At 41.3% G+C, this 144179-nt stretch overlaps 2 protein-coding genes across 5 annotated transcripts; one reads left to right on the top strand and one right to left on the bottom strand.

Moving 5' to 3' along the window:
• Positions 1–28459: 28459 nt before the first annotated feature.
• LOC116995769 (nuclear pore complex protein Nup50-like) lies at positions 28460–44307 on the top strand. Of its 3 annotated transcripts, none has more exons than XM_033058726.2 (8): positions 28460–28665; positions 31179–31280; positions 32335–32418; positions 34989–35184; positions 36591–37250; positions 38452–38530; positions 39583–39701; positions 40405–44307. In XM_033058726.2, exons 2-8 carry the CDS (start codon positions 31212–31214, stop codon positions 40605–40607), a joined length of 1410 nt encoding a protein of 469 aa, XP_032914617.1. In that variant the 5' UTR covers positions 28460–28665; positions 31179–31211; the 3' UTR covers positions 40608–44307. The 3 variants fall into 3 exon arrangements, with proteins under 3 accessions (XP_032914617.1, XP_032914616.1, XP_032914615.1); XM_033058725.2 differs by having other exon boundaries at positions 28460–28711; positions 31202–31280; XM_033058724.2 differs by having other exon boundaries at positions 28461–28665; positions 31202–31280.
• A 7811-nt stretch (positions 44308–52118) lies between these two features.
• On the bottom strand, positions 52119–105349 carry LOC116995737 (uncharacterized protein KIAA0930 homolog). 2 transcript variants are annotated; one of them, XM_033058652.1, is made up of 10 exons: positions 105044–105349; positions 81411–81559; positions 67545–67652; positions 66258–66335; positions 62289–62390; positions 61717–61857; positions 59470–59664; positions 57204–57366; positions 55064–55219; positions 52119–53398 (listed from the first exon to the last, which is right to left on the bottom strand). In XM_033058652.1, the coding sequence occupies exons 1-10, from the start codon at positions 105165–105167 to the stop codon at positions 53358–53360; spliced, it is 1257 nt and encodes a 418-aa protein (XP_032914543.1). In that variant the 5' UTR covers positions 105168–105349; the 3' UTR covers positions 52119–53357. The 2 variants fall into 2 exon arrangements, with proteins under 2 accessions (XP_032914543.1, XP_032914544.1); XM_033058653.1 differs by having other exon boundaries at positions 67545–67649.
• Between the last annotated feature and the right edge of the window lie 38830 nt (positions 105350–144179).

Here is a 144179-nt window from a genome sequence, read left to right as displayed (position 1 = left end):
TAAAACTTAGAATTTCCTTTTCTATGCTTCATCTGCCAGGAGTGATTGTACTAGCAGTGCTTATTATTATCAAGTTGTGAACAAACATTGGAAGTATTTCAGGAATATATACTGAAATCAGGATTCATTTTGTTCCTTTGAAATGCCATTTTCTTCCACTCTTCCATGGAAGTTTCAATAGTCCACTAGGAGAGGAAAAGTAATGCAAGACAGGCTGGGCTTCTTCACACATCAAAGAAGGCAATCAAGGATGCCAACTTTGCAGTGACCCTTGATTTGACATGAATTTGGAAAAAGGACTCAGACAACTTTGGGCAACAAACAGGCGGAAGTACCACAACATACTTTTGAACAAAATTCTAATGTACTGAAGGTAAATGATCTTCCAGAAGTATTTTTCAAAACTCCAGTTAATCTGGGGTTAGAGGCAGAGAAAATAGCTTTGTTCAAACTGCAGCACATTTCCCAGCATGGCTTCAGTATATTATTTGCTGAAGGAAACAGAGATCCAGAAATCAAACTCCAAATCTCAAATTGGACTGAAATTAAAGACAAGCAAATAAAAAGGAACTGAGGAAAGCTTACAGAAACAGGTGTAAACTGTTTGGAAATAGATGTAATGTAATGATTTAATACTCCTGGTACTCTACACCAATTTTCCAGGAGGCTTTAGAGAACAAGCAGAAATAAAGGCTTACTCATATACAGTGTTTAAACAAATGCAATGCCTGACCCAATTTGCTATTCCCAAAAAGACTATCTAAATAGCTGAAAAAGGCAAATTCAACTGTGTTTATAGCCCTTTGTTTTCTCTTCTGGCAGCTGTACACCAAGTACAGTAATTTCACGACTACAAGCCGCACCATTTTGACCATTTTGGTGGAAACCCGGAAGTGCGGCTAGTACTCCAGGGCGGCTAATATATTAACAAAAATGTGATATCTGCCCTTACCTGGTATCGTGCCGGTCCTGTCCCGAGTCAAAACGGTTTGAAATCCATGGTTTCCCAGTGTTCCAACGATGAACCAATCAGAGAACAGTTTATTGCCTGCCTGTGGATGGCGGCTTTACTGAGGGGCGGGGGGTGTTATCGGGGTGAGTTCCCGCGGCGAGTTACCTCGGCAGTTTGATAAAAGTGTGTGATACTTCTCTATTTCTCTTTTTTAAGTGTTTTCAGTCTTGTGAGGCTGCGCGGCTGGCCGTGCTCACGGGGATCAGGGGAGGGGCCGGGCCGGGCCAGGTCGCGCTGTGCTCGTGTGGATCAGGGGAGGGGCCAGGCCGGGCCGGGCCGGGCCGGGCTGTGCTCACACGGATCATGGGAGGGGCCGGGCCGGGCCGGGCCGGGCTAGGCCGGGCTGTGCTCGCGCGGATCAGGGGAGGGGCCGGGCCGGGCTGGGCCAGGCCGGGCTGTGCTCACGCGGATCATGGGAGGGGCCGGGCCGGGCCGGGCCGGGCCGGGCTAGGCCGGGCTGTGCTCGCGCGGATCAGGGGAGGGGCCGGGCCGGGCTGGGCCAGGTTGGGCTGTGCTCGCGCGGATCAGGGGAGGGGCCGGGCCGGGCTGGGCCGGGCTGTGCTTGTGCAGATCAGGGGAGAGGCCAGGCCGGGCCGGGCCGGGCTGTGCTTGTGCAGATCAGGGGAGAGGCCAGGCCGGGCCGGGCCGGGCTGTGCTCACGTGGATCAGGGGAGGGGCCGGGCTGGGCCGGACCAGGCCAGATGAGCGGGGTGGCTGTGCCGGCTGCCCACTCACGCGGCTGAGCGGCAGTTTAAAGGCAACGCGGATCCGTTGGGAATACTCGCAAAATGACCACACTGTTGTTCGTGTCTTTTTCAGCTTGTAAATAAAACTTGCATGGTACGCTGCCGCAGCTATGGTCTGTGTCTTTTTTCACTTGGAAATAATGTTTCCAAGGTCAGCACCTGCCAGCAAGCCCCGGCGATCCGCGATTCTGTTACTAAATGATGACTTTGTGAAAGTTCGCCACGGACAAAAGTGCAGCTAATAATCGGGTGCAGCTTTTTTATTGACAAAGACAATGTTGCCGACACATCGGAAACGTGGCTTATACTCTGTGTGGTTTGTAATGGTGAAATTACTGTAATTATTGGAACATTCCTTATTGTCAACATTTGAAAGGAATAAATGACCAGGTAGGAGTGTTTACCTGAGCACCATTTATTGATCAGTTGGCTTCCAAATCATCTTTGGCAGAAGGGCCACTTTCAGTATGCAGCTGAACTTAAGTTATTTTGGTAAATAACTGTGGATGATACAATTCCTGCAAAGCCATCTTCCCCTGGCCCCTGGAACTTGCTATAATAGATAAGGTTTCCTAGATACCAAGGCTAAGTCAAATTCCTTAAGAATTTGGTCACTCTCCTAACACTTTGGAAGATAATTGGTTAGAAATTAGTCTGTGAAATTAGTCAGTTCATCTTTATAACTTCTCACTTAGATTGGAGCTGTTCTTTGTATAAACTTTTTATTGGCTGTAGTTTGAATCCCCCCTGAACTTATAAATATGACTGCCCTTTGTTCTGAGAGAATCCTGCCTGACTCCCTTCGCATGAAATAAAGACTCTTGTAGAACTCATCAAGTAAGGCCTCCAGTCTTTCTCTGCTGGCTAAATGTGAGCTTTCTGAGAAATAGCTAATTGATATTAGCATTCTCTGGTCCTGGTAAATACCACCAGGGACCAAAAAGAAAGTCACAAATAACTACATACAAGCCTGTAGGTTTCAGAGCACTTCAAATTTCTTTTGGATAGAATTTGGAAGCTCGCATTGTTATGGTCAGAATTGTATCAAAGGTTTCATAGAATTTAGAGCTTTAACACTCCAACTGAGAGTGGCTATGAACCACACAAAGCCTACAGTCCCAGTCTTGTGAAAATTATATGTGTGTCATAAATGCACAGGTTGAGATACTGTATAAACTTTATGAAAAAATCTGGCTGAAGACAATAATGAGAATTTCACCCACAAGAGAATTTCTGGCTGAAGAGAGGAACATGAAGGTCATCTGGAAGGTACATCACAGCTGTTCAGCAGACTCCAGCTTGCAATCCACTCTTGGTGTTTCCCCTTATTCTAGAACTGCAAATGCTAAAAGAAATGGGTTTGGAACTTTCCTTTCCATCATTCCACTGCATGGATGAAAAAGGTCTCTTTCATGCATTGCTGTCTGCCTTCTTGAAGGACAAGGTTTGTGTTTCAGAAATGAGCCCACCTACTTCATGTTTTGGTACAGGAGTTGCCATGGGAGGTGCTTGTTGCAGCAAATCCTTCCACCCAAGTGCCAACAGCACAAAATTGATTTACAGTAAATTCACGAATACAAGCCGCACTGACTATAAGCCGCATCTCTGGGTGTTGGCAAATATTTTGGTTTTTGTCCATAGATAAGCCGCACACGAATATAAGCCGCTCTGTCGTTCGCAGCGAGGACCCGCGTGCAATTATTAACAGAACGGCGGGAGGGCGGGGTTTACTGGCTGAGCTAAGGCTGTGCAGGCTCGGCCCGCTAGGGGCCGCTGACAGGGCCAGATTGCCCAGCCCGGTGCTGCAGCTCGGGGCTGACCGCCGCTGCCCCTGGGCTCGGTCACCCCGGGTCGGCGCTGCCCCGCGGTGGCAGGCAGGGACGGAGCTTCCCCTGCTCCTACGGCAGCGGCGGCGGGCGGGGACGGAGCTTTCCCGCGCCCGTGGCGCCGGCGGCGGGCAGGGACGGAGTTTCCCCGCTCCTGCCGCGGCGGCGGCGGGCGGGGACAAAGCACCCCGTCGCCTCCCCGAGCCGCGGCAATGGCTGCGCGGGGCTCCCGTCGGCTCCCCGGGCCACAGCAATGGCGGCGCGCGCTTCCCCCCCCCTCCCTGGGCCGCAGCAATGGCGGCACCGGCTTCCCCCCCCCTCCCCGGGCCGCAGCAATGGCGGCGCCGGCTTCCCCCCCCCTCCCCGGGCCGCGGTAGGGGCGGCCCGGGTCCCCCCTCTCCTCCCCGGGCCGCGGTAGGGGCGGCCCGGGTCCCCCCTCTCCTCCCCGGGCCGCGGTAGGGGGGGCCCGGGTCCCCCCTCTCCTCCCCGGGCCGCGGTAGGGGCGGCCCGGGTCCCCCCTCTCCTCCCCGGGCCGCGGTAGGGGCGGCCCGGGTCCCCCCGCTCCTCCCCGGGCCGCGGTAGGGGCGGCCCGGGTCCCCCCTCTCCTCCCCGGGCCGCGGTAGGGGCGGCCCGGGTCCCCCCCCCCCTCCCCCGGCCGCGGTAGGGCCGGCCCGGGTCCCCCCTCTCCTCCCCGAGCTGCAGCAATGGCGGCGCCGGGCCCCCCCCCCCGTCTCTCCCCTGGGCTGTGGCAGAGGAGGAAAGAGAGCTCTCCTGCCTCTCTCCCCGCCCCCCGTTCTGCCTACACGGAGCCAGGCTCCACCCGCGGTGCAACAAAGTAGCGATTTGTAACAATCGCAAAATGCCGACTTTGCAGCTGCTCGGCTCAGCACTCTGGCAGGCACTTCTGAGGTTGTATTAGCCGCTCCTGATTATTAGCCGCATTTCCGGTTTAGGAGCAAAATCTTAGTCAAATTGGTGCGGCTTGTATTCGTGAAATTACTGTACTCTAAATATCTTACCAACTTTTTTAAGGAAATAAACTGAACCTCTTTCAAAGTAACTTGACTATCACAGTATTACAGAAAAGTGGTAAGCAATAGAAAAAAAAATGAATTAGAGTAATGGGATATTTGAATCATTCTTTATATCTGTTTACAGAGCAGTTGTGCGAAAAGCTGCAGAAAATGGCTGTTCTTCAACCAGTAAATTTACTTTTCTTTGGTGAATCAATGAAATTAAAAGTTTACTTGGGAAATTCCTTTTGTATTCTTTCACGAGGGCAGTTACAGCACGGTTGTACTGAGGCTATGAAGAGAGAGACTGGGCTTTCTAAAATGGTTTTCAGACAAAGGAAAATAACTTTGCTCTAAGAGGCAACATAATGTAATCCATAAATCTATTCACTTTATGGGCAAAGGACTCATCTGTGAGCTATGCTGCAGATACTTTCCATCAAAGGAGTACCCAGAAAATTGGTAATCATACACTGAAAATCTTGTCTTTAAACTTTTCAGGATAGGAAAAACATAAAGAAAAGAGCATTTCATGCATTCTATGTCATGATTATATCATCACTTAATCTCTGCATAGGTACCTAGATGGCCATCTTATCCTTTATTTCCTGGCAGAAAAAAATTACCACCACAATTTCAGATTATGAAATGGCCAGGACCCAGTTCAATACCTTGTGTACTGAAACATGCTCCTTAAACTAGCCAAAAGCCAGCAGAAATGACCAGTCTATTTACATAGCAAGTGATGAAGACATGAGCCTGTCCACTTACAGTTTTGGCCTCTAAGAAAAGTTGTGATCAATACTTTTTGTTCTCTGCTTCAGATGCAAGACCTGTGTCCACTTTCCTTGATACACTAGGTGTGATACTCCATAAGGAAAAAAATTCTTCCTGTCATGTAGCTCAGTGGTGGTGCATTTTAACTCATAAAACCCTAACAGCTATGGAAATTCTTATTACAATTTGACTAGTGAAATTTGCATTAGTAGGAAACATACTCCTTACACAAAACTTCCTGTTGCTTTCAAACCTGTATGTGGATTGTTGAAACAACACTACCAATGAGACTGAAAATTTTACAATTGCCACAAAAATGTAACATTTTCCAGCAATTTATTGTGGGATATTTCCTTAAGGGGAAAAAAAAGTCATAAACAACATTCTGAAAGAACCCTCTCGCCTTGAGATAGGATGTTTACCAAAACACAATGGAACCTCTGAGTAGTCGTTTCCCACTGGCACTTGGCTCCATGTAAGAGAGAAGGGACCAGGTCAGTCAGTAACTTTACACTTTGCATAGGCTGCAAAGGACAAAGTTAATTTTAACTATCACTTATCGTGATACTGTATTTTATAGGTGTCCTAGTTTAGGAATGGCACTTCCCAGTTTAGCACTCCCCCTCCCTGAGACTATCCTGAGCTAGACACCGCTTGCTTGCTCCCCTATCCTTCCCCTCCCTCTTCCCACTCTGGGGATGGCATTGAGAACTGCAGGCAAATAAAGGTCCAAAATATGTTTTGAGGTAAGAACAATTTACTGGAAGCAGAAATGAGATAAGAAAATGAACTGCAACAGCAACAATATTAATCACAAAAGCTATAAGGCAAAAAACTGATTAACTTGGAAAAACCATGGCAAAATACCAACTGGCTCTTCCCCCCCCCACAGCAGTGTGGACAGGTCACTGAAAGATCTTTGCACTTCCTTTGGATAACCCTGCTTTCAAGGTGTGACTAAATTCCCAGAAACAGTAGATTTGATGCCTAAGAGATTAGTGTTCACTCCTGTTCTAACTCTTCTGTACTCCTCCCAACATTGTCTGCATCAGTTTGAGAGGTTATTGCCATTCAGTAGTTCTGAGACTGCAGTCTTGCCCAGGTCTGGAGAAGGACCTAGCAGAAAATAGGGGAGAAAGCAGTAACTACTGAAATAAAATCAAACCCTAACAGTCAAGTAATGCAGGTAATAATCTCTAGCCTATCACAGACTACAAGCAATGTTAACACAGCTAATTTTGCCAATCTGGGAACAAACTGACCCAAAAGAATGGCAATAGTTACAACCTGAGGTTGAAATAAAATAATCTCCCTAAAGAAATTCCACAGAGAATAAGGCACATTGATTTTACTGCAGGATCTGGAGAAGCAAAATTTCTGTTACTGTGCAACACAGGGCAGATGTCTTGGGTAAGAAAGACAGGCATGTAGGTCTTTTACTGCATTAAAACATCTTTCTCTTGTGTTCTGCTCTCTTCTGGCTCCAAAGATTAAATAAATTGGTTTAAGGAAGCTACTGGGCACTCCAGCACAAACTCTGGCAGGTTTCTGATCCAAAGGCTGCTGAATTCAGAGAGGATGAGAATCAGCAGGCTCTACACTTTAACATGCAATGCCCTCTTCACCCCAAGGATATGTGGAGACAGCAATGTCAAACAAAATGAAACATCTTGCATTAAAAAATATTCAGTGTATATTTCAGTTATGGTTAATATGGTCTCAGCACTAACGATCCCTTCAGTTAGTATTAAACTCTCCCTTTATCTTCACAAATACAACAAAAATCCAAAGCATTTGCAATCCCAGGTGCACTGCACACAGTATTTTTAGCAAGATTATTTAAGTTGCCATGCACTTTGCACAGGGATGACTGATCCAAGCGCATCAGCTGCCAGAGGCTGGGTGGAGAAAAGGTAGCTTTCCATGGACAGGCACAACTGGCACATCAGTCAGGACCAGCTACTGACACACAGATCACCACTCTCTTGAGGAAAAAGTATAATCAAGAGTCCTTCAAAATAAGAGTATTATAAGACTGATGTAGTCATGTTAATAATGGAGAACACAGCCAAGAAGAGGCTTTTTATTAAAGCCTATTATTTGGCTTAGTGAAAATAATAGCTTAACTGCTGCCTAGTCTTTTTCCTACCTGTAAAGCATATTATTTCAAGTATTTCTAGATGTGAAATGAGGGCTTTATTATCTTGGATTATGAAAAATAAAGTAAAAGATGAGAGCAAATCATAATGTTTCCTGACAATTTTTTATACTTAAATCACAAGGACTTAGAAAATACGTTCTACAATAGCTACGAATTCTATTTTCTTGGAATAGCAGTTTCAAATAATTCAGACATCAAATGTAGCACCCTTAAATGTTGGTTTCCTTAGAGTCCTCATTTTAACATTTATTTCAAAGTTATTTTTTAAAAATGCCATTCTTCTTTTCTAAAGAATTCTGAAGTTTATAATTTGTCTCATTTTTGACACTTATTAGTTATGGTCACTGTGTTGCAATCTCCAGCCAATTTGGCTGCCAGAGCATCTCTCCTCTCTTGGGGAAAGGCAACGGAATCACATTCTAGCTACAGAACTGCAGAAGTGGCCTCACCTGTGTGTATGATGGATGGAGAAACAAGTGATAGATTTTGCAGCAGACCTTATCTTAATTATCCCTAATTCAAATGAAGTCCATTCACAGTGTAGCTCATAATTATTGAGACAAGAAGACAAATGCAATGGCTCCAAACTGAGCAAAGCAAAGACAGCACCAGACTTTCTTCCTAGCTGGTTTTACATGAACAGTGGAAAAATCCATTTTTTAAGTTCTGTTTTTAAGAAAGATCATAGAGCACATTTGATGAATATACATTATATAAACTCCCTCAAATTTTGCGTTTAAAAATCTCTGATGGTAAGGAGAAAGTTACTCTTTGGAGTTGGATGATTGCCAGGAACAAGGCATAAGTTGCTATTCTTTTCCCTAACGACAGAATGTCAAACTTTCTGTTGTGTCTATAAGGGAGATGTGCAATGGCACCTCCTTGCTAAAAGAGACAAACAAGCAGAGAAGTCAGGAAAGCAGTATTCCACAACTTTTACTAGACAAAACAACAATCAAAATACATCTCTTCCTAAATTTAACATCAATGTTTTCCCCTTTCTTAAATATTTTAGCTGTATTCTTTGGGAGACTAAAAAGGAGGACTTTTGTTGGGGGTTAGGGTTTTTCCTTTCCTTTCTCTCTCTCATGGAATTTTGTCCCATTTGTTGCTAAGAAACAATAACTACTGGTACATAAGAGAACAAAAGATGTGGCTAGGAGGAGGGGAAGGGTGCAGCTGGCTACTTTCTTACCTGGAGGCTTTTCTCTTGGGAAGGGCAGAGTGACTGTGAGGGGCTGGGCTAAAATTAGCTAAAATTTTTACCAATCAAATTAGAGTAGGATAGTAAGAAGAAACCCTGAATCTTAAAGCATCTTCCCCCACCCCTTTCTTCTTTTTGGGCTCAAATTCATTCCCGATTTCTCCCCGTTCTTTCCCTGAGCAGCACAGTGGGATAAGGAACGAAGGCTCTGGTTAGTTCATCACTCACCTCTGCCACTCCTTCCCTGTCACTCTCTTCAACTTGCATGGGCTTCCTCCCATAGGAGACCGTTCTCCATAAACTTTCCAAGGCCCAGTGCGAGTCTTTCCCATGTGCTGCAGTTCTTTATAAACTCTTGCAGTGTGGATCTCTTCCACAGGGTCAGTCCTTCAGGAACAACAGGCTGTTCCAGTGTGGGTCCCCACAGGGTCACAAGTCCTGCCAGCAATCCTGCTCCAACCTAAGCTAGTCTCTCCACAGATCCACAAGTCCTTCCAGGAACCTGCTTCATTGTAGGTTCTCCATAAGGTCACAGCTTCTCTCAGGCATCCCCCTGCTCTGGCATGGGTCTCCTCCACAGGCTGCAGGTGGATCTCTGCATCCCCCATGGATCTCCATGGGCTGCAGGGCACACCTGCCTCACCAAGATCTGCGCCACAGGCTGCAGAGGAGTCCCAGATCTGGTGCTTGGAGCAGCTCCTGTCCCTCTTTCTTCACCAAACTTGGTGCCTTCAGAGCTGTTCCTCTCACATATTCTCACTCCTTTTTTCTCTGGCTAATTACTGTTGTGCAGCAGTTTCCCCCTCCTTCTTAAATATCTTATTCCTGAGGTGCTGCTGCTGTCACTGGCATGCTCAGCCTTGGCAGGTGTCTGAAATGTTACAATTTATGGCATAAACATCTTCACTAAGGACTTTTGCCTATTCTAGCAAAACTGTATGAAAGCTGCAGAGAAGACTACCATGCTCTGATTAAGGCTCTGGACTGCTTTTTGATGGAGGTAAGATAAAGTAACTCAAGTCTGGGCTGAGGGAAGAAGAATCCATTCAGAGTGGGATCAAGCTTAGCAGCTTTGGGGTGGAGACCACAGCCTCGGGGCTGTCGGCTGCCAGGTTTGCACAGACCCTCACACCAAAGGGTGGGGAGGAGGAGAGGTTTTGGGTGGGTAGTGAAAAAGCCTCTGGTCAGAGGCAGTTAACACCCATCCTCAGCTGTGCAGAGCAGCTCAGCTGTGAGACCCCTTCACCCTGGGCAAAGCTGCATCCATGTGAAGGACAGCAGAGGGGCTGACACTGCCCATCAAAGATCTCCCAAAGGGGTCCCCAGACCCTGCAGCAGAGCACTGCAGCACGATGCAACAGATGCACAGTGTTGCAAGGGACAGTGTCAAAATTGCCCTCCCCAGGGGAGGCACGAGGGTGTTCCCACCTGCCCCAAAAGTATATTAATCCATGGAATTCTATACTTTTTGGCAGTGGAGGGCCATCACCGCTAAGACCAGATGGAAGGGAGCAATGAGACACTGTTGGGACTCTTGGAAGGGTGATTTATTTCTACCTAAGCCTCCTTCCTTCCTTCCTTCCTTCCTTCCTTCCTTCCTTCCTTCCTTCCTTCCTTCCTTCCTTCCTTCCTTCCTTCCTTCCTTCCTTCCTTCCTTCCTTCCTTCCTTCCTTCCTTCCTTCCTTCCTTCCTTCCTTCCTTCCTTCCTTCCTTCCTTCCTTCCTTCCTTCCTTCCTTCCTTCCTTCCTTCCTTCCTTCCTTCCTTCCTTCCTTCCTTCCTTCCTTCCTTCCTTCCTTCCTTCCTTCCTTCCTTCCTTCCTTCCTTCCTTCCTTCCTTCCTTCCTTCCTTCCTTCCTTCCTTCCTTCCTTCCTTCCTTCCTTCCTTCCTTCCTTCCTTCCTTCCTTCCTTCCTTCCTTCCTTCCTTCCTTCCTTCCTTCCTTCCTCCCTCCCTCCCTCCCTCCCTCCCTTCCTCCCTCCCTTCCTTCCTCCCTCCCTTCCTCTTTTTCTCTCTCTCTTTGTTTCTTCTTTCCTTCTTTCTTTCTCTATGAAATAAAATATATCAAATTTTTGGCACCAACATCTAATCTCATTTGGTTTCAATCGCATTTTTTGGCTATATTTCAGATTTTTCTGGGTTCAGTCTGTCTTATTCACAGATGCTTAGTTTCCTTCAGTCTTCTGTGTTAATTCAGATCGTAACAGCAAGTCTGTCCTGGAGATGCCTGGCTTGGCTTTGTCAGACATGGGGAAAGCTTCTAGAAGCTGCTCACAGAAGCCATCCCTGTAGCTCACCTACTATCAAAACCTGGCCATGCAAACCCAATACAAATACAAAATGTTCAAGGTACCAGGGATCCTTCCAGGCAGATGGCTCCAAGGTAGATGTCTGCTCAGGGTAGTGGTAACTTGCTGGCTGTGTGGAAAGGAGAGAAGGGAAGAGGAAAGGAAGGGCAGTCTGCCTTCAGCTGGTCCTCCCATTTCTGGCATAGGAGAGGGAGGCAGTAGATGCCATGTGCTAATCCATGATCTCCCTCCTTAGTCTCAGTCCAGACTGGGGCTTCTAGCACAAGCAAAATGGAAGTGGGGCAGAGAGAGCAGAACCAAATGTCCATGCACATTCAAATCCCTCATCACGATGTGAAGAAATAAAAGCATTACTAAAAATACAGTAAAATAAACAGCTCCTTAACACCAATGTAGCATTAAGAAGCATACATTCTTTATTCAGCTGGATAAACAGGGGGATAGCTCCTCCTAAAGCCCTGCATCCTATTTTTCATACCTATTCCCAGAATAAACATATCATAATAATTTCCTGGAAATCATTAACATATTTCCCCTCCCCTTTATGCATGCAGTCTTCTGCCCTGGGGATCTCTCTGGTGGTTGTGGACCCCAATATGTGAGTTGTCATGATCCACTTATTAAAGTTCTTAGCAACACCTCTGCCTGAATTAAGGTGCAAATGAGACCATAGGCCAACGTCTATAGTATGGGTTTTATCTGATAGTAAATATGAGAGAGAGAGAATTCAGGAATGACTCTGGGGGGCATTTTTGGGGGGGTCTTTGATGGATTATTACGCTCCCTCAGCTGCCTCTCACATGAATGTCCTGAGGATGTGGACTGTGGGGTTGGGGCTTCCAGAACTGGGCCAGTTTGTGTAAGGGAGGATGGTCACTGCCTCTGACCAGAGGCAGACTCGAAACCTCCTCCCCTGGGTCATTTCAGGGGGAGTAAACCTGGCTTCTGTGGGCTGTGTTCTCCCCCACCCAAAATTCAGCCAAGGAAGAACCTCTGTTGTGTTTGGCTTTCTTGTGGATGCATTCCTCTTCCTCAGCCTTGCTTGTTTTTCCCTAGGCTGAGATGATTGAATAATAGTGTTATCTAGGAAGCATAATTTACAGTCCGAAGTTCCATCGAGTGTCTTCAGGGAGGATTCTTTGGTTGTAGTTTCTTAATAAAGCTTTTGTTATAATAGGCAAAACTCTTTTATATGAATGTTTGAGGCATGAACTGTTTCAGTCCCTGACACCAGTTGACCTGGTTGAGTTGGCAGGACACTGGCTGGTGAACTTCCAGTTCTCCTTCTTACAAAATTGGCATTATGTGATTTCCACAGGCCAGTAGTTTTGGAGAATGAGCATTGTGTTAATTCACCTGGTGTAGACAATTTATCATCTGGTAATATCCCCTGCTTTGAGGTTTGTGAAACTTGTGCTTTTCAAGCCTTTGTAATCCTCACCACCTTTTTTTCTTTACTAACATAATATAAAATTTTAAGGTAAGTATCATATTTACAGTTACTACTATGCTTACAATTATACTTTGCAAAAGTGAGGCTAACCAACCAGTCACAGAAAAACCAAATTCTTTAAAAATTTAATTTAGCTAGCTACTTTCTAATCCTGTCCTATTTGATCATTCAGTTTAGCAGTCACATTTGGAATGTGCACACAAGTGTTGTGGTTTAAATTCAAGTAACCACATGCTCCATAGTCATGTAACAGTAATAGGCCTAAAGCTAATTTATTTTTTAAAGTCTCACATGTGTTCCAAATTTTTGTCAAATTGACTAAAGTTCCCACGGAACTGGATTTTCTGCAGAGGTTAGTGTTGGTAAACAAACTCCTTATAGAAGCTACATTCTGTAATCTTTCAAAATCTTGCACTAACTTCAAGACTACATTTCTTTCCTAGAAATTAAGAACACAGCTCATATTACTATAAATATGCTACTAATTATAATTTTCATATAGATACAATAAACAATATTCCTCTAGAAAGTTATATCCTTAACTTAAAACAATAGGATTTATATATATATCTCTGAAAATTCCATTATTCTAGTCAGTCTTGTTTCTGCTGCTTTTGTGTTGCTGATTTTACCCACTTGTGATGAACTCAGAGCTCAATTCCTCCCACCCTGAATGCAATGTAGGTTACTGGGAACTTGGTATGTTCCCTTTCCCTTCTCCTGGATTGGTCCAAAATTCCAGATTTTGATGGACATTGTATCTTTTGGTTATAAAAGATGTACATGCAAGTCTAAGTCCCAATGATTTGTTGATAACAACGTATCTTTTAAAACTTAAAAGAGTTAATTTTAGTACTACTATATGAATTTCAGCAAAAATTTGAGGCTTCCTTTGCCTTGGTGGTGCAACATTGGAAACTTTCTGGCCATCCAGAAAAGTATCAAAATGTATCAGCTCTCCATTCTGCCTGGGCAGTTCGGTACAATCAATAATTATCTGGTGAATTCTTGTGTTCTACTAGTCCTGGAGGTGGCCCTCTTCCTCCCTTTGAATTATTTTGCAAAACAAATTATTTATTTTTTAGTAACTGATCTATTAATTTCTGTTATTTTTATGTTTACTATATTCCTTTGTAAGCTAGTTACCATATTCTCTATTTCTTAATGTGTTTTCTGATGTTTTAGTTTTGTTCTTACACATTAAACTGGAGGTACAATTACCTGCCCACGTGAGTTTACCAGTCACCTGCTGGGATTTTCTGTAGTTTCAGATGATGGGGCTAACTGCCTGTCCTGATTTGGGTTTTGTTCTAGGGCATTCATCTATTTATTAGGAATTAATGCAAGGATACTTTTTTCAGCAGCCTCTGTAGCTGTTTCATCAGCTAACTGATTCTTTATATTAAATGGGGAATCTCCAAACTGATGGGCTTCACAAGGGCATCACAGCCATTTTTTTCAGCTTTCACACACTTTGTAGCAGATGACTAATTTATTCTTTCTACTTCATTCTCTATGCTGACAACAACCCCCTTTCCTTCCATATGGTTTCATTGGTGTGTACCTTTGTACCTTTTTTCCTTCAGTGATGTCTAGCACTCGATGCAGCATCATTCATGCTGGTTTTCATGCTGATCTATTAAAAGGTAAAACCTGGGCTTATGTTACCAGAGTCAAGGTTCCCAGCTGCCCACATTGTGCTGCTCCCACTGGTGTGCAGGTCTAGTTTCTGGTCCTGGATGGGATTGTTGTTGAGATCCACTCTGCCAGAACACACTTGTTCCATGGTTACCAGGCAGTCATGGCACAAAGGTCTCTGGGCTTCTTCTGAGCCCTCAAAAAACATGGATGGGGTTGAAATAAGTTGTTACCTTAAGTTCAACATTTTCCCGCTCCAGTTGAGCAACCTGGTATTTCAGCACCCTGCTGGCAATATCCAATATGGTTTTTGTTCCAAATAATTTATTACCATATGTTGTACATATCAGCTTTTGTTTTTCTCTGCAGCTACCACTGTTCTCAGGTATTTGGGTCATTCTGCCCTTGCTTTGTCCAGTTATTTGGATAGGCTGCTCCCATGTCCCCAAACACTGCCCAGTACTCCTAGTGCCAGGTGCATCCTTTCACACACAAATAACTCAAATGATTTGGTTTAAATGTGAGATACCAAATGCAGGGGTTTCCACTAAGTTTCTTTTAGGGCTTCAAAGGCCCTCTGACTCTCAGGAGTCCATACCAAATATTTTCAGTGCAGGACCACACAAGAGTTTTCATCAGGACCCCATAATTGGCAATCCATAACTAACACCATCCAGCCATACCCACGGCAGCTTGTGGTCCTTGGCTCCAAAGTCTGGAAATGGCTTCTTCTCAGCTGCTTCCCAAGCTTTTTTTTTTTTTTTAATGCAAGATCTCAAAACTAGAATAAATTTCTGCTTCTTTGCCCATTTATACAATTTTCTTTGATCTCCTGTATTTAGATTGTTCTAAGAAATGGAACAGACTTACAGTAAGATTGAGGCAATTATTTCCAGTCTTGAGTGCTAGCAGAATACTTTCCAATTCGTTTTGTTTGTTTGTTTGTTTGTTTTCACAGTTCATGTTAGCTGCACCTTTCACCCAGTGCTTGAATTCCCTTTCCCAAGGTCCCCTTCCTTTACAAATTGCCAAACATACTTCAGCTACTGACTATCACAACACAAACTGTCAACTATGCTTTAGCCACTAAATATCACAAAGAAATTGCCAGAAAAATTTCAGTCACTAATTAATACAAGTTACTAAAGTATACTTTAACTTGATTTTTATAATTAATTATTATTAGTTATAATAATCAACCAATTGTTTCTGAGTCCTGAGTTCTAATTACGGTTTCAAATATTTTAGCAACTCTGTCTGGATTTTCCCTATAAACTCCACCATTCATCCCCCCTATTCTTTGCCACAGAGCAACCATCAGTCCTAAAGCCTCCTCTTCTCACCTGCACTTTAAGCATCTCTGTCCTATGTTGCACACAAAACAACACCTCATTCAACCCTTGGCCTTTCTTTCCTTTTCAAGTGCATGAGGAACTTCATCCCACTTATCTTCCCTTACACAAAACAGTGTTAATAGCAACAGGGTGTTATACTATAAGGGTCCATCTTTAGGCCACTTCTCTTGATCTTCCAGAGTGTAAAGTGGTCCCCATTAATTACAAAATTGTTTATGTTTTTCATGCATGAGGGGGTCACCCCAATTTGTTTCCAGTGTGTCAAGGTACATCCCACAGGCGACACCTGTGATACCTCTTTGGAGGTTTTATTTCCCATTATAAGAAATTACTTTTTAGGGGTCCTTAGAAGGGACTCTAACCCTTCTCCTTTCAAGGGACTCTAACCCTTCCCTTTTCCCACCTTAGGTACCTTTAAACCAAGCCCTGAGTAGCTTTTGCTGCACATTACAGGTAGGTTAACAGTTAACACCTTTAGAGAAAAGTAAAGAATAAAGAATACCTTTGTCTTACCAGGGGTCTTACTCTGATTTCCTTGGACCAAGGATTCTCCCTGAGAATCCCTCAATGCTGGCTGGAGGTCCTGTGATCCCTTGGATCCATTGAAATTCAGGAGTCTGTCCCATCTTGGTCACCAAAACTGTACAAAAAGGTGTCACTAAATCCTGGAGATAGTTGAGAAAAATGGACTGGTAGAGAAGAAGCTGTATCTGCAAACTGCTTTCCAGAGTATGACCATCTACATTATATCAAAATTTTATGGATAGAAACTTTCTAACAGAATTTTAAGTATTAGAAAGCAGGCCTTCTTTATTGCAGCATGGTGGTCACCTGGAAGATTGTTCCTCCAATCGAGTGCCCTGAGTGTTGGGTGAACAAAGTTTTTATCCCTCCTTTTCTTGAGACTAAATTCCTTATGGGAACCAGTCTCTTGATATCCGTATTTCATTTTATAGTGTAAGGCATTACAACAGCTCTAACAGTGAATCATGATTCAAGCTAAAACACGAACACTAATTATTATGGTGATGATTGTAAATGAATGTTTAACCAAGTCCATGTGGGTAACCATGAAGTAAGTTTGCTCCAGATTTCTTCAAATCCCCAGAAGGTGTCATCTTGAGCTGCATGTTGTAAAATTTGGGTATGTTTTCAGATTTCCTGGGCATCTATAGACACTCTACCACTTTGATCAATGTATGCACAGCCACTGGTGTTATTGACAGTGCACACTCCTCCTTGTGATGCTAAAAGAAGCTCTAGTGCTATTCAGTTTTGAAAAACAACTTGTGACAACGTCTTGACTTCTTCCTGCAACACAGTAATGGCATCTATTGTACAATTTTCTATATATTCTATGGTAGTAGAAATGTTCACTGTCTTCTCTAATTCAATTACTCTGCCAGGATAAAAATCCATCTTATGAAAAGATGAAATTTAGTTGGTCACTCAGCATGCAAAGTTCATTTTGTATGACCAAAATAGTTTCTCATCCAAAGTCCTCAGGTCTATCAATTAATGTTATGTTTGGGACTAAGGCTCCTAAAGTACAAATGCCTTTTCAGCCTAGAAGAACCCTCTATAAGCTTTATTTCTACATATCCAACACCACCCTGTTCCATTTGGGACTGGCCAATGATGATTTACTTGTCCAATATTAAACATTTGAGCACATTGTGTGTGATTTCTGACAAAAGTTCCAATTTCATTAGTTCAATCTACTTCTCCTGTTGCTTTAGGGGATTTACATCTTTGCACACATGTATGATCATAAGAGAAGTTGGCGGGTACTTGCACACTAACTGGTATGTCTACTTCTTGGCAAAAGAAAGTGTTCACCCAGTAACTAGCATTAATTTCTAACAAATATGGAATTGCACAAATGGTTAATGGCTTCATTGTGTTTTCAGGTAAATGGGTGCACAGCCAACAATCATACTTTGGGGATCACATATTGTAATAAAAGTAGATGAAAGTTTTGATCCCAAGTCAAGGCTGAACTAACTATTGTCAGGATAGCAAAACAAGCATCTCATGTTTTTTCTCAGACAACTGTTCAATTATCCAAGGGGCTTTGGCCCTTTTAATTCTGGAATAATGCATCCATAATTCTACTCTACCCAGCTTCAAAGCTGTCAATGGCACTTAGGAAGGTCCCTTCCACTTTGGCTGGAGCAGAGTGGTTCCCCAGTCTTTCACGTAGACCCAGTCTCCTAGTTGGAAATCCTGTGCTGGTATGTTCAATCCCATCAGTCTGGAAATCACCACTGCTAGCTGCAAATCCTGTAAGGTTTTACTAAGAAAAATGAGGTAGTTATTTAAATCAATCCCTCTTTTTACATGTGTGTTTCCTGGAATATGTAGTACTTTGTAGGGTTGACCATATAGCAGCTCATAGAGGCTTATTCTACTGGTGCCCTAGAGATGAATTCTAATTTGGAGTAACAGGTAAGACTTGGAGCATGTCAAGGAAGTGTCCTTGTCATTTTACCCAATTGCAATTTGATTGTATAATTCATTTACTCTACTTTGCCACTAGCTTGGGGTCTATAAAAGTGAACATCTCAAGCTATTCCCAAGGCCTTCCTAACTTGTTGCATCACTTCTGCAATAAAGTGGGAACATCTGTCTGATGACATCCCCAAAGGCACCTTGAATCTAGGTATTATTTGATCCAGTAGTTCTTGGGTTACAATACAGAATGTGATAAAAGGTATCTATTCTATCACCATCTGTTGAGGGTGGGGGCAGTGATCCTTATCTCCATGGCAGATATTCTGCTAATGGTCCATCCATTGAAACCAGGCAGGGCATTGTTCTTTATCTTTTCACAACCCATCCTTCCTCCAGCCAGTCATTTTCTGCTCATGGCCATTGAGTCCCACTGTGGAACTGATAAAATTACTGCATCCCATTGGAAGATGCTCCAGCCAGGGGGAAGAGCCCAACATTTCTTACCAAGATAAAAACAGAGGTTTTGGGATGCTAAGGGAGCCCCTTTCTCCACTGGACTCCAGAGGAAAACCGGATTTCTACTACTTGCACTGTTACTGCTGAGCCTTGTGGATCACATCTTGCTTTTAAGGTTTCAATTAATTGATAGTCCCTAGCAATATACTTCATTTTTTCTTCTGGTAGAGTTATCTCTAGCAGGGGTATTAAAGATAAAACATTGTTTTCTAAGATACCTTTTTTTGCAGCCTCTTTGCTAAATGAGTCTCCAATTAGCCTCATTGGCTAAATGATACCCTAATTCTGGTTTGGTCTTACCCACTTGGTGTGCTCAGCAATGGATGATGGCAACTTCTGCTGGTTTCTGGATACTTTCAAGTAACTTCGTTTTCCAATTTTTGATCCATTCTGATGTGTCTTGAGATATCAAAAGGCCTCTTTCTTTCCAGATGAACCCACATGCATGTACCACTCCAAAAGTGTATTTTGAATCAGTCAAAGTGTTAACTCATTTTCCTTTACTCAGTTCCAAAGCTGAAGTGGGTGCAATTAGTTCTGCTTTCTGGGCTTAAACACTGGAGTGGAAAGCCCCTGATTCGATTATGTCATGGTATGTAGTCACTGAGTATTCAGAGAGCTATTTTCCATTTCAGACAAAGCTGCCCATAGCAGTAAAAAATTCCCAATCAGGCCTTTCCAAGGCTCTGTCTCCTAAGTTAGGTCTGCTGGAATACACTTCTTCTATAAGTCTGTAAACAAACATGATCTGGGTTTCCTTCTACTTGTCAGGCAGATAAAAACATAGCAGGGTTATTGACAGAACTTGTTTTGAGTGTCACATGGTCTTTCTCCAGGGAGACTGCTTGGTATTTTAGCATCCAGCTGGGAGATAGTCAGTGGCCCCCTCTTTGCTTAAACCAACTGGAGCATATGTAGCACAGAAACAGCAATGGTTTGTCCCAAAGTCAGTTTTCAAGATTCCTGGATCAAGAGAACACTAGCTGCTACTGCCCTCAGTCAACTTGGCCAGCCTTGGCTGCAATTATCTAGTAGCTGTGGAAAGTAGACCACAACTCTCTTCTGGTCCCTGAGTGCTGTGACAGCACTCCCAGTGCTATGTACATGGGCTCTGGGAGCCCCAAAACAAGGCCCTCTCTTGGGTTTGCATGGCTTGGCTTTGGTAGTGGGGGGACTACAGGGGTGACTGCTGTGAGAAGCTGCTGGAATCTTCCTCAGTGTCTGGCAGAGCCAATCCCTGGCAGCTCCAAAGACTGACGTGCCACTGGTCAAGGCTGGGACAACTAGAAATGGTAGGTATTTTTGGGTGTTTTTTTCCTTCCTCTGGCCTGGAGGTTTTTCACCAGCAAGTCCTTCTGGCAGTTTTTTTGTTTTGTTTTGGTTTGTTTTGGTTTGTTTGTGTGTTTGTTTGTTTGTTTGTTTGTTTGTTTTCTCCAGCCTGGAGAGCCTGAGAGCAGCTACAGCTGGTTTGAATCCTGGAAAGACCAAGTGAGGAAGAGACATTAACATTAAACTCCACCAACTTTGCTGGCTGCGAGCAGAAATGCCAGAAATCCAACAGGTTCCCAGATGCTTCATGAACTGTTCTCCCCTCACAGATATAAAGAAGGGTTGTTGCCATCTTTACCTCTTGGCCACACAGCAATGTGGGGGTGAGGTGTAAGGTTAATTTTTTTTTTCTGTGCTTTGTGGGTAACTTGCTTTTGTCAATCAACAGTTTTACTTTTTTTTCACTTTCATCCCCTGGTATCCATTTTTCTCATTGGCAGAAGAAAAGGGAGCTATTGAAGCCCTCCCTCTCAAAAGTAAAACACAATTTTAGAGCGTTTTTCCCCTAGAATTTGTCTCCAAACTGAGACACGTAAAACACTGTATTTATACAATCAATGGACCAAAGAAGTATGAAGATGGCCACTGTAAGCCCCTCCAGGAACTGGTTGCAGCCCTCACATTGTAATGGGAGAAAGAAATTTCTACAGACTTTCATAGCCCTGATAGGATCATATTTCCCACTCTCTCTTATCCATAGCCCAAGCTACTTCAAAAAATCTACTTCAGACCTTCCTGTTGTTACCTTTTTCCCAATCTGGAAGTGAAATTCGAGATAATTTTAGTGAGCAGGTAATATAAAAGAGGATCTTTATTTGAACGCCTTCAGGACCAGCTATGGAAAGATGTCCATCAAAGCCCACCCCCCATCAGGGGTGAAAACTTTTTTATAGGTTTTAGGAAATAAACATAATTGATAAAAAGCACCAATTAGAAGGACAAGTAGTGATGCAATTACCCCCAAGGCCAAGCCCCCAGAATGACCTTTGCTGCTGCCAGCAATGGGATCACACAGGCAACTTTGCCCCTTACCCTAAGGGAGGTAGAACTTCATTTTACCTATACTGCTGAGAAACACTGAACTTGCTGCTTACATGTGTAAGCAATGTTTTTTCCTCAAATGCCTGTTATTGAGAAGAAAGACATTTCAAATAGGAGCTGTAAGAGTGATAGTCTTGAAGAAATTTCAGTGATGGGAGAAGTATCATGTTTACATACATGTATGAATACATATATGAAAATTGCATATATATAGTATATATATGGATATTATATTTACATATATAAAAGATAATGCTGAAAATCAAAACCAGACAGCAGATCAGTATACTTAATAACCAGTAAATTATCATTTGAAGAAACAGAAGAACACAGAATGGAGAGAAGATTCACTAATCCCACACAACCAGAAAGTCTGTACTCAAAAGCACAGATGTACTCCTTCAAGGAGGAGGTTGTACAAAATCCCTGTTTGTCTACAAAATCAATAACCACATAACTAACTGCAGAAAATACCATTAAGTGCTAACAGTAAGGAAAAGTGGGGTTGTGTTGCTCCTGGACTATACTACTGGTGACAAAAGTAGGTATTGTATAAGGCTGGTGCAGCTATAGCCAGTATCTGCAAAAGGGAAATGCTTAGATGCATCCAAAACTAAAATACTTTCAGGACTGCACCAGTACTGAGTTATCACTGTTATCATTAATGCTTTCTACTTCCAATACATTTACATATTTCTTGTAGACAAGGCCTGGGAAAAGAAAGAATTCAAACAAGATACACTGCAGTTTGGCTGGCTGAGTCAGTCTGATTAGACTTTCATATACTCTAGAAGATTTGCAAATGGATTGTGTGCCTTTATTTTGAAAACATCCTTGTCTACAAGACAACCAGCCAATCCAAAGCTGCTGCCCTTCAAGGACACATGTCCTGAGCATAGGAAGGTGTAAAAAATATTGACAATACAGTTCAAAATCTTTCAGCTTCTCTAAAGCAGGAAACATGAGACAGCCTGGAGGTTTTTAAGAACCTCAGGTAAAAAGATATTAAACAAATAAATAAATAAATATTAAACATCTATTTTTGGCTTTGAAAATGGATTCAGTTATGAAAACTTAAACCAGAATCAAACATTCACAGTTGCAATTTTTTCCATATCTCTCTCACAATGCTATGTGTATTCTTACAATGTAATTCAAAGTCTTTCTGTAGTGTTCACATGTCACATAATTTTACATCTCCATATCAGCAGCCACTGACTTTTACATAGAAGTAGAGATATTATAAAACAAAGGCCTTATAAAATATGGTTTAGGCCCTGCTACTTTAGCTAACCTATTAGCAGCTTGTAACTTCCCACATGAAAAAAATATAATAAAAGCAGTTAGCACAACAAACTATTGTAGAGAAATACACCTGCAAAAACAAGAAATCTGTACCATGAGAATCAGTGAACAAAATATGTAAACTCACCAGAACTAGAGAGGTTTGATGGATGTGTAAAATACTACTCACCAACCAATGAACAGTGTCAGTGTGTTGTCAGCCAATTAGCTCTAAAACAGTACCTTCTGATAATCGTATAAAATATGAGCTAGGAAATAAAGATTCAGCTTTTTCTGCATGAAGAAACTGAGCACTGTCTGCTTATTATTGCAACAACTGACAAGTTCTGGGACCTTTTTATCAGTCCTCAAGTGCCACAAGGAAGGTAGCTAAGACCTTCAACAACCAAGCTCCCTGCTGCCCTCTCACATGTTGGGAGCCTGCTATCAGTGAGTGCCATGAGCTGCTCTCCAGTTCCTTTTCCTGTCAAGGCCCTGGTCACAGCTGTGTCACCTCACTGCTGTGGCCACAAAGGTTTGCCTTGTGCTGAGCTTTCCTGTGGAAGCATTTATTCCTTGCTTCATTATAATCTTTCCAAATCCTGCCAGGAAATGCTGCCTTGCTCCCACTTTTCTTAAAAGGTTGGAGGTTGCCAGGGATAGCCCAACTGGACATGGGGACAAGACAGGTAGTCCTGCTTGCTATCATGTCATACTGAAATCTATCTCCTGACTTTGCCTGGCCTCTTCCACTAAAGTATTTTTGTATACTGTGTGGATTATTCCACACGATGTACTCTGTTAGATTCTTCCTTCTGTAGCACAAAAAAAAAAAAAAACAACAAAAAACAAAAAACTGGAATAAAAGGATTTTAGTAAGGCTGAGGGAATTCAAAGTCTCCATTCCTAAATTAATCAATTACTGAATTTTCTTAATCCACTTCTCTCCACAAATCAGAATCAAAGACATCTTCTGAAATAATGTACACAAACATTGCATATATCGTGAACAGCATTCAGTTCCATAATGTGATATATGTTATAAAGTAATTCGTGTTTTATGAAAGATGAATTATGTTTGTATAAATAAAGAAATTAATAAAGTAACTTTAGGAACACTGAGCCGCAGTGAGGAGGAAAGATTGCTTCACAGAATTCCAGCACTGCAGCCACTGACAAAGCCGCAATTAGCAAGTTAACAGAACCAGCCCCAGCAGAGGTGACTCGTGATGGGACAGTCCAGGAGACTCCCTGGCCATGAGTACTCGATAAGCACCGTCAATCAAGATAACCAGGGTCCTCAGGAAAAACTACATTTCAATATCCAGTTCCCGTAAACTAAAACCTGAACACATCAAAATTCGTCGCTGCCCAGAATCTGTTTTGTCCAGTTCACTGCGGAGAAAGGAGACTACATGAATATGGGAACCCACAACAGGAAAAGAGGACTTTTGCCCCAGGCCAGAAGAACTGTATAAAAACGGAGTGCCCAGGACGGCATCTGTGAGCACAGGGGGATCCGATGCTATCGAGTTCGGATCAGTGTGTGTTCACCCAGCGCTGGTCCCGGGCTCGGTGCTGTCCTTTCTGATTGTGGCTATCGAGGTCACAAAAATAGAAATTGCTTCTTGAATCTTTTTAATCCAGCTTGATTAGTTTATTATCTATAACACATAATTAATTTACACATACCCTCTCTTACTTGTCCAGCTGAAAACTGTGAATTCATAATTCATATTCTTATATTACTAACCAAGGTGGTCTAAACAAAAATAGTTTCCATTGAGAGCTCTATCCTGGACTTTGTGATGCCATCCCCCTGAACCGGCAGAATTGTTTCTGCAGACAGGTGGTGGTGGAACCTGATCAGGAAACTCACCTGTGGATACCATCCTAGCAAAGAAATAAGTTAGAAAAAACTTAGTTCTCCAATGTCATCTGCAAAAAACATCTGCCAATCTAGAGGAAACAAAGCTTGAAGTGGGAATAGGCAGTAGAATCATCTTTTCTCTTTTGCCAGCAGTACCAGCTGAAGCATCGATAAAACTCAGCTTTTTTTATTCAACAAGGTTTGCAATGTTAGCTGGACATAGACAAGTGGTTGAATGTCTTCTTGAAGAAGTCTACAGAAGACAACTCTATCAGAGGAAAATCGGATTAATTATTTTATCTTATTAATTTATTATCAATATTTTGCACTTTCTTGTGTCGGTTGTTGTAGGATTTTTTAAATAGAAGTTTTCAATCTGCTTCCCAATGATCTATGTGATGCAACACGGGGATAAACCATGACTTGGTTGAAGAGACTGAAGGGAAAACTGGTGTTACAGAAGGTACAACTGACAACAGTAACTTTTGCTAGAAACTTTCTTTCTGAACTCCTTGCCTCCTCAGCCTGAGAGAAGCATGGAAAGAAAATTACCCTAGCTGTGGGGAGATAAACAGTGAAACCCAACTTCATTGAAAGAACCTCACAAAGAAACACCTACACTTGTTTTAAGTTTAAAATGTTGTTCCAAGTTTCCCACCAATTTAGAAACACTTTCTTAATGCTCCTTTCAAATTTTCCCCATCCCATCTCCTTAAAATCACACCTGTCAGCTACATTTGAAGACAAAACATAACACTTAAAGAGAAGTGTTAAGGATATTTTGCAGACTTTTTGGAGACTCATTTCAACTCAGAGTGATACCAGGAAGATCTATCAGTTTTGTCAGTGAATTCTTTCAAAGGAGAATTGTGTGAGACTGCAAGATCCTCAAGTGTAAATGAGGAGCACTTAAAGCAATGAATATTGCAGGGGTGTGGAACAGTCTCTCCTCAACATAAAGTGAGATTTACCCTTAATTGTGTGTAAAGTTGCTCTCCAGGAAGTGCAACAATTTAAACACAAAATGATTGATTTATTTTATGACTAAAGAGACACCTTTTTTCTTGCCCACTTAGGGAAAAAACAAACAAACGAGTATTTTTCAAAAAATGAGACTTCCAGTTCCACAGGTGAAAGTTTTTTCCATTATTTATCGTGTAGAAGGAAGTACTACAGAGATCATATGGGTATCCCAAACACACACAGGGATTTAACAAACACTTAGCACATATCTTCAGTATCATGACACCTGTAGAGTGCTGCAAAAGTTTAATATCTTCCTAAGATTAAAGTACATTAACACTCCTGTTCCTTTATTAATCTGTTGCTCTGCTCTTCTATCTATTTATTGATATCATAATACATGATCTATAAAACAGGACTGTATCTTGATAATGATGCCTAGAGGAGCAAGCTTCCCAAGCAAAGTTGTAAAACATTTTCTGTACTTCTGAAAATTATTAGAAAGTATTTCCAATACAATAAAATTATTTACTTAAAAAAAAAAATTAATTTCCCCCATTTGGTAAATGAGACTTCTTCCTCTCAGTTTCCTTCCTAAAAAATGACAAAGCCATAAAGGTATTATCCATTGAAACCAAATCCGGGGAAGTTGTATGTAGTGTGATGCATTTACATATATTGAAATTCCTGCCTTTATGCAGGTACATCATAAAACAAGTACAATAATACCATTTTCAAATGCATAGAGATAACTTCCAATCAGATGAAAGACAGATAAAAATCTACACTGAAGAATAAAGCACTTTCTAAATCCATTCCCTTTTACCTGGGTGAATAACAAAATTATCTATCACCTCAATTTAAAAGCTAAGTACTTAAAAACAAGAAAATGAGCATTTAAATACCCTATATATCTTAGGCTGCCTACATTGTAGATGCACCATTATTTCTAGGTGTAAAAAAGGTCTACTTCATCATAACAGAACAGCCTTCGCTACAAAAATCAGAATAAAAATTATTCTATATGTAAACAGCATAAAAAGCCCTGCAAAAAATAGGTATGAAAGCATGCATTACTGGCTGAAAAAATAAAGAGAAATGTAAATAATTTCTCTATAAAACAGAATTGAAAACTGCTCCTTTTGGATGGCAGATACAGTACTATTGACAAAAAAAACCCCCCAGGACATATAAATATTTTATAACATATTACTCAACAGAGAGTTTTTCTGAGCTGAAAGGACACGTCCATACCAATGTGTCTATACCATAGCAGACACCAGCCATAAAAACCTGTGCTGTCCTCCCAGTGTCCTCCAGACCACTCCAAGTTTCTGCCTCATGGAAAGTGGCTGCCACAGGACGGGTGCTGTGTCCCAAGGATACCACACACTGCTGTAAAAAATGCTTTGCAGTTTCCCTTACACTTGGCAGAATTTTTAGATTGATTTCCAACAAAAACCCATGCCATTGAGCACACAAGGATGCTTGCTCACTCAAGGAGAGACTCCAGTCTTTCTTACTGCATAATATTCAAATCCTGCTCCAAAAATATTTTCTCCTTGCCCTTTATATTTTCCACTGTCCTAATGTTTCTCACCAAACATGTGCCTCTCTAGAGTAGCTAATCTATTCTTACCTAGCATAGTAAAACTGGTGTTGATGGCAGCTGAAGACCTCAGATCACAAGAATCCACAGATTCTAAGTGTTAAGTTGAGCAGAAATGAGCTAAACTGAGAGAGGGCAACCTCAGCACTGAGCACCATTTGTGCACCAGGTTTCCACTGGGTAGTGTTTAGGACACATTTGCTTTTGTTATTTAAGAAAAAAGCTCCATTTAATTTCAACTCATTTTCCACTGAGGACCAAAAGGTAACGAGGTATTTTGAGGGGCTAATTAAGAGATTGGTGGTGACATTTTAGCAAATCCTATTCCCCGCTGGGTAATATTAATTCTCTCTTTCATAATTTTTGGGCAAGACCCAAAAAGCCAGGGAAACAAAGCCTTTCAAATATAGTTATTTTGAGGCACTTGGGGTTTTAACAGTTGATAGGTAAATACTGCAAACCAGAGACAATGAAAAAAGGAAAACCTCTAACAAAACTCTAACGCTGAGTTTTTCACCTGGTACCTGCCAACAGAAATAGGTGCCAAACTATTTCACAGACTTTTTCCAACTGAGCTAGCAGAAACCAAACTGAACTGATATATCCCTGACTTGGATTTTTAACTTGTAACAGCATTACCACACAGGGCTGAATATTTCAAATCATCAAGTTCTTTCGCTTAGTGTGTATCAGGAATCCTTATACAACATAACAGCCACATTTTCAGTTAAAATATTTGGTTGGAATTCCTCAGAAACCTTCCAAGCACCTGCATAAATATAAAAATATCAATGGGGAAATGTCTGGAATCCTATTAAGTGATCCTAGAAAGCTGCTTATTGAAAGAACATTTTATAAATGGACTTTCTCTTCAGCACTGTGAGTGCGTTACTTACAATAAATAAGAGTTGACAGATGAAGTAAATAAAAAAGCTACACTTCTGGAATAAGAAAATGTGCACACAACGGAGAAAATGTTTACATAAATAAAAAAAAATTAAAATTAAGACATCTTTATTTTCCTGCTTCTTACACTTCAGCATATCTGTCTGTATTCGGCTTTCTTTGGTTGTTTTCACTGGAAATGCCTCACCCTTGATAAAGGCAGCCAGCCTGTCCCAGCCTCACGCCTTCAGCGGCCGTGGTGATGCAATCCTGTGGGCAGTGACCTTTTCAGCTCAAATCCAGCGTGTTTTGGCAGGGCTGCGCTGGATTCTTCTTCCAGCTGCTCTTTGCTGTTCCCTGCTCCCCGCTGGGACAAAAACACCATCTTTATTTGCAGCATTCAGGCTGAAGAGAGCTGGGTATCAACCCCGTCTCCGATGCTCATCGCAGCAAGCCACCACTGTGCTTTCCTATAGGTCTGGCACACACACTAGCACTCTGCTTACAATTAATATCCCGATTACTGTTAATTGAAACAACCAATTACAAATTAACGAGAAAAGTGAAGCGGCGGCAGGGACGAGGAGGAGCAGGGGGAGCTTAGGACAGCCCGTGGCTATCCAGGGCACGGCCGCCCCTCAGCCGCCCCTCAGCGCCTGCAAATGACGAATTATAGAATTTAGAACCAGCGAACGTTAATTTGATAAAAACGTATGAATAGGTGAGAAAGTTTATTTATCAGCCTCTGTGTGAAGGCCGAAATGTTGTCGGGAACCCACGAGAGGTTCCTCGATAGAAGAGGACGTGAAGAGCCTTCCCTTTCCCGACCATTCCGGGACAATTTACGCAGAGCGCGGCGGGCGCCGGAAGTCACGTGACTCGGGGCGCCCTTCCCTCGCAGCGGCCCTCGGGGCGCCCCCTGCGGCCGCCGGCGGAACTGCCGCGCCCGGCCCCGCCCCGCGGCCCCGCCCCGCTGCCCCCGCCGCGCGCACGCGCGGTGCCGGCGGGAGCGGGACGGCGGCGGACGCGGCGCTCCCGGTGTGGGCCCCAGCGAGCCCCGTCTCCCGGCGGACACGGAGGGAGCGGCAGCGGGGGCACGGCGGGGAATGCTGAGCGCGCCCCGGGGCCGTGCAGCCTGCGAAGAGACCCTGCCTCTCCCCACCTCCGCCCGCAGCGTCGGCCCCGCAGCGCAGCGCGGCGGGACGGAATCGCCCGGCCGAGCCAGTGAGTGAGCGAGTGCCGCGGGCCCCGCACGCCGAGAGCGCGAGGGGTGAGCGGGCACGAGCCGGGGTGGGCATGGAGGGAGCGGAGTGTTGGCGGGGGTCGTGCCAGTGCGGGTTTGAAGGGTCAGGAACGCACGGCTGGGTCTGTGAGGTGGGCGGGGAAGGCGCGGTGCCCCCGGGACGGGGGGAGTGGAAGCGGAACGGCAGCTCCGCGGGAACGGGGCGCGGGGTGGCCCCGGCGGCATCCGGCTTCCGCTTCCTCCCGCCGGGACCTGCGGCGGCACCGCAGAGACAGCGCCGGGCCCGGCACCCTCCGGTGCACCCTCGGTATGCAGGGGATGCTGCCCTCTGCGAACCTCCAGCTAAGCCTCGCTTGCGAGCGGCTGCGTTAAATAGGGCAGTGAAGCTCCTGGGCGGATCTCTGTAGGTCAGCAAAGCATCTGCGTTGTGTTATTTTTAAGCAAGAAGAGCTTGTTAATCGAACAAGAGTCAGGCTGGATATCAGGGAAAGGTTCTTCCCCCAGAGGGTGTCGGGCACTGCCCAGGCTCCCCAGGGAATGGTCACAGCCCCAAGGCTGCCAGAGCTCCAGGAGTGTTTGGAGAACTCTCTCAGGGATGCACAGGGTGGGATTGTTGGGGTGTCTGTGCAGGGACAGGAGTTGGACTCAATGATCCTTGTGTGTCCCTCCCAACTCAGCATATTCTGTGTGTCTTTAATGCGTTTCTCAAAACACTTTCTATCTCAGCCTGTTCAGAACACGTGCTCCTGAAACTTCACGAAGCTTGTGAGCACCAGCCAGATGTAGGTTTGTGGTCGTTCTTGTTTCAGGGGATAGAATACACTTTAGGTTCTCTGTGAGACTCAGGTTAATGTATGTTAGATCCTCTACAGCGTTTTTAAAAGAAACTGAGAAACTGTGTAAACACAGGTGGGTGCAGAGAACCTGGAGCCCAGGTCGACAAGGTTTTCCCTCTTTTGATGGGGGACAGGCTTTGTCGTTAATGTGCTCTTAATAACTCAAATATTTAATGAAATGATCAAACCAATACATTTAAATACTATTACAGTATATTATGTACATATTGTGAATATATGCAGAATATATATCTACAGAATACTTTTATTATAGATTAAAAGTTAAAATTAAAATGTATTACATAATATAATACATTCTGTATGAAAATAAAGTAATGAAGCAATTATTTAAATAAAGGTGACTTTAAAATAGCTGCTTTTTTAGCTTTTCAATGGGTTAGATTGAAATAGTCTCCCAGGGATCAAGCAAGGATGCCTACTTTCAGGACAGTGTGGATTAAAGCATTTAAATATGTATGCACAGGCTAGTCTTTGTCCCTTTACTTCCAGAAGCTCTAGTAACTTGCCCTTACTTGTGATGTGTGTCAGACAAAATTCAGGACTTGGATGTGCGATCTCCAAGACTGCTGTACTGCTGGATTTACTGTTCTAAAACATTTCAACATGTAAACAAGATAGCCTGTAACAATTTATTGTTACAATTTCTGGCTCTGAAATAAAGCTGTTTGTGGATTTCTTTTCTTTTTTCTGGTCAGGTCCTAATCACAAAGTTTTAATTTTTGTGCTTGCTTAAGATGTAAATTGCAACAGAACTAAATATTTCCTTTGGAAAGTTTTCATATTTAGTGTCAGAAGATATAACCATAGTTAGTAAAAAACTCATTTTTCACATAGAATTCCAATTGTGTAATTTCTTACCAGGTTTTTTAGATTGAATCCAACTATCGTGTTTTCTTTCTTTGGTTTTGTATACAGTTCATAAGTTGTACTTTAGCAAAATGGGACTCAGAACAGTTAGAGACATTCCTTTTGCAAAGCTGATTTTGCTTTACATCACAGAGATAACCAGGAAAAATGTTGATTTCTCTGCTTACTATAATTGCTCTAAAATCCATGGCATGACTTATGTGTCCTTTGTAGGAAAGCCAATCTCATTTATTTGTAATTTTTTCCAAATTAGTAATGACCTACCAATCCAGTTTTTTAAAGGAGAGCATTGTCTTCAGTCTTAACTAAGCCCTCTGGTCAGTTAATTCAGCAGGTCCTCATTAGTATTTATTTTAGATGTTATAAAGCAACTTACTTTTTTCTTGCTGCTTACATGGGTATCCTGAGGCAGCAGTGTGGAGTGGAATATGGAGTGTTTTAACTGCAGCTTCAGGGTTTTTGTCTCCCTTCAGAATGAGAATATATGAGTTATGGTTCTGAAGGGAATTTTTCTAGCTGCTAAAGAAAATTTATCCCATAACTGAACTGTACATTTCTGTTGTTGTTTTAATTTAAGATTGAATATGGCTGATCACCACAACCTTAATCTCATGTGCTGCTGATTGTTTTTGCCACAATACTTGTTTTTCAATGGTCATTCCAATCTTGACCTGCTTCTACATGAACTGCAGTTCCTGTTTTTTTGTTCTAAGAATAGAAATTGAAGATCGCTACTACTTAGAATTTAATTTCTGTGCAATTCTTTCTAGGATTTTTTGTTTCTTCCACGCAGGTGTGGAAAAATGGCAAAGAGAATTGCAGAGAAGGAACTGACTGACCGAAACTGGGACCAGGAGGATGAAGCTGAAGAGGTAAAATACATATTAGGTTCCCCCCTACACACCCCTGCAGATAGTAGAGTAGCTGTTTATATTTGCTGTGTATCTTGTGCATAAAACCTACAGTAGAACTGGATAAAAGTGTAGCAATTAAAGATTATTTTATAGAAGTGGATTTTTAAAAATTATTTTTATCAAGCTTCCAGTTATGCAGACTGTATAGCAAAGCAGCTTTTAAGAGTTAAAATTTCGTCAGTGGTTCTGGGAAAGAAACTTCATGTTTCTAGAGGGAACCCCAGGCTTGTTAAAATGCTTTTGGACTCTTCAGATGTGTGATAGGTATTTATTGAATTTACAGGAAAAGCAGATTTCTGGAGATAAATGCTCTGTATACCTCCAGTATATTTTTCTGAGACTCAGTAATTATTTATTTCAGAACTATATGAATTTTATCTGAGTGCCTCCACACAGCCAGAGGAATTAGACAAATAGTTCAAGTGGTGTGTTTCACCTGATTGTGAAAAGAGATTTTCACCTTTAATGTCTCACACTTCCTTATGGCTCATGTTTAAACAAACTGGTTTAATTTTTGTCTGATTAAAAGTGTTAAATGCTTAGGCCTGTAAATGTAAGAAATAAAAAAACCTGACTCTTCCTGGAATGTGAATATAAGAAAACTTAATTTCCTCATTTATTGCAGGGTGGTACTGAGCCATTAGCTGTCTTTGCTGGTGTTTGAACTGCAGCAGGCTGCTGGAGGTTGCCTTAGAGCCCACATCTCCATATATCTGCTCCAAACCGGATTACTGACAGATTCCCTTCAGCAGAGAGAGCTTAGAGCTGTGCTTTAAAAAAGCAAAGCAAAACTTACATTATTTGTTGTAATAAAATGGAGATGGGACAAAGAAATGTAGTGCAGAACCAGAAGGAGTTCAGTGCTCTTTTTTTGGAGTGGGATGGTTTTCAGCTTCTTCCCTTGTTTGTTTGGTAGCAGTGTTAGAGCTGTGTTCAAAACCTGAACTCGGCCATCCCTTCATGTTGCGTATTTTGAGTATTCCACTAATGATTCCATAACTTCCTCTTCAAGGTGGGAACATTCTCTGTGGCAAGTGAAGAGGTCCTGAAGAACAGAGCTATCAAAAAAGCCAAGCGCCGAAATGTTGGGTCAGAGGTAATGTAGTCACTGAACATGAGTGCTGGAGTTTTACTCAGTTACAAAATACAACATCATGCTCAGGTTTTACTTCCTTGGGTTTATAATGGTGCTGAATAAAATCATCATTTCAGCTCACCTGCTCATATGTACATGTGAACTTTGGCTTTACTGTTCCATGTTAAGAATAAGGCTAAGGCAAAAAAATACTAGTTTGACTGGGTGAGGAGCATATTTTTGAAGTAAAAACAGAGTTTCATACACAATGTAGTTTGCAAATGGGTAAAACAGCATTTTTACTGCTTTACTTCCATTTCCTGCAGAGATGGAAGTATGGAAATGCAGAGTTATTACTTATCCATACTGGAGGGCTGGGGGATGTCTCAGAAGCTGTATTAGTAAACACCCAAATACTAAGCTGCTCTGAGAACGAAAAACATGTCTTGTTAAGAATGCTGCTACTTTTCTTTTCTCCCTCCCTGTCCAGAGCTTTAGTGCCATCTACTCTTTGCAGTAACAAATTGCAAATTGAAAGGAGGTTGGCCTTTTTTACAGGTTTAGTTGCTGTGAAAGCATTAACCCACTCCAGCCAAATTGTTGTCCTTTCAGAAATCCTTGACAAATGCTTTGTTGTATATATATTTTTTCCTAGACATCCTTTGAACAGGGCATGCATCATGTTAGAAATAGGCCTGGAGTTTTACCTGTTACACAGACTGCTTTAGGATTGGATGGGACTAGGCACAGCTAGACAGCCTTCTCCTATGCTTTTGATTTTCCTTCTGCAGTCCAAGCACTGTGAATGAGGTAGCTGTCTTAGCCCACTAATGGCTTGAGTAGTTTTAGCCACAAATGTGGTAGAGGATAGAGTAAAATAAAGGATTGTGCTGGGTACAGGTGATGCAAAACATAAACTACATCTTGAGCAGGAGAGATTCAGGGGCAAAGGGAATAAGAAAAACAGAACAGAATGAGGAATGGGACCAGATGGGTTGTAGAAGTAGTAAGGAGACTGGGAGCAGGCTGTTAGAGCTGGTAGAAGGGCTGGTATACTTTAACCCCAGCTGATAACTAAGGACCATGCAGCCCCTCCCTCTTCCACCTAGTGGGATGAGGAGGAGAATAAGAAAAAAAGATAAAACCCCTGGGGTTGAGATAAGAACAGTTTAAAATCGAAATATAATGATGATGAGGGAACCAACAAAAAGAGAATGAAATAAACCCCAACAAAAAGCAGTGATACAGAGGATTGTTGCTCACTACCCACTGACCTCATGCCATCCCCAAGCAGCAATTAGCTGCTCCCAGCCACACCCCCCTCCCAGTTCATGTGCTGGCCATGACATTCTGTGTTGAGGGCGTTGTCCTGACCGTGCTCCCTTTGAGCTCCTTGTGTCCTCACTGGCAGTGCATGAGACACTGAGAAGTCCTTGATTGCAGTGAGCACTGCTCAGCACCAACTAAAACATCCTTGTGTTATCAACATTCCTCTCACCCTGAATCCAAACCACACCACTGTACCAGCTACTAGGGAGAAAATTAACCCTATCCCAGCCAAAACCAGGACAACAGGCTGGACAAAGTCTGAAACGCAGAAGAGATGATAGGTCAGCTGAAGTTGCATAAGAAACCTGTGGAATATTTACAAAAAGGTAAAGAAACTTGCTAATGTTCCTACATGGAACAAGCAGAATGCTGCAGTGAAAAACAGCAGTTTAACTGGTCCAGAGAGAAACACGATAAAAACATCTACCTAGAAATGAGAAGCAGAGAACTGCACTGGAAAAGATAGCACAAAAGGAAGCAAAGAGACCCATAACCACAAGGTCAGATGCTGGAATGCAGCCTAAAATTGACAAGCTTTTACATTTCTTCAATGGCAAAAGTAGATGAAACTTGGAAGCAGTTCTCCTCTGATGGTTTTCCAGAGACACTGAAAGTTCATTTCCAGTGGTAAAAGTTCATTACCTCCAAAAACCTAAAAGTTGCAGTGCTTATTTGCATGTTAATCATACTTAATCTTTTAGAAACATGTAAGAAACTATAGCATAAAATAATACGGTTGCAGAACTGATCAGAACTGGGTAATGAAAGGGTTGCAGAGATAGATATTTTGTGGTCAAGAAGTCTGTCTTTGCATCATCCATCAGTCACAGAATATTTGATTAATCACAAGAGGTTTCATAGGTGAGTCCAGAGTGATGAGTGGATTAAAGTATTGGGCTCTTGGTTGTCATTGTAAATGCTAAAAGTTGTTGAAAATAAACCCGAAATGACATAATCCTATGTAATTATTAAAAAACCCAAGATGCTGTGAATGTCTAAATAGGTGGTAAAACACATCCACAGCTCTTCCATGTATCCACATCCTAGGCCAGTTTATTTTCATACCAAACATCTGAGTCTTACAGTAGCAGTGTGTGTCATAAGGAAGCTGTTAATTTTGTTTGCATAGCTGGTGCAGTAATGCATGGAATGACGTGCTGAACTAGGGAAAAATAAACTGAGGGTATCGGGAATATTAAGTAGGGATAAAATTTGCATGGAGATGTATGTAACTGGTTCTCTCTCTTTTTTTCTGTCCCCAGTCTGAAAGTGGAGGAGCTTTTAAAGGGTTTAAAGGCTTTATATTGCCTTCTGGAAAAGGAGGAGGTGGCTTCAGTGGATTTGGAAATGGTGCGGGAATAAAGCCTTTGGAAGGGCTGTCCAACGGAAGCAGTAGTGTCTCTAGTACTCCTCCTTTCAGCAGCTTGAAGAGCACCTCTGAAACACAATCAGCATTTGGTAAGTTTTAAATAAACATACATATTTATCAACACCTTCAGTCATAAAATTTATAGGGTTATTTTAGTAGTGAAAAAATTTAGACCATTGTATAGTTGTGTGTTAAGGCTTTGGGACTTTATACCTCTTTGTAAGATTTCTCATTATTTTAGAGTGCTGGAGGGACAAGTTTCCACATGCATGCAGTTTAAAGAGGTGGCAACTAACTTCAAGTTACTAATACTAGAGGTAAAAGTTTCCCAGGCATCGATGGAAATGGAAGGCACTGGCTGTAAAAGGTATAAAGTGTCTGGTCCCAGTTCTTTGAATTTAAACAAAAAATAGGTGTGGCATAGCTAAAGTCTTCATCTTTTTTTCCTTGTACATCTGATGTTGCAGACAGTCTTACTAGAACTTTAACTGTTACAGTTATACCTACATTTAAAGACATCTGAAGTACTTTGGCATGTTGAGCTCTTGTGCTTTGGAATTCTCTGAGGAATGTTAGTTCTGTCCCTTTGTGCTGGTGATGCAGAAATGTTAATCCTGCCACCACAGAACTTTGGAGTCACCATGCCATAGAATAGAAATGTGGAGTTTGAACTTCACAGTAACTTAGGTTCTGGTGAGCTTGAATAAATTAAGGGAAACTGAAATATTAAATGAGAATTTTTCTAATTTGCTTTTTAGGGTTTTTCCCAGAAGTGCCCAAAAGCTTGTAAATTATGGGCTAGTGCACTCAGGGTGGCTTAAAGCACAAATGACAGGAAATAAGTTGAGTATTTTGATTAAGTGTTACAGCTTGCTGAAGTTGTTAGCTTTTTAGCAATATATAAACCACACATTTTTAAAAATATTCTGTACAAGATGTCTTTGGATTTTTTTCATGCACCAGTGTGCTCCATCTACTTTTGTCTATCTCTAACTTACTTGTCTAAATTAAAACTTGGGTCTGCTCACCACAATGGCTGTATCTGGGGCACAGTGTGGTGACCCAAAAGAAGGAGCTCAGCTGAGTAAGGATGAGTGATTTGATTTAGAAATACTGAGCATGTTAGTTGGGCTTTTAAGAGAGCTGTGCTTTTGGGGTAAAAAAGGTTCAAAGCCATTTTTCTCACTGGATCAGCAAAGCATCTGTGTTGTTTTGTTGTGTTATTTTTTTTAAACTAGAGCTTATTAGCCAAACAAGTGAAGTTGGATATCAAGGAAAGATTCTTCCCCCAGAGGGTGTCGGGCACTGAACAGGCTCCCCAGGGAATGGTCACAGCCCCAAGGCTGCCAGAGCTCCAGGAGTGTTTGGAGAACTCTCAGGGATGCGCAGGGTGGGATTGTTGTGGTGTCTGTGCAGGGCCAGGAGCTGGACTCTGTGATCCTGGTGGGTATTTCGTGGCTCAGGATATCCTATACTGTGATTTTTCTTGTAACAGGATCCCCAGTGTCAAATGGTCCTAGTGCTGCTGTGTTTGTTGAGAAAAACGCCGTGAGCCCGAGAGCCAACGGTGGCAGCCAGCCCTGCTCATCTGGCAGCGCCCTGAGCACAGCCCATGGCTCTGGCACCTACCACAAACAGCTGGCTGCCCTCAACTGCTCCGTGCGTGACTGGATCGTGAAGCATGTTAACACCAACCCCCTGTGCGACCTGACCCCCATCTTCAGGGACTACGAGCAGTACTTGGCGAGCATTGAGCAGCAGCATGGAGGCAGCAGTGACAGTGGCTCAGAGAATGAAAGCAGCAAGACCCCTGGCCCACGGGCTGTTCCTATGTTTGGGAGTTCAAAGCTCCAGCAAGGCTCCACATTTTTGTTTAACAACAAAACTGAGGATACCTCAGACAAAAAACCTGAAGCTGCATCAGAAAAAAGAGACCCGTTGTTAGGAGCTACGTCAACTGTCTCGTTGAATTTTGGCAAGAGCGTTGACAGTCCTGTTTTGGGTTCCCTTGGTTCAGGAACACTTAGTAGTTTCTCATTTTCTTCTGGGAATTCAGGTTTGTTTGGAAAAGATACAAACCAGGCTAAGCCTGTCACTGCAGCATCTACCAGTTTACTGGAAGCGCAGACAGACAGCGGCAATAGTGATGACAAAGGTAAATTCTGTGTATTTCTATTTATAGTTATTTTAATGGTTAGCTGTGAGTGTATGTGACTTAAGAATACTAAAAGAATGCAATATTAAGTTCATTGAGATGATGGCATGGTGTAATGTCAGGGGAGGTTTAGGTTGGATATTAGAGAACGGTTCTTCCTCCAGAGGGTGTCAGGCACTGCCCAGGCTCTCCAGGGAATGGTCACAGCCCCAAGGCTGCCAGAGCTCCAGGAGTGTTTAGACAGCACTCTCAGGCACAGGGAGGGATTGTTGGGGTGTTCTGGGCAGGGCCAGGAGTTGGACTCAATGATCCTTTCCAACTCAGGAAATTGTATATTCTGTGATCATCATCATGCTTGAATTTGTGGAGAATTATACCCCTAATCGGGAGAGCCCAACCTTATGTAAGCAACAGCAAGAGTATGTGCTTATCAAGGCGTACATACTGGTCAGATTTATACTCGATATAATATAATCCTTTATCTGAGGACAGGACTTGAATTGGTGAAATTTAAAGTAGCTGATATGAAGCACCTTTGAGCCTGCTGGTCTTCTCAATTCCATTACTTTTCCTAGCAGGTTTATCGAGACATCCCTGCAGTATAAAGCATGAGATACAGAAAAATTTAGTTCATTTTACTTAGTAGATTGTAAGGAGGCCAACAAAGTTGCATAGTACCTGACTGACAACTTTACTCTGCTCTTTGCCTGTGGTGGATACAATAGGCTGATAGAAATCCCAGTAGCTGAGAGGCTGGAAAGGCATAATCTGCCACTCTCTCACCTGTCATGCTGCATCCCCCAAATTAAACTTGGCTCTTGGAAGTATTTGTTGTGCCTTACTTGAGCCCATTTGTGGAGCATACTCTTTGAAATGTGAAAACTGTTTCTGTTCAAACAGAAGCTTTTAACTTATTAAGCTTTATATTGTTGGCATTTGATTGTTTGGTATGGATTGGGTATTTTCATCCCACTTAAACTGAAGACAAGGATGAAGTTGCTTTAAGAGCTGAATGAAAAGCAAGTAACATTTCTGTTTTCTGTAGCTGAAGCTACTGCAGAGTACACATGGACTGAAAGGTGTTCTGGCTGTCACTGACTGGCCACGTGTCCATGTCAACCATGGAGGGCATAAGGGCCTTCCAATACAGTGCTAAAATCTGTGCTCACAATATTAACATGTTAAAACTTTCATTTTAAAGGAGGGGAAGAGGAGGAAGAAGAGCCACCAAAAGTCATTGTTAATGAAATAAAAGAAGATGATGCTTTCTACTCAAAGAAGTAAGTGACTTTAACTTGGAAAATAAAATTAATACCTGCATATTGATATTCTTCACCACTGCAGTGCCTAATTAATGACATGTTCCCGACTTCCTAATTAACAAAGCTTGTTAGGAATTCACATAGAATATGAACTTGTAAAAAAATTTAATTACAGGCAGGAGTGTGTAAGATCTTACTAAAATACTTCTGTATCTTGGACACAACTCTAATAGTTTGTGTTGTACATGTGATCACTTTTTTTACAAGTGAAGATGTTTCTGCCTTCATCAGGTTTTGTAAAGTTAAATTGCAGGACCTTGGGCCTTTACCACAGAAATTTTATACAGTACTGCTGGAAAATCCACCGGGTGGATTTTAAGAGCTTAAAATAAGACTCTTCAGTTGGAAAATGCTGATTATTTATTATTATTATTATTATTATTATTATTATAATATAAAGGAGTGAACAAGTTGTGCTTTTAAGCTCAAAATGAAACTGGCTCTACTAGAAGCAGTTTTTCAAAGTATTTTCAGAAGTCCAAGTAATTGTGTGTCTGCTTGACACTCAGCACAGAATTTTTTCTGCTACAAAAAGCCATTAGCTGTATCTGAAAGAAAGAGTATGCTACTTTATTAAAATGGCTTTAGGTTTATTGGAGCTTCACTTAAAAAATGTTTATAAATTGTACGTTAAAGTCCTATTATAACTTCGGAATGATATGTAAGTTCTTACAGCTTTCTAATTAGTGTTTTTTAAAAGTAGCTTACATTTTTTGCTCCTCACAGACTCTCAGTACAGGTTGCTGTGCCTTTTACTTTTCCCTGAAAGTAATACATTTATCATTTCAAAACTGAAAGAAATAATTCACTTTCTCTTTCATCTCCAAGTGCTGTCCATTAGCACATGAAACAAGGTCAAGAATAATAAAGATTTAGGTTACTCACAGCATGTTAAATCCTGATTACTGTTACTGTGAGTCAGCTAGATACATGTATCTGAGAGGTATCTTAGTATTTCGTCTCTACAAGGCTGCACGAACAAAGATTTGGGATTTATTTTTTCTCCACAGGTGCAAACTGTTCTACAAAAAGGATAATGAATTTAAAGAAAAAGGTGTAGGAACATTACATTTAAAACCAGCAGGAAATGAAAAAACTCAACTCTTGGTACGAGCCGATACCAATTTAGGTAAGTACATTTATCCCAGTAACAAGCCTTGATGTCACAATTCCTTGCTAAGCATTAGGATTTTTTTGGTCTTTTTTACACAGCATTAACAGATACAATTAGTGAAATCCTTTCTACTTTTTTTTTCCTAAATCATTTAGAATACTGACAAACACTTGGATGCCTCTAGTGAGCATTACAAAAGAGAGCATATGAAGCAGTGCAAGAAGTTAAAGGTTATGGTGTATGTTTGGCAATACAGAGTACCTGTTTTACCCTGGTTTGTCCAGATTAACATGTCTGTCTGTATCAGAACATTTTGCTTTGCCTGTGAACTGCATCTAATAGTCAGAATGAGTAACTTGGCATACACTAAGCACTGTGACTGGATTCTTTATTTGCTGCTTCTCCCTTGTCCCCTTCCCTTTCTCCTGTGTGTCCCTGCTATCATTTGACATTCAGGTTCCTCCGTTTTAAAAAAGGAGGATGCAGTATCTGCAGAGATTTTCTCATTTTTAGTGAGGAAAGAAATCTGAGAACAATGGCCATGAACAGATGCTTAGGGAAAAAGAAGACAGACATACATTATGTTTGTGAGTTGCCTTCCTTCCAAACACCGCCCTAAATCTCTAGTTAGTACTATACTAACACTGTATTTCAGTAAAAGCTAAAATATGGCTAATAAATATGGCTAATCATAATTTTTTCCCCTCCTCAAATGCAGGAAATATACTGTTGAATGTTCTAATTCCACCTAAGATGCCATGTACAAGAACCGGAAAAAACAATGTTCTTATAGTTTGTGTTCCTAATCCACCGATCGATGAGAAGAACCCAGCTGTTCCTGTCACTATGCTAATAAGAGTGAAAACCAGTGAGGATGCAGATGAGTTGCACAAAATCTTACTGGAAAAAAAGGAGGCTTAAATAAGTTGCAGTCTGTAATTTGAGGAATTATTGCCAAACTGCTGCTGCTCTTTTTTTCTTCCCTAACTTCACTTGAACATTTAATTCTTTACTCCGATATTAAGAACTGTTATAGGAATTTTGGAAAAATAATGTGAGGAAAAGCTAAACTAGCTAATAAAAGCTTTAATAGAACACAAGTGTTGGATTGTGCTCCCTCATTTTCAGTATCTAAATGCAGGACCTCTTCTGGATAAAGCACATGGATGTAAATCCAAGCATGTTTTTAGCACCAGTCAACCAGATGGACAGAAATCTGAGTACAAAAACATGGTACCAGAGCTTCCTCACAGACTGCAATACAATGCAACCGCCTCCTGTTTTGGGAAGGGAGTATGTTGAAGTTTACCTGTTGCAACTGTTTCTAGACTGCCTATTTTTAATTGGTCTGTTGTATTCTGGTGAGACTTGACTTTTTAGACTGAGTGACCGTACTGCACCCCACCAGTGACGATCTCCATTGTGCTGGGTCTGTACCCTTGCAGACCCACGTGCTTTCAGGACTCAGAGACTGCAGATATTTAAAAGAGAATTTGCTTGCTTAGCCTTGTTGACAGTGGTGGTTCCTTCAGAGGAACTGTCAGTTCTGTTCTTACTGTAGCAACGAGCAAATGATGTGCAATATAGTACAAGCAGACAACTGGAAGACAGTTTTATCTTGGACACGCTGGCATCCCTGGCGTCTGACAGGTCGGAGGCAAAGGGTTGCGCTTCCACATGCTCCTTCCGAAGTGTGTGGCCCTAGTCCTGAAACGCAGCCGAGGCAGAGCTGGATATGCTGCATTGGTCCTGCTGCTGGTACTTTGCTGAAGAGAGTTCTTCCCACCAACCAACTTCAGGACTTTGAAAGACCTTTCTGTTGCCTCTGGCCCTTGGCAGGAGATACATGCATAAGGGTGCGTGTCAGTATGTATTTTCCCGTGTGATAAAAATGCTATGCTGTACTGCATTAAGTAAAGCAGCAGAGTGCAGCTGTGGCAGAAGCTTTCTGTTGCATGTGGGGAGCATGGGGTAATTTCTAAACATAGTTTTCAGCTGTAATAACATTAACCTGGTGGCAATAATTTGGGGATCAGAGCATTCATTCTGGTCTTGGTTTTGCTTTCAACTTTGTCAGACTGTTTGGTGGTTTAATCCTTTTCTTTTTTTTCAAATGTTTGCTGCAAACTCCTTCCCTAGTAACTTTTTCTACTTTGCTTCCAACTCTGGGACTTTTCCAAGAGCTTGATGTTAGTATGAAACTTGAACTGCTCTCAGATGTGTTGCACTGACCAGCTCTGGCAAGATGGAACAAACATGCTATTTTGCCTCTGGCTAATGTGACACAGAGGAAAAGAAAAACCCCTTTCCTTAATGAAAGTCTGTGTGACACAATTCATATAGGGGACCTGGAAATCCAGCACAGTGGCATCCTGTGGGCAGGGAACAAGGAATAACACCATTTGATGAGGTGCAGCACATCTCACCTGTACCCCTGCTCTAGCGGGGAGCAAATGGCTGCCTGTAGGCCTAATTCACTGCACAATTCAGGTTATGGCCTTTTCTTCCCTCTTCGTTAAAAGGAGGAAATTCTTGATTTTATCTATAGCCCTGTTGACCAAAGTTCCAAAACAAAGGCCTTTGCTCACATTTCAACTGTGCTTAGTGTACAGGAACTGCATTTTTAACACTGGAGTGTGAAGGGAGCTTAGATGCCATTTGAGATAGTTGAAAAATAAACTGGTGCCTTTTGGGGTTTCTTTATGCATCGGGCTAAGTACTTAAAACAGTAAAAGTCAGTGACATTGTTTTCCTCAAAATAAGATGCTTTTTAAAAAAACAGTCTTGCTGCTACCTAAATTGGAGGCCCAAAGCTTACAGATGTGTCTAAATGTGTATGAATGAAAAGCAGAATGCTGCCTAACAGTTTAGTCCAGGCTGTGGTCCAAGGGCTCAGTTAGTTTTGTATTTGTCTTTTTGACTGTAATGTCTTAACCCTGTCTCTGTACAGAAAGTTTTATAGACCGAGCTCTGGTTGTACATCCCATAAAGAACAGCTCTGTCTATAAAAGCTTGGCTTTGTCTTCACTTACTTCCAAAAGCTCATGGATTTGGAACTGTTTGTTCATCCTTAGAAACGCGGACCAACAAACTGAACTTAACACTTTTTTCCTTATGCTTTGCTTCTGAGGAGGGGCAGTTGTGGGGTTTTGCACACATGGATGTGGCCCAATTCTGACAGCACCTCTCTGGCCTGTTTCCAAACACAGGGCACAGAGTGAATGGAAAAATAAGTAGAAGAATAATAAATTGTGTTGGAAAGAATTAAACCTTACCTTAGCCCTCGTAGCAAGTAAAACCTGAATTCTTCTGTGCATGTATTTAATCAGTAAAGCCACGGGAAGGTAAAAAATTGGGATGTCACCGTCATTAGAATGTCAAATATATGCATAAACATGCACTTTTGAACATTTTACATGGGGAAAATTGCTTCTAAAAGGACAGGGAAGAATTTCCCTGCACAGCAGATTTTAATCAACATCAATTCATGGTGACCATACCATTATGTGGACTATGAAGCAGGGAAAGTTAGTCACACACTGACAAACTTGGTGCTCAGGTAAAAAGCACAGCCCTTTTCCAGCACTGTTAGCAAATTTTGATGATGCTTCAGTTTCTACTTAAGAAATATTAAAATGCAGAAATGCTATAAAAGGCCAGAGATTGTTAAATAGAAATAAAGGCCTTAAATGAAAAAGCAAATTTCATGTAGAGTACAGACATCAGTGTACTGCTGCCTTCATAACAAACTGGCACATGTTATCCAAGGAAAGAATTTTGATCAGAATTCCAACTTAAGGAGGAATTCCTGTGTCTTGATTGGTAATGTATTTAACAGCTGGATATCAGACACCTGATGTGAAAGATGCAAGTTTCTGCCCCAATCTGTATTAATGCCTTCATTGTTCCAGCTGTATGTAGATGTTGGAGTGTCTTATCCATTCCTCCTCCTCTAATTTTGAAGTTTCAGCTGGAAAATAAACAGCTCTGCTTCTTTTAATTCTCAGAATAATTTCTAAGGGAGATTATTTCAGTTGGCTCGAGATTTATTTTAAAATATTAAATTGCAGTATGCAAGGTTTAGATTTTGGGGTTGTTTTTGGTTTTTTTTTTTTTTTTTTTTTTTTGTAATGTATTCAAAATTATCTACTTGGGAGGGCAACACTGTGTTCCTCTAAGGCCTTTTCGTTGATGGATGTGAAAGTTTTTACTAAATTTACAGTTCAAATGAACATACTGTATTGGTACATAAACCAATCAGGAGGTTTGCTTTGCTATTAAAACTGAGGTTCAGCTCCCTTTGCAGCACTGTAACATTTAAACTGTTGTTAAAGACTTCCTTTCTGATGCCTTAACTTATTTGCATTTGATGAAATTTTGTAGCTGGTGCCTGTGTGCAGAGATTACCTGACATTAAACAATTTAAAGTGGCATGAGCTAGTCTAAATCCAATGAAGATGCTGAATGTGATGATTTGTTAGTAGATTTTAAAATGCTCTGAATTTTTCAGTGGATACTTTAGTTTTACATAACATGTATGTTAATGTTTTCATTAGTTCTGATACACTGAGGACATGTACAAAAATCCATGGAAAATGTGAATAAATGAATGGAAGATTCATTTGCCTTGTGTGAATCACTTTCATTTTGAGTGTATAGCATCACATTAATAAAATGAATTGTACAACCAGCTGCTTGCAGGTGAACTCCTGCCTGGAAAATTCTGCTACAAAAAAAAGGACTGTCCTGCCCTGGTAGAGAGACTGACTTCTAAACCCTCCACATGAATATTAAAGGATTTAGAAGCCATATAATCTAGGTTTACCTGATGACCCTTGTGCTGAACTTTAATTTAGATCTTGCCTACAGGCACTAACCTAAAGTCAGTCAGTGATTCTTTTCTTCATTGGTTTGTGACAGTTTGCAAATACAAGAAAAACAAAACAACAAAACCCCACGGAATAAAATTGCCACAGACTTGTCACACCAAGTATAATTCAACTTCATGCACTTGGGAGGAGTGTTGACATTACTCCAGGTTTTGGACACTTCTTTCTTCCTTCTACTTAAAACGACTGTCATCACTATTTAGAGTCTCCCAAGTTTTGGCAGCCATAAAGATAAAGTAAAGTAACAGCTCTCAAGGGCAGAATTATTTTCCTTTTTGGCTGAGGTAATCTAGAACATCTGATGCCTAATGCTTTGCTAATCACCAAAGATTTTATCACTTGCATAAGTGATAAGTTGCAAAAGCAACCATGCAGAAGACATCAAGTCTAAGACTAAGAAAATGTAACACACCAAGAATGGAGTATTAATCAAAATCAGGCTCTTACCTGATCCAGAAGGCAAATGCTCTTGCTGGTCACAGCAACCACACCATGCAGCAGTTGGAACCATTCATGTGAAGAGCACAGCAAGAGCTTAAGGTGTACTCAGTTTGGGCTGGGATAACTGTTAATGATTCAGGAGATGATGGCTGCAAGGCAAGCCTCTGCACAAGCTACAGTGTATTACTGTCAGCATAGGAAGCTGAGTGAGTTGCATGAAACAGCAGTTACACCAAGGAACCAAAGGTTGTGCAAAGTGCATGAAGAAGCAGCAGCAGAATTTTCACTGTTTGAAGCAGACAATATACTTACCCAGTTTCTGCTAGGTTTGTGTATTGCTCATTTTTTCAGGAAGCACACTTGTTTGAAAATTCTTATTTGCATATGTGCATCCTGCATATGGATATTTATTTTGATTCCAATCAAAATGGACTATAGTGAGAATAAATACCCATAATAATCAGTGTAGTGGGTATTACTGTTAGGGACATCATAACCTTTATTGAGAGATAAGAAAGAAATGAATAATCTCTGAAAGTCTGCAGAGATTTCAAAGGTGAACAGAATTTTCTTGTTCAAGTAGTACCACTGAGGAAAAAGCGTGACTTCAGTTTACTACCGTATAACATGGATGGCATAATACACTACAAACTTTTTTGTCTGAACTATGGTTGAGCCCTACCTGAACTGCTGGACACCTTCTTCTCACCTGCAAATAGCAGTTCTGTTGATGGCAATTCCAGTGAAAGCTTGCAGATGGTTCATTGTAAAAAGAAATTTCTAACACTGAAAAGAAAATGGTGGGTTACATACCTAACTTACTTACTCTGGCGTTTACGAAATCTGCATTTCCTTACCTTTACAGTGAAGTCAGAAATGACACCTGTGCTGATCTGTGCTGGGCAGGGCAACCACAGACACCCATAGCAAGAAGCATGGCATTCCCACCTCCTGCTGAGAAGCAAGCTTGCATAATAACCACTCTTCTTGCTCCTTGATTATCCATCTATCAGTCTGTTTCTCAAAGGAAAACCTAGTCTGACACTTGCAGTAATGAAATAGTAGGTTCTGGCAACTCTCTTGTTCTTCAGGAGCAAAGGAAAGCATCTAGACTCAGTGCAGGCTTAAGGCATTCACTATTTCCAATATAGGGTTTAGGTGAACACAATGATTGCATCAGAATTAAAGGCTGAGTGTGGGACTTCAAAAAGTCTGTAGACATGCAAACTGCTTTTGCTGAATCTCCATAGCAATATTGCTCCAGCAGGAAAAGCAGAACTGCAGTCATAACCACACTTGAACGTCTGGGGAAGATGGGAGGTAGAAGAGCACGGGGTGAGTCAGCACACATTGAGAAATACTCATTCATGAATCACCAGAATCACCTGAATGCTGGCATAAACAGGTAACAGGGAAAATGTTAGTGCAGCTGTAACTAACGTTTTGAGACAAAGTTTTTTTGCAGTGTAGGTGCTCTCCACTGAGCTGTGCAGGAAGACACATTTCAGAAAATTACCAGCCAGCTCCATTCATTTCAACAAGGGTTTAAAACTGTTTATTCCCATTTTCCTTTGAACAGTTCCTTTGAAGTGAGTTCAGGAACATGCAGTTCAACTATCTGCACACCTATTGTTCAAACATTTAAGTCATTAGCTCAAGTTCATCCATGCAGCAGCTCCAGCAGAATACTCACACTGCCCAGGAGCAGCAGCAGCCACACCTGCTTTGCTGAACAGGCACATTCTCGCTTTCTCCCACCCCTTGTGCTTGTATGCTCCAAACAGCAGGTTTTGCCTAAAGATCCTTCCTTCTGTGCAGGTGCCATGAAGTACACATTGTGTGAAGGTCCAAGGACAGCTGTGTGGCCTGTCAGCTTTACCTTCTGCAGTGGAAGGGCATGTGCCTCACAAAACTAAATCCTGTTTGTGCACACAAACCTTCTGTCTTGTCTGAACAAAAGAGTGGATCATCTACCTTGGTTTTCATGCTATCAACTCAATCAACATTAACCCTGCTAGAAAAAGCCAACTAGCTTGTCTTGGGGAAGAGTTTCCTGGCATAACCAAGCATAAATTACTTATTCCAACAATGAAATCACTAGATCTCATACTTACCTCTATGCGAAACCAAGCTGGGGACAGTTTGAATTAACTCGTGTTTTCCTTGATGTATTTTAATATTTTCTTAACTGAGGAGCATCAGCTCCTCCCAGATTCTCATCAACTATGTTAATGGAAAATCAGACCCATTGTCTTCCTTCCTTTTACTCCTTTGCTTCTGCAAAGTTCCATTACAAGTTTCATGAAAAACACACTTCTGAGAACAGTACACAAGTAACTGTTTTCTTTTAATCTCCAAAGTGTGATTTTACTATGAATAATCAGACTTTTATGATAAACTTGCATGCCAAGTAATATCAGGGTAATTATTGGGAGGATCTCTCCAGGTGTGGCCAGGCAGGACACAACACTTCAGGACAAAAGAACAGGAGTGAACTTGGCTACCCAAAGCCCTTTTCCTGTCCAAACTCTTGAATGACTAACCAAGCAGAGTGGGTTTTACTACCACCATTCATGAGGTTCTACTGCTCTTTACCTTTTATACTGATTTGAATAATGCTTCTCCATTATGGCTGCTTCTGAAACCTTTCAACTTAAAGCATTCAAGGAAAAAAAAAAATCACAGTCTGTTTCAAAGCCATGTTTTAGTATTTCCCAGCCAGCTAAGATTCCCGCTCAGTTGCATGAGCAGTCACAAAACAACACTGCCAACAATCTGCTCAAATATCCATGTAAAGAACTGAGACATCCTGTTCTTAAGCTCTGTGTTTTAATTCTCCCTAATATTCCACATGTCTCCAAGCTATCACACATGGCTTAGGATAAATGTTGTTACCTACCACATGGATTCATAAAACATCTTGGTCTGGGATTATTTGAAATGAAATCACCAGCACATCAGCTCGTGGACATAGTTGGTAACATTTGTTCAAGGACTGTTTAACTAATCTAGACAGAAAAATCCCCTGAAGGTTTCTTCTACTGAGAAATGTTAGTCACAAAAATCAAGTGGAGAGGGAGGATTCAGTGCCTTGCATGTCTTTAATTCAAGGCAGATCCCTTGCCAGTACACACAATTTAAGGCAGTGTAAGATCTAAAGACAATCTTGTTTTTGTGACAATGCACAAACCCTCATGAAGTTCTTCCTGAATTAATCAGGAAGAAACCATTACAGCCATCAGTCCTCACTATTATACACTGCACAAACATAAATATTCATGACTACATAATCAAGTTTACAGCAAACCACAGATGAGTTTAGAAGGGCTGTTCTAAAGTCAAGAACAAAAACCTTTTGTAAACAAATTCAGGACTACACTGACTTTTACCTTCTTCCCCCTTATCCAACGTCAGGTTGTGAGGGACTGATCGCTCAGATGTTCTGTAACAGAATCAGAAGCTGGGCTTTGCTCCAAGTGCAATCAGAATGAAGAGCAATGAGGCCAGTCTGCCACATGAGCATCCTGAGTGCCATGGAGCACTATTCCACCACTGGTGCCTGCCACCAGGAAGGAATACATCCAAACTCCACCACCACCAGGCACAGTAGAGAGAAAACACCACTAACAGAGTTCATGGTCATTAAAGAGGTCTGTTTATTTGCTGCAGGGTCCAACACTTTCTTCACTGCTGCCATAAGCACAGTCAACTTTATTTTTGGTGCACAACATTCTCCTTGCTCTTTGTTCAAATGGCTCAGTACAGTGCCAGCACAATTTTCACCCCATCACCTTTTAAGCAACACCAATGATCGATGAGACAAATGAAACCCAAACCATGCAACATGTGTTAGGCTGATAAAATTAGGCTGAGAATATTTATATATTTACACAGAGAACGTTCAACATTGAACCTGCTTGTGGACTTGTATTATCTTGACCAAGTATCCAAACAGCTACATTCTGGTGTAAAATAGTCTTTTCTTTAAGGTTTCATGTAAAAGCTACTTACATCACAATGCTTTTAACTGGATTCTACTATACCTATTTTTGACACAGAATTTCTACACACCAGCACCACACACTTGCAGTCATACCTTGCAGAATGTGTAAGGCTTTTGCAGACATCTGATTGCTGTGACCACAGGAAATCCACTTTCCAGAGCTTTCAGCCATGACCTTTGGAAACCATGAGAGCTTTTCAAATACAAAGGGTGAATTAATATGAGAGACACTATTCATCCAAGAACTATAAACTTGTCATTTCTTGACACGGCTACATACAACACAGATAGAATTTAGGACTAATAAATAATTTTCCTAAATAAAAATTTGTTCTTAAACCCCACTGGATAACAACAGGGCTTAGGCACTTCTGAAGATTTTATCTTACATCTGTCTTTAATATGGAAGCTTCAGACTACAAAATACAGGACAAGTAACCATCTCGAAGACGAAAAATTAATTACTGGCAAGAAGCAGGTCAATAGTCTTAGAGTGTAGTCTATTTCCCTGGTTTCCACATCCATACAGAACTTCAGTGACCAGATGGGATTCTGTACATGAGGGTCTGCTGGAAGAAATCTGTCTGCAGAACCAAGGACTTCACTGTCTAAATAATACTTTGGGAAAAATATATTACTGTGAAAAGCCACCTGTGCAAACAATTCTCTTTTCTGGAAAGCATGGCATGCCCAGAAATAGAAAACTGTAAAAATATTAACAGCAATCCAGAGCCCAACATGCCCAAGCCTTGTAAACAATGAAGACCAGGAGAATGAAAAGGGAAGGAACAGGGACCAACATAAATAGGATTAACCAAGACAGCTGAAAGACTCAAAGAGTTTCTAAAAGCATCTTCTTTTAAAAGGAGATTTGGAATCTGCCTTGTCCTGGCAATAAGAGAACATAATTTCACATACATAGTGGTTTCTAAGGCAGAGCAATAATCAGCTAGCACAAAATAATTGATTTAAGAGCTTTCTTAAAACAAACAAACATACAAAAAACCTAAAACTTTTCATAATGGTTAAATCAATAGCAGTGAAAAACTTATCATGGGTGAAAAGATTCACGTCCTTGTATTTGACATCTACCAATACACAATATCTATGAAGAGTTTGTGGTAAGCCTTGATCTCCAGGGGGACTGAATGAGCAGAACGATGGAAGGAATTAACTGAGCAATGATGTATGGCAGAATTCTAAAAAGAAAGAAAGCTGTTGCAAAGTTTCCCGAATTTGTTAACTGAGCTGCATCTTCAAACATCAGCATAACTAATGAAACCCACTGTGCTCCAACCATTAAGACGATGACAGCCAAACAGCTTCATGGCACTGCAGGACATGCCAGCTCCATCTGCAGCAATTCCATGGCCAACAGGAGCTGAATCCAGTTTACTGCTTAGGAGCTACAGAATTAAAAACCCTCCAAATTAATATGGTGAGGGGTTCTTACTAACATTCACTTTTCTTTTTTGATGTAGTGCAATAGCATGGTAAAGATCCAGCTGTGCCATCCTGACCCAAACAAAACTTTTTGATTAAGAGTAGAACAAAATGTGGAATTTGGTAACAAAAAGTAGGAACCACTGGCTATACATAACGAGCCCAAGACAGTTAGTTGTTTAAAGAAGGAATAACTGAGAATCTGGCACATCTTTGCTTCCAAAAAAGCACTATTGACATTCAGTAGACTTTTTGACCTCTATTTTCCATGGATGTCCATGAGGGCATACTTGTAGTCCTTTTCTACTAGAAAAGGTGAGTCTTCAATGTACCTATAGCATATCCCACTAGCAAGATACAAGAAATAAATTTACTTTTTTTCAGGACATTACAGCCCTTCAAACACTAGACATCAAAATCCAACCACATACATGTAACAAAGCAGATGATACCTCCTGAAACACAGATGTAGGATCTAAACTGTACCTTCCATAGCACAGCTTTTAAACTAATGCACTCGCTTAGAATCATTCCTCATTTGCTTTGAAATCTTACACAGCAAGATTTTCTCAGTCTTTCAAATCACACAAAGTTAAGCCACCTAAACATAATACACAATACCAAGGGAGCATTGCAAATTCCTGTCCACTGAGAAGTGTTCAGGCTCCTACCACTGAGGGTCCTATCTGGATACACTTTGTTTTTTTCATTCTTCTTCCGGCTGCCTGACTGAAAGGTATCAATTGTCATGATTAGTACAAATGTGAACCCTCTCTCCCTTCCCTCTGCAAAGAACATTTGGAGGAAATCCAAGCACTGATTTGCCCAGTCCAGCAGTATGAAAGCACAGAGTAAGGAGCACATTGAGAGGCCTGTTTTCTAGTGGAGGAGTGGTTTAATTCTCAGCAAAGAGAGAATATTTGTACTGACTGATGCCAGGCACACTACCTGTGGGATCTCAGGTACCCACCCAGGCTGCCTGGCAAGTTCCTTGAGAGGGCACTTCAGCTGCTGAGTGAGGACTCCACCTCTCCCCAGGCTCAGGGAGACAAGCCTGGGGCAACCAGGTTAGATGATGGAAACACCTTCACATCCACACAGACCACAGGCAACATTCCAAGGCTACAGCATGAAAAGTGGCTGTGCTGGTAATGACAAAGGGAACATTTTTCTAATGCCTTGTTATATATTCGAAGCCAAGTGAAAACTGGTCAGCTGTCCCTGTCATACACTCATGCTGCCAGTGTTCTGCTAAGATGACAGCTTCCAGGCCTGGCCTCAAATACAGACAGACCTCCTTACCATGCTGAAGTCATCAGGCTGGCCTGAAGGGCAAATTTGGTCTGCCTTTATGCTGAAGTGGAGCTATTTCCATGGAATCTAGCCTGAGGGAAAAAAAGCAGAAAGTCCTATTTGAGAGGTTAAGTCATTAGATGCTACTGTGAAAGTAACAACAAAGCACTTGGGAAAGACCAGGTATGAGAGAGACAAAGCTTCAGGCTCAGAGCACGTGTCACAGCATCAGGTTTAGGTGCTCAGAGTCTGAAAAGTGACAAAAATGGCATCTTGGCTCTCCCTTTGTGCATGCACTGAAGTCTTACTTGCCCCAAGGGACATGCCACCCTTCCCACTAAATAGACCCAAGTATATACTGGCTGCCATCAAAACAGTCAGCCAGAGCACAGTAACCCCAGCATTCAATCATTTTGTTTTCAAATGTCAAAGACAGCAGTTTTGCTGTTTAGAGAGAGCTGAACTTCATGTGTAAACATAAGGCTGTTTTCCTGAGAGCTCCTGACACACCATTTTCAGACCTCCCACTATGCAATTTTTAGTCACTTTTCAGAACAGAATTACATTTTCATCTTTTGTATTTCAAGAAAGCTCTCTGTGCTTCAGCATGTAACCACAGATGGTTTGGCTGCAAGCTGCCTGACCATAAAGCAGCTCCCATGCCCTCCTTGGCTGCAAAGGGTACCACAAGGACAACTACAAACTCTCAAGTCCAGTGCATGCAGGAGGATGGGTTACCAATAACCCATCCTAAAACCAGTTAAGGTTTTAGGCCTTTGGAGACTGATTACAATCTCCTGTTTTTTCACTTTTGACTCAAACTGGGTATTGACTCAGCTGAGAGAAAGATAAGCAGCATTAGTACTGGAGATGAACCTCAGCTTTGCTATAGCAGCACATTTTAGCCTTCTTTTCACTGGCTCATTATCTTAGCCAGGTCTTGAGGATGAAAATGTTGCTGTTCTTTGGTAGGTACAGAAATCTGTTAGCAGAGTTCACCTGTCCTAACACTGACACATAAAAAATGGGAACATTTTCAGCCTCTTTTAAGCTCTGACCTGACCTGCTGCACATACCTAAACAGTAATGTCTATTTTTCCTTTTCTTCCCTTAGCAGGAAGCTGCTCCCTCTCTCACACACACACACACACACGCACACACTCACACACGGCTGATCAGACAAGGAGAGGGTATGGCCAGAGTCTATGGAGTGATGTCCAATAGCACATCATTATGAAATTCTTAGAATGTTTCTCCCAAAGAATATAAAGTTTAGCACATTCTGTACATATTGTTGGCTTCTTAGTTAGAAAGTAAACAGTAGCAAACTGTCCATAAAGTGTTGACTCAGTTTAAACGCAGCCCCTTCTCTTTTTATCTTGCTGAAAGTCCTCTTCCGGCTAAAACACTCCAGTGATGTGGGCATTCGGCGTGTGACAGCAGAGGAAGGAAGAAAGAGGCACTTTTGATTGGCTGGTATTCCTGGACTTCCCTTTTTCCTGCGGAGGTCTATGTTCCTGACACTAGATGGTAGTGTTAGCACGGAAAACCGCTGTGGATAGGCACTTGGCAACAAGGCTCCAAGGCAGTGCCCGCTCTCTGCTATGTCATCAGGATAGGTTTCTGCCGCACTTCCAGGATATCTGGGCATGGGAGAAAAACAAAAAGACACAGCCAACTTAAGGGGCTCCTGAAAGCAGCCACAGCACCAGAAAGCATGAAGAACTGGAGACATAAGCATGGATTGTGGCACAGCCCACCAGGAATCTAAAACACAATGAGTACATGGCTTCCCCAGTTAAAATGTGAGTTAATCAGGATGCACCTGGGAGGAATTGAAGGATGACAAACTTCAAATATACCCCATCATATGGGGAGGCCAGCTGATCTACTATTATTTATACTGGGATGAAGCAACATATGTTAGACAGGGAGGGGCAATATTTTCCAGGGAAACAAGTGTAAGCGCCATTAACAAGACACGCCAAGGGGTTTCCCATTCTTGAAGGGACAAATGCAACATCCCCAAGTCCCTTAAGGAGACTTCTGTGGGTAGAAATAATTCAACTCTTTCATTCATTCTAGAGCCCAAACCCTACATTTCTGCACTCAAATAACTGCCATGAAAGAACATTCACCTTCTTGGCTCCTCAATTCCATATTGTCCAAGTGGGACAGAATATGAACCTTAAAAATTGTGCTGTAATCATGGGCACCTTTCTAAATATAGGCAGCAAACCAACATGGCAGGGCACTAGGCAGACATATCTGGAAACTGCTCTGTGATGCCCTTTTCAAGGCTACACAAAGAACAAGAAACATGGGAAAAGGAGCACACAATAAAAAGGCCGATCAAACACAACTGCACAAAGAGGATAACATGAGCAAAAATTGATCCCCAGCTCCAGAGGGCTCAAGCCATACCTGTAAAGAATTAAACACAGTGGAGGGAGTGGGGGAGTCCAGTGAAGGGCCACAGAGATGACTAAGGACTGGATTATCTGACACATGTGGAGAAGGTGGCAGAAGTGTGATTATCCAACAACGGACAGAAGGGTCAGGGTGAAGTCTTATCAATAAACTCAAGGTATTTTAAAAAGTACTTTGATCACTATCACTGGGATTTTAATATCTTAGTACAGGTTTTCTGAACTACCCAGGAGAAATGAGCACCTTTCCCCCTCTGTCCCACATGTAATGCTCCTGCTACCTGGAAAGCTGACACTGGCACAAATACACTGATTATAAGGCCTTGGAAACAGGGCCTACACAACATGTCAAGCTAAAACAAATGTGGGTAGGGAAAAACTGCAGATGAAAATTCTGCCTTACAGCGCAGAAATTTCATGCCCTATTTCTGCGTATCTCAATATATACTCCAATTCCTGCAACCATATGTTCAACAAATTAAGTCTCAGAAAGGATGCTCAAGCTCAAAGCCAGTAATTGAGCATGGAGGCATTTGTACCACCCTCTTGAGCAGATATTGAACATCAGCAGAAACAATACATCTTCTGTGAGTTCCAAAATGCCTGTGGTAAGAGAGAGTAAGCTTGGTGACTCCAGTTAACTTGCTGTAAGACTACCAACACGATCATAAGGGATAATTATGACTTCTGCTGAAACATTGTTCAAAATCCATCCTTAATTACAAATGAGTGATTTTTTTTTTACTGGAATCTGTAATTTCTTCTAAATTGAAATAAATTCCTATTTACAACAGCATTACACAGAAATACTTGTTCCTCCATCTTAACAGCAGAATCCCGCAGCATGGTAGGCTGTGCACAATGCAGGTCAAAACTCACCTGTTAAAATTCGATGCAATGGCAAAGTGATGTATGTTAAGTGTGCATAGAGTAGAAAGTTCTCATCTGTTCTGTTCAGCTTCAGCCACGAGCCCACCAGGGAGCGTCCTGTTCCAGACAGGGATCGCGACCGGAGATTTGTCACGTTGTGCAGATCTGTAAAGGCAGGGAGAGACAGCAAGCCTCAAGGGATTGCACTTTAATGGAATACTTCTGAAACTCAAAAAAAGAGGAAAGAGTTCTATTCATTGTTCAGAGACAAATCACATGTAGGACACTATCATAACTGATTTTTTAAAACCAGATGGATCTTGCCTAGCACAGAATTCACCATTTATACTGAAACTAATAAATAGTAGAGGCAGCAGCTGAAGACAACACACAGAAAAGAGAGGACTTGTGTTACCACACTGCACCAGCAGAACACCAACTCAGCCTTCCCTCATACATTAAATCACAGAATAGCCCTACAACTAAGTACTTACTCATGCAGAAATTCACCAGAGTAACAAAATAGAAATTGTTTATTTTGAAGAAAGTTGCCATCTAGCAGACATGGAGAGATCCAACATTAATACCTCCATTTCCTGCACACCTCCACACACACCCTGAGCCACACCTAGGACCCTTCAGCTGAGCCACTGTTCACAGAATTAGTTTAGATGTCCCCAAGTAACTTTTGAAACAAAAAGAGACTGAGTCCCCTGTAGGCCAGAGGAGTTTTTTGTAGGTCTCTCCCACAGCCACACACTGCATTTTTGGAGTGTTTTAAAAATCTTTGCTCTATTGCCCTGTAAAATTCAGCCCTGTCCCACATTGCTAAAATCAGATGTTGAAGTCAACATATTGATTCTGAACCAGAGTGATCCAAGCTCTGGAACTGAAAGCAGATCCTGATCCAAAGAGGAAAATATGTGGTGGCAGCTACTCTAGAAAGATGTGTAACAATGTGGGAGGAAAAAAAAAAAACTGAAAATCTTTTCCTCTTCCCTACACATGTGCATAGCCTAGGTGTCTATTATCTCTTCCCATGCATGACCATTATGCCAGAAACACTGTGGTGATCAGGGCAGAAGGAGCTGACTCTGGAAGCTGCAGTAAGCCCAACTCTCCTGGTGTATCAGCAAAGCCACTGAAGTGGGCCTTGATGGGCTGTTCCTATTCACTACAGGTCTGTCTGCACTGGGGCAACTCTGCAGCAGCACTGGCTGTACCAGGGACAATGCTGATCTTTACACAATCCACATCTTTTCCTCCACCCACAAAGCCAAGATGCACCCAAATCCCTCCTCCTATCTCTGCATCTTCTGCATCTGCGTCTGGCTTTTTCATGCCAAAATAAGAGAGTATCACCACTGCAGCTCCTGAGGAGCACTGGTAGGACACTCAGGTTTCTGAAATTTGTAAAAAATAATAGTAACTACTATTCCTTGTAGAAAACTCATCTTTGAATAAATCAAGCTCCCTAGCATAAGCTGTTAAAATATTCCTCTTTACTTTTCAGATGAGAAACAATACGGTCAGAACACTTAGAAACCATTTCTTGGTATTTTATATGAATGCTATAAAATATCTGAAAAACCTAGAATTTATTTACTTCCATAAATATACCAGAAGGAAAAGGATATGAGAATAAAAAGAATGCCCATCATTAACATTAAATACTCTACGATCAGATCCTGCAAGACAACCCCGAGCATGCACTACACAACCCATGAGGGCTGCCAGACAAACACCTTGAACTCTGTTCTATTCTGGGCAACCTCCAGGGAGCCTCTCTAGGCAACAGTATCGAATCAGAATTCAAAGAACTTGCTGCTGAGTTGCCCTACCCGCTACATTTGGAGAAGTGCTCCCAGAGACTCTGGTATCTGGGAAAGGGGGAGGATCTCAGCTGCTCCAGTTTCTCTCAAATGGGTCCATAGAAAAGAAATAAGTTTTAAAATACTCAGGATTTGTGGGCTCCAGTCTTCCAAGAGATGCTGAAGTCTGTGAAAAATCTCATTCTCAGAGAGGCACTGGCTGTATGTGGAGCCCCCTTTTTTCCACCCTGCAAACCTTCTTGAAAACCCTGCACTGGGATCCCTTTCTGCTGTGCCCTCTCCAGACAAGTCTGTTTAGCTGTCAATACTTCTCTCACCTCCACCATCATCATCTCTGAAGAACTCTTCACTGTCATTTGCTGAATGGGACTTTTTCATCTCAGCAATTCGATTTCGGGGCACTTTTCTCTTGAGGGATGGGGAGAAGAAGGATGGGCGGTTGTTACGTTCTGGGGTTGGTGGTGTGCTGAAAGAAGTAACCTAAAAGGGAAACAAAAGAAATGCTGGAGAAACTCTTGGTTTTCCCCCCATGTGCCACAAGGCAATCACATGTGCAAAAAATCAGAATGATGACTGGTATCTAGCTCTGTTTTATCAAAGTGGCTAGAGAATTTAAACTGAACAATCACCTCAAGATGAAAATATTTTGATATATCACAACCCTCAACTGTTACATGAATAATGAAAAACTTCTCTCCTCAGATGATCACTTTTAACAAGGATTTACAGTCATAATGGCACAAAATTAGTAATTTAGGCACCAAGAACATCAATCTTTTGCATGTTGAAATGAAGGAGACTTAATATGCTAAGAATGTACTGCATTGAACACACTCAAAATGTGCATCTTCATTTCTTTGATGCATACAAGGCAGCAGCTTCCCTACTGGGAAGGCTGTTCCATGGGATCCCCGCAGAAAGTCAATGTCCCTGGGGAGGAGAGTCACAAATTCCTGAGCCCAGCACAATGAGGCAGAAGTGAAGTCAATGTTCTCTTTTTTGTGTGTCACGTTTCATTACCAGAAGGAGAAAATGAAGCTGTGGTGCCTCAGAAGATTTGGTTAGTCCAAGTGATGACAAATACAGGGACGGAACTGCCTGTGGTAAAACTCAAGTTAGGGATAAAACTATGGAGACACCCTTCCTTCAGAGTACACTACAATTACAGCCAAGTACACCTGTTGTAGAGAGAACTTAAACATAGTGCTGATGTACTGGCTTTGATTGCAGCATTTTAATAGTTTCATTTCAAAGGGAAGAAAATAGGGATAACTACTTTGCTAACGGATGTGAGCAACTTTAATCTTGTCCTTGCTTCTTCACACAGTCAATTTAACAACCCCATAACTCTCCCTGAGTTGGCACATGACACTGCTCATATCTGTCCAAAGAAATGCAGAGGGAGGTGATATGAAGTGATGATGGCAGCCAAGCCAGGCTGAATGCAGAAACACTCCATGTTGCCCCTCTATCACTAATGTTAAAAAAACAAAAGAAAGCCATTGTAACACCCAACTAATCCTCTTCCCAGCACATTTCATTTCTAATTTGTGCTTGTCTGTTTTTAATTTGGGAGTCATTTCATATCACACTGTGGGGGGAACCAGAAACAGACATATTAGCATTAAAGTAGTGGCAACACATTATCCAATCTAATTTGACATTTTCCAGCTGACACTGGAAGCCTTGGAGACAAAAGATCATGTTGTCCCTCCATGCCTGATTTCTTCAGGCTGTGTTTCTGTGGTAGAGAGCAAGAACATCCAGTTAATGAGTGCTGGTAGCTCATGTTGCCTTTTACCAAGTCAGAAACAAAAACCACACTGCCTGCATGGAGTCCTCTAGAAGCCCTTCTGCAGATCTTTAAATGGTACAGGCTAGCTGCCCTACACAGAAAACCATGCTGGACTCCATCAGGTACTGACCCAGCCCAAGTCTGTGCAGGCACTTTGAAGACATGTTGTCTAATCCACATTAACCAAGTAAAATATCTTCATGGAAAATAAGGCTCAGGATTGAATAAAGGCCAAATAAACATCTGTGGTCTGATTCTATTGGCATTTTACTACACTTGTATTAAAATTAACCATATATATGAATACCATGCTGCATCTGGATCTGTGATATTTGGTTCAGCATTATATAGGCTTTGCGTTAGCAGTATTCCTCAGTGGTAAAACCTAAAAGCACCACTTACCATGAGGTTTAGCAAGCCACCTATACAATACAGAAATTCCACGTTTCTAGGTAAATCCCATTTCGCACAGAAGTGGAATCTGCTTTTTTTTCTTTTACAGAAAACAGGCAGAATCATTGGTTTCCCTGGCATCAAGATTGCTGTTGTTTCAACAAAACACTCCTCCAGAGGTATGAATCATCCAGTCATCTCTGTATTCAGCATTTGCTCAGGGGAAGCTGCGTTAAAGAATCCATCTCACATACTGAGTACTACCAAATTATACACAGGCAAACCTAAGTGCAGAACTTAGATGGGGGTTAACCCCAGCTTCAGCCTGCCTCCTGGCTCTGGAACAAAGCATGTTCATGCTTCACCTTAAGAGGGTATTTCTGTGTGCTACTTACTCTCTCATGCACTGGGGAGTCTGGATTTGAATCTTCTTCTGTCCCATATGGTGAAGTGTCACCAGTGGAAACTCTGCTCACTGCCATCTCTGCGTGTCCTTTTCCCTGTGGGCCTTTCATTCGGACAAACTCCATGTTGTTGTATTTATAAAAGCCAAAAGACATTCTTTGAGCCATCTTAGCTGCAACACTCACCTACAATGCATCAAGACGAGAGAAAAACATGTAATAATAGTTCTACAACTTGAAAATAACATCCTCTGAAAGCATTAAAGTCAGAACCATAGCGGATAATGATTCCTAAGAAACATTGTAAGCCACAATCTGAAGTGATCTCCAAAAGGAAAGTAATTTTACACAGACAAAAACAGGTTCTAAGAAGAACTAACTCCTTCAGCCATCCAAAAGGCAGAGTTAGCAGTGGCACACTGAGAGAAAACCAAAGGTTTTTATCCAGGCCCACACACTGTGGCACGTGAAAGCATGGGCAGGCATGCACATAACTCAATGCAGCCTGTGCAGAGGCACTCATTTGAGCCCAAAAAGCAGCAGACATACACACACAAGATGCCTCAAACCAGCAAAGCACACCCCACAACTGGGTCACTACTTTGTGCCAAGTCATTTCTGACATTTTTATGTCCACATTGTCAAGGCAAAATACAAGGAACCAGCCCCAAGCATAACTAACCTGCACTGCATGGCTCACCAAGACACCCTGACAGCTTTAAATCCCCTCAACAGACACAGGAGCTCAATTTCCAGTCAGCACAACTGAACTGAAAATTGAACTGAGAACTGAAAAAAGGAACAGGCCAATATGAAAACAGCCAAGGTTTTGCTAAGTGAAAATGATGCCTTCAGTTTACATCCATAAGCTTAAGTGATTTATTGCAACGTTCATCAGTTTATGAAAAGGCCAAGATGCTCATCAGATTGTATTGTACTGAGAATTACAGAATCCTAGAATAATTTAGGTTAGAAACAACCTTTAAGATCATTAAGTCCAATCACTAACCAAAGACTGCCAAGCCCACCACTAAATCATGTCCTTAAGTGTCACATCTACACATCTCTTAAATATCTCAGGATCTGAGGACTCCACCACTTCCCTGGGTAGCCTGTTCCAGGGCTTGACAACTCTTCCAGTAAAGGAAATTTTCCTAGTATTCAATCTAAACCTTTCCTGAAACAACTGAAATCAAGTAATCTTCAAAAACATAGAGATTACTGCTATTCTGTAAAAATAATGGTAAAACTTTGAGTTTTGCCTCCGGCCATAATGAAATATTTGAAGAGTTAACAATTTTACTTCATCTAACAAAATAATGTCAAGTAGCTGTGTGGTCAATGACGACATTCCTAGGCTCTGAGGTGACTTTACCACATCAAATCTTATTTTTCCACTGCAGGGCTTTCTTTTTATGTTTTCTTCAGTGAATTCTGCATTCCACTAATTTTAATAACCCAGCTGCTGATGGTGTAAGGCCACAAGATGATGGTGGAAGAGAAACAACTTTTGTTTAATGTTCTCTCAGAAACCTGCTGGAAGAATGTAATAGCTCACAATTGAAACAGGGAGAAGGGAAATTATTCAGGACCTCTCTGACAAGGGTAGAAACTAAGAGAAATTTAGAGATACAGTAGATATTGTGAGAATTTCTTCTGTTTGTTTCTAAAAATCTCTCAGGATCGTCTTCATAACAAACCATTTGAGAAGTTTATTAAGTCTTGATTTCAGCACTAAGTAGTGAATTTGACAGTGCTGGTATTTCATGTTTCTGTAGAAAGCAAAGAAAGCTACTCTCAGTGGCAGCGAGACTACAGGGGTCTTTTGAAAACAGCCATGAGTGCAAAATACAATGAAGAAAAATACACTTTATCACAAGGTAGTTAGCAAAGTTTAAAATCTCCCATGAAATCATACCTTCTCTGAATAAAATGACTTTTCAAGAAAAATGAAGGGGCTCCAAGAACTGCTGTTCAGATCCATTCCTGAATCATGCTCTTGACTACGTATCCCTACTTTCCCTCCTTCCGGCAAACAGCAGAGGCATATACCCTCGTCTGAATACCCTCAGTTATATGGGTCAGAAACAATAGCTTTCAGCTAACTTTCAAAGGCAAAACAGACAGACTCTGATGTAGCTGATCAAACAGGACAAAAAGCTGACAGCCTCAGCCGCAAAGAAAATCTAGTCAGAGCACCATTTCTGCAAAGGACATTGTGTTTCAGAAGCTCCTTACCCTGTTGTCATAGACCTTCTTGAGTGCTTCATAGCGGATGGACCCCTGGAAAATCACCCCTTGGAAGGTGTTGCTTTTATCACTGGCCACTAGCTCCACACACACCATTTCTCCTTCTCCCACAGTCATGTCACTGAAAACCTGCCAAAGATGCAAGATGAAACACTTTGATGCAAAGTTGTTCAAATCAAAATACATTCAGATTCCCATGGCTGTCCTTACACCTCAAGGAAGTTTCAATATAAACTGAAAGGGGGCAGAATACTCCACCACAGTGGTTCAAAAAACCAGACTCCAGGCAGTGCACACTGCAAATCACTTGTTGAGATGAGCAGCTGTAACACCAGCCTGTCATGCTTTAGCCTATCATCAACACTGATGCCAAAATCCAGCTTTAAGATCAGATTTCAAACATTAAAGAGAGAGGAAGTTTAAATAAAAATAAAACAAGATCTAGCAGGAGATAACCCTCAACTGGCCAAGAACACCTGCTCAAAAGGTACAGGAAAACAGCTAATCAGAACATAAGACTAGAATAAGACAAAACTTTGCTGCTGCAACAAGGAACTCACCTCCTCAAAACTGTCAATCATGAAGAATATATTGGGGTAGCTGATCTTTGACTCCTCTCCTTTACTGTCCATCGGGTGTTTGCTTGGAGACGCAAACACTTGCTGAGAAAGATGCAGAAAAAGAGACTTCTCAGTTAAATGTGCTTGGGAACAGACACAACTAACACAAGGCAAGTAATTACAAAACACCTCAGGCTGGTGCTGCTCACTTACACTACAGATAGTGGACATCCTGCAAGCACAGCTGGTCTGGTTTCTGACTAAAGCCAGATTTGCCATAACAGCACTTGAGACATCCTTGGTTTTCACAAGTAATTAACCAAAAACTCATCGCTTAGTAAATGTCCATGTGTGTACCTGACCTCTCACCATATTACAGCACACCATCATACTTCATCACCACTTTCAGGCGTCGTCAAGTTCCTTCAAGGCACTCCAAAGTAAAATGCCACAGTGTAAGTCACCATGAAGCATCTGACCCAACACCTTCACTTTAACATGCTGTTGTTTACTTAGTACCACACTAAGATCAACCTCCCTCAGTAAGGGTAGCGTGGCTGTTCTGGGACAATTCATAATGTTATTTTATTCCATATCTATGGCACCCAAAAACTGTCGCTGTATCTTTACACCCCTACAGCTGCAGACCTTGTGTGTGTGGGGTGCTGTTGTGGGCAGTTTTGAAATCAGGGTGGAGGCGGTTTTCAGGCTCTTGGCTGCATAGTAGTCACTTCACAGGCTACTCGGTCTTTGTTCAGACAAAGACCTTCCTTCCCGTTTTTCGTTCTCTCTTCATTTTGTTTGTTTTTATCCCTGTCTAGGGAGACTGCAGTTAGTGATATTGGGCTGTCTGGGGGCAAATTCCACAGGTGCCCACTTACAGCAGTCCTCACTCCAGTCCAAGCCCATCCAGGAGACAAAACTATGGAGAGTCTCTTTCACAGCAGCTCTGGGTTGGCAACTGTAGCTACTTGCAGAAATTTCCCACCATTTTGGGAACAGGTTTTTCTGGCAGTTTGGGTCTCTCTTTGTTCCCATGGGGTTTTCAGTTACAACAGTTTGGTATTTTGTAGTTTCTTACTTTTTTACCCTGACTGTTGGTGACTGCTTAATAACAAAATGTTATTTTGTCACTTAAAGCTACTCGTATTTAATTCCTTATTGGGAGAAAGGGATTGGTTGGAACCAAGGAGGAGGTCACTCATTTCAAAGTGCCCATTAGACTGTCTCAAATTGTTGGAAATTATATCAAGTTAAATTTTAAAAAATAACTTTAATCAGAGGTTTTGTTCGCCTTTGCCCTGGGGGGAAGGTAATTGAAGTTTCTTTTCAGGGGACTGCTTCATCACTCGAGGCCTGATGAATCTGACTTCTCAACAGACTGGGAGTAGCACAGAAGATACCCAAATGATAATGACCGTGAACAAACATTAACTCCAAACATCACCCCTGGTGGGAGACACATGGGCTGGGAAAAGAGAGATGAGAGAATGAAGAATGAGAACCTAATTAACATCTAAAGTGAAGAGATTGATAACCAACAGGAAACCAAATACTAGGAACTATGCAATGTCTGACCAATGAACACTGAACCAATTAATTTCTATGGGTTTAGACTGTATAAGTATGTGCAAAATGTAGTAATATTTATGCAGGATGGAATGATTTTCTCTGCACAACCCAGCTAATGTGTGGGTGGAATTATTTCTGTTGCACCTCCTGGCCAGAACAACATCATGGCCAGAATAAAGTAATGCTTTGATTCTCTAACACTAAGAAGGTTTTTGAAGAGTTTTGCTTTTCCTGCAGTTTTGACAACAAAACCAAGATAATGGCTCACAGGAAGACTTTCTCATCCACATCCTGTGCTTCTTGTTTCTTTTTCCATCATTTCCTCTTGTACATTTCTCCCTCTCGAGCAGTTCCTGAACTCCTTCAGTGACTTTGTTTAAATAGCTAAAGGCTTTAACCTTTATAATTCCAAAAAGCTTAATGAGTAGGTAAGGAGGGAGAAGCAATTCATACGTAGCAGCTTTCTTTGCTTCCACATTTGTTTACAAACAAAGCCTTGAATTAAAGAAACCTGTCAAATCTTAGCCACTGTGAACATGCTGAAAGCTATGGATCTGACCAGGCTGTCAAGCTCATGACATTCTTGCTACAAACCATTCAACACAAAACATTATTAAGGGTAGCCAATTAGATATTCACAAGAGGGTTGCTTTTCCTTAATTTGTACTTCTGCAGCTTTTATGCACATTGAATAGAAGTAAAAAGAAAGGTTGCCTCAAGACCAGGAATGTAATTATAAAGCAATCACACTCTTCAAAATTACTGCTTGCACCACTGCCTGAAACAAGGACCTTTTCCAGGCATCACTCTCACAAAACACCCGCCCAAATTCATCTCCAGTTGGGCACACCTGAGGAAAATACAGTTTGTGGAGATCTTATTGTCAAGCCAGCAGTTTGCAAGATAAAGCCAGCCTTTTTCATACTGGCTTCATGCACCCACGTGTGTGAACAGAGTAGATTTGTCAAAGGTCTTGAGTAGGACAGCAGATTTAGGCCATGAACATCTGGTTGCACATGGGCAGAAGATACATTTTCCAAAGCAAGATCCATCGGAGCAGAAATGCAGATCCAAACCAGCTGGATTCTCCTCATTTAAAACCAACAGCATCAATAGTGGATGTGACAACGAAATGCCCAACTGCAAGCATGCTTTCACAGCATAAGGAGGTGCCTTTGCTCTCTCTATAGATCAGTGTGATGATGCTGAAATGTTATTGATATGTTCTGCTAAGTTTAACGTGGAAAAGGGAAGACAACAATTTATAAGCATTCCCATAGTAGGAGCCTCTAGAAAGGAGGAACAAAAAACTTCCTCTTCATTCTAAATACTGCTCACATGCAGTAAAGGCATCCCTCATCTTTTCCTTCCTAATTTTCGAATCTGAAATAATATTTACAGATTTTTACATTTGCAGAAGTTAACTTGGGGTGAAATTTGGACTAGCCAACAGAGAAAAAAGCGATGAGAAATAACAAGCTTAAATCAACAGTGTAATGTGACATCTCAACAGCACCTAAAGAAAAAATTAAGTACTTAATCAACGTAAATCACAGAGACAATAATCAGTATTGCTAGTTCTGTTTGTAGGCAAAGCAAAACTTCTTTTAAAGTGGTTAAACATGATTAAAATCCAAAGAGAATTGCTTTATTTAAGTAAAGCTGCACAAGCAGCTGCATGGACTAAGGGAATGGGAGAAACAACCATTTAAATGCAACAGGAAACTTTTAAGAGAATAATTTCTGCTAACTAGCAGAAGTCGTTACAAGATCTACATTGCAAATTGAAATTGAGTGGGGAAGCCTCATGTTTCTTGTTCCTATCCCCTTTATGCTTGTTATTCAGTCTCTTCCACTATGCCAAACCCTGGATTAATTGCACAAAAAAGATAAAAGCCTATGGTGTGGAGATTAAATGAATGAGCAGTTTAAGAGACTAAGAATCTTGTAAAATAATAAAAATATAAATTGGTAATCAGTAAATTGTCTGCCATTTAGCAGCTCTACATTAGAAATTTACCCTGAAGGCTCCTCATAATCCTCATTTCATACAATTCCAGGTTTAGTCTCAGACTGGGGAACAGTTGGGCATCATATTCCTTCCTCCCCCTGGCACCTTCCCTCTCTCCCCTGCCTTTATATCCAGCAGGCAAAATAAACACGCTGAAGCATGCAGGGGTCTTCACAATTCTTTGAGAGGGGACATAAAGGACATTTGGGTCTCACATCTAGACAACTGGCAAGAAGCGTCACTATACAAAGACTTGAGATGCTTCATGAGGATGAATCTGTCAGACAACAGCCTGAGAACCCAGCCCCAGTTTTGGAGCAGTTTTTAGGATTAGGTAATACTGGATATCAACCTCTGATGCAAAGCAATAAAAAGGGGAAGCTCACCTGAGATTTCTTTTTGTGAATATGAATATCTCCTCCATCGGAGCGTGTGCACACAGCACAGGTCACCACATAATCAAGCTGGACAGGGCACCAGACAGAGAAATTAACATTTAGAGTTGGGAAAACAAAACATTCATGTACATGAAGCAGAAGACATTATCTTTTTTTTTTGCTTCTGTCTGTCTAAAAAGTAAGATATTTTGGTATTGCCATTTTCTTTACTCTCTTTTCTATACTGAACTACCTCCAATATTTAAGCCTATGTTCACACAATTTTTAAGCCTTTGTTCATTAACTCAGTGACACCAAAACCTCTTGTACAGCTGCTTGTTGAGGTGCACAACTGGTGGGTAAGGAAAGTCCTGCCAATATTGTTATGAGCTTAATTGCAGCTGGGGGAATAAGCAGCACACATACACGCACACCCACCCCTAAGCACACTTTAGGATAGAAATGGAAAAGATTTCCTCCATTTGAACAGGGAAAAAGAGACACTAATGAACACCAGTGACATGTTAGAGAGGTCAGAAAACACTAGCACAGCCTTCCAAACAACCTGAAAAAACTTACAAGAAGCAAGTGCAATAGCTCTGGACAGTAATACCCAGTTGTAATAATATCTCTCAATTCTCACTGTGGCAAATGTATCCTGGTTTTATTGAGCATCAAATAAAGGCTAAAACTGCTCTCTGCAGAGAAGTTCTGCAAGGAGACTTCTGGGAGGAAGGAGAGAGAATGAAAACAATTTGTTTTCCAGGATGCGTGCCTGAGTCAACAGTTTTCCATTCTGAGATCATAATAAGCAAATCTTCTATGGGATCTCAAATGATTACAGTAATATTCAGTTTTCCTAAGCCATAATAACAACACACACAATAACCAAACAACCTGTAAATCAATTAACAAAATAATTAGTTCTGGCTTCATCTTTCTACCACCAAACGTTTTATTAGAGTTCTGTTGTGAAGAGCAGTAACCCCTCAGCATAATTTATGACACTGCATCTACACTCTTCTCTCTTAGCTGCACCAGTGAACTCTAATGGAAATGCTGCTTGCCTAAGCCTCATTCATTCTCAAAAACCATTAAACTGGATGAAACCTTCCTTTTGCAAAGCCTTGTTGCAGAGCATAAAACTCAGCCTAGCTTCACTGCATACCGTTAAAGTTTTTGCAGAAAGTTATTAGGACTCTACTGAAAAATAATAAAAATCTCAGTTTATGTTCATTTATATTCTGAAAGGCGAAACTACGTAAGTAGTGAAAATTAGATAAGCATCACTGTTACCTTCTGCAGGATGAGGTTCAAGTAGACACTCTCTTCCCAGTCAATGTCAGGGTCTCCCAGGCCAGGAAGCTTCTTAGAATCTCTCCGGTAAACTTCAACTTCGACCTGCTAAGGAAAATACCACATCTCTTTGAATTAGAGGTACCTATTTGCAAACATAAAACTGGTATCAGAAGCTGCACATCACGTAGCTTCCTAGTTTTCTGTCAGGATCAGATTTTGCTGACGATGCAAGGCTTCATGTGAAAATTAACTAAGGAAACAAGGATGTGTAGGAAAACAGGGAAGAAAGGCACGAGAATCTCTCTGTGCAGAAGAATCTCAGTTTTTGGCAGGAGCTTCATTTATTTCCTATAACAGGTATGTTTCAGCAAAAATGAAATTAATAAAATCAGGGACGCACACACAGACGTAGTTCTCTTAACACAATCCCTCAGAATCAAGCATGTCACTACATTAATGCTCAACACGGTCCAGCCCATAGCTATTGCTGATTTTCCATCAGCATGGCAGACTCTGGGATGACAAAATCCAATAATAAAATCAAAGAATATGCCAACTTGGAAGAGAGGCACAAAGATCATCCAGTCCAATTCTTGGCCCTGTACAGGACCATACCCAAGAGTCATATCATATTACCCTTGGGGATGGTCCTGCATGCTTCACAGAGGATATTTTGGAAACTCAGAGGATATTTTGGCTTGCATGGCCAGGTTTGGGTAGCAAGGTAGTAAGGGAGCTACAGAAGCAGCTCCTGTGAGCAGTTGCCAGAAGCTTCCCTTATGTGCAGCAGAGCCAATGCCAGGCAGCTCCAGGATGGATGCACTTCTGGCCAAGGCTGAGCCTGTCGGTGAGAGTGGCAGCACCTCAGGAACAACAGGCTTAAGAAGGGGCAGGTAGGTACCTGAGAGAGGCTGTGACCCTGTGGAGAATCCACAATGGAGCAGGTTCCTGGCAATATCTGAGAGAGAAGAGCCCAGAGTGGAACAGGATTGCTGGCAGGACATGTGACCCTGTGGCAGACCCAGACTGGGACTGCCTGTGTCTGAAGGACTGACCCTGTGGAAGGGATCCACACTGAAGGACTCTCCCATGGGAGGGATCCCACTCTAGATCAGGGAAAGAGTGTGATGAGCCCTCACACCAAGGGCAAAAAAGTGGAGGCAATGTGTGAGGAACTTACCATAACCTCCACTCCCCATGACCCTGCGTTGCCAGAGAGGTGAAAAGGTAAAAAAAATAAACAGGAAAGAAGGCCAGGAAGAAGGGAGGGATGGGGAGGAGGTGTTTTTTAGTTTTATTTTTCATTGGTAATAAATTAAACTAAATTCCCTAAGTTATGTCTGTTTTGCCTGTGACAGTAGCTGGTGAGCAATCTCTCCCTGCCCTTATCCTGTTCCATGAGCCTTTCATTGTATTTTCTCTGCCCTGCCCAGCAATGGAGTGGTGTTGGTGGGCACCTGCCAGCATCAACATCCTGCAACTTCTTCTAAAGGTTTCACACTGGAACTACTGACTGGACACAGCTACGCGCAAGATTTTCAGATGTACTAAAAAACAAGCAAATGAAAAATCACAAATAGCCTCAGAACACAGAAACAACTCCACCTATCCTAACAAACTAAAGCAGTCGAGACAAATATAAAATGATGAGGTAGTACACTGAGGTGAATGTAGTTTGACACTTCAAATACAGTTTAGAATAAAAATAAATAAAGCTGGAATACCAAAATATAGTGAAAAACTATCATCAGATACAGTGAAAGCTGAACACATTGTTCTTAACCATTAATTTTTAAACTTAGAAATAATTTTCTAAAAGGTCTATAGACATTATTCTTCTTTTTGTTTATTTTTATTTCTTCCAAGGTTCCCATCCATGATTTTTTTATTGACAATTTAATTACACAGACTAATGACAGTTACTACAAAACGCTAAATATGTGAGCAGATGAGGGAAACAATCTAATTTAGATTCATCTCGAAACAAATGTAATAGTTTCACTTCTGCACCCAAAAGCATAGAAACATGACATGAACAAAATTCCAGAAATATCTTGTGAAACAATAGCCATCCTGTCTCTGAACAAAACAGGGCGAAGGCAGGACCGAGTAACGGCAGGGTAAAACTCCAGCTCTAAGTAACACCAGGGAAAGCAAAACCAAGTGCACAGCAGACACTGTTTCAATCTCTCCTGCCTCTGTTTCCATGGAGCCTTTATTTTAAGCCAAGCAACAGCCATCTCATAACACTGAAGTTTCAACCTCCCTCTGCCTTCAGAAGTCAGTCACTAATTCTTTCTGCTGGTGAACTTCACTCACACATGAAAAGCTTCTCCCCTGCAATTACAATGCCAGTGCTCAACAACTCTTTCATAGAATGCCTTACACATCTATCACAGATCTTGACAGGAAAAGGGCTTTCTTTAACCATTTTCCCCCTGTGCACTAATTCAGAGTAGGATTCCTTGTGGGTCAGGGTAGAGTGGATCTCTGTGAATCACAGCTCTCCAAGGACTGGAGAACGTGCTGGATTTCAGACAGCTGAGTCCTCCCAGGAAAACAAATCTGTCCAAGTCAGGCATCCAGGAGACACTGGTCTCCTTTTTTCCAGGTATGCTGCTGACTCACTTGGCCATGCCTCATCTTTGTGCTTGTTTAGCTGGCTCTAGATCAGATGTGCCCTCCTGCAAGCATGAAAAGTTATTAATAGAAACAACTATGTAAATACTAATTGTTTATTCCCAGTGAAATACAAAAGCCAAGCCATATATTTGCTCATTGAAGTGACACTTTTGGAGCTGAAATCCATGATGCCACCTTTGTATCAAGTTTTCACAGGGTTTCTGAGCAACAGTTGGAAAGAAGGACCTCAGCCAGGCTGAACTCCCACATTACATGGATATTTTACCATGTTACTTCCTCACAAACCCCAGTTAAATGACCTTTGACTAAACAGTACCTGGGAAAACACCTTGTTTGAGAACTCATTCCAGTGATTAGTCATCCTCTTGGCTACAAGTGTGCAACTTCATTCAATTTGGCTGCTTTCCTTTCGCCAGCCTCTGGACCTTGTCATGCCAATATATCTATAACTGTATCTATGAAGATGTTGAATACTCAGTTTTGGGTTGTTTTGTGCTTGGGCTTTTGGGGTTTTTTATGGTCATGTGTTAATCTTTGCTAATCTTTTAAATGAACAGATAAAATACTTCTGGGAGACCTCTGAGCCTCTTATTAGGCACCGTCTCAAAACTTGCTCTCCTTTGCCACCCACTTTGTTACGTAATGCACATCTTAAGTTATCCACTTTCAGACAGCTGGAACAGTTTTATCATAAAACAAAGAAAAATCAATGTAAGACCCCAGTTTAGGTTTAAACTCTTTGTGACAGGGTTTACCAGAAGCATTATTTTGTTGGCAGTAAGAAACCAGCCAAAAAAGCAGGTCCTGATTTTCTTCTAAATAGAAGTCAAATGGAATTATTGGTCTATTTATAAGTAGAATCATTTTTTTTCAGACCACATTTATTAGAAAGGAGGAAAGGGTTGAACATAAAAAGAGAGAGGAAATAGACACAGGGAAGAAAATTTAAGTCTTTTTACACAAACACAAGTTCAACAAGAAAATACTTCTGACTGTTCCCAGCACCAGCTGCAATACAGAGACCAAAATCTAATTTCTAGGATCTTACATTGACAAGTTTGCTTCAAAACATTAGGAAATATCCATAAAAGTAAAAAGTGTTTTTCACATGGATCCATCTGCTATGAAATCAGAATGATGTCCCAGCATGTGCTCAGGTTTGAAAAACCCCATCACACAGCATGTCCAACTCTTGTGGCTTCAACATTAGAATCATCTTTCTCACATTTATCCAGGTACTTCCTTTCACCTCTCTTTTCTGGAACAGAGAGGTGTCATTTCAAAATGGTCTTTCTAAATTTACTGACCAAAGAAACTCAAGTCCTCTTCCATGCTTCAGATCTACCCCCAAGCAGCCCTAGTTTCTTCTGCTCTTTTCTTGTGCATTATGTATCAGCCACTTGTTTTATTTTCTCATACTTTAAAAACCTGTTTTTAAAGTACCTGAGTACTCTAAATGGTGTAGCATGAGTGAACATTAACAGGGCAAACTGGTATTACCACTGCAGAAAATAATCTCCATTTCCGGACAACACTTCCCTTGGGTAGTCAACACTTCATAGCTCCACAGACACTTACTGAAGCACCTCCCACATAGCTGGGATTTCTGTGTGCCACCCTGTTCCCTCACTCTAGTAACTCAATTCACAGCAGCAGGAAACCAGATCCCTTTAGTACCAGTGCCTATGGATTGCCACAGCACAAGCCTGGCACAAGACAGCAGCTGGAGCTGTTTGGCTTCCCTGTTCCATCTAAGCAGTTTCCCATAAAGCACCACCACAGTGTGAAGTTGTCTCAGAGTTTGCAGGCACAGACACACATCCCCATTCATCCCCTCTTTCAGCAGGATCCAAAGCATCAGAAGAGCCTCCCTGGGCAGCTGGATACTCAGTTGCTTCCATACCAGTCTCCAATGTAACTAACACACATTATGCTTCACACAGCACAAGCTATTTAGTTATAAATTTGAACTTATAAAGATCACATTTTTATCAGCATAAACACCCCGGAATTTTTTTTTTCCTCTTAGGGGAAAGAAAAATGTCTTAAAAGAAAAATATCGTTAAAAATATGTAAGGTATAACAAAGAAGTGGTGCTAAATGCTAAACATCAGCCACCAAGCCATAGCAGGATGAAAAAAAAGCATTTACATTAACATTGCAGTTACAGTTAACTTCTAATTACACATTCCTAAGCTGGGCAGAACATTAAACCTCCTTTTCTATCTGTATCCTTTTAGCAAACACATTTCAAGTAACTTGAAACACTTTATACAGCACCAAAGACACTACTGTAGTAAGGTGGTTTATGGATGTGGAGAGAGAATTTGTGACTAAAGCAGCTTTTTATTCAAATCTCCTGATTAGACATAAGTAGTCATCTTCGGCTCCTTCTGCAACAAAACATAATCTGTTTATCCCAAATGTACACAAATACATCAATTCTCACCCCAAAACTCAGCTCTCCAGTACACTTATAATGCAGTATCTCAAAGGATTCTCAAAACATCTGTGTGGTGGCTAACAGCTGGCCTGAAAGCCTCACAGGTACAAGTAACCCTGGTCATAACTTGACCAGCCTGTAACTGTGATGGAAAGGAAACATCTTTGGGAGAGAGGGCACTGAGAGAAGGAGGGACTTGGCTGCAGAGAATGGACATGTAAGCCATATGACCCTGATTTAATGCAGAGCACTCATCCTAGGTTGAACATTTCATGGTGTTTTTACCAGAAGATGCCTAGTTTGATATTAGCAGAAGGTAAATTCAGTTGAGCAAAAGCAACCCAGCTTTCTCTGGGTTTGTGTGCAGTGATTCCTGCACATCTGGCTCTTGAGGAGAAGGCACAGGTAATTCATTACAAAAAGGAAACACTGTAATAAGAGTGCCTGAAACAAGTGGCAATGCAGGTCTGCATGACAAACACTGCAATTTTTTTCAATGTGTCTCTACAGCCATAGCACTTCCTTCAGGTTCAGCAAGGTTGGTTATAAAAACAGTGACTTGCCAAAAGCCACCAAAATATGACGAAACTTTCCTTGCAGCACAAAGCTTTTTTGGCAAAACCCCCCACCTCCAGACACGGAGACACCAGTCACTCCTGGCTTCCCTCTCTATACATATCAACAGCATAACGCAATTCAGGAAAAAAGAATTTAAAAAATCACTATCTCACAAGCTGCCTGTACCTTTTGGCACAGGAAAAGGGGATTTTCTCAGACCAAGAAACTACCACAAACAGAATGGGAGCTGTTGCTCTGATATCCCAGGACTTGTGCTTCCTGTGTTTTACCAAGCTGGGAAGCCCCAGACGTGCAGAGCCACGTTCAGTGCCCAGCAGCGCTGGAGAACAGATACTCAACAGGACACAGGCTGGGCTGGCCAGTTGGCCATGGAAACCCATCTGCTCATGCATCTGTTCACCAGTGACATCCCTGTCTCTGCTAAATGGGAAGGAAATCAAAGGAGCCTGCTATTTTCTGGAGCATGCAGAGAAGCCCTGTGGGAAGGATGCACTCCCAGTCCTGTCACACAGGGAAGCTGATGTTACAAGCTTTCACTGGAATACTTATATCCAAGATAATACTTAAAAGGGGGTAACTGTATATAACAATGAAACAATGTACTAAAATGAAATTAAAAAGAAAGATTCTTTCAGATTTTATATGGAGAAGCTTTCTTAAGATTATGGTTATTGAAATTTTCACTGGTGGTAACAGCAGAGGACAGTGTAAAGAATGCCCTCCAAGACAAAATTCCTATTCCCTTTTCCCGGATACTATCAATTATTCACAAGTTGCACCTGATCCTCATATAAAGGCAGCATAATGCCCAGTAGCTATGGCAACTCAACACCCACCATAGCTATAAAGCTGAAATAAAGCCCACTGCAATAAAGCAACTGCAAACTGTGCAAGAAGCAGAGTTCAGCTACAGACAAACCACCCATTTTGAAAAATTTGCTTTGTGTCAATTACTTGAATTCTGTGCCCACAACCCCTTTGTATAACCAAATGATCACAAACTTTGGGAACTTTTCCTGGTGCTAGTGTCTCTGTTTAGAGAAAAATTTGGGAGAAGAACACTCTGGAATGAGTGTTTCCTCCAACAAAAAAGGAGTTCCAACAATCCCTTTCTGCTAATGAGAGACTAACACTAGTGGACGAAAGTGAAAAGAAACAATTGTTACTTGACAAACAGAGTGCCAACACGACATGGGGGAAAATGGTGAATAAATGCTAGATACTGAACTGTGAGACCTGATGGTTACTCAGCCTGGGGCTCTTCCAGGGAGCTGCACACACACAGTGGATCCCTTACTGTCTCTGCTGAACAACTGCAGTTGCAGTCTCAGCTTTATTCTTGATATTCAGTTCTGCAAAGCTGTTCCCAATATTCACATGGGTTTTGGTGCTGCTGTAACTCCTCTAACTCCTTACAACCTAATCTTTCTCCTGTCATTTATGGATCTGTTTGCAGGCAGTGGCATAACGACCTAAGACTGCCCTGGAGTTAACAATTTAGTTTACCTTAGAATGAGAAGTGCTCCGATTTGTCAAGTCCAGTCCCTGAAATTTAGGGTTAATTACACTGCTCATTATCCTAACTCTTTTAGAGAAGATGAGGTATCACTGCAAACATCTCCCAGCTTTGATTTGTTGGCACCCTCTCCACTCAGCCAAAGGTGCTTTTGGGGGAAGAACAGACACTGGTCTATGAGTAGCTCTGAATTGAGTGGTGAAGTTCAAAAGTCAGACCCCACTTAGCACTTAATAAGAGCAAAAGTAAAAGGCATGCAGAGCAAAGCAGTTAGAAAGAGCAGCTTCCTCCATCTTCAAAGATAGAAAACTCCTGTAACCTTTGCCGTTCATCACTAGTACAAAAAACTGCTTGCCCTCCTCATCTGAGGGCACACACCAACCAACCTTTTTAGATCCTGCAACTGCCTTAAGATTGTATTTTCTCACTGAATTCTCACTTTCTTCTCATTGTTACGTAAGTTTTATATCTCAGTATTAAAGAAATTACCTAAAAGTTAATTATAGCTCCTGCAAAAATACTTCATCACAAGGAATACCTACCGAATGTATTCTGTTTTCTTCTTTTCAAGAAGCACAAGACAATTCCTTCTGATTGGCAAGTCACAACCATAGAAAACAAATGATTTAACAAGCCTACACATTTGCTTTCAGTATCTGCACATTGTATATGAAAAAGTTCCTGAAGTGATAAGAATGAGTAAATTACACAACTGAGAAATCTGAGAAATGCTAACAGGACTCACAGAATTAAAAGTTGACTTCAACCAACCATAATTAAAATTACTTAGATGAAAGAGTCCCCAAAAATCTAGTTCTGCCTTTGTAACTTCAGAAACAGCAGAAGAAGTAAAAAAGATGAAGAGTGCAAGTTGTTCAAATTACTGGAGCAGTCTGAGTGCTTGAAGATGCTCATCAAACAAATGAGGGGAAAGCAAAAAATGTGCAAACCATAAGTCACATAGGTGTGGAAACTTATCCCTGGCCTGGCTGTGGTACCAGGACATTGGTTAACAGTGGCTAAGTAAGACACAGTTGGGAGTTCAAATGTGCTGAGCAGTATCAGCAAGGTAAGAATTATTTGGTTTTGGGATCCTGACAAATTCATCTTTGCTGCTGCTTCACACTTGTACTATGTGAACCCCACACTTTCATTCCCCAAATGCTCCTTGGATCTGCTAAATCAGCTTTGCAAAATGAAATGAAGAAACACATGTGTGACCATTTAAGCATTATCAAACATAGTCCCAGACCAGAGAGCAACCTGCATTTTCAGGTGCTGAAACAAGTTGCTCACTGTTGCCTTATTGTTATTTTTCAGCCTTTCTGAAGCTCCTAGAGAAGCACAAGTTCCTGAAGCATGACACAGTGTCTTCTGCAGTATCCAGTCAGTAGGATTCAGGAAGATATGTTACATCCATAGGCAGCAGACATAGCCATGGAGAAAGAACATTACAGAACGTTAAAAAATCAGTGTGTTTCAAACAATCTCTGTTGAATACAGAAATGCATAAACTGTGTTAGTGACCAGAAGACAGGTGGGTGAAAACCCTGGTGCAGATATTAGATATTTAAGTTATAATTACCAATATTACTATAAATGTGATGATGTTATTCCAGAGCTCCAATTCCATAGCACATTAATTTCAACACTGAACCCAGACCTTCCCATACCTCTAATAAGCAAGCTGACCAGCCTGCAACCCACAGATCAAACCCACTAAGTGCTCTGATGAACCAGTGGCTTCATGAGGCTTTTGGGGAGTTCCAAGCAGACACTTTTAGCTTTTTTATTTTTTTTTCCAGGATGCAAGCCCAGCCTAGCAGTGCTCTTCTGTCCCTCCACTCCCCAGTGACTCAGACATGCATTTCTGATGCTGAATTATTCAGCATAATTCATCAGATAGGAAAACTGCGTCTGAGCTTCTTCCCTTCCCAGCGAAGTTGCTCTCTGTAGCAGAGGATAGAGCATCTTCTTGGCTGCCACGTTTCAGTGCCATTCATATTAAAATCACATCAGACTCTGGCTTTCTTGTCACCTTATTTCACTGCTCAAGAAGAGTTCTAAAGAGACTGGAAGCAATATAAAGCAATACACTAAAAATGCCCCTGCAGCTCACACCCCTTCCTGACTCTGGAATTTTGTGACTGTGATACTGTGAATGTATTTCAGCTGAACACTTGCTTTGTCTCAGACAGTAATTTACTCTGGAAATAGGGCAAAAGATGAGAGCATTGCCACCCCGACTGGTGTTAGCCTGCCACGTGTGTCACAAGCACAGCGCAGGTCACAGACAGCTTGGATCATTCTGTGTGGAAAAGATATTCCTGTCACACTCATCATAGTATTTTCTTCCCTCGGTTCTTTTTTCCAAGCAATCTGCCACAGCACACAGAGGAAATGGAGATGGCCTTGATGACCTTAAAAGTCTCTTCCAACCTGCATGATTTTATAAATGCATCACGAACACAGGCTCTCAGCAGCTCCTTTATGCTCACACATTTAGACAATCAAAGCAGCACGAGAAAGCACAGGGATTTCTGGCATGGGGAACTGCAAAAAAAATGTCTTTACACCGAAGATGTTGACCTCCTTACAAAAAAATCAGAGTATCAATCTGATAACACCAGGGTTCCTTTTTCATGTTTCAAAATGAAAGTATTGTGTGGATGCTGAACTGCAGGATCCACTGCTCCTGCTCACTGTGACACCGCTACAAGTTCAGCAGAATGGAAAAGCTGAGGCACAACAGCCAATGCTGTACCAACTTGGATGTGTTGCAATTATTGTTTGTTCTCACATACTACCCATGAACAAGGAGAAAATTTATTCAGTAAAAAAGATGCAATTTTTGGCCATTTGTTTTCTCTTCAGCATTTGGGCAGCTGCATGTCACGAAGTACAGCATAGAGCTCTTCTGGAGACATCCTGTTTGCTTGCAGTGCAGAAAAAAAAAAAACCCAATGCTGGAACAGAGCCAGCAAAGAAAGATTCTTAAAACTTGCCTTTTCATTAGATGCTGAGTTCAGGTTGTTGAATCTTCCAGGCAGGCAGATGGTGACAGTGAATTACAGATTCAGTTAGGAAAATCCTGTGATTTTTCTGTGCGAGTCATGTGCCTGAAGTAATTTAGTTTGGAAACTGACTGGTCACACCACAAGCAGTATTTGTTGAGTCACAGATCCAGATGCACATGAACATGTAAACCATGGCTCTGTTCAGTTCTGTCTCTGAAGCTGCAGTCACAACATCAGTAGCTTCAGCTTTTTGGAGACTTAACAGTCCTAATGACTATCCTGTGCATTTGGCAGCAACTCTACTCCTCCACATTCACAGGATGCTGAAAAAAATAGGAACTACTCCAATATCCAGGCAAGCTTAGAAAATATGCCCAGGGTATCTTACATTTCTCTTTTTTATTGCTTTGCCTTACAGATATGGCAACTCTTCAGGTGACAAGGCACGATGAAAGGCAGAATACAACCTGCTAGTCTATTACTGAAGTTTTATCTTTGTTTCCCAGCTGTCTGTGTAACATTATATACTTGTATCTGCTGGATTCCCAGGAGAAAGTAAAGCTGCTCTCTACAGAAAGATCAGAGATACTTAATCTTGACCTAACAGCATTTAAAAATCATAATCCTAAGTCTTGGCAAGAAAAACTGCAAGAGTGTTATTGTGACAAGGAAAGACAGAATTAAATGTACTTCTCTGGGATCCAAGAGTCTGTGTAAAGGATATAGCCCAGAATTCAACATGGCAGCTCTGTCCCGGCATTCACATATTAGGAGCTTAATTGCTGTTTCACCCATCTATGCTCAGTTTAGAAATTGGTGAGAAGGAAAAGAGAAGCAAATGGAAAGTCACTTAGACCAGGCAGAGTGCAAAGCAGATAATTTAAAAGGTCATTTAAAATAAAATTTATGGTGGTACAGAAGTTTACCACCAGCACTTACTAGACATATCAAATGGGACAATTTATTACTTCAAGCTGTTGTGACTAAGCTGCATCCAAAGTCCTTCTCATTCAGTCTTAAAACTGAGCAGAACCTCCGATCTTGATCTTACCAGGCTTTTTCTGCTTATCCTCAGTTACACTTCAATTTAAAATCAAATGTTATTGCCAACACTCTTTCATCTCCAGCAAGGACAGAAAAACCCAAACCCACAAGCAGGAACTACTTTTAATCCCACAGGACAGGCACCAAAGCCTGGGAACCACTGGATTCATTCACACTTGTTTCCCACTGACACATACCATCACACCAGGGCATGGAAACGACACAAACAAACACCACCATTGTCAGAGTTCAGACAAACAGCCTCTCCCCACTCAGCCCCTTTTGTCATTGTCATCAGTATGACGATTGCTATCCTCAAAGCTGCACAGAGCTTATTTTCATGGACATAAGCTAATGCTCTGAGCTGACGTGGGACAACGAGTCACCTCTGCCAGCATTCTTCAGCCAAAACCTGCAGCAGCCAGCTAAGCACAGAGCACATACACAGTAGTGTTTGTGGAAGAACAACAATGAAATTGCTTCACTGTACACCAACTACAGTGTCATCCTCAATGTGGTGCATGAAGAAATCATCACCAGACCACTTGTATCAGCCTGGCATAAAGCAGGAGCCAACAGCTACTGTACAGCTCCAGTTCTAGTCCCAAATGTCCCCAGACAACTGTGATCTCTCCCCTTCATTTGCCTTTTCAGTCTACCCCTGAAAATCTAAATGAGAGCACAGCTTGGCAGGTGGCAGGGAGGCTTGCACTTCCATTCAGCTTCTGCAGATACCAGTCTCCAACTCCCTCCCCTTCAAGAGCATGACTTTGGCATTTTAGCATCATTTTTCAAGGAAGAATGTCCAAAACTACAAAGCAAATTAAAAACTCATGTAGTCATAATTCAAAGTGTAGGAGTAGTTGTTTGGTGTCTCACTGCACTGGACAGGGTCAAAAGTCAGATAAAAGAGGGATTGGAACTACAAAGCAGTCAAGTGAAATCAAATAGGAGGACAACTGAACAAGTACCAACTATGAAGTTTCACAAAGCAATTGAAGTACCTCAAAGTCACAGGAAAGGTTCAATTCTCAGAAGCCATGCAAAATACAGCCAGTCACAGGAGAGTTACAAAATGCAGCATGTGCTATAAGGGCCACTCCCCATCCCAGCTGTTACTGCACACCATTCACTAATGCTTATTTTGTAGCAACCACCACTTATGCAACCTTCTCACAAATAGAAATTATTTATGGTGCTTTTAGAAAGCCTAAATAATGCTCTGAAAGCAAATGCAAGGGTTTACGTCACTGTCACCTACCCACAAGTGGTTCAAACACTTTAAGTTAATGAAACAGTTAAAAAGAATTGATCAGGTGTCTGTGAATTCAAGCAACTAGGCTGTCTCTGAGATTCACTTTCCTTGTTGAGAAGGAAAAGAGGTTAAACAACCCATGCTTTTACCAGGCTGAACAAAGCCATATCATTTGATGTGAAACAGGGATGCTTTTATAGTCATTTAAACAACAATCAGGATTGAAGTTCCCCCCACAAGTCTTAAAGCTCCAAATACACTAGCTGGAGACTAAACCACTCATCTGATAAAGAACCACATTTGCCATCTTCTCCTTAGTGGTAGTCACAATGGAAGTTGGAGGGTCAGGGAGAAAAGAGAAGTTAATTCTGTCCATTTTCTGTATCTTCATCAAAAATGTGGGAAAACCTTCTGGAATCTTTTTCTCAAGGGAGCTGACAACTGTGGCTCTTTACACCACCACATTTGAACCCAGAGAACTCCTGTATAGCTGGTTACAAACACTTTCATATCAACCATCCACAAATACACCTGTGATTCAACAACAGTGTCAATTATTTACACGCGTCAGGAAATAAATCCCTGTCTTTTCCTCCTCCATTTATATTCCTGCAGCCACCAACCTTAATTCCCAATAAAACCATCCTACCTCTTGCTTCTGTTTCCCCCACCTAAGACGAAAATTGCCATGGAATGCTAAGAAGTTTCTCAGATCTCTAATGGGAAAATACCCGTGCAGCAGCACTGGGATACCTGACTATGTTTGCAAGGAACAATAGTTCTTTATGAGGGGCATATTGTCTGAAATGTAGACCATGAGAATACAGTAATTTCTCCACTGTTTGTCATTGCTGTACCCCAGCTCCAGGAGGCTGCTTGTATTCTGCTACTGAGTACACCCAACAGATGTTCATTCCTGATACTCTGGTTATCTCAGCCAGAAATACTAATGTGACCATCTTCCTTCTCCTTTTTTTCCTCCCTTCCTACAGACTTATGCAATAAGTTTATAAAGTATCATCACTGGAAAGCAAAACAAAAATCAGCTTTTAAAAAAGACAGGAAAGCTTTCTGATTTTCTCAAGTCTATGATAGTGCACCTCATTTACACTGCTGCTGCTGTTACAGAATCACAGAATCACTAGGGTTGGAAGAGACCTCTGGAGATCATCCAGTCCAACCCCCCACCAAGGCAGGTGTACCTTAACCACGGTATTCCCTTATGGATCAATTTTATATAACATCTTGTGGTGAGAAGAGCTGGAAATTCCTTATCCTTGACTTGCAATTCTTCAGATGTGTCAGGTACCAACACCAAATCCCACGTTACCTGAAGCTTCCCAAGTTAGAACACATCATTACTCACCTTTTTACCCTCTGCACTCTCCCCACCGACGTAGGACAGTTTCCGACGGACGTAGAAGAGCATATCGTCCTGTCGGGGGGCCCACTTCTCCATGAAATACGTTGAAAACATCCAAGTCCAGAACACAATACGGTCATCTTTGAAACACCCTAAGGGGTACAAAAGAAAGGTGAGATAAGAGTTGTGAATGAGGACGTCACTTTTGCTTGTGCTTAACACAACACCAGAACTGCAGCTCTAAGGTCTTGTATGGTGCACAGACCAGCTGTCACTTGGCCTGAGCCCACAGCTTATCTTGGGCCGTTGTCAAGCACATCCCAACAAACAATCTGCCCCACAGGCACAGGTCAGGGCCTAGGAGCAGACCCTGGCTCTGCCTGTGCTATGCAGAAGTGCAGAGCCAACACGCTGGGGGAGAACACATCAAAGCCACACTCGAGCACTTCCAAAGACATGTGGTGACAGTACATGCTCCAGTTAATGACCTGAAGCCACAAGGTGCCAACAGGTTTCTTACAGGTCTTGGGGATTACAGCCAATCCTTCAGGAAATAACAGCTGGTGCCTTCCTTAAACCAATACACAGGAACAAGAATGTACCCATGTAGGGGTGACTGTAATTCATCCTCTCTCTGACAAAGGAACAAAATCCAACTCAAGGAAACTATGAGTTCACAAGCCTTGAATCCCAATTACACAATAAAAGTGGGAGGAGAAGGGCAAAAATGGGAAGAGGAAGATGCCACAAAGTCTCATTCAAGGAGACAGATGACATTAGCATCAGCAATAGCACTGCATTTGGCCTCTCCCCAAGAAAAGGATGCACAGTAGAGGTGACATTTTGTGTAACTCTTCAAAGCACTTAGCTGTAATAAAACAGCAAAGGGTGCTGTACCTTATGTGCTGTTAAAGATAAGAGAACACAGAACTGTGCCTGGTGATAGGGGAGCTGATTACTACTCCATGGAGTGATTGCATCCCCTTCCCAAAGCCCTACTGAGAGATAACTGGCTGTTACAATCAAGTTGTGTTAAACATGTGAGGACAGAAACACTAAAAAACCACAAATAATTATATTGCTGACAAACAACAAAAACCTAAAATCGATAGTGGGGATAATGGATGATTATTATGTACAAGGCAGCAACACAGGTGGAGGTGTTTGTACACACATGCAACTGCCAACCCCTCCTCCAGAGCATCTACCCTTTACAGGACATCCTCAGCACATTTTCCTACTTCACTCCATGTGCAGTATTTGCCAGACAAATCTTTCTTCCAATCTTTAACTACTGAGGTGGGCAGGATATTAGATTTTCAAAATTTTAGGAGACAGATGTGTGACTGAAAGAAAAATATTCAGTGTCTCCAAACCAAATAAAAAAGTAATATTGAAACCACAATAAAAATCCACTGATGGACCATCCACAAAATACATTAACCAATATCAAGCAGGATAGTATTTGAAAATATGTATATTGCTGATTAAAAAAAAAAAAGAAAAAAGAAAGGCTGAGGGAGAACAGAAAAAGGCTGAGGTAGCTAGTTTCTAGTGCAGGTTAATAAATTCCAGACCACACTGCAATTACTTTATTTGCATGACTGCATCAAAGTAGTTTCAATTACTTAAGGTAGCATGGAACAATGTGTAATCCTGAATAAAATACTTGAGTACTTAAGGACTACCCTTTTTTTTTCCCCCAGTGGACAGATGGAATCGAGCACTGGAGAGATCAGATATGGGTTCCTGGGCATTTTCATCATGGAAATGTCTCCTTAGGGCACAGATGAACAGGACTGTGTACAGTAAACAGTTACACCAGAGAGCATACCATGCAAGAGTGGATTCCAGTGTGTTCAGACTCACAAAACCACTCTGAAAAAGGACAGGATTATCACTGGTCTGTATATTCACACAGGAACATCAAGAATAGAAAAAGAACTATTCAGGTTTAAGGACAAACCTTGCTGACACAAGGACAAACTACCCACTGACACATTTGCAGGCTGGAAATTCAAAGCTGATTCCTAAGCATTCAAGCTACAAAGTTCAGGAGCAGCTCCCTCAGCTGGGATAGAGAAGACAAAAATCCTTGCAGCTAAGACAGAGCTCAACTTGGTTAAGAAAGTTCCTGTGGTACCTGTGACAGCTGAGGACACCATGACCCAGTCCCAACTCTATATTTAGCAAAAGAGCAGAAAGTAGCACACATTCATCATGATTAACTAACAGTCTCAAAGACACTTATTAACTCTCACAGGGTTAGAGTACCTGAATTCCCAGCCTTAATTAGCTGGGGAGAGGAAAGAGGGAAGGAGGATTGCCCTGAGTTCCTCTGAAGTTCTAAGACAGACAAAGAAAAAACAAAAAAAGAATGTACATTCTGTAAGAACCATCTCTGAAAGTGCTCTAGTACTCAGAAATGCACTGCTTTGGTTTGCTCTATAAACAAGGAAACAAAATAACTCTAGGCAAGACACTCCTATATTTATAATGCAAAATCAAATTATCTAAATCCAGCATTATAAAAAGGGGTTTATTAATCACTTCTAGATTCTTACAGCACATGCAGAACTCTGAGAAACTGTCCATGAGCTCCTGATACCATCAGGTGTGTTTTAGGCTACAAACCATAGGAATTACTATGCTTAGGGGTGGTTATAGCATATATCTATAGATATATACATAGATATATATAGCATGTACATTTCTGGGTAGTTATACCTGCAGGAGAACAACAGAACTGGGTAGGATACCAGGACTTTGTGTGTGCTTTTACCCTCGCTTGGGGAACACAAGGACAAACTGATTCCACGGATTCAGCCTTAGTCTAAACAGAAAACCTGGGGACAAAAGCGCTGCAGCACTGAACCTACTTCAGCACTGCAGCACAATGCAGGGGAAAAAACCTGGAAACCCTTAGAGTCACGTTGGATCACTGTCAATTCCAACCCCATCTGCAGCTGATGAGATGTAAAACTTCAGAGATGCTTGCAGATTCTGCTGTAATTAAAACCACCCTAAGGATGCTGTGACTGTTGTGACTGCTGTGGCTAAAGGACTCGAAGCCAAAAAGAGCCGAACTGCAGCAAAACAGTTGCTTTTATTCAATCCTAGTAGAAACAGAGAGGATGTGCAACAACACACAAGAAGAAATAGCCTTTAAAATCTACTATTAAATTGCACTAACTTGCAAAGGAGACAACAACATTTTCATTTGTAACCAGAACTTCTTAAAACTTGAGAGGGAGAAAATCTATTACAATTTAACGCCAGAAACTGTCAGATCCGGTATGTCCACTCAGGAATGCCTTCAATTATTAGATTCCCACATTACAATAATTTTGGTCATTTCACTGGAAGCCTTCCAGCTTTGCCAAGAAAAAAAATTTGAAACATCTATAGTTGAGAGCATATAGCAAGTCAGCTTTCTGAAAACACTCTTCCCCAAGCAAATCCAGCTTCAAGAGGAATAAAACAGAATTAAAAGTTCAGACTATAAATCTTAATAAATCCAAAGTCAGTTATATAATTATGAGACCTCTGTATGAATAAATCCTAACTACAACAATTACTGTAATTATTAATTTACATGTATTTTATCCTCATTAGAAGTAAAATTTATGCCAACTGCTATGCAATAAATGTCTTTCTTCTTACCTATTAGACATGTACTCAGAGCTTAGAGGAACAATAACTTCAGCTAGACAAGGTTTCTTCCTACACTTTTATTCCTTTAGTCTGCCAGGAGATCTCTTCACTGTGAAACATTATAAAACCCATTTCATCCAACACTGCCACAGTGATCATCTGTAAAATAACCATCCTTAGATGTTTAGGGGTTAACTGAACACTAATGAAGATCTTTATAACCCCAGCATGGTGACAAAATGAGAGCTCTAAGCAATTCACATTGTACTTAATTTTTGAGTTTGCCCAAGCATTCTGCAAGGACAATATAAGAAGTGCTTCACATATATTAAAGCCACCTTTGATGTTATAGGGTTTAATTATGACCGCATAAAATCAGAATGGGTGGTCCCTCTCTAGAGACAGCTGCCAGCTAACCAGATCATCAGAAATCTAAAGTTCAGGTTTTTTCCCATGACTACCTACACGGACACCACTCAATCCCTTCAGCTTGACCTTATAAAACAGGACTCCAGTGAACTTCCAGAAGTTCAGTGGCAAGCATTAGTTAGAAGGCTGGTGACACAGAAGGAATAACTTTTATTGGCAGAGCTTTGGCTGAAAAAGGAAGGCATCATGGTAACAGCAGCAACAGGGGCAAGACAGACATCACAGACACAACCCTCCTCCTTACCCTAAAGTAGTTAGCTATTCTACCCCACCAAGATGTGTGGCATACACACATCTATCAATCTAAGATGAAGGCTCAGTATTATGCCAGTTAGAAAAACTTGGTATCTCTAGCTTATGTGTTTATTCAGGAAACAGCTGGAGATGAGCCAAGAAATCCATAAAAAGGTGTGGAACCTGGCTACAGGGAGGCAAGGATTTCAAGGAAATCCACACCTGCACACTGGGCTTCCCAGCTGTGCAGCTACAAATTCAGGAAGTTTCATAGTGCCTGTGCCAGCTCACCAAAGTTTTGGTAGGATGCAATCAAATGGTCTGGAGATAAGTAGAATGGAAGAAGACCTCCCCCTTCTCCTAGCTAAATTGAGGAAGCACTCAGCCTCCCTTCCTCCGCATTAGTCTGGGAAAATGAGCTGCTTTCCTCCTTCCTCTCCAGCTTCAGAGTCTGAAGAAGCCCACTGAGGTGAGCAGAAAGGAGAGCAGCAGAAAGCACCACTACAGAGAAGCAATGAAGAACCTAAAGGGTTTCTGACCCTGCTCCACCCAGCAGCAGGAAAAAACCCAAACTGACCAAAAAAGAAGAAATGCTGTCAACAAAAATACGTATTGATTGTCTTTTCTTTAGCTTTAGAAAGTGATTTTCAACATGGACACAATCTCCACCTCTCCCCATTTCCTTCTTCCTGAGATAAGAAGCCCTGCCAGGTCACTCCAGCCTCCCAAAGCTCCACTGGTCAGGAACTGAACAAGCACCTCATTTCAGATCCAGGCCCCCACCTGCCACCACAGAGAGGCCAGTGCTCTGCCTCACCAGACAGGAATCACACAGTGCCATATGATGCCACTCACAGCTTTTCCAGCTCCATCACTGGCTCCTCCCAGCACCTGGCAGAGCCCCCAATGGGGAAAACATCCCAGTGCTCTGGGAAAAAATCCAAAAGAGCCACAGGAATGACCCAAGCTTGCTGGAACAGCCCCTGGCTGCTGCTCTTTGCTGTTCCTTGATATCTTTCCTCCTCCAGCAGCCTGTTCTCCACCCCCAGTGCCCCCTGGCCAGGGCCCAGCATGCTACCCAAAGCTGCCCCTTGCCAACACCCTGAACCCCAGGGGATGCCCCAGAAAGTCCTGCTCAATGTGACAGGGGCTGAATTGCCACCAGTAGGACCAGATCTTCTCAAGACTCATTTTTACAAGCACCTCCCTTCAAATCCAGGCTCGGCTGGGTCCAACCACTTGCTTCTGCTAGCTCCTTCCCAAGAGGCACATGGAAAAGTACATGCACTGCCACCACTCCTCCAGTGCAGTAACTGAAAACATTTATCTGGTCAAACTTTGGGCTGATTAATGTCTTTGGTCAGTTATACTGCAGAGAAGGTCAACAGGGTCTCTTCTTGCTTCCCAGGCCCCTGCAAAGGCTCCCAAGCACACACATCTCCCACCAGAACAATCCAATGCCTTCTGAACCCGTGGGTCACTTCCAACCACGTCTGCCTGGGGAAGTCTCACAGATAACAGATCCCTGTAAGTGCCAGAAAACAGAGGCACAACCAAGGAACTCTGCTCAGCACCTCTGGCACAGGGAAACCTGAGCTCCACTTTACAAAACACAGAATCCATGGGATAAAACAAACTCAAAGAACCCAAATGCCATTGTCTTGTCCTTCCTTGTCAAGCATGAGCCAAGGCAAGAACTTAGCAGGTGTCATCCTGTTGGAATTCAGAATGCAAGAAATTCTCAAAACATTAGCCCTGTAAATCAAAGCCTGGCAAAGAATGCAGGGTTTGAACTGAGGCCTTGGGAAAAGCTTCCAAGCTTAGGTGCTAGAAGTAAGAATATAGATTTAATTCTTAAAACTGAGACATGTTAAGTAAAAAAAAGCTTAGCTATAAAGTTTAAGATAGAGAAAGAATAAAGTAGGTATAAAGTAGGTGACAGAATAGCCTTAAGAATAAATCTGTGTGTTAGAACAGGATTGGCTGAGAAAGGTCACACTGTAATTAGATGAATTTTTTTAGTATTGGATTTGAAACATAAATATCCTTCTTGGTGGCGTTTGATTGGTTAATAAGCCCTAAAAAGATCTTGCAACCATAAGTTTTGTGACTTCTGGTCATGCTCTCAACAACTGTAACAAGAGCTCACGTTTTCTGAAGAAAAATAAACTGCAGTTTCTAAGCAACCAGAACTCCCAAACAGCAAACAGCCCCCCATGTCATCCCTTTCCCTGTGTCAGACACTGGTGATGCCCACCTCCACCTTCATGCCACTGACACTATCCCACAGGTGCAGAAAATAAAGCTGATGAGAAATTTGGTCAAGCAAACTTTCCCCTTTCATGCAGGGTCACACAGCATTTTACCACACACATTTCCCTATGCAACCATCCCCCAGCAAATCCTGTCTGCTACAGACATTACTGGCTCTTGCTAAAAACTTTTAGAAAGGCTCTTGGAAGAGACTGGAGCATCAGAACAACAGCCTGGCCACCCAAATATGACAAGTGACTCTCCCACAGGAGAACTGCCAAGGCACTGCTCCTCACAAGCTTAACAAACTTCTTGCCTCCAACCCCCTTCCCAAAACAGCTACAGGAGGAATGTAGGAACACCAGAATCCCTGCCCCTGGTTGCCTTCCTGTGCTCAAGCACTGCACCTGAGGTTTGTGTAAATCTGCCCAAACAAAAAGTTTGGCTGTAGAACTGAACTGCCAAAATCAAATAATTAAAGGCAAGGATAGCTGGTGCCAATCTAACACATTGCACAGACTTCCTAATAAAGGTAATTATGGTATGTCTGTAATACCTTTTTTGGTTTTTCTACCTTTTTCTACCTTCTGGCAAGTCCCTGGCAAGCAAGAAGAAGAATGCAGACACTGCCAGTGCCCAGAGATCAGAGCAAGGTTCCTCCATGAAGCTGCTGTCATTTGACTGAAGACAGCAGAGCAGAGCAAACCTTTACACTGTTGATCTCTCAGTTATTTCTGGCTTATTAACAGTATGTGATGTATCTAACAGAGACAAAGGACTGATCTGTTTGCAGACTTTAGCAAAAAGCCCCAACCTTGTACAAAAAAGTGGTAGCACATTTTATTGTGAAAGTCCATATAGTCCAGGCACCTAAATATACAAAACTCTTACTAGGTATAACTAGATATTATCTTGACTTCTAAAGCATGTTTTTAAGAGGTTGCCATAATTATCTTATTTAATAATTTATCACTAGAGAACTGTTTCCTATATCTCATCCATCTGGTGGTGTCTTTTGAGTTACTTTGCTTTTTCCATTTAAGTCATGCTTTTACCAAACTCAACAAAATTGGTCTTGCTATCCTAACCAATCTCTGAAACCTACCTTTCCCTATCTTTTCCTGTGGTGCCTGTTGTTTTAACCTCTCTTCCTCTTGACAGAAACTACCTCTTCTCCATGCATCTACACAGAATTAAAGCCAGATCACAGCTAGATTAATGAATATACCACCATGAAGTCCTTTTAGGTACTGCTCATTACTGCTGTGCCTAAGAGCATTTAATGCATGTCTCAGGTATTTAAGGACTTAACCTGGCCCCAGTGGTATTCATTGATTTCTGCAATGGAGAGAAGAGGGCTCAGGGTGAAGAGAATCCTCAAACACAACTACCAATTCTACAAGGAAAAGTTCAGGAAAGGGAAGGTCTCAGATGGTTTTCAAACGAAAACACGTACATTGGGATAAAAAACGGTGAAGAGATGGCTCTAGTTCACCAGACAAAAGAGGTTCTAGCCTTGCAAACCTCCCCAGCTGGAGAACACAAAATAGAGGGCAAAGCAGAGAGAGTAGGGCTTAACAACTCATCGCCTCAATGGTCTTTTTCAACATTTATTTTAGGGCCCAAAAGTTTAACTACTTCCTCAGCAACAAAGGGGACTCAGGGACAAGGGGTGTGAGACACAGCACTTCTGCACACTTAAATCATCAAGAGAGTCTAATCAGAAGGAGATAAAACAGTGAGATGAGAGTCAGACAGCTCTAACCATAGTACCCATTCATTTTGAAGGAGCTCTTTCACATATTTAGACACTGAATTAAAAAAGAAGCATTCACAATTGATCCAGGTTGTACAGAAGGCATGAAAATTCAAGTCAAAAAAACACCAGAAGAGGGTTGTCTGCCCCCATCACCTACTCTTTTGATTTGAGTGAGTCACTTAGCAGCCCTGCCTGACTCTCCCATCTGTCACAATAGGGCAATATTGTTGACCTGTCACAGAGACAGATAAGTTTAATAAATACCTTCAAAATATTTCATTTGTACTTAATGAGAACATGCTTTAAGCTATTCTTTGTCAAAAATGCTCTCAGATATATAGATTATGATTCTAAAGAAATGTAAGCAGAGATGAGCCTAAGAGATCCATGGAAACATAGGAAAGATATCAAGGACCAATTTAGACACTGATTACCAGTGTAAGCATCATCAAGTGTCTGTAACAACCTCTTAGAGTGTCCTGACAGGACACCATAGAACTGCAGCTTAACCTCTTCCTAAACCATCTCCCTGCCAGCACTTTGATCTGCTTTGGTTAATTAAACAGTGACACAAAGAGCTTATTTTTCTTGTCTCTTATGAGCTCCTCGGGATTAACACCGGGGTGTTATTCTGCAGCACAATGTTTTACATTGGGTTTAATGACCAAAGTTATATATCCAGTAACTGCACAGAGTTCTGAAAGATCAGCATAGTAATACCACAAAGTAGTTAAATTTGGATACTCAAAAACTGCACAGTACAACATTAAAGAATATTTCAAATTCCCCCTGTATTACATTTCACAGTGAAATACTATCAGGCATCCCTGATGAGGAAATCCCTTAAAGAACACTTTCCTTTTAATTCCAAGGAATATAAAAACATCATGTAAGAACAGTGAGTCAAGCCCAAAGGTTGTTTACCCCAGTATTGTGCCTTGAACAGCTGGCCCCAGAGATGGACAGGGAGGAGCAGAGGATGATGCAGGAGTGCATTACCTTTCTCCTCAGCACCCTCACAGCCCCCAGGGTTTCTGTGCCAGGGACCATTGAACCTGGCAGCTGCTGCAGGAGGGCCATTCTAATCACCTGTTCATCATCTCCTTGGACACACCTACACTTTCACAACCTACAATTGGTTGGACCATGAATCCCACAGCTTTTACCGTACAGGAGGTGGTTTTGTTTGGTTTGGGAGCTTTTTGGGGGCTTGAGGTTTCCTTTCCTCCCAATTTCCAACTTTAAGCAGTGGCTTTATTCACAGAATGGCAAGTGAGCAATTACTGCCTACACATCTTACTCACACCATCTACTTCACAAGTATCTTGTGGCACACAGGACCTGAAGCATCCCTTTGCCAAGCTGATAAGTCCTACCCTACCAGGTAAGAATCCCCTGTATATAGCTCATCCCCATAGCACCTCTATGGCCCTTCTCTGAGCCTTTTCACATCTACCATATTAAAGAGGGAAACTATCTCTGGCACAACACTGATTTCAATCCCTTCCCTCACAGCTTCTAACACCTGACATCCTCTTTTGACTGCACTGAACACAGGAAAAATTACAGCTCCCAAACTAGGTAATACCAACTTGCTCTGTGAAGCTGATGTTTGCCAATCAGCAAAACCCAGGGGCAGAGTTTCTAATGCAACAAGTTTAGGGGCAAAAGCATGCCTTGCACATAACTATTTCCTCTTTTTCCATGCTCTTCATATCCCATAGCAGACCTGCAGGACAACTGAAAGGAACAGGCCTCATGCACAGGCAGAACAACAGGGCAGATTCCAAATGTGCTTGTGCAGAAGTGGACACATTACCAGGCCTAGAAGAGGGTACATTAGAGCTTCTGCAGGCAACACTACAAACACAACCAGGTGTGAAACTGCACAGCTTTCCATTAAGAAAATCCATCCCAGAGCTCTTCACTTTCTAATGCATCTTTATCAACAATACTTTACACAGGAAAGTTCAATATTTAATATGCTTTAATTTTCAAAGATTAAATTTATTAAAACCCACCGCATCAGCAACAAAAACAATTCTGCCCACCTGAGGAACACCCTTTGACACTGAAGAGCAATCAAGCAACACAACAAGTTTCTCAGTTGCCTCCCTTACTCCTAACATCTTGTACAGCCATTTCTGAATCCAAACAATTATTTTCTGCTATATTCTGTTTTACTGAATTTCCCCCAAGAGAGAAGGGATTCACAGAAGTAAACCTAAGTGTGGCTTTAGGCACATCTGTAATGCACAACAAAAGGAGAACAATACACAACACAAAGGGGTTCTGTTAAGGGCTAAATTGCTTTTTCTATGGTGAATTGTGCACCTCCTTAATACAGGAAACAGATAAAGATCAGTAGAACAACTCCCACAAAGAACTGTTACCTTATGAGAGAAGGTACACCACAGGTTCAACTACCAGAGTTAACAAGCATCCTCTTTCAGCTTTGCGGTTTTATTTTGGTTTTGGGGTTTTTCTCTTTGTATTTTCTCCCCAAACTTCTTACCAATGATTTTCTGCCCAGTACTCATCTCACCATTCTAGCTATCAATAACATATCTTATCTACATCCTCAACTGCTTTCTAAAGTAGTTGTGGTCGCTTCAGAAAACTTCAATTTCTGGAACACTTTTAATTCCACCTTCTAAGCTTCACATATAATCTGCCACTTTGATTGCATTTACAACGTTCACAAAATGACCTTGCAGAAGTCCAGCATAAGTTCATATATTATTTAAGTTGAAGACACATGAAGACAATAACTCAGCTGATGCTGCAACTCATGCTAAGGTTTCCACAACAGCCATGCAGTGTCATATGTTATAGTACTGGAATGCACTTGATGCTGGCTGCCAAAATGCAAGGGACGCACAAATTTTTGTGTACTTTGTGTACTTTTGAAAGTCAGCTTAAAAAGTGACAGAGAAAGGTATAACTGAACGTGACCGAGGTTAAACACTGGCCACAAAGTTTGGCTGGGGTTTCAGAGCTTCCTCAAATTTGGACTCTTTGATTTCTCACATCCTGGGAAAAAACAATATTGCTTATTTGTTACTTCATTTCATGCAGATAGTAAGAATATTGAAGGAAAATAAGTGCTCACTTGCACAAAACCATCAAGAAGTCTCACTGTTTAGGCATTGCAGTTTTCTCCTTTATTCTCCTTGGACAGTTTCTGTATTACCCAGAAGTGGAAGGCAGGAGAGAGATTACTTTCTTTCATCCACATGTGTTCCAAGTCTCCATTTCCATTTTTACCTGCACTTCTTCCACAGCAGAACATTGTTTTATAGCATCATTGCCGAGAAGACAAACATCAATCATCTCCTCTAGAGAAAAAATTTGTAAAATGCATTCCTAAATTTCACACATCTTCCTGCAGGTCTGTTCTTTACTTCTACATCATATGCTGAAGAAACCATCATTTCAGTTAACACTCAACGTTGAATCAAAGCCCAGATAATTTACAAGCATAAAGTACTGTGCACCATCCACAGATTTCCACTCTGAAAAAGTAAAATTCAAATGGAACCATAATAACATGGTTATTATGCTCCAACAAGAGTAACTCCAGAAGAAAAATCATCCGATATGACAGGTCAGTATGAAACACCAAATAAAGGCAGCATTTTACAGGCATCTGGCAGTTTACTTTGAATACTAATCCTAGCAAGGGTCATCACAATAGAAAAGACAGTTACCTGCTACTGAACTGCAGTGCACAGAAATAATAAATCCATTTTCATCCCACAGCTGTCAGCTACTTTGCTGTACTTCAGCCTCACAAGGTGGTAGTGCAGCTCCCTGGAAACAGCACCCAAACTCAAACCGTGTGCAATCCCCCAAAGGACTGCAGCATCACTTCCACAGATTTAATTTATTCATCAGGGAAGCACCAGAGGCACCTTGTTATGCCTGCTGTGTTTCAGGGCTGGCCTAATCGGGGATTTAGTGCAGGTTTAAACACTCTTTCAACAGAGGCAACCCCACTTGTTGCAAACACTTTAAATCCAGTGAAAGAGAGACAAATGGTTACACGTTTCCTACTGCTGCTTCCAGGATTACCCAGCAACAGCCCCAAACCTTCCAAGATCCAACCTGGAAAGGTCACTTGGCAACTTACAGAGCATGCTGGCACTGCTGGAGCGCAGAAACTTGTCTAGAACAGTACAAATGTGTGTTTTCACTCCTAAAATACATGCTATTTTTGTTCTCTGCCAAAGCAATCCCTCCAGTCAGAGACTGCAACCTCTGTAAATTTAGGACATCCAAGGTCCCTATTTTCACATTAATAAATACCAGTGTCAAAGCCCCACCTGAGAGGTTACTGTGGTAGTTCAGGTAAAACACCAAATTGTATTTTAGAAGTATTCCAGCCTTACAAAACTACCAAGACTGTGGTTATTACTGATAATTTCATGTATGTACCTCCTCCAGGACCTTATTTTGCCCAGGCTGCTAATTAGCAACTTGCTGTCAAGGCAGAAGGAAGGAGTAGTTATCACAACAGCAGTTTGCAGAGAAGCAGACTTATTTCTTACCCATACTTACTATCACAGGCTGGTACTTTCCAACTTCAGTTTCTTTTCTGGTTAGAAACATTCTTCTGAGTTAGCAGCATCTTTCTGAGTGAGCACTTGGCAACTTGATAGTGGAAGCCATAATTCTCACTTACCTTCTACACCACAAACCCACTCACTTTTAGAAGCTGACAACCAACACTTTCACCTATCTTGCAGCCAAGATTTAAAAACTCGTTTGACACTGCCATCTCTCAGCTGGGTGTCCAACCAGGCATGCACACATAAGACAACCAGTCTAAAGAAGGATGTATTTCTTAAAAAAAAAAAAAAAAAAAGCCCTTTTTAAAAAATCCCACTTAGGGCTGTTCAGGGTTGGGTTGTCCAAGAAACTGAGCGTCTTTGCCAGTTCCTAGATATATTTCAGCTAATTAGGCAGCACTCTCTTTAGCATTGACATTACTGTTAATGCAGGTTTCTAAGACAACAAATACAGCTGTTTAGCTAGAAATAAAAGTGAAGTGCCTGCCCACTCACCTACATCCCAGTGAAATCTCCTCTTATGGCGAACGCAGGCCACACTCTTTAAACAAATCACAGTCATGCATGGAAGAAAAATGTTTCCTCTAAGAGCTGACCACTTTACTGTGAAACCATCAAATTGTGAAGGAAGCATGCCCAGGCTGTCCTGCAGGCAGTGCAGGGCTGGAGACCACCGATCCCCCCCAGATTTCCATGCTGCAGGCACCTCACACATGTGAGGAAAGGGATAGCTTCTTAACAGTCCCAAGCAAGGCACAAGAATTTAATTTAGTCCACAAGTAAACAACTGGAAACAAAAAAAAAACCCCTGGCTCTCTATAAAAATGGGAGAGGAGGGGATTTATTAACAGACATGACATACTACCTTCAGTCAGACAGGACCCAAAAAACTGCCCCAAAGCCAGCACCCTACTCCTTAAGGGAAAGTAACTACTGCAAAGTTGCTGTTCTATTTCATAAACAGAGGTTTAGTCTTCCATTAATATTTTAGTTACTGAAAACATGCCATCCCTTCCACTGGTAACCAGCATCACTGTTTTACTTTCTCCTCCAAAAGAGAGGCTTGCATAGCTACAAATCTTTACAGACCTGGAAGGCTTGGACATGGGTGTATTACAGCAAACTGGTCAAGGGATCAGAATACTGGGCTGAAGAGTTAAAAGACTTAGAAGCTTTTTGCCTCCAACCCACAGCACAACTACTGTTTGGAATTTCAGCTCTGCTTCTTTTGCCCTCCTTCCCTCCCTGGGTCTCTCCCACCCACATTAGCCTCAAAAGGCACTCTCCCCAACTTAAAAAGGGTTATAAAAAATGGTTTATAAACAACCAGAGAAAGTCACAACCTTTATCTACTGAGAAATCACTTGTTCTATCTCATGACAGTTACATGGTCTCAAGTGGGAACATGTGAGCTGAAAAAGAAAGTTCTTCCTTAGAAAATTCCTCAGCACAAGCACCACAAGGCAATGTCTTTCATTGCCTTTGCCCTCCACTGGGCTTAAAAACATATTCCCCTGAGATTTCAATCACACAGTTTACTGCCTTTTGATGTTGCAACTACAGTTTAGAAGTAAAGAATGTAAATCTTCATTTGTATTCTGAAGTATAGAATCTGCCTTTGAAGAGACACAAGGCTTTAGATACAGTCACAGTAACCCAAATTTCCCTGTATCCTTTTGTTTTTTACAAATTTTATGAAATGCCCTCAACCTCAGGTTTCATACAGTGGCAAGCATTACATTTTTACTTGCTGCATTCTTCACAGCATTTTGCTGAAGAAACATCTGTGACTCCCTTCCAAGTTTGCTACCAGAAGAGGAGACAGAGGAAAGAGATGTCTACACTTGATTTTCCCTTTTTGCCCCATTCAGAACAATTGCAACCTGGAGTTTTCTTCATTTCTGGCAGTTGTTAAAAAAAAAAATATTCAATTTGGAAATGAACTCAGAATTCAAGTTTTGCTGCAAAAAAATCACAGTCAACTCTGTTTTTTGTTAATAAAGCAGAATTTATGTTATTTACAGGCCAGGTGATGCTCCTGGCCATGTCACAGGAAAGAAGACAGAACAGCTTCCTGGAATGGGACACTAGCCTGTTCTTAGTGCAACTCTGATACTGCTGGCACCAGCTACAGCAGTCTCAGAGCAAAACACTGAAGTGAGCTCCAACATAGCAAGTCCAAATTTTTAGTCCCTTTATTTTTGAGATACCTAGAAATGTTACTTTAGAAATAAATTCAAGACAGCAAAATTGTAAAAGTGGCAAACAGCATACTTGGGGTCTTACACTTTGCCTGCCTTTCCACTTTTCCTTTTGAGACTCACAGTCACATTTTCCCTACTGGGTTCTAGGAGCAACTAGATGCACTCAGGTACAGAACAAGTGCAAAAGGATCATTCTTTCATTCAAGAATACTTCTGTTTTGTCACAGAACTGTATTAAATATGCACACATATGACAACTTAGGTATCTATCACCAAAGAAGTTAGTCTGAGAGTTGTTGAACAGAAGAAAGTGAAAAAACTCCTAACAATTATTCTGGTTTCTGTAACATTTTAAAACACCTAATGCAAACCTTTAAATCTTTGTTCATTTGTTAACTGAAAGAAATGCAAAGACACTGATGAAGAACAATCCAGAATGAATCTGCAGAGTCAGAGCAAAGAACTCCACATAACATAATCTATACTTTTAATTTCAAAGATCAAAGAGGATGAAATCGGCTACCCTTTAATCATGTAAAATATGGGCTACTAACAATTCAAACAATTCTTTGACTACAGTTCAGTCACCCTTGTTATGAAAAACAAGGGTCACCAGTTGAGACCATTATTTAGGCAGAATTAAACTACTCATTAGAAACAAACAAAAAAAAAGGTACTTCAACATTCCTACAAAGCATATAAAAACTGGACCATCAGAATTATTATGGATTATTCAGAAAGACACCTGGGTTTACAGAGCTTTATCTCCAAGTTGTACTGCCATGAACTTGCTGCTTTCCTTCTGAAAGGGTGAGATCAGGCAATGACAAAGCAGGAGTGACCCCCATAAGGCGATAAACTCATCTCCTCAAGACTGATTATTTCACTTACACTGAACACCCTGTGTATTACTACAGAGCACTGAGTCTTATGGAAATTTGTAATGCCCGCCTCTCAGGGTCCTTTAGGGCAGGTAAGCAAACATGTCCTTTATTGGAAATGTAATACTGCTAGATATTCAAGATCTCCTGTATCTGCTCTCCAACAATGCAGAGGAATAAATTTCCAGAGAAATCCTTCACAGCCCTTAGCAAAATGTTATAAATCCGTCACACATAAACCCAAATACTTCCCCCATCTTGATGGTGTTTCAGTATCTCCAGGCAATTAAATCAAGCTCTTCATAGTGCAAAGACAGCTCAAGCTTCACTAGCATTTTAATCCATTTCTCAAGTTCCTGCTGATCACACAAAGCCCTGCAAGGTAGGACCAAGAACTCCCCATACACTTCTGCCTTTTATCCAAGCTTGGTAGTTAAGGCATGCAAACAGAGTTTGGAGCTAAAACTATCTATGTTACTTCCAGACACAGATAATCAGAAGTAATCTATCTGCCACCTCCATGTGCTCAAAGGAAACCCCACCTAAGGGTTTACCCATATTCCTACAGAAGACCCAACACAATTCAGTACCAACAAATTGATAAAATGGGAGCAACACCTAACACAATATTCCTGACACTTGAAATCACTCTGGGTGTGGTGACAGGGCAATTCCTGACATGGGGCCTTGCACGGGAGCTTATGAAGAGCTGGGTCACTGTCGAGCCATAAAGATTTTCAACACAAACAGCCTCAGTCTCAGCCTGACTCACTGAGCACATCTTGCCTAAAAAGGAGTGACAAAAAGCCCGATGATGTCATTTTCCAGAGGGAAATATGGCAAAGTTCAACAGATCAGGTCATCTCAAATGCACTTCTGCACATCCAGCGCAGTGCTGTACCTGGAAACAACTCGGAATGCTTCAAATGTGAAGGACTGATGATTGCCTACCATCTGCTCTGCTTTCTGACATAAGAAAATTATGCAAAAAATATTCTGAAGCACCAAACACAACCTCAATACCAGCACCAGTAGCTGTTTCCTCACTGCTGTGGCAGGACAGATACAGCTCCAAAATTAACTGCTCTTCACATCACAATGCATTACCTGCTTGCAAAAGACTACATTCACCTAAAGGGATTAAACTCGTGGACCCTAAGACAGTATTTTTAGGGAACCCCAGAACAGGAAGACAAAGAATATTAATGTTTTCAGGGTTCAATTTCTGCACACCATCTATACTAGAGACCAGGCGAACCAAAACAACAAAAACTTCAATTTTAAAGCCTTGAAATTGCAGGAAATCCTATAAATCTTCCCTATAAATCTTCACACATATAATCTGTGCCTTAAACAGTAAGAACTTAGGAGAAAAAAAAAATTACTTAGGACTGTTGGTGCATCTGATTAACTTCAGCCAACAGAACTACTGCTGCAGTGTGCCCAGGTGACCACAGCTCCACAGCAGCAGCAGTACGATGCTCTATCTACTGTTCCTGTATCCTGACTGCATTTTGTTGCCTGCATAGAGAAAGGTAACCAAAACCCTCTTTACAGCCACACACCCAAAAAAAGAGTAACCTTGATTCCCTGAAATTCATCCTGTTTAACCCAAGGGACTGCAGACAGACCAAAACCAGGTTATTTCACGTACTTTTCATGGAAAGCAGATTCACTATTCAGTGAGCTCCTGACACCATGAATTGATTTTGTGCAGACTTTCTCTTTCTACCTTATCATTCACTTCCTGGTAATACTTAAAATGTCAGTGAGCTGCCACCTGATCCTTCTGAGTCAGTTTACAAGGACAGGTAGATGCAACAATCATTGCTAACTATTTAACTGCAGGGTTTTGGTTCTCCAGAAATGCAGCTGGACACAAGACACTGTGTATTTCAACTACTGAAAAGTCTGCATCCTCTGAGATTTTCCTGTTGATCCGCACCCTGAACACCAACAGTTAGAGGGGAAACCAACATACTTCATTTTCCAGGAAATTCTAGTTTTCATTCCTTGGAAAGGATCCAAACAGATAGAATGTTAAATCTTTTAAGATCCCTCCTGCTCTTATAGGTAAGATGCATCTTAATCCCTAAGACATCTTAAATTCCAAAACAAAATTCTGACTTCCAAATGGATTTATTACTTAGTACCCTACTAAAAATTTAGAGCACACTACTAGAACAACAAAACTAAGTAGCTAAGGTTACTAGAGTTACAGTATTACATAAATAAGAGATAGGTGTTCTCAAATACCCTGACTGCTCCCATTATCAAGTTTATGGATTCATAATTCTGCCCAGAGGGATACTAATCATAATTTAAAAAAAAAAAAAAAAAAAAGGGTGGGGGGGATCCAGCAACTTCTGCTAGCATCCAAAAATGAACAGCAACATACTTGCCATGCCTCAGAAACTTAACTGCTCATTTTGGTAGGGCAGCAATGTTCTAGAAGGTATTTTGTGCGGATTTTTTGGGGGGTGGTGCTGTTGGGTTTTTCCCCCAGTTTTAAAAAAAATCATGCCTCTTTACCTCAGCATCTCCAGTTTGACTTTGATAATTTCAGCATGTACACTCCCAAGCAGGACATGAAAAATCCCATAAGGTTTCACCTCTATTAAAATGAAAGAACAAACAAATAACCCAACTGATAAAAAAAGATGTGAAAGCTGTAATAAAAGAGAGTCTGTTATATTGTCGATGTGGTATGGAATATCTGTCACACTCCAGACAGAAGCCAGCCTTCAACAGCCATATGACAAATCCCTGAACACTCCAGTGAGTGATGGAAAGCCTGACAGGCCATTAGTGACATCAGCATGAACAAGGTTCTAAGTAATAATCAAAACAGAATTTTAAATGAATCACCTTTAAAAGGCAAACAAAACCAACCAAACAAAAACCCTCAAAAAATAAAACACACACACACACACACAAAAAAAAACCAAAAACCAAAAAACCACCAAAAGACCCCCAAACAAAAAAACACCTCACAGAAAACGGTATTAAATCTGGAAGGTGGCAGCCCTGGAGTTTAGCCCCAGATTGCCAGATCCTACAGGGACACTCCCACACTTGACTGGAGAAGTGACAGGATGGGATCCCAGCACACAAAACCCCAGGCAGAAACACATTCCCATCCCCTGGACAAAGCCACTGGATCTAAGAGTTTGCTCCACCTGTGGTTTCTCCCAAACCACCCCATCTAGGAGCTCAACTACACACCAAATGTCTACATGTATTTGACTGCAGAAATATTTTCCAGACATTTTTCAATGCCAGGCAAAAAAAAAAAGTTTTAAAAAAAATCTTTCACACTGGAATTTCTTTACTATTTGCTCATCTTTATCCAGCTACAAATCTGAGGTTCAGTACCTCATGGTATTTACGTGAGCATAAACTGGTTAGATTACTTTGACTTCAAAGTATCTACTTTAACACTGATTTAAATAATCTGTTTTGATCTTGCATTGTATGTGCACTTTCCAGAACTCTTCCTGAAAAAAAATACAGATTCCTCCAGGTTGGAATGTTGAGGGGGTGTGTATTTTTGTTTTGGACTAATTAGGAAGCTACTCTATAAACACTATTTTATTTTACTACTTTTCAGTTTCTTACATTAGTATCTTATTTTTCTCTTCAGTATTTGACTACATACTTTTTAGTAAACATTTAATATTCATTAGCTGCAAAATACTTTATAAATAGGGCAGAAGAAATTGCATAAATAATGTGGTAAAAATAATAAAAAAATGTATTTTTAAACTGAAATCAAATTGTTTTACCTTAAACTCATTAGAGGCTACATTACCCATAGTTGGTGAATTTGGTTGTATACATCCCTCAAGTTTTTGTCAGGACAGAAGTGATTTTCATACCTTGTTGTTATTGACAGATCAAAAGAAGTAGTTTCTCACCTTTGGCTCCCCAGCTCCCTGCATTAACTCCAAGAAGAACCATGAATGAAGAATGATTTGTGTCTGCTGGAAAGAGACTCCTGTCAAACCAGTTCTGTGCTGCAATAAATTCTCTGCAGACTCTTTCACCTACTCTGTGGATACACTTCCTTCAAAGTTACAGATGCAAATATATCCTTCTTGAATATTTAATTAAAAGTTACTATCCTATGCAAAAGGTAAGGCCTGAATCTAGTACTTTCAAATCCAAATTAATTCTCCTTTTAATTTCTCATTCTAACCTCTTTTGTTTTCCAAAAAAATTTCTTCCCCCATTCTTCATCCCTTTGCCCACATCATGCTTCCATCACAGAGAAACAGCATTTACTGTGTGCCACCTCACCTTCCCTTCTCTCAGGAGGGCTAAAGAATTCTTTCCAGGTCTTATTCATCCAGGCGATGCGGCCCATGAATCATGCTACAGTCTTTTCTCACATGATGAGCCTTGAGGTTTGTGCACTGCTGCACAAACAAGTCCAGGCAACCCTCTGGCTTTGAGGATGAACACTCCTGCTTCTGTTGCCCCCATGCCAAGTACACCCTCCTTGCCTCAACAGCTGTTCAAGCCCCAGAACACCCCCAGGACCACCAGGAAAGCAAGCACAAGAAACTCTTCATAACAAGCAAGACCACTCTGCTGGTACCTGGAACAGGTTCCTGTTACACACCTCAGTTTTCAGCTGCTTGCTAAAGCCCCATGTGCTGCACTCCACAGGGAGTGGATCTCTATCACTTCTCCATTTTCACCCACTACATGTCTCCATTGTGGAGTAGCCACAATTCAAGAGATTGTTCAGACCCACCTATTTGTTTTTTCTTACTCATTCTAAGTTCCAATATGAATAAAGTCACACTCCGCCCAAACCCACTCTACTACTCTAAAAGCAGGGCAAATTCTCACTGAAAGACAGAACGACAAGGAAATTAAGTATCTGAAAATGTTATGCAGTAGTATCAGGAACCACCAGAAATGAAACATTCCCCAGTTCAGGGCTTTGGCCAAAAGGTAACTTCAGAGCCTTACATGCAGCCTGCCTGAGGAGACACACAGCACATCTGTCACTCCCTCAGGAAGAGGTGTTTTGCCACAGAAATGTTGCAACCAACAGCATTTCAGAGGGACCTTAGTGCACAACACCAGAGCAGTGCTGTCCAACTGGGTGACACGAACATGCAGCCAAGAATTCTTGGAGAGACATCACCCTTCCCAGCTAGGTAAATAATGGCATGAGTCGTTATTTTGAGGTGCTACATTTTGTACATTACACAAACAGGACATTGCAGAAAATCCCACCACACAAGTGGATTTACAGTTTTGAACAAAGCTGTCCAAATGCTCATGTGACATTCTTGAAACAAAGCAATTCCTCCCACCAAACCTCAGCATCAGCAAAAATACCAATTTCTTCCTCCTTGGGATCACTTCTAGGAAAGACACAAAAGGAGAGAGAATGGCCAAGTTATGACCCAGTGAGTCTCATTTTATTATTGAGGGATTAGCAGCACTTAGGGAAAAGCCACTGTTGGGAGTCTTTGCTAGCTGATTTGAAGGGAACTGAAAAACAACAGGTTTCACCTGCTGACACAGCTCAAAAGGATATGGCCACTACAAAAAAACTCCACCACAAATAAAAAAGCAGCTGTGGATGTGTAGGTCCTGAAGCCCCACAGGTGATGTGCCACCCAGGCACAAAAGGCAGACAAAAATCTCTGTGTTAACCACCTGAACCCGGACAGGCCTGTGAGTGCTTTCATGATTCTGAACTTGAGGAAAATCCTTTACATCTGCTGTGCTGCCAGAGCCCAGCACACTCCAGAACAGCCCAGGCCATTCCAAATGTGTTCCATGCCTTGCAACAGCACTCACTAGCACAGAACAGACATGCACAAGTATAAGCCACAGAATTAAACCTTGAGTTCATCTACAGTTTCTACCAAGCACCACTCCAAAAGCTCAGTGTTCTTCTTAAGGGAGGTATTTAAACAATTTACTGACTGAGCAACAAACCATAGGGGGAAGAGCTCTCCTTAACTGGGAATGACAACATTATGGATCAGCACACTGCAAAATGTACATCTCCACACAGGGACAGACATATATGGGCAAATCTCCTCAGTGCCACTATCTAAGCAGCTCTCCTGAGGCTTACCTTTCAAGTCTTCACCTGGTAGAAAAGAGGTACACTGTCCTATTCCTTGTGTGACTATCCCAAAGCCACTCAGCAGGACTTCCCATGATGGGCTGTTGTGGATGTGTGCTCAAACACAAGCATGGTCTTACCAGCTACCACAGATTTTCTCTTACCCAATTTCAGCAAAAGAAAAAATTTCTCTTCTAGCAGTCTTTATGGCACATTCAAACATGAGACAGCCAGAAAAGACCTGACAGAAACTTTTCACTGAATGCAATCTCATAGGAATTTAAATTTTGTGGGCTTTTCCCTTTTTTGTTTACAATTTCTTTGCCGCAACATTTCGCTTACTTTATTAGGCCCTGTAACATTACAGCCCAGAAAGATATTCTATTAGAAAAAGGCATAAAGAACCAAGAATCATGTCTCTTTGTTGATACTAGATTTCACTCCGTGGCAAAGCAAAAGGGAAGAACAGAGAGCCCACTCCCTTCCAGGGAGACCACAGCAAGCACTGCCAGACAAACTGATGCATAAAAACAGAGAACCAGAGATTCCCCATGTCAATCCAAACCTCACAGCCTGCAAACCTAAATAAGAACTCATTCTGAGCTTTTAACAAAGACTTTAAAATGGATGAGACTTTTGGGGCCTTATAAATGAGCTGAGGAGGGAGGAGTCATTAATAATGGCACCATGGAAGAGACAAGTGTAGTACATCACTTTTCATCATTTGAACCACTGTCCCTGCAAGAACTCCTGGATATTCACCCCTTTAGAACACGGTTCAGTCCTGGCTATACAAAAGCTTTGAATAAGGCAGACAGAAATTTTGGATGTGAAGAACAATTTCCAAGATCTCTACCGCTGCATATAAAAATTAGTAATTTCTATTCATTAGCCCAGCCAGAAGAGTTTCCTGTGTGAACAATTTTGTTTAAGAAGCTGCCATACCATTCTGTTGCCTAAAGTCGACAGAATTTCAGCCTTAAACTTCTGTTTTACAGGGCACAAGCTTTGCCAAAAGCTAAATAAAGACGTGCCATGTGAAATCTGCATCAACTGAGATGAAAATAAGCAGGGCAGAAAGCTTAAGAAATCCACCACGGTTTAAGAAATTAACTGACCTGCAAGAGCCACAACATCCTGAGCTTACTAGAGCACGGCAAGCGGCGTGAAGTCATTTAAACGGAGAAGGGAGGCGTCAGGCTCAGGATCTCTGGAGAGCGTCTGACAGCCGCACAAGACCGAGCATTGGCAAGAGGCACCAAAAACCGGCTCTGTTTCCATCCCACAACACACGGCACGTACTTTACACTTGGAAAACACAGCGCGGGCTGCTGCGCGCGGTGCGTCTGACCATGATTCTCCAAGGGCATTTCAGACAATGGAGCAGGGGCCGGGCCCGGGGGGCTGGGGCAGCAGGAGGGCCGGTCCGTGTGGGCGGCACACAACAGGTGCTGCTGCTGCTGCTGCTGCTGACGGAGGAGCGGGCGCGGAGCCGGGCCGGGCTGCGCTCCCCGGGGGCTGCCGGAGCCCTCCCGCCCGCCCCGCCCCACTCACCGAGGCCGCTGATGTCGTGCCGGAGCCCGGCGCGGCTCCGCTCCTCCGCTATCGCCCGCAGCATGTGCCGCAGGGAGCGGTCGGGCTCGCCGTCCGCCTCCCCGTCCCTCCGGGCACAGGCCATGCTGCCGCCGCCGCCGCCGATGAGCTCATGTCAGGCCGCCGCGGAGGCGGCACCCGGCGCTCCCGACACAGGAATGACCAGGAGCCCTCCCGGTCCTGCTGCCCCTCGGGACCTTTCCCGGGCGTCGCCGCCGGCCCCTCCCCGGGACACCGCGGTCGCTCCCACCGGCGCTGCCCGGCCGCGCTCCGCCGCTTCCTGCTACTGCGGCCGCCGGGCGGGACCGCGGGCCGGGACCCGCCCGGGCACGCCCACGGGGCGGATCTGCCGCCGACGTTATCCCGGGAACCCATCGGGCCTCCCTGGGAACGCATCCTGCATCTCGGGAAACCCATCCTGCATCCCTGACATTGACCAGCATCCCTAGGAATGCATGGGGCCTCCCTGGGAACCCATCCTGCATCCCGGGAAACCCATCCTGCCTCCCCAGGAACCCATCCTGCATCCCTGACAGTCCATCCTGCCTCCCTGACAGTCCATCCTGCCTCCCTGACAATCCATCCTGCATCCCCGGGAACCCATCCTGCCTCCCTGACAATCCATCCTGCATCTCTGTCATCGACCAGCATCCCGGGCAACTCATCCTGCATCTCGGGAAACCTATCCTGCATCCCTGACATCGACCAGCGTCCTGGGAAACCCATCCTGCCTCCCTGGGAACCCATCCTGCATCCCTGACAATCCATCTTGCATCCCGGGAAACCCATCCTGCATCTCGGGAAATCCATCCTGTATCCCTGACAATCCATCCTGCCTCCTGGGAACCCATCCTGCATCCCTGACATCGACCAGCATCCCGGGAAACCCATCCTGCCTCCCTGGGAACCCATCCTACATCCCTGACAATCCATCCTGCCTCCCGGGAAACCCATCCTGCATCCTAGGAAACCCATCCTGCCTCCCTGGGAATCCATCCTTCATCCCTGGGAACCCATCCTGCATCCTGGACATTGACCAGCATCCCAGGCAACCCATCCTGCATCCCCGACAATCCATCCTGCATGCCTGACAATCCATCCTGCATCCTGGGCAACCCATCCTGCCTCCCTGGGAACCCCATCCTGCCTCCCTGGGAACCCCATCCTGCCTCCCTGGGAACCCCATCCTGCCTCCCTGGGAACCCCATCCTGCCTCCCTGGGAACACCATCCTGCCTCCCTGGGAACCCCATCCTGCCTCCCCGGGAACCCCATCCTGCCTCCCTGATATCGCCTAGCATCCTGGATAACCCACCCTGCATCCTTGACATCAGCCAGCATCCCGGGCAGCCCACATAGTCCTGCATCCTTGATATCTAATGACTGTCTCTGGTCAGGCTTTCTAGACACCACCTTCAGGATCCTTCCTTCTCGCTGTGTCCCACAGATCTCTCTGCCCACCCCACTGATGTCACAGACAAGCTGCTGCTTCCTTCTTGCTTTCCTGTCCCTGCGGGGACAAAACTCAGCCTGAGTTGTCTGCTGAAGCCTCTACCAAGATCTAGCACCTCTTCCTTAGCATTAGCACCTCTTGTAAAAACCAGGAACTGGTGATTCCAGGGAATAACTCAACTTGTGCTACAGAGATTGGATACCACATCCTCCTGCTGCTGGTGGGGGTTGTCCACAGCAGATTCCAAAAATGGCCAAAACTTCCTCAGAAACTTATGATTTTTCTAAGCCACGGTTGGAGAGCAATACCACCACCTGCTCAGTTCTCCTGCAAAAAATTCCCTCGATATTTTTTTGTTTATAATATTTCTTTACCCTCTCCTTAGTTCCTAAAAATACTGTAAAGGCTTAGGCAAAGTATTCTCTCTGAATGCCCATTTTAAAGTTGGTAGGCCTTGCAAGTGTTGGTGGGGAAAAGCAAAATGGTCAGAGGACTTCAAACATGAGTTGACAGCCTTTAAGAGTTGGGCTTTTTACTACAGCATAATAACAAAGGAAAGTTTTCACGTACTGCATGTGCTTCCTCCACAATGGCATACTTCTACCCCATATTGCAAATTTCAGTTTCCTGTCAGCTTTTGACGCCAATAAGTTAGCAACCAGACACTTGCTGAATGCGATTTACAGTCATGCACTCGTTTCCCATTACACCAATATAGATGAGTATTTTTTGTGGAAGGCCCTTCTGCTGAATTGGACAGAGGAGAGAAATTTGAAGTTGACATAGCATTTTGCGAGTAAAATATCTAGTCCTTTCATGAAGCTACACAAAACAAGGACATACAATCTGAGGACTTAAGCACCTTTCCCCTTGTTAAATCTGACAGTTCTTTTTCTTGGAGAGAATGAAGTTTGCAATCACATGTTGGTCCTGTAAATGCATCCAAGAGTTATTTATCCCATGGGGAAGAGGAGCAGAAGACTGTCCTGGTACTGTTACCCTCCAAGTTTTTCCTGACATTGTCAGGAGGAACAACTCTCTCTGCTGGCAGAGGAGTGACAGTCTCACTTCCCTCACATCATGCTGTACTTACTAAAGATTGGATGTCTTTCCCCTGCAGATTGCTCCTGGAACCAACAGCTCTGTCATTTTAGGGGCACAAGGGAACACTTGTGTCACCAGCCAGTGGCCAACATTGCAGCAGTTTCACCAATCTCCAGGAGTTCAGCCTCTCTCCTCTGTCCTGAACACTATCCCTAAAGTTCCAGTCACTCTGCTTTAAAAAAAAACAATCAAGGAAAGCTGCTGCCCTGTCCAGCCTTTTATAAAGTGAAAAGGTATTCCTGCCCCTTCTTAGCTCCCCACCCTACCTTCTATTTTCTCTGGCTTCTATCAAAACACACCCATGGACAAAAAATGCAGCTGTTTTCCTTCTTGTAGGCTTCTTTAGCCAAACATACCTCCTAGTAGATCACAGCGCTTGATCAGAAAACACAGGAACAAAGCTTGTTTTCTTAAAGGGACTACTGATTAAGTACCCTCGAGATTAGTTAGAATCCTAGAATGCTAATTGATTTTGGTTTTTAAGGGTCCCATGGTACATTGTAAAGATCCCATGGCACATCTGTCTAGCCAAAGTCTTTACAGACAGGGGGCTTTGTGTCTAATCTTTATATATTAGTCCTAAAGGTCTTCTTTATCAACACTTAACACCATTTTATCACTATAATAGGCACCAAGAGCACTATCTAACCATACAGGCTCTCACTCAAGTCAATTACTCCCAAAATTCTTTATATCTCAAAGGAATAATGGGAGTTATGGTCCTAAGGGCTCTAGAAACCTTAATGGCCCTGATCACCCTCACCTGGGGCCTCCTTCCCTACCCTGGCTAGGATCTCTATTTAAGCTCAGCCCTGAGGCACTCCCTACCGCCTTACCCTCACTCCTGCCTGCCCCTGCCCTTGGTTGGAGTGCTGGCTGCTGTTCTTCTGGCCCTTGAGCTGCAGGCTCAGCTTAGCCCCAGACCTGCCTACCTGCCTCTAGACCCTGCAGGCACCTTTGGACCTGGTCTCTGGTTTACCCTGTTCCCTCCATGAGGTTCTGTTACACTGAGCTGTGGACCCCAAAGGCCCTGCCAACCTGGGAGTGTCTTTCCACGGAGTGTTTTAAGCTGCACAGTGCCCTGGCAATAGATTCCTGTGCTTTCTTATGTAATAATGCACTTCATGTCCTGATGTAAAATATGCCTATTGATCAACAAGATGGGTAGGCTTTGGGGTAGGGGCTGGGCTGAATTCATCTTTGTACCTTAGGATGTGTGTTTTATACAGCAGAAGGGTAAATTCAAAGGCCTTAGGCTTATTAAAAGTATCTAACTGGCTTAATGTTGTGGGGTGTGCTTTTTGCACCAGTCAATAACAGTCACCTCTGCTATGTGAAAGTCATGCCAGTTATTCATATGAGGCTATATTTTTCTTACTATATTTATTTTAGTAGTAGCTAATTATGACAGCCTGCAGTGTGTGCTGTTAAGACCCCATGGGGTGTGACCATCTAATGGTGAAAATGAGTTTGCAAGTTAGCAAATATGAGCTTATTGAATGCATTTGAGTGTTTATCAAATGGCTGAGTCCTAGATTACACATACCTGGCAGTCCTGACCCTGGCAAACCTGTGTGGCTCCTTACAACCTGTCAGACACCTCCATTACTTGAGCATTTCAAGCTCTTTATGTGCATAAACTACTGCAAGAAGCATTGGAAGTTCTATTCAACCCATTATGAATATGCAAAGTATCCCCATTTTTCTCATGTGTTCCTTTACTGATAATAAGAAATTATGATTAAATTATGATTAATAAGAGCTATATGTAGCAAATGATTGTTATATCTAGCTTGAAGACACAGGGCATGAAATGCAGGGTTTTTTTAGGAAGAGATTAAGCAAATTAAAAATTCTAATCCTTTTTTAGTCTCAAATTGGGATATTACCATCTTTGGCAGTCTATTGTTCTGCTGAGGGCTTGCCTATGGCAAGTTTATATGCAGTTTATATGATCTGTGTTAAATTGGCCAACTTGAAAGATAATTCAAAGTTATTTCTAGAGCTTCCCTGTGTTCAGCACAGACCTGATTTTGCTCCCAAGATTAAACATACAAGTTACTGAAAGTTTTATGTACAGAATGTTACAAGATTTTTTTTCTGCTAAAATAGTTCTTTGGAGGTGGATCTCTGAATGCACAGCAGAATACTTAAGGGGCAATTTTGAAGTTAGAGGTGTTCTATGTATTTAGTTTTCTTTTGCTCTTCCCCCTTCCTTTGTACCAGTCTTGTTACCCCCGCTCCTACTTTCATCTGTTAATTGCCATGGGTTATACTGAATGGAAGCCAGAAATGCTCAGCCTTGCACAGTAGAAACACATCTGAACTTGTATGTAGAGCGTTCAGCCCAGACTGATCTCTCTGCTCTTCAGCCAAAACCACTGAGCTTCTACATCTGGGCCTTTTATCCCAGGTTGTTCCTGTGCTGTTCCTGAGAGGATAATTATCTCAACAGGAGTGGTATATGAACTGTAGCCTTTGTGATAACAGACTTCTGACATTTATAAGCCACTTACACAGAATTCATGTCTCATTGTTTTTCTTGTGCTGTACTTGTACTCAGAAACCCCTCATCACTTATGAACCCACTCCAAGCTCTTCACCACCTCAGCAGGTCTGAAATCCACATAGAAACTATTTTTTCCCATAACCACGCTCTTGGATAGAAGGAAATGGGGCAGTCCCTTGAGAAAGGCAAGATTCTTGGAGGAAAGAAGCCTCTACCAGGCTAAGTAGGGATTTTCACTCAGGGTATGGGATTCTGCTGAAAAAAACGAACTGGGTGGATGCTACCTCAGAGAGCAGAGGTAATCAGAACTTAGCACAGGCCAAGTATCTGCTGACAAGTCTGTCCCAGGGAGTGATACAGCATTGCTTTCCTTGGTAGTCTTACTGGATGCCAGTATATTGCTAAATTCCTTGACATGTTACCTTCCCCTCTCTCACCTTTATGTACCTGCGCTCTGGAGCCTCTGTGTGTTACAGACTTTGAGTTCATGGGTAGCAGTTGCTAAAGAAACATTCACCACCTCTTGGATACAGGATTCCAGAACTGAGAATGTGTAAGTCTGCCTAAATATCACCTGTGTCCTTTGAGAGGGCAAATCTGGTGGAAGAGAATTGGGTGGAAAGGCCAGCAGGGCTCAGTGATGTGAGCCAGGGCTGGGAGGTGACCTTGTGGCACACGGAGCCACGGCTGCCGGGACTGTGTGTGTTTGCCTTCCGCTTCAGGTGCTGCTCAAGGCTTGTGCAAGACCTGTTTGTAACCACAAAGAATATACTTCAGCCTACCTTGAAGAGAAAATCAAATCCCAGCAACCAGTAGCAGAGGGTATAAAATAACCACTTCTCCAGAGAAGTGATCAAATAATTCAAAGTTTATAAAGAATGCAACGATTAAGTCCTTAATTCTTTTGGGAAAATATGTGTGATTACTTTCTAAAAATAAACTGACTTTCCAGAATTAATTTCTAAATAATTATGTTGTAATTTGGAAATGAGTTTTTTTAACTCTTGAATTAGTGTGTACACCTCTAGAAGTATAGAGGCAAAATAAAATCTGAGTGTGAGTAACAATTCTAAGCATGCAACTAGTAATGATATAGTCTCTTTTTTTCTTTTTAGAAATGTCTGAACAATAGAAGTATCTAGGTATTTTTAAAATATCCAACCAAAACGGTGTTTGAAAGTTTACAATTTTGGTAATAGTGTGATTTTATTTTAGTAGTTTTAATGCTATATTAATTACACTATAATGTATAGTTATGTTAGTATCTCAGTATTAATGAGCATCAGTTAATATTTTTAATAACAGACAAGATATGAAAGAATCTGTGGGCAGAGAGCAAAAGAAATTGCGTTTTCCAGAAGATCTGCTTTTATAAACTGGGTTACTCCAATGAATGACTCAAGCAGCTGCTCCAGATAAAGAACTTGGTGTGGCAGGTTTTTTTAGATTCATATTTACTTAAGCAAACATTCAGTAGGTCAACTACACTCAAGACAATTCAAGTAACCTTTGGAGCTCTGAGCTAGGTGTAGAAGGTGTCTCTGCCCATGGCAGGGGATTGAAACAAGATGAGCTTTAAGGTCCTTCCAAGTCAAACCAGTCTATGATTCTGTGATCTTCAATAATTTACCTCTGAGATTTTTCTCTACAGATTACCTGGCTGCACTCAGGTCTGAGAGGCTCTCTCATATAATAAAAATACTTTTTCACCTTTACAAAAGGTTTTGGTGCTCACATCAATATATATAAATAAATACATGAATTAGGGAAATCAAGTTTCCAATCAGAGAAATGCTTTTCCACATTTAAAAAAAAAATAATTTTTCAGGACAACTTTGAGTGGAATTTAGCCTTATTGACTAAATCATGTAAAAGGAAGTGGTCAGAGGGTCAATAAGGTCAGGAGTCATCTTGAAGGTTTTTTTTATAAATTAACTCCATATTTTTTCTGCCTGCGTAGAATAGAGACAGCAAATCTATCTTACAAAGACATCAACTCATTTGCTTGTGCAGGAAGCTCAATCTCTAGTTTTGTAAGAGAAGTTGTGTTCAAGTTGTAAAGCAAACAAAAGAAATTGAAGGCTTAAAGTACAGGAATTTCACAACTATAAGGCGCACTAGATTATAAGGCGCGCTTCTGGGTGTCGGCAAATTTCTTGACTTTGTCCATATATAAGGCGCACCGGACTATAAGGCGCACTTCTAGGTTCAGACCAAAATTTTAGTCAAAAGGGTGTGCCTTATAGTCGTGAAATTACTGTACTATTTATGTGTAAATGAAAGTATATTAAATGTTGCCCTTTTCTCTCAAGCCAAAACACAATAATCTCATTTGGTCAGAGGTGGGGAGAAAGAAAACCAGTAAAACAGGAATTTTATTCTGAATATGGTTCTCTAAATTTTACAGCGTATTGGTTTGGAGGATATGAGTTGCGATGACGTGTACTTTCCTGCAACCAGCTCAGGGTGAGGTAGGCAGCCTTTCTGCACACTGGCTGAGGCATTAAGCCCACATGGTTGTTTCCATGAGATCTTCCTTTTCCACCTGTGGTGAACTGAGTAAATGCAACTAGCTAGGGTAGCTTAAATTGTGAAAATGGTCTCAATTATTTTGTGGTTTGTAAAGCATTTATTAGTGCCCAAAGTGATTGTTACACTTTCAACAAATGCTTTTATAAATCATGTGATCTGCTATTGCAAAAAAAGATAGAAGTTATATCTGTATGTATTAAACAGGAAATTTATGATCACTTCAAATAATCCTTTTTCTTATCCAGTTGAATTACAAACAATTACCTCCTGAGTTTCAGACCATATACCTTGACAGACATAGATTGCACATTTTGTATATTATACGATGTTTTATGTACAGCAATGCCTGGAAAACATGTATTGTATCTGAATCAACTGACAATGAACATATATTTACTAAAATTGAGCAAGTTCATCCTGACAAGACAAAACATTAGAAATAGATAATAAGTCTGACTTAAATCCTGGTAAGGCCTGGATATTTCCAGAAGTCCTGGAAGGGTGTTGTGTGTTTTCCTCTCTTGTGACAGTCTCTCCTGTTAAAGACAATTTATATATGTGTAAATCTTAACTGAGCTTGTGGCATCCTTTAACAATGCCTAAAGAAATCCCCAAATGGTACTTTAGAGGGAGTGTGCATGTTAGAAGTGAAAGTTTCTGTACTGCTTGTAGTCAAACTTACTCTGTGCTGCAAGGCATCAGGAATGTCTCAGCAGGACGAAAAAGTAAGACATTTGAAGGCTTGAGGTGCCCAGTGCTCCTCCTTTTAGTGGCAGGTCGTTCCCTGGCCAGTTGCACACTCCCACACTGTCCTGGGGAATGCTGATCACACTGGTGCAGGTAGAGCAGGACGAGATTGAGTCTGAAGCCAGACAGTTTCTGGGTGTCCCCAGGCACAGCACTCCTTCATGTACTGCTGTTCTTCCTCAGCCAAATACTTTAGACAATAGATTTTAGAAAGTTCTCCCCAGATCAGTGTAAGAGGTAGAGACACCTGTTAGATTTAGGGAGCTTATTCTGTTCTTTCAGGCAGAAGGCTTTAAGGTTTCCTTTCCTCAAGCAATTCAATGAAAAAGAAGCAGCTAAGGAGCTTCAGGAGGTGGGATGTATCCTTCCACTGAAGAAAGGCTCTTCTTAGCATATTTAAAAATAAGCTGAAGAACACCAATTTGAATTTCACAGTTCTAATGGCTTATAGAACACCGAGGATTACTGGATTCCATGAATTTAGGCAGAAACTTTTCACTCTTGAAACATGAATTTGGTTGCTAAGGCCAAAGGAAAGGCTGTATTGCAAACATCTCTTCCTCCTTCACAGCTGTCTCTCAATCCACCCAAAGCGTGGTTGTCAGGAAAATCCTTTCTCTAGTCAGTGTTGCATGTCCGGAGTGCCACTAAAAGAAAAATGCCATGCATTTAACCTTGAATGCCAGAGTATCCCACATCTAGATGCTCTAAATTATGCTAGGTCTAAGTACTATGCATGGACAAAAGAAAAGAGTCCTCTTCTTGAACACACTAGTTATTGCTTATGAACAAAGTTTTAGAAATCAAATGTCAGATGGCTTTCAAAAATCACATATGGCAGCAGTCAGATAAAGAAATTGTTATAACGAAAGCATCCTGAACTGTCAGATCTCTTCTTTAACTTGGATGTCACCCGACATTTCATTATCATAAAAATCTGCTTTCTATAAAGCTGGTTATGAGCCTCATTCCTTGTTTTGTTTCTTTTTCCCCATTTTTCCCATCCTCCAACCTTTTTGTCAAATCTAGATGAATCCTGCAATTCAGGAGGAAAAGGAACCCTGTTTACTCAGTAGCTCAGGCTGCCGACCTTTGAAATGTTTTTACCATATTTTTGCTAGCAAACCAAGTACACCTGAGATTAGCCTTGAACTGTGGCAATGCCTAGGGTTATTTTTACCTAGCACTTGGCCCTGTTGACCCTCAGTCCATGGATCCAATCTGTCCAGGTCCCTCTGCAGAGCCTGCCTGCCCTCCAGCAGATCTACACTCCACCTAACTTGTTGTCATCCACAAATTTATAAAGGATGCAATTGATCCAGGCATCCAGATCATCAATAAAATATTAAATTAATCTGGCCCTAATAGTGAGCCCTGCAGCTTTTCCATACTTCTAATATATCTGTATCTTAATTTAAAAGGACAAACCTAGTGACAGAAAATAATCTGGCTTCTCAGTCCAGCAGTGGAGTAGAACTTGGCTCCTTCCATTGCCAATAAGAATGTGAAATGGAACTGCATTATTTCAAGGATATAAAAAATAGCTTTACCTTGCATTAGGTCTTTATGATCTGGTCAAAGGGATAAGTGACACTAATGATATCTGGCAGCTCCATCCAAATGTTTCACTCCTCTCTGGAGCCAAGAATGGATCAGTTAATCATGCTTCCAAAGCAGTTGATAGGAGTGCTTAAGCTATTTATCATTCATTATTATCCATGTCTGTAATGAGGAAGATTGAGAAATGGAAGAAATGAGCACAGCACTTGTGATGATAATGGCATTGAAGTGTCTTACCTATTCAGGAGCAATCCATGATACCTGACTGATCAGATTTTCTGTGTTGGCCCACTCCTTAGCACTTAATATTTGAGAGAAGAGAAATAATTCCAGTGTGGTTATATTCAAGAAGCAGTGTGATAATGGGATTAATTTTTTGTGCCACCTATAGTATCTACTATAGTTAAGAAATCAAACCAGTCACAGAGCTACTGTTAAAGGCAAGATTAAATAACAGAATTTCATGTGGCTTCTGAGCACTTTAAGTTCTGTAGATTGAAATAGTCATCAAGTCAACTTGGCCAATGTAGTATGATGGACCTTTAAGAGATTTTGCAGTGTCTTCAATTACACGCTTCAGTGTTTTAAATGCAGGATTGGATATGTCAAAAATCCTGAAAGTTCAAGGGATAGATCTTATTGACTTTGCAAATATGGACTCAGAGAATTCAAGTGATTTGAACTTGTCAACAGGATGACAGTAACTGGGGGAAAAGTGGCAGAAATCTCTTTGAAGAGCAGTGACTTGTTTTTACCTCATATAAGAAAAAATGACATCAACTAGAGTTCACCTGGTTCTAGCCAAACAAAAGTAAAACAGTCCCTTTTGTGTTCTTCATAGTTCCCACCCAAAGTCCTTTGTTAGTGATGGTGACAGAGCCTCCTATGCACAGCCCATATGTGCAAATACACTTAGAATTGTTTAAGGACACTGGTTTCTTGATTTCCACATGCAGAGGGGCCAGAGGACATATGCAATAGCACAACATGCCTCCTGAAGCTGAGCAGAAATCCTCCTGTGCTTCTGAATTCAAGTGTTTGGTTTGTATCAAGAAAAAGAAATTTGCCATGAAACACTTGCCTTAAACTCTGAAGGTCTGAAGTTTTGACTCTGGTTCCTTGTTCTATTTTCTGATTCTAAATAGGCTCATAAAAGGCTGCCCAAAGCTACATAAAGAGGAAAGCAAACTTCATCAGTCAAGATGGTTCAACACCTGGGAGAAACATCCAAAATTCTGAATATGGGCTATGACAGTTAAGAGATTATTCTCCCTTTAATTTCTCTATATACAAAGACTTATGGGATTTCTATGCCTGTTTATCATGTTCCTGTGGAAATATGAAGAAGGACGAGTAAGAATTAGGAAGGACAGTCAACTTCCTAAACTTAGATAAAAATCAAATCTCTAACATATTGTGGCTTGTACATGGAGTTCACTCCACTACAGAGCCCTGTGGCATTGTTTGGCCAGGGTGTTTTAAGTAATTCAATGCCCAAATATAGGTCAGGATTCAAAAAATTTATTTTAAAATTATTTATTTTGAAAAAATTACGCAAAGTATCATGTTAGCTCTGGTTGCTGAACTCTGAAAAATGTTGGTCATTGCTTAATGACCTTCAGCATTATCGAAAATATGGTTAAATTTTTGGCTGACTGAGAATTCCATTGATTTATAGACATAACACCCTTTTTGCATAAAAGTAAAAAACCTGCATGCAAAAACATATACTGACTTATTTTAATTTCTTCAGTGGGATGGTACAGTAGATACGGTTTTTCTTAGTCTCTATGCTGTAATATAATCAACTATTTCGATAGAATTATGAAATAAATCAGAGAATTGCTAATAGCTGCCATTAGGTGAATCTTATGTGAAGATTACAGCAAATCTAATCAAATAAAATGGATATAATAAGAGGCAAAATGAAAGAAAAATGTTTCCTTCCTCATGGTAGACAGTTGTGTGTAGTGAAAGCTCTGCTGAAGACAGGTTGAGTGGATTGCAGAAAATACTAAGATACTTTATAGCAGAGTTTATATAAATTAATCTATCAAAGTCAGCAGGAAGCTTGGGGAAGTATTGATAAGAGCATGAGAACACAAGGAGTGGCACATTTGATGTTCTTCTTGATCACAGAAATAGTCAACTATTGTTCCTTCCAGACCTTTAGATGCATTTTATAAATAAACAAAATTCCTTAAAAGAAATATTCATTCCTTATCACATCAGTATTTGAGTCAAATATAAATAAGCCCACAACTCTGAATTTTGGCTCTTTGGGAGACAGTAATTTCCAGTATGTTGACAGAGAAATGTATACTGGTCTGCGGTTTCCAAACAAGTGAAATGAATCACAGCACAATTTTTCATCTTTGTGCATGTTTTTTGTTAAGGAAGGCTGACAGAAAATAGCAACAAACAAAAAATGGCTGCAATATTTATTCTGCATTGGTCAAGGAACTGCATAAGAACAGTGCTGGATCTGGCTTAATAATTCTAGCTCCAAGAATTCTCTATGTCTACAGTATACAATAGGTAAAAATACCACAGGTACCTCGAGTAAATTGGTTCAGATTAGATGGTGCTACAGGAAACTCTACCTATGCAAATTCAGCTGAACTTACTCTTGGCTAGAAGCTGCTCTGCATGCATTTCACCGGAAAATGTAGCTCAGCCTGTGCAACTGAGAACTGCTCAGGCTTGGACAATATTTATTTTACTGAGGAGAACAATGGCTCTACACATTTTGTCATATTAGCTGCTTATAAATCCAGAATTTACAACATCACCAAGAACTGAGATCAGGACTTGGCCAAAGTTATTGTGGGTAAATATATTTTAAAAGGAGAATTTTAATCTTTTTCTATTCTGTAAAAATCAAAGCAAGCTGAAGTTAATGTGCTGTCTTGGTTTTGCTGCTGAAATGGGAATGCCAGCTTTTCCACTCTCCTCACTATCCAGCTTCCAGATGTGGCTGCTTTCCACAGATATCTTTGCAGGGTATTCTAAGCCCAGCCTGTGGGCAGCACAGGAAATGCTTCTTCCTGCTCTGATATTCCTGTTATGATAAGCAGCCAGAGCATCAGAGTGTCTACTGACAGGCACAGTGCACTCCAAGCATGGCTGGAAAGGAATTATAGCACATGGCTCTGCAGCAGTTCAGCTACCACTGGCCTACCACAATTAAGGCAGAAAACCAGCCATACTGGGCTTTGGTTCTGTGCTGTTCTTTCTAATTTCTGTGTGTGCAACAAAATGAACCTTAACAACAGAGCCAGAGCTTTTCATCTTAGAGGTATTGCACTTTTTCAGTGGTGAGACCCTCTTGTTATTGACATTTGTTTTAAGTCAATATCTTGGCTGGACAACAAAAAATGCAATGTCTTTGAAATGATTTCTTCAAAGTTTTCATGTATCTATAGAGTGACTGGATTTTAGGAAAAGCCAGAGAAGATATAAAGACATATAAATGCGTACTCATCCCTTTTTATTATTCAGTTGTTTTAGGATTGTGTAGAGAACTAACTAGAAGGAATATTTCTGGTTGAGAAAGTAGGTATGCATCAAGTAAACATCTGCCTGGAGAAAAACTCAGCTGAAACAAGTCTGAACTTTTTGTGCCTAGAAAAATGACAAAAAATACAATAGATGTGAAAAATATATAGTTCTTGCTTTATTATGCAGATATTCCACATGAGTGTAAATTTTTTTGTGAGACTTTCTGTGCCTAAGCCTTTCAACAATTGAATGAGTAAAGGTTTTGAAGGCTGCATTCCCAGCTGGGATGTATTGGCTAAGTAGCAATGGAGCTGTGCAAGCCTAAAGTGGTAAGGATGTGTTAGTAAATATCATAAATCTTTAATAAAACTACCTTGTATAGATATATTGGATAGTCATACACTATCTGCTTTTCATGGCATGCAGTGCACTTGGGTTTTGGCTGTTAATGAAGGTGGAGTGATATTTCACAGCTGAATTTCTAAGAGGCTTATGAAACCTGAAAGAATAGCTATAGAACAACACATTATTTCTGAAATGAAATTCCCATTCTATTGTAATCACATATTTCATTTTGTGGTTCTCTGATCTATGGCATTCCTAGCAGGACCCACCGCACTGTAATACTGCTGGAGAGGTCTGTCTGTACCACAGCAAAACTCAGCAAACACATTAATAAATCAAAATAGCATCAACTGTGCAGTCCACATCTGTATACACACACAGAGGTTTCAAAAAACAGGTGAGCTCATTACTCTCAGCCACTTCCTTGCTTTACATTTTCCCTAAAAGGTGATGCAGGACTTGGCACTTCCCAATTAGCGAAGTGGTCTGTACAATTCTGCTTTCCCACAGGCTGCTGCATTCTGTGTGGCAAGCTTTGCTCCATGCTGCAGGGGGCCAAGACAGCCAGGTCTCCAGGGCAGCTTGTTCATTCACAGGGCACAGGTGAGCGGGCACAGGAATGTGGGCTGAAAGCAGGGAGCAGTTTGGGTCTGAAATGACCATGACTAGGGAGCTGCACATGTTTCTTCTGGTCTGTGCAAGGTCCCAGCAGCCTGGCATGTATCCTTGTGCTGTGCTTCCTTCTTGTTACCATCCTGGTTCATTACTGACCAAGTGAAATGCTTCCTTATAGCTGTCACTCTGCATGGCTCTTTGTGGCTCTGTGGCTCACAGGGAGCCTGTGACGGAAAGAGATGCGGTCCAGAGCTGAGGGACTTAACACCGCAGCAGCGCTGCCTCTTCTCACCCCCTTACTCCACAGTTATAAACTTGTAGACCTTCGACACACCTCAGTCCTCACCCCATCTCAGTCCTGCCTACACCAAGTGTTAAAATCCTCTTTGAACCCTGTCCTTTGAACTGGCACAAGGAGCGAAAGGCTCCAGTGAACAGATTGCTGACCTGAACTCTGGCGAACACTAAAGGAATGTGGCCAAATAATTTCACCTTCTGCGAGTTTCTCCTCTGCTAGACAAAGCTACAGTGGATGAAACCAATCAAAGATTAACATCAAAACATATCCAGTCCTTGCATGAAACTACTAAGCCTTTTCTAAAACTAGGAAACACTAGAAGATCTGATTGTAGCGTGACTTATGTAAGCAATGCAAGGTACAGAACAGCCAGAACAAAGTGATGTCACTCATCTTGCACAATGTGTGGTTAAATGTAGGCACTGCGCTGATTTATGGATGTACCTGCTGGACTCTAAATTTAGAGTATGTTCTTGGGGTTTTTATAGGGGCAAACCATGGCTGAAAACATGCCCTGGGATCTTGTCATCACTCCTGCAGGAGTCCTGGTTCTGGCGTCTGCCTGGTCATGTTCAATCCACTAATGATTCGGACTGCATGTCTGTCTGTGTGCAGGAGCTCGTGTGTGTGCTTGCATAGGGGGCAAGGTCTTATTTCATGAACAATATACTCTCTTTCTTTTAAGTGCCTGTATGATACTGCACATTATTAGGACAGGATGATTTTTTATGTGGGATTTATTGCTTTATCTTTATAAATATTAATTGCTCTATCACTGCATCAGATTGTTCTTGTCTAGATGACATTCAAAGTGCTATAATGATTTGTCATCATAGCTAGTGGAAAATGAAGGATCTGGTTTTCACTTTCACAGCCATAAAGATGGAGGTAAATGACTGGAGAAATAATAACATAAAACCCCCCTAGTTCTTGCCAAGAAATAAAAGCAGTGTCTAAGAGTCATATTTCAAGAAAAGAGCTGGCTAGGTGTGTGCTCCCTTTTTATTTGGAAAGAAATTCCCAGATAATGCTGTTTTTATGCAGCTTGAGAAACGTGTTCAGCCTGCTGCCGTGCAGCTTTTGGATGATTTCAGTTTCTATAAAAAGGAGGTGATCTCATCCTCACTACTTAAAGATGCATCACCCTATCTTTTCCCCTTGGCCCAGCACAAAGGGGAACTTGAATTTATGAAGCCTAAAGTGACTATTAAAGGATTGACCTGACTGGCAGTGGCATTAATGTTAACCCCTTCACTTCCAGCCTGTCCAGACTTGTGTCCTGGCACGGAGAGCAGCTGGGAATTGAGATCCAGGCAGGGTGTGTGTGGTGCACTGCATTCCCTCTGAGCTCAGGAATCACTCGTGTGGCAATACCCAGGGCAGACAGTGTGTCCATGCTCAGCTCTAGGAAGAGATGGGGATAGATCACCGCATGTATTCCCTGGTTACACTGTGAGAGAACTGTTAGCTCCACAGAAGGGAGAAATGCTATTTTGGAGGTATTTATCAGCCTGTTTACCAATAGTAAAGTAGAGTTGAAACCCTGAAGCATGCCCACTAGAATTTGATTTTCAAAAGCCCATATTTAAGTCTACAAGAAATGCTTCAGGTCAAGCTATTCATTTGGGGCCAAATACTAAAAGTTCTTCAGGCTCCAGAAACTTCTTGGTGCTAAATTTAATTTGAGGATTTCAGAATTAAATTCAAAGCATTTGCCCTGACTTTCTTTTCTTTTACACATGTGTATGCAACGAGGCAGATTGGTGATAATCTGTTTTACCTGAGCCACCTGCTTGCATTTTCATGACACAACTGTGTTTTTTTGCAAGGTCATTTAGTAAACTTCATCTAATTCCAAAGAAATTTTTTAAAACTGTAGGAGGAATACATACTGTGTTTAGAAAAAAAAAAATTGTGCAGAATGGTGCATTTGATGTATAGACCTTTGTGTATTCTGCAAAGGTTTCTCATGAAGCCTGCCAAAGCCTAAGAGGAGGTGACTGGAATGCAGAAAGGGTCAACAGTGCTGTACTTACAGCATTTCATAGCTAAATATTCAGCTTTCTATACCACTGCTTTGTTCCTGCCTACTGCTGGCAACACACACCTCAAAATGTAATTGGCCCTGTATTTATATTTCAATCCCTTCTATTGCATTTCTTAAGAAACTCCTTGACTTCATCACGTAGTTTTAAAATAAGCTATAGCAGATGACAAGTTGTCTTGAGCACAACAGGTATCCTAACAAGACAGAAAGGTTTCAAAATCCTTCCAGTGCCTTATAGAATTGTATTACAGAATTGTTTGGGTTGGAAGCAACCTTAATCCTCTAGTTTCAAACCCCTGTCATGGCAGGGGGCAGGGACAGTCTTCTTTTTTTCCCTTGTTTCCCTTCCTTCCTTCTTTTATTCCTTCTTTTTATTTGTTGTGGCTTTTTGTTTGGTTTTTTGTTGGTTTTTTTAAACGCATGAATCTTTCAGACTGATTCTAATAAATGCAGTTTAGTCATCTCAGTTTACCTCAGCCAGCACTATGCTTGGAAAGGTTGCTCTATATCAAAATTAATTTTCTCCTGCCTTTAAGCTCAGGCTCAGATCTTGCTGCAAGGTGCAGCACTTCTCATTAGGGGGTATCACTGCTTATGTATTACATCAGAAGACAAACCTGATATGAAAGAGTGATTTCAAAAGAAATCATTTTCTACCATGATCAGTAGATGCTGACGTTACAATTTCATTCAGAGAGGGAAGCTGTGGATCACTTTTGCCCAGGGCCTCTTTTCCCTTAGGTTTCTTATTTCTCATTCCTTATGGAGTTCAGAAGCTTTCCAAGCACTCCCTAAATGCTAAGATTTCACATAGTAGAGAAATAAACAGAGCAATTAAAAGGTACTCAAGTTATAATTACAAATAAAAATACTTTACATTTGAAAAATGTCTTTCAACAAAATCTTTCCGAAAACAATTTTTTTAGGATTAACAAGATCTCAAACATTTCTTAAAGGAAGAAGAACAGTGTTCCCAGTACGGGATTTACTGGTAAAATAGAGCTGCAGTCAGGGTGAAAATCCAAGCTGTGCAGTATGTTCCTGTAATATTACAGTTTAGAAAGGAAGCCATGAGGATTCTGCAAGTTAAAACACAGGCTGGACTGCTGGGAGTAAAACTCTGAATGATCTCAGCTGCTCAGAGTTGGCCAGAGCTCAACAAATGGCAGCTCTGAGAAGTCTTTAGTGACTGAGCAGAGTTAGCAGGCAGGAACATTCTCCTGTGCTGCAGACAAGCTGGAGTGTTGCTAACACTGCAATAAAACAATAGATCCCATCAGATTCCAAGTAAGGCAATCCTGCTGACCCCTTTCTAGGAATACCAGCAGGGAACAGCTGCTCTGTTAAAATCACAAATCACAGAATGGTTTGGCTTGGAAGAGACCTTAGAGATGAGCCTGCTCCATCTCCTGCCATGGGCAGGAACACCTTCCACTATCCCAGATTGCTCCAGGGACTGTCCAACCTGGCCTTGGACACTTCCACAGTTTGGGCAGCCACAGCTTCTCTGGGTAACCTCTGTCATCCTCACAAGGAAGAATTTCTTGCTAAATCAGATATAAATCTACTCTCAGTCAATTAAAAACCATTCTCCTTGTATAATGTAGCTAAATGTTTCCTTTCAGAAAAAAAAAAAAAAGAAAAGAAAAAGAAAAAGGTATGCTTATGGCAAATAAACTCATTACTTGACCTTACTTTTGGGCCTGAAATTTGGATTTTTTACTTTTGCTACAAGCACTGAAATCTAAACTAAAAGTGGATTCTTACCCTCCACAAATTACCCCACTCCCCACATCGGAGCTAGTTCGTTTTGGGGGTTGCTGGCAAAAAAATTTACGAAGAAACAAACTTTGAAGCAGCAAACTTTGTTCAAGTTTAGAAAAAAAAATATATTAAAGGATGTGAAAGAACCAAAGAACAGTCAAAAGTTCAATTTCCAATAGGGTGCCCAAAGCAGAATTCCATATTACTGAAACGTCACTTGTTGAATGTTGTTTTGTCTAGAGACATTTCGACCTATGAAGAACTGGGATTTCTCCTTTTGTGCTAAGTGCAAAACCTCTCTTCAGAGCATTTGGCATTAATGGATTGTTTAAAACCTGGATGAAGAAATCCTGAGACAGGATGTCTCTTAAAATTGGCATCCCATTTTACTGTGCAAATGAAATGCTGTGCTGCCCGAAATGACATAAACCAGGTACACAATAAAAAGCTTCCCGCCGCATTTATCATGTGATTTGTAAAACAGACCAAGTCTATAGCCCAAAAGACTTATTAAAATAAAAGATAAATATAAGAGGAATGGTTTTCCTGAGTGGATTATCCTTCTACCTTTCAAGACAGTCATTCTCAGATAAGCATAAGAGATCTCTGAGATGCTTGAAGCAGGACCTCAGGAGAGATCCTCTGAAAATAGGAGAGATCCTCTGAAAAAAAGAGATTTTTGTGGTTGACCTAGAAGCTTCACTGACATTGAAGAAAAATTGGAAACCTGGGATATAAATAGAGATGGGAAGGTAGCCTTGGGCACTGCCAAAGCCTAAGGCTATGCATACTCCAAGTCCATGGTTCTTGCTTTTATTTCCATTTTAAAGGAAAGTGTAACTCTGACTAAAAGAAGGGTTTTGGTTTTTTTAATTTTGAGGAGTTTTTTGCCATTCAAAATTAATTCCACAGAGCCTGAAAAGTAAGGATGCTATGAATTTCTTTGGAGGTTCATACTCAAAGCCAAAGCAATGCTGCAGGTAAAGCAGGTGGGTGTTTGGGAAATGGGGGCTTATCTTCTCCAAAACTGAAATACCAGTGTGAACCAGGTATTGTCAAGTGCCAGAGGGCAGAAGTCATTCCAATGAATTAGGAGAAAGACAATCAACCACTTCACAAAATCACAGCTTATTTGATGCACCTTGCACTTGACCCTGAATCAGCAATACTATTAAGCACAGTATTCATTTGATATGAGGAAAAGAAAAAAAAATAGGCTATTTCCTCCTGTTTTTCACAGCTTTTCCTCCTTTACCACAAAGTAAGAATGACATTGATGATGCATTTTTGAAAGCTGTTATGAGCTTGTATATCAGAATCCCTATCTGAGGCTCCTGAAGTACACAGCCTAAGGATCAATGAACTGAAGCAGAAGACTCCAATACAGAGCTATTCAAACGACACTTTAGTGGCAGTAGTTTTCTCTAATTGCAGAATCTCTAGAATACATTATGTTACATTAACTGAATAACGATTTTTAAAAATAATTCTGAGTCACATCCTAAAATTATGAATCTATAATAGGTCTGTTCAATTGTCAGTTGAAGAGAAAGCATGAAATTGCATAAAGGGCACCTGAATTTTAAAGATAAAGAGCTGTTTAGTACCCATGAGAAGAGCAGTTTTAAGCTGTTGTGAGCTCTCACATTAACTGAAAATGCAGCTACTCCACAATTCTGGGAATTAGTTCTTGGCCTTCTAGTGCTTATCTAAAGCATAAAAATGGCATTTGCAAATATTTACTTTGTTTTGATTTTATGAAAGTAGACTATAGTCAGAAATTTGACAAATAAAAGAATACATTCATTCCAGCAGTAAGTCTAGTGTTTCTCTGTTTAACATCTCCATCAATGCTCAGGATGGGAGGAAGAGTGAACCCATGGTGGGTTTGCAGATGACACCAAGCTGGCAGGAGTGGCTGATGCACCAGAGTCTCATGCTGCCTTCCAGAGGGACTTCGACAGGCTGGAGAAATGGGCCAACAGGAACCTCAGGAAGTTCAACAAAAATTGTAAAGTTCTACCCCTGGAGCAAAAATTTTAAAATGTATACTTTTTCATTCCAGCTGATAGTGATTAATCAGTTCCATGGGTCCCACGAACTGCTTCCCTCTTCATCAACTGGCTGACTTCATCTTGAATAGCAAGCAGGATTAGAAGAAGCCAGTCTGAGTTTGTATTCCAGGGAGAAGCAAGGGGTAAACCTTTCTTGAAAGATTAAATCAAGTCTTTGCTTACTTTCTGCCACTGCAAGACTGAAGTCAACATTCATCACATAGTGATGTTGACCTAGAAAAAATACTAGTCCACATACATTATGCGTTAAAATCAGAAAAAGTGGGGAGTACCATGAGTCTGACACTTAAACATGAGGCCCAAAGCTGTACTTAATCCAACTCTCCCACTCCCCATGCTGTTTGCATGGAGGAGCTCAGCTATGTTTAGCTCCTACTGGGCATTTAATCTCTCCTTCACATAGTCTCAACAGTTGTGTTTGTAAATTCATGGAAGTATCAAGGAACAGCTAACATCTTGTTTATGTATGTTGAAAACTCACCTATAGCAGTGTGTATAGAATGCATTATTAAGCAAGTAAATAATTATTTGCTCACCAAATTAAAAGACATTCCTAAGGTAATCAGATGCAAAACTCCCTTGCTGCTCAGGTCCTCCTTTAGCCCTTTCTCAGTTACATTTAGCTCAGGTTACTCAATCAAGGGATGACTCTTGAGATGGAATGTGTTTCTCAAGCCATAAATATATTATTTCACTGTGATGAAACACAGGTTCATCATTCAGGACACATACCCTAAGTGTTGCCCAGGGATTAACAGGATTTATGAGCAGACAGAGCTCAGACTGGATACTGCCTTTAATATGCCTGCAAGTCCAAGCACTGATTAAGCTGCAAGTGTTTAAGCTGGGGAAAGCTCTTGTTGTGTTGCCTAATTAAACCTCTTCTGGTGTAACCTTTATTACTCTTGATGATATCTTGCAGACAATTTGAACTGCAAATTGGTGAGTTCTGCCTAAATTTTGGTAATTGTTAAATATAAGCTTTTTGGTTCATATTGGAGAAAGTGTTTTATGATCTTGTTGGTAGGGTGGTCACAGTATCATCAGGAAAATCCAAATCATGCTTGCTGTTGTTAAGCTATCTGGTGCTACATAAGCCAAATGGTAAATACCTTCTCGTATAATTCTCATTGTCCCTTCTCATAATGAAGCAGGCAGTGACATAAAGGTGAAACAAGACTTTTTGATTTGACACTCAGCTCTGTTAAACTGTTTGTTGAATCTATGTTTACTTGAAATATAAAACTATGCCTTGCTAGAAGAGTTTTCATGCTGATTATTTTTCTTGGATTTCAAAATTACACTGATAATAAAGCCTGTCAAAAGCTTTCTTTAAATCTGTGAAGTTTGGTGGTTTTTGCTATTCAGTTATCTCTGGTGACTCTTCTTAGGGTAAAAGTCCAGTGGGGCCTTGGTTTTCTGGAAAGAACCATATCTTGGTCTTTCTTTACTTTCATCTTAGTTTGTTAATTCTTTTCAAGTCAGTTCTGTCTTTGGAGAAGACCCCAAAAGCCTTCACAGCTTGTGCATATGCTTAGCTCATCCTTGGCATTGTGAATGAAGTGCTGCTTTCAGGCTGATGAGAAAGCTTCCCTGTCTCATAGGATTTTCAACTGTTTGGTGATTTTACTAATAACCTCACCAATTCCAGCTTTTGTGACTGGCTTTTTTTAGAGCTTTTTCTCTTTGCCTGAAACTACAGTGGCTTTACATTGTAAAATGCATCAACGTATTTTACAATGTAAAATACATCACAGCTCTGCTTGTGATGTGAAATGATTGGGGCTTTGGCTATGACTGCTGACTGACAGCATCACTGGTTTTCCATGCTGCTTGCTAGTGTTCCATCTCTTAAGCATGATTTGTCCATAGGCTTTTTTTCCCTATTTCTAAATTTTTTTTCTATTTATTTGTAACAGGTCATTCAATTGATATAAACTTGTCACTCAGAATTTTGCTTTTCTTAATTAAGTGATTTACACTGTGGCTTCAGAAACCTTTTCCATTTCTGTTATAGTGTTGACTCACATATTTGCTTCTTTCTCTCAATTTTTCCCCCAATATATGTTTTACAGGGGTTTTACTGCTTCTTTTTCCCAGAAAACATTTTTGAGACTTGGGTGTTAGTTTCAGCTTGCACCTCTTTTTCCATAGAACTTTCTCTGCTTTCACTCATCAAACTTCAGATTTGTTTTTCCAGAAAAAGGTTGCAATTGTTAAGGCTTCCTCAGTATGAACACAACAAAGATCCCAGGCCAATTACCTATTAACTGAACTGATCTAAACATCTCCAAAGTCATTCTTTGGTTCAAGTTTATACCCCTTTTATTATGCTTCTTTGTTAATTTTTGTGCCATCTGTAAAATGTTCGAGCTCTGAAGATTTATGTTCTTTTTTTAAAATTTAATCTCAAAATTACCATACATTATGTGTTCTCCTTTCCCATCAGCCCTTGTATATGCTCAAACATTCCTGGAGATCTTCTGTAGTGAAAGTTCAGTGAAGTTCTCTAGATTAATACAGCTGTCTGTTTTCAGGGGACTGACTTTAATACGAAGCAATTGGCTGTTCACCTTCACAGCTGTTTGTGGAGTCCTGAAAAATGACAAGCACCCAGGGACAGGACAGCATCATGCAGAGTGGGAACACCTCTCCAAGTTACAGTACTGGTGAAGGCCAGCCTGGAATGCTTGTGGAGCAGCACTGGCATTCAGGATCTGCAGACAGCTCTACCCCTGACTGCTGACCTTGCCACTGCACAGTTTTTTTGGTCTGTGCCATGGCCAGTGATCTATGCAGGCATCTCAAGCTGCCTTCTGCATTGGGAACATTTTGCTCCTGTGATATATGTTACAAAGTAATTCGTGTTTTATGAAAGATGAATCATGTTTGTATAAATAAAGGAATTAATAAAGTAACTTTAGGAACACTGAGCCGCAGCAAGGAGGAGATTGCTTCACAGAATTCCAGCACTGCAGCCACTGACAAAGCCGCAATTAGCTAGGTAATAGAACCAGCCCCAGCAGAGGTGACCAGTCCAGGGGACTCTCTGGCTATGAGTACTTGATAAGAACTGTCAATCAAGATAACCAGGGTCCTCAGGAAAAACTACATTTCAATATCCAGTTCCATAAACCAAAATCTGCACGCATCAAAATTCATCACTGTTTTGTCCAGTTCACTGCGGAGAAAGGAGACTACATGAATATGGGAACCCACAACAGGAAAAGAGGACTTTTGCCCCAGGCCAGAAGAACTGTATAAAAACGGAGTGCCCAGGAGGGCATTTGTGAGCACAGGGGGATCCGATGCGATCGAGTTCAGATCAGTGTGTGTTCACCCAGCGCTGATCTCGGGCTCGGTGCTGTTGTTTTGATTGTGGCTATCGAGGACCGTAGTTTAGTCACAAAAATAAAAATTGCTTCTTGAATCTTTTTAATTCGGCTTGATTCGTTTATTATCCATAACCCTCTGAGCACCACAATTAATGCTAGTCCTACCGAGTCTTGCTTGCCTTAAAATATACAACTTTATTGTCACCTGTTAAGGGGCTTTTATCAGCCCCTTAACACTCATGGTAATTTCCTCCAACAGTCTTGGAACAACATTCCTACCATTTCTGCCACCTCATAACTTCGTACAGCTTTTGCACCTCATAACTTTCACCTTGCACTCAGCTTTCTATAGGCCTCACATCCACTTTAGCTTGGTTTTAAACTGAAGGATTCTTAACACTGAATTGCCCAGTAGCTTTTGCAGTCTTTTCAAGCTTGCCAAAGAGAAATCCCATTATTTTGGCAAGCTGCTTGCCACAGTGCCTATCTTATTGTATTCCTGCCTCTTTGTTCCTACTGGCAGAGTCTGAGCTCAAGACTGAACTTGACAACCATTGTATTTGAGGTTTCTAGTCTCAAATAATCTGGTTTGCATGACTTTGACCAAGCCAAACTTCCTACTATTACAGAAAAGGGTAAGCACTCTCACTGGGACTGTGCATACTTCAAAAAAGGAATAGTGTGTGGGGGGTAGCATGATTCCTCTCCTAGAAGGACATGAGAAAGGGTTTGCAGGTTTGGGCTGGGGTTTCTTCCCAGCAGCTGGTAGTGGCAGTGTTTTGGATTTGTGCTGAAACACTGCTGATAACACAGGGATGTTTTAGTTACTGCTGAGCAGGGCATGCACAGAGCCAGGGACTTTCTGCTCCTCTCCCACCCCACCAGGGAGGGCCTGGAGAGCACAAGGAGCTGGGAGGGGGACATGGCTGGGAGAGCTTTTCCCAGCTGGTCTGGGATATTCCAGACCATGCAGTGTTATGGTCAGCATACACAGCTGGGGGGAGATGGAGGGAGATACTTGGAGTGATGATGTGTGTTTTCCCAAGTCACAGTTGTGTACCATGGAGCCTGACTCAGGATAGCTGAACACCTGCCTGCCCAAAGAAAGTGGAGAATGAATCCCCTGTTTGGCTTTGTTTGTGTCCATGGCTCTTGCTTTCCAAACTGTCATTATCTCAAGGCGCCAGATCTCTCACTTTGACCCTTCCAATTCTCTCCTCCCTCCCACTGAAGGTGGGTGAGCAAGGGACAGCATGGGTGAGCTGCTGATTTGGGTTAAACCACGACAGAAGGTTACAGCCCTTTTCTAGTGCTCTATCTTACCTGCTTAAAGAAGTAAAAAGAAATTAAATTTCTTATCATTTTAAAAAGTTTTATATTTATTAGCAGAGACAGTTTGGGAAAACTTAAAGATGCTTGTCAAATTCAAAATGTCAGACCCAGATCTGCTGAAAGTTACTGGAAGTATTAAATGCATTTGTCAGGGTTAGCCCACCTTCAGCTATGTCCCATTTTCCCTTCCTGGAGTCAATTATATACTCTACAGCTCCAAACTTCCAACAAAATACAAATTTTTCCACGTTTCCTCTAGAAAATAGACTCATGTAATTCACACAGCAAGCTCAGTCAAGTTCCTTATCCAGTATGAAAATTAGAGCTGTTCATATAGATACCTTGGGAAATGTTTTGGAGAAAAATGACTTGCCCGTAGCCCTGAACCCAGATGATCAAAGCAGATCTGTAACTTGTCAACAGAAAAGGACTTAAACAAAAAATCCACCAAACACTTCTCCACGAACAACAATTTTACAGGAAATATCCAGCAGCCTTTGTGCAGGCCAGTTAAAATTCCCACCTCATCTGCTGCCTGCTGCTGGAGGGGCTGTTACTACTCTGTGCAAAGCACAGGATGCGCAGAGCAGGCACTAGAGGACAAGAGGGTAGCACAGGACTCTCCCTCCTCCGGAGAGATCTTTTTACATTGAAAATTGTATTGCTTCAGGAAGGAAAAAGGAGGCGAGGCTTAGAAGACCATGTCATACTCTCCTGCCCCTCCTTCTGGCATCAACAAGGCTGACCTCACAAAGTTCGGAGACAGCAGTTCACAAAGTTCACAAACAGTGTAGAATTATAGCGCACTGAAAAACTTCAAGAATGGGCTGTTGGTGGGAGCTGTTGGAACGTGTGGAACATGCTTACCTGTTCTAGAAGCTGTTAGAGCTATTTCACGAGGTACTCTGATTCCACAGTGCATCTTTATGAGCTGCATAAAACAATGAGCTACTTTATAGCTTTACAAGTGCTTGATGTGACTATGCCCAAAAAGCAACGTGTTTATGGGCTTATTCTCTCAGGCCTTGTCAGAGGAACTTACTGGTAATTGGCTGTAGGCAAAGTCATGAGCAAGATTCTGCTCAGGAAAATGCTTTCCAGGAAATGGTGCGCAGTGCAAGCAAAGCGAAAGCTCCTTACAAACCAAACTCGTCATTGCTCTTGACACTGCAGTGTGAGAATGAAGTGAGGAGGGCAGTGTCTGTGGCAGAAACACCTCCCTGCACCGACAGAGCACTTCATCATCCACTTCAGAGAGCAGAGGACAGAACAGCTTGGCAAGGCACACACACAGAACAGCTACCAAATGCTGACTTGGGCATGAAAACAAGGCAAAAAACCACTCCCTGAATTATTTCAGAGAAGCTGACGGCTGTTTTGAACAACAGCTCAGTCATCCAGCTGTGCCAGAAATATGTGTCTCCATAACAAGACATGAAAGGGCTGGGATGTTCCATTACTGAGATTCCAATTAGCTAAAATGGGGACAAAATTGGTTAATACTTAAGCTGATTCAATCAAAAGTCTCTAAATTTAAATGCCAGACTAGTAATCATTTCAAGCATGTTCTCAGCCATGCAGTTGTGACAGCCTGAGGATTAACCAATTCAGAAGATGCATCCAGTGAAGCTGATCAAGAGCTGGCTGACATACATCATTTGATTTCTATTTTTGCTTCTCTCTTGTCTGCCAATCACTTGTGTGTTGAGAATGCACAGTGATTTACCCATCAATGCCAAGACTAACTACAATTAACACACATAATGATATTTCTTACATACCAAAAGCAAAAATCTTTTTATTTGCATTTTTCTAGAAATCTAGGCTTGTGACTTCTCTGCTAGTTTTTCTAGCTAGCTCCCTGTGGTTACGAACTCACATAGCTGGAATTGTCCACTCAGTTCACACCATGAGTCACCTTAGTAATTTAGTCTGGCTTTACTGGAAGAACAGCCTGAAAGAGCTGGGAAAATCCCATTGAAACAATTACAAAAAACCTGTCAACAGCAAGACTTGCTCTCTAAACCAGCTAGTTAATGATTGCTTTGTATCTTTCACCTCTAAACGGCTGCTGCAGTTTCACTGTACAGTTTGTAGCCGTGAGACGGGGAAAAAAGAGTAAAATTTGTAGCCTGACAAACAGTATCTTCATATTTAAATATTAGAAATCTCCCTTTTCAAAATATCCCTTAGCTGCTGACTACAGGTTTTTGTACATGAGAACATGTATTGTGTACACAGGAATATCTTTGAGCTCTTCCTGCAGTAGGCATCTGTGTTTAACTTTTGAACTGACTGATGTTTTACAGAAATGCACTGAATCTTCTGAATATGCCCTTACCATTGACAAATATTTCATGTTTATTGGTATCCAGCCCAATTAAGCTTTGAGAAATCATTAGAGATGTGATGTTTTAGTTTGTTGCTCAATTCCTCAACAACTATTCTTTACTCACCTGAAATCATGGCATACTGTGACACATGCCTACGTGTTCTAGAAGGTATTAGAGCTATTTTAAGAGCTATTGAGAGCTGGTTTTTGAGACATGCAAAGCACTAGCTATTATGTTGTGACCAGTATTTTCAATTATGTCCTCATTTACGTATTCATTCTGAATAAGTAAAGTAATTCTGAAGGTTTTAAACCCATGAGTGATATCCTTGTGTTATTGCACAATACTATCAAACACAAACCAAGTAGCTTTCATTCTACATTATCTGATTGTTCTCCAGTACATCTTCCTAAATTCTCTTTAAACTACAGTGATAAATACATGGAAGAGGGAGCTTCTCTCTGTCTGCCAGAGTGCAATTCCCTAGGGCAGATCACTTAGCAAAAGCCATTTACTGGGTTTTTTTTCCATTAATTATATTTATTTTCTATATAAAATTAGGACAAAAGATCCCATTTTTAAGAGCTATCCAGAGTAGTGCAGAGCAGGGAATACTTTGCTAGAGGGTCTGCAATTCCAGGATTCGACTCTTCTACTGAACTTCCTTTGTCTGTTGGGATTTTGTTTTTCGTTTTAGGTCTTACTGAGACACTTTCTTGTGCCACCTTCTCTCTGCCATCTCAGTTCAAACTGTGCATTAAAACATATTCTTAGTCTGGGAAGAGATGATAATTAAAATAGGTTCTTGGAAAGTAAAGGGCAAAAGCAATCTTTACATACACAGGAAGATAGGAGAGCATAACCAGGACTACACAAAATCACCACCAAAATCTGACTGTTTTGTTTCTTTTTCAACCACCCAAGCAATCCTGTGGCACCCACAAATAAATGATTTAATTTTATATCAGAAATATACCAAGTTTGACTTGCATTAATAGATTTTGTTTGTCATGGGGAAAAATCTGGACACTGTATTCACTTCTGTAAATTTCCTCTGTGTTTTGCTATTAAAAGATTTCTCCATGTCAGAAATAGGACTACAGCTTTTCAGACATAATTGAACAGCCCTTTTGCATTTTTCTGAAATACTCCTGATCATTTTATTAGGCAAAATTACAGTAAAATAAATATTTTGTTCTAACCCAGATGCTTCACGTTATCATGTGGCTCTGGAAGAAATAGCTTGGTAAGTGTCAGGGCTGAGTAAGAATATGTGAAAACAAAGGGCTAAAAATAAGCAGAGGAGGAAGAAAACTAGGAGGGAAAAAACAGAAAAGATTCACAAATAAGAAGAAAATACTCAGTCTTTTTCAATATAAAGAAATAAAATGCTAAGTAATACAATAATGACCACAAATTCACCATGATCTGCAAGTCAACCATATTACAAACAATTTTGAGATATAGTTGTATCAGCTAAAGTGCCAGTCAAAAACTATAACTGCTTAGGCTAGAGAAGATGAATATATGTGAAATTTTTCTGATTTGCAAAGCACCCATGTCCATACCTACACATCCAGGAGCAATCAAGCTGTGCAGGGCTCTTTGCAAAATTAATACAGCCGTTATGAATTTCCTCTGGCACTGCCTGTTGTGGAAATGGTTTGAGCTGCTGCTGGACCAGAATGGACTGCTCCAGCAAGCTCCAGAGAAAACATTCAAGATTACTTTGAATCTGAATCTGAATGAAAGTCTAGCTTTTCTCAAACTGTGCTACCTCTAGTCACTCCTACTGGAAATAAATTCCCAATATAATGAATTCTTAATTCAAAATCAAAATTCTTCCATTGCCATTACTCCTAGGCCACGCTTTACATATTTTCTAGATAAATCAATACAGTTTCCCTTCCTCAGTATTGTTCCACAGTGGGATTCACTTGATTGACTTTTTTCTTTTGAGGCTTAGACTGCTCAGAGACACGACTGTCACAGCAGGTGACACTTCTTTGGATCTCATGCAGTCATCCACCTTCTCCAGACAAAGCTGGTCAGTTATGTGGCAAACTCCACACTTACTAACAACCTATTACATACATTAACAAATGTCCTTTTCTGGCCCATCACAGCCCTGGAACAGTGTAACCCTCCCAGCCTCTTCAGCCCTTTACAGGTTCCACAGACCTCTCTGCCCCCTTAAACTGGGGATGTTCCTATGAGCTGGAGCCCAGCTTGGCACCTCACCTGCCCACAGGTGCCACCACTGCGCTGTGGCCCTGCCAGGCGTTCCCTTCCTGCTCTTCTGTGCCCTCAAGGGAATGCAGGGCTTGCCTGGGGCACTCATAACCTTCCAAGACCCAACAGCCCCCATGGTACTCACAGACTCCTCTATTGACACCTTAATGAAGGGATGGGACCACAGTAGAGCTAAAAACAATTTATTACTCAGACAAACATCAGCCTCAAAGGCTGGGAGATGCTAGAGGAACATAGCTCAAAGCAGTCACAAGTTTCTTTGTTACAAGGTAATATATTAACATTCTAATCCAATGCAAAGTTGCCACAAAGTTTATTTTGTCTTTCTAACCCATCGGCTTTACTTAATTCTGCTGCAATGTGTATACTGTTATCCAATGGGCTACAATTATGTGTACACAAATATGCTCCTACAACATCTAAACTCTTAGCTTACTCTATACAATTACATTACTACACTATAAAACCCTTCACCATCTTATCCAATACAGTTTCTTACTTACTTAGGTGATATTCTTACTTACAATTACAGAAATGTAAGTTTATAATTTTTCTGCTTAATATCTGTAAACTTTTGTTTTTACATCAATCCAAGCTTCTTCCAAGGGTGTAAATTAAACCCTTCAGTATCTGTGGAAGTTTCTATTCTTCCATTTCCTACAGTCCACCACAGCCCTCACAGACCCTGTAGCCCTCACAGAACTCACACCCCTCACAGCTCCCACAGCCCATACTGCCCCCATGACCCTTACAAACATTGTCAAGGGTGGAGGGGGAGCTTCAAACAAAGCTTATTCAAAAAGCCCTCCTGTTGAGCCTCAAGGTGCAGAAGAAGACCCCCTTGCTTTCTAAACTCCTTCTCAGAAAGAGAAGACCAGGATCCAGTCCTAGTCCCAGAATTTGTAAATGGTTTAAGTTTTAGAATTTTGTTCCACACTTTTTAATGATATTAAGTTAGATATATTTATATAAAAGTTAATTATTTATTATGCTAAATATTAGACAATAAAAATTAGACAAAAAGAACTCAAGATAATTTACTATACAGTATAAAAGCTAAAGCTACTATTATGTTGTAGATAGTGCATTATATCAAAGAAATATTAAAGCAATTAAATTAAAGCTAGCAAAAAGAAACAGCTATTAGAGATTGATATAATCCACCCATACCAATGACTGTGGGCAAATGTCTTTCTCTTAACCTCGAGGTATATTCTTGGTGGTTGTCCCCAAAGCCAAAGGCAGTCATCCTCAAAGAAGGAATATATTTGAAGAACCTACCCTGTGGAAAGTGGGTGGGGGTTTTATGACACACCAGTCATATGCCTCCAGGTCAGTTTAGCGATTTATCTGCCAAATCTTTGCCTCAGCTATCAGGAGGTTGATTTGAGGTTGGTCTGCCAGACAGGTTTCAGCATAATTCAACACCAAAAACCAGCACACCATTCCCATCTCACGTCTACCACTGACAACCTTGCAAATAGGGCATCGTTTGAGTTGTTTTACCACATTCCAGGGCAGAGCATCCTGCTACACTCCAGGACAGCAGTCAATCATCTTTACCTCATGAAGTGGTAAAGCAGGTACTTTGTGCCTCCATGCTAATAAATCATCCACTGCATGGGTGTACACTATCCTTAAATATGTTCAGATACATCAACCTCCTAGGATACTATTTTATCTTAACTTCAGGAGTTTGAAAAAGTGTTAGCTATATGACAATCATATATTATACTTTTATGTATTATAATTTTTATAAATTATATAATATTGTCAGGAAAATTAATCCACAAACACCAGAGGTTTATGTCCAAAAAGGAGACAGAGGAGTCCCTTTTGCTTTATTTGAATAAAGGGAGAGGCCATGGGGCATTCCCCTGGGGTGTCTCAGATATTTGGAGGACACAGCCTCCTTTTTATCCTGTTTTCCCAGCTGCATTTCCCTCTCTTCTTATTGGCTGAGGTACCTGAGAGGCACAGACTTCCCGGAACATCTGATACCTGAGATTCCCCTCTAATGTATAACCCCCCCTTTCAATTTTTAATTCTTACAGAATTCATAGTTTCCCCCCTCCATTGTATCTTTCATCTTCCAATACCCAGTTTCATTTCTACAGTTTGTTTGTAAAGGCAAATGTCTTTTTCCATTCATCAATCAGTGCAATCAATCCCATTGTTTCCTTTATCTCTCAGTGCTGGCCTTATCTACCAGCAGACCCACAGTTTGTTTGTAAAGACAAATCCAGCATTCCTCTCAATATCAGTGAGAATTTAGTTAACAATATTAAGCAGAGTAAAATATTGAATTAGGTCTTGGTTCAGGAAAGAAAAATTGTTATTATTATTTAAATTTATGTATCTCTGGAATGGTTAGTATCCTTGTTTGTTGTATTAGGTACCACACTATTATATATATTATATATAAATATATAAACAATGACAACAATATTATAAGAACAGGGTATAACATTAAATTCAGAATTCCTGCTGAGACTGCGAACCATCCAAACAAGTAAATCAGATTCCCCATCCCACGAATCCAAAAGACCTTATTGCAAAAGTATAGACACACCCAGGGAAAGAGGGAATGTCAGGTGTACCATGGGAAAGTGCCATTCAGTAAAAATTCTACTACATAATAGTCTGATTGGCTCAAGGGGAACAAAGATAAAACAAAACTAATATTTTATTCCAGTCAGTGAAATGTTATGGGTTATAGCTTAAACATTTCTATGAAGGACTTTTGCCTGTTATAGCGAAACTCTATTACAAAAGCTTCACCACACCACACCACACCCTGAATGGGGCTCCTGACTGAGGCTTTTCATTGCAAGTGATCTGAGATTAAATTCTCAGGTCTGGGCCGGGGAAGAAGGATATTTCCACGGGAGGATTAAGCCCAGCACCTTTGGGGTGGAGGCTGCAGCCCCAGGCTTATCAGCTACCAGGCCATGCACCAGAGCACTGCAGCATGATGCAAAATGATGCAACTGACCCAGAGCTGGCAAGGGACAATGCCAAACTTGCCCTTCCCAGGGGAGGCACCTGGGCATTCCCACCTGCCCAAATGTATATTTATCCATTGGATTCCATACTTTTTGGTGTGGGACCCTCACCACCAAGAAGGTCAGATGGAGGGAAGCTATGAGACATTGGGGCCCACAGAGTGATGATATGTTTTCTACTTAATCCATGTCTGTCATTATCCCTTCCCCACCCCTCCACCACTCCCCACTTTTCTATTTATTTCTTTCCTTTTTTCTCTTTCTTTCTCTTTGTTTCTTTTAGCATAAAAAATTTTGATTTTTTATATCAACATTTAACCTTGTTTCAATCATGTTTTGGGGAATATTCTGAACCTCAGGATTTGTGATCCACAGACAGCTCCCTTGCTTCTCTGTGGTTAAAGCAGATTGTAACAGCTGGAACCAAATACTTTACTAAACCCTTTATTTGTTTCCCAAACATGAAATGTTCTCTTCTGTTCTGTCAGTTTAACTCATGCCTTGCCTTCTTTGCCTACAGCCAGAAAACTCTCCAGCTGCCACCTCAGATCCTCTGTCATCCCCTTCTTCTGCACAATCATGCTTTACACGTCGCTTGTTATTACTTCATCCTCTTCCTTTCTTTGGCACAGTAACAGGTCTGATTTCATAATCATATAAAATCCTGTGCGAACTCCAAAATTAAGTTCAGAGAGGAATCTTTCCTTTTCCATCTGCTGTGGCAAACTTAAAGAAAGCATAAGTATCCCAATACCTTGCTTGCAACAACATAAAATTTATATATATACTGAGAAGGCATTAAAATGCAATAATCACTACTAATAAAACAATAAGTTTTTTAACATCTTAGCAATACTGACAAAGATTCCTGAGACCATGTAGACAAACTTAAGTTAGAGTACCCATCCAACCCTCTGAGACCTTTTCAGTTTTGGAAAAATAATTTTTGTTTTAGAAAAAATAACATTTATTTTGCAATAAATATTAAATAGTGTTTCCTTTACAAGAAAAGTAGTGGTAGTAAATAAAAGTGTTATTTCTATCAATTTTATTAAATACATTATCTCTATTATTTAGACTTATCCACCAAAACAAGTTTAACGTTTATCAAGGATCAATGGTTAAATAAAATAATATTAGGAACAGCTATTAATTTCTGAAGCAGGGTTTTCTTGCCATAGTCACAGACCTTTGAGATTGTATAAACACAGAAGACTAAGATATCTACACAGTTCACCTTTAACTTAGCAAGAGCCTTACTATGAGTTGCAGAAGAAGTGTAAGTTGGAAGTGTTTCAGGCCTGATTGGACAGGGTTTGGAGCAACCTGGTCCAGCTGCTGTCCCTACCCATGGCAGCAGGTGGGCTGGATGAGCTTTACAGTCCTTTCAACCCAAACCCTTCTGGGCTTCTATACCACAGAAAATTTTCCATCAGCAATTGCCATCTTTTGCAGAAAACGCTACACGAGAAATGTGGACGTTGTTGGAGTTGTCAGTGTCTTGATCAGAAGCAGAAGGTGGTACTAGGAGCTAAAATGGTAGATGTTCTTTACAACCTTGGTTTAAACTCACAGAAGCTGGAAATGGTCAGGGCCTGAGCATGTCCTTCTACTTCCTAGTTTTCCTAGTGGAGACCTCTACTACTTTCTATACTAGGTTCCTATTTATGATTCCTGTATTGTGGGAAAAATTTAGTGTTCAGGTAGCTTGTGTTTTCCCTAAGAATTTAATTCCATTACCAGTATTAACACTCTACAACCAATATTGCAACATAGGTTACCACAGTACTGCATTGGTGAAATCTAAAAAAGTGGGATCTGAAATGACCTATGGTTCTTATGATATAACACAGCAAAGATGAGTACTTAAATTCTCAAATCCTGGTTTAGACTTCCATCAGAGTCACTTTTAAAGTGCTTATTGTTTTATTCTATTTTTTAAAAGTTCACAAATTGGTGGATGAACTTCTTTTCTCCTTAGAAACTGAACCTACTAGAAAGTAGTGGGATCAGATTGTTTTTAGTATCTGCTTTCCCCAGTTACAGAGCAGTTCTTCCTGCATGACACACTGCTTCAGCATTTGAAACAGAAAACAATATCTGCCTTTACTGTTTTCAGATCTAATTTCAGTTTATTATTAAATCTGCTATGATTTATCTCCACTTGTTCACATTGCTATTTCTTTATGGTCTTAAAAACCCACAAGAATTAGTTTTCGTTCTACCAGATATAGTCTCAATTTTCAATTCCTTTTTTATTTTCTTTTTCATCCAAGAGGGGAAAATGTGTAGGTGTGATGCTAAGATTTGACATTTGTGGTCACCCTAACAATGTTTTTCAGATTACGCATTAAAACTGACTCCCCATTTTAGCTTGTATGACTTAAGAGAAATTGTAAATGTCAAATGACGTTATCTCACCATTCAATTTTTATATCCCACTTTCCACATAAAACTGATGAAGAACCAAGTACCAAAATAGCCATCATTATAAAAAGAGATATAATTTTTTTCAAATGTGTTGGCAGTGTTTCAGTGTGATATTTTACTTATCAACATGACCTGTAAAACTGATAGTATTGTAAAAATTCTATTTTGAAACCTGTGATATCAGACTGAAATATTTTTCCAGGTGGCCACAATCATGTATAAAAAAATATTATTTCACACTACCAAGATGCTTTCATGTAAATGTCAGACAGCAAAATTTAAAAACTTTAGTACTTGTATGTGCTTAGCCATCATATTAATAAAATACAATTTCCTTTTATAAAATTCCACTGACAAAAGCAGAAGACTGCATTGATCCAACACAATCATTGCAAAAAAGTCCAGTATTCATTAAAGAATATGTTGAATATCATCCAAGCCCATGGATACAGATGCAACTATTAGAGCTAGTTATATATGCTTATTTTAAAATAATAAAAAGATGACAGCAAAATAGAGCCTTCCACTGTGGAAGGACATGCTCAGTAGTTCCACTATAACATGCAAAGTTTAGATTTTCTTTGTGCAAGAAATGCCTAAAGGATCTAAGGGAATGTGAAGTGAGCATGTGTAAAATCAGTGTTCCTCCATGAATGCCTCTCTTCCAACCATTCAATTTTCACAAATAATACTGTGTAACCCACCTAACATCAGATTTGTTTAAAAACTTCTTGCAGTCCTTTGATGCTGCACATAATGAATTTGCAGAATATCAGTGCAGTTATTCATGTTTGTGTTTTCAGGCTACTTGGAATGTAAAAGATCTACGCAAATTTGTATATCCTCCGGCTACAACTGATGTGAAAAAAGAAAAAAATTACAAGGAAGATAAGAAACTTTGCTTTGATGATTTCTCATTAGAATTTTGCTTACTTAACATTCCTGTCTCATCATCCTCCTGGTCCTGCTGGTGATGTGGGATGCAGAATGCTGACTCAGGTGCATGTGCCCCATATTCTCACGGTGCTCCTTACTGCCTTTTTGCTGACATGCCATTGCCTGCTTTGCTTCCATCCCAGAGATTCCAGTGCTACTCAACACCTCTCTCTCAGTGTGACAAAAATGTTGAAGCGATATAATGTACAAGAATTCACAGCATAGCAAGTCTGTGCTGAGCCACTAGGCTGAGCAAGGCAGAGCCAGCACCACACCTCATCCTTGCTGCTCTGGTGCCCTCTGCTGAAGTAACCATCTCCTTGGCTTTTGAGTCCCCCTGGGCAGGGACAAGAGCCTCTGCCAAGTGCCGTATGCTGCCACCTCTTTGTCTTGATTTATTTCCATTTCTATTCTGTCTCAACAGAAAAGCAGAGTATGAGCCTTTGCTTCCTTTCCTTCCTGCAGTGGTACTTTGTTTTTATGAAATTAGTTCTTTTCCTTCATAGCATTTCTGCATCACATTTTACAATAGCCTTATATTGAGCTTTGGAAGATTGGATGCGACATGAGATGACAACAACTGTGAGAACTATATTTTTTAAGAATTCCTGTGTGTGTGTGTGTGTGTGTGTGTGTGTGTGTGTGTATGTGTATAAAAGAATTAATCACTCAAATTAGCAATGTCATTTTTGTTACTTTCTGGAAGATTTCCTCATGTGCTGTAAGAATGGGGGAAAACAAGAGACAGGTAAGGCAATACACTCAGCACAGCTTTTCTAGAGTAAGTCAGTACATAAACAGCCTTACTCTCATTTGGCAGGGATACCTAAATTTTAAAGGTTGTAAATATAGCCTCTCAGGTTCACATAACAAGTAAGATGAGGAACTGTCTGGTCTCCTGTTCCAATCACCGGACTTTGTACATTCTCCACACTCATGCAAGTTACAGTAATCACTTTAGGACTAAACTGCGGTCTCAGTAATTTTTCCAATGGAATTTACCAGGCAAAGCACTCTCACTACACGTAAAAGGTGCGATTGTCTTATGTCTCTGTAGTCACAGCACATTTTTTCACTAAAAGATGAGGATTTATTGGAGTTTCTTTCTTCATATGACCCATAAGGGCACCAAGTTTGATACTGGCTTGGTTTTAGAATGCCTGATGAAAGACTTCTCCAGTGCATCTTCCAACAAAAAGAACTGTCAATTCCTACGGGAAAATCAAGGATCAACCTTACCTAATCCTAACACATAAATAACTGCATAAAACAAGTTTAAGTGCTTTTATAATAGTGTGGATTTCAAGCAGCAGCTGCTTGTTCAGAATTCAATCCTAGCAGTTTTAAAGTATTCCAGTAATTGTAGAGGGACTTGTTTGACACTTCATTCTTTAGTGGCTTTTCAGAAGAGAGCTGTAAACAAAAGTCAATTTTATAATGTATATCTATATCTATATCATCTATATCTATATCTCTCTGCAGCTTATATTAATAAACAGTTCACAAAAGATTATTTTTAGTGACAACTTATCAAATTTGTTTAGGTGGGCTGAGATTATTTTTTGGAGATCATAGTTGTATGGCAATTTTCAATAGTCTTTTAGTGGATTCCATATATCATGTCTTCTTCAATAGATACATTCTCACACACATAACACCCTACCTTTTTGACAAGAATGTCCTCTTCTACTTTTAAATTTCTTTCAATATAATATTTTCAGTTTCCTCTCTCTCTCATTACTGCACTGGTAAAAAGTTATTACACATCATTCCAGCAGTTCAATTTCAGCAGAAAACACTGAAATTTGGGAATTGTAAATGTACATTACAATTTGCTCCTGTTGTGTATTTTCTTCTGGTTTTGGCAAATTTTCACCAAGAATGACATCATTAATCCTAAAATTTAGGGATTTTTTTTTTAAAATTTGACATTTCAACTACCAATGCTATTTTTTAACTTGCTTAAGAAGAACATAGGTTTTGCAAAAAAAAAAGAGGTTATCTTTTATTGTTAATTTTTTCAAGCTTGCAGGCTTTAATTATCTGAAATGCCATATAATGCTGCCTACCCTTCTTGAATCAAACAGGTGATAGAGGCAGTATTTACAGAAAAACAGAAAGGAAAATCCCTAAAAGGAATCAGTAAGTTGAGGGAAAATTAGTAACTGCTTCTGAAATTAGCTCTTATTACCAAGCAGAAAGAGATGTTTGTGGCTTGACTAGTTAATTTTTTCATAGTTTATTTTTCTACATAAGCTACTGACATAATTGTTAATCAAATAAAAGTGAAAGGATCAGAACATCCTGTGAGCACATATGGAGCTTACACTGTGTATACATTTTTAAGATAGTAAATTAATTTAATTTTAGCAAGAGTGCCATCAGTTTCCCAGAGATGAATAGGTACTTTTTACATGCTCATTGAGGCACGTGGAAGGCTGTGGTATGTGCACAAATTTTGTCCTGTTAACAAACCTCAACTATGCTGAGAAGCACTCTTTCTGTCCTGTTAGGGAAGTTTCTTATTCTAACACATAAGGCCACAGTGTGTCCAGTTTGTTTGTCTCTAATGCTTTTGATGTTCTGGTGGCTTTGCTGGGCAGATTAAATGAAAAATATGAGCCAGAATATCAGTTATTAATCTTCTTCATGTAGTCCTCAGTCTTTGTATTTTGAGTACAGTTGGACCTCAGCAATTTGATATCAGAAGGTTGTTTATGTGGCAATTTATCACTGTCTCTCCCAGGCAGCAATTTTTCTTACTGTTTCCATTAACACATTGTGCTTGGTAAAAAACCACATAAAAACAACGACAAAAAACCCCAACAGCAACAGTGGCAACAACAGCCATCAAACCAACAAAAAAGCAGTGTTCTCTATTTTCATACACAGCCACCACCTTCTATCAGCTTTAGATGTTCTGC

This window comes from Catharus ustulatus, chromosome 4 (assembly GCF_009819885.2).
Source record: "Catharus ustulatus isolate bCatUst1 chromosome 4, bCatUst1.pri.v2, whole genome shotgun sequence".
In the NCBI taxonomy this organism is placed as follows: domain Eukaryota; kingdom Metazoa; phylum Chordata; class Aves; order Passeriformes; family Turdidae; genus Catharus; species Catharus ustulatus.
This window is presented reverse-complemented; position numbering and strand designations above follow the sequence as displayed.

What these genes read in the sequence shown, in the direction of transcription:
- LOC116995769 (XM_033058726.2), top strand. Translation starts at nt 31,212, where the DNA reads ATGGCAAAGAGAATTGCAGAGAAGGAACTGACTGACCGAAACTGGGAC. An exon ending in TGAAACACAATCAGCATTTG is followed by an intron (nt 35,185 to 36,590) that starts GTAAGTTTTAAA and finishes TTCTTGTAACAG; the next exon opens with GATCCCCAGTGTCAAATGGT. An exon ending in ACGAGCCGATACCAATTTAG is followed by an intron (nt 39,702 to 40,404) that starts GTAAGTACATTT and finishes CCTCAAATGCAG; the next exon opens with GAAATATACTGTTGAATGTT.
- LOC116995737 (XM_033058652.1), bottom strand. Translation starts at nt 105,167, where the DNA reads ATGGCCTGTGCCCGGAGGGACGGGGAGGCGGACGGCGAGCCCGACCGC. An exon ending in TTCACAAAAAGAAATCTCAG is followed by an intron (nt 62,391 to 66,257) that starts GTGAGCTTCCCC and finishes CATCTTTCTCAG; the next exon opens with CAAGTGTTTGCGTCTCCAAG. An exon ending in TGATTGACAGTTTTGAGGAG is followed by an intron (nt 61,858 to 62,288) that starts GTGAGTTCCTTG and finishes CATCTTTGGCAG; the next exon opens with GTTTTCAGTGACATGACTGT.